At 39.0% G+C, this 116,777-nt stretch overlaps 1 protein-coding gene across 1 annotated transcript; it reads right to left on the reverse strand.

Moving 5' to 3' along the window:
* Positions 1–1,978: 1,978 nt before the first annotated feature.
* On the reverse strand, positions 1,979–100,840 carry NPEPPS (aminopeptidase puromycin sensitive). Its single transcript, XM_012765965.3, has 23 exons — positions 100,509–100,840; positions 89,655–89,739; positions 57,858–57,935; positions 47,221–47,342; positions 43,708–43,815; positions 42,313–42,513; positions 41,760–41,856; positions 41,613–41,646; positions 40,481–40,595; positions 36,636–36,800; positions 35,669–35,773; positions 35,180–35,240; positions 28,896–29,005; positions 24,947–25,010; positions 22,819–22,958; positions 20,613–20,747; positions 18,744–18,963; positions 14,047–14,189; positions 13,533–13,589; positions 7,577–7,684; positions 6,878–7,033; positions 6,564–6,611; positions 1,979–3,445 (listed from the first exon to the last, which is right to left on the reverse strand). The coding sequence occupies exons 1-23, from the start codon at positions 100,767–100,769 to the stop codon at positions 3,293–3,295; spliced, it is 2,766 nt and encodes a 921-aa protein (XP_012621419.1). The 5' UTR covers positions 100,770–100,840; the 3' UTR covers positions 1,979–3,292.
* Positions 100,841–116,777: the final 15,937 nt, after the last annotated feature.

Consider the following 116,777-nt stretch of genomic DNA (forward strand, 5'->3'; position numbering starts at 1 on the left):
GCTGAGGCAGAAGGATTGCTTGAGCCCAGGAGTTTGAGGTTGCTGTGAGCTAGGCTGACACTATGGCACTCTGACCCTGGCAACAGAGTGAGACTGTCTCAAAAAAAAAAAAAATTCACCCACTACTGCCCACCGTTCCAAAAGGCTTTACTGATTCTCATTAATTGAAAATAATGTAAAACTCTATAGGAAGCATTAACATATGTGTTTCTTTCAAACCTGATTTCCACTAAAATTTTACCCCAAGTATTAAGAAAAATAAATATCTTTAAAGCTTTTGCCTGGCCCAGTCTGACTGTAGTCTTCTAATTGTGGAGAGATGACCTGGAAGAACACAGGTTTTGGAGACTGGCAAGCCTGGGTTGATCACTGGTTCTTACAGTTATTTGCTGAATAACTAACTTACTTAGCTTTTCTGAGCCAGCTTTCTTAGGACGGGGCTATTCGAAAGGTAATAATTTAGCACAATATCTGACATGTAAGTGGCTGGATTAGGACCTTTGGAGACCCAAAGCATCGGGGCTATGGTACCCAAATCGTTCATGGTATTAGTAGGAAAAAGAACATAAACTGAGTTTATGTTTAATAGGTTTAAGGTTTAATAAAGGAGTTATTTACATAGACGGGCCAAGTTCAGGGGAAGCAAACAAGGAGTAATCTTGAGCTAGTGAAGGAGTATTCCTTTCCATCCCTAGATGTCAATAGGCAAAGGGCAGGAGCAAGAAGCTAGAGGGGGCTACTTGCTTTGTGTTTGCCTGATAGGAGATGTGGTCTTTGGTAGAGGGACACGGACAACCAGTGTGACCTGGCAATGAGAAAGCCAGGAGAATAAATACTCTGACCATCCCTTCCTTATGCTTTTTGATCTTTAGGTATTACTAATGGGATAAACACAACCTGCAGGTGGAGGGCAAGGGAAGCTTGTAGCCCATGTGGGTCAGCACCTCTTGGGGTCCAGACCGGCACGAAGAATGGTTCTGAAAGGGAAATGGGAGATACCCAGCTCAACTTCTCCCCATCAGTCAAACTATTTTTTTTTCTTTTTAAAAGTCTCGGCCTCTTGTTACAACCGGGGGGGGGGGGGGGGGGGGAGGGATTCCTTAGTTGTCACGTTTGGTGTCACGAACGCCACATTCGTCGTCTGTAGCAAACGGTCTTGCTCTTGCTCTGTAAACCTGTCTTGCTCTTCCCCAATAAACTTTGTTTTGTGCTTGCCTTGCAAAAACAAACGGTCTCACTCTGTCACCCAGACTGGAGTGCAGGTGCATGCTCATAGCTCACTGTAACCTTGAACTGCTGAGCTCAAGTGATCCTCCCACCTCTGCCTGTGAGTAGCTAGAACTAAAAGTGTGTGCCCCCATGCCTGGCTAATTTTTTATTTTTTGTAGAGATGGGGTCTCACTATGTTGCCCAGGCTGGTCTCAAGCTCCTGGCCTCAAGTGATCTTCCCACCTCACCCTCACAAAGTGTTGGGATTACAGACCTGAGCCACTGTGCCTGGCCTACTTAACACTGTTATATGCAAAAATTGCATGTATGCTGAAACTAAAATAACTTCTTTCCAGAATTTGATTGTAAAATTCTGTGAGTTCTCTGATTAAAGTTGCATTTTTCTCAGTCTTTTTGGTGCCCCTGCTTTGCTGGTGCCTTAAGTCTATCAATGTCTATCTTGATAGACTATAAGGTAGCCCTGAGCATGGAACCTGGACAAGGGTGCCTCAAAAAATGGGACTGAGTAAGTCTCAAGTTAACTCCTAAATGCTGACTGTCAGGGTCTCTAAGAGGTTTTGAGAATCTAGAAGGAACTTAGAAGAAATCTCAGGATTTTTCTGTTTAGGATCTAGTCATTAGGAATTCAGGAACTGGATTTTCTTGAACTTGAAACACCCTATGGTAGTAAAACTTAGTATAATCCTACAGAATGACAGGAAAGCTTTTGGTTTCTTATCAAGGAGAATGAAAGAAATCAGGACATCAATTTCACATTGACATTTTTATTAACGCCAACTGTTTTTTAATTATTATTTTCTTAAAACAATAGCACAAAAATGTTTCAAGGAAGCAATCTCACAATCTGATGACCTTCTGAAATACAGTTAAGCCACATCAAATATCAATTTCTGTTAATAACAAAAAAAATTTAAAGAAAAACAAAGGGAAAAAGAAAAAAAAGGTAGGGAAAGAGGAAGGGAATGAGATTTATAGCTAAAACTCACTGGATAGGTGAGGCCTGTTAGTAGGATATACTGTTGAAGCAAAGTGTGGCACACACAGGCTTACAGTCTTTTTAAACCAGTTACCACTGACTTCTTATGCACACAGAATGAACCAGAAGCCAGCGTGATATTGTCATGAAGATGTTCAATAGTTGGCTTGTCAGACAACTAAGACCGTTTTTAGCAGAGTAAATCCTTCAGAAAGGCCTGGCTGAAAATCTTTTTATTTCTGTTTTCTCACCTATATATATTTCAGGGTTCCTAAAAGTCATCTTTAAAAAGAAAGAAAAAATAATGTTTATCAGTTTCTCTTATTTAATGTGGCTCTGAAAGATGTTTCCTTATTATTTATCTCTAAGAAGGACACCGGGGTGAGGGTTGAGGGTTGAACTAAAGGGAGGAAAAAACACAGACTAGGGCAGTTTTTTTAAACCTTTTTTTGGGGGAAGGGGGACCAAGGGGGTCACACAGAAGGGAAGGTAAGAGGCAAGGAGGAAAAAACTACAATCCTTGGTACAGATTGAGTTATGCAGGAAAATATATCTTCCTGATCAGTCCCCATGCCAAAAAAACCCATTTGGAATTATGCACAGACTCTGACTATGTTATACCAGCTATCAGCCTTTGTATTTAACCATTCCCAACAATGGGCAATACCCTTGGCTTATAGGGTGCTTGCAGAACCCTCTTCACAAAAATCCTCTTCACCCAGAAGCCTCTAGTTTCCTTTTGGTAGGTTATAAAAACAGAATATCTGTCATTAACAGGAGAGTGTTAAATACTTTTAACCACTGACAAGGCTTCAGAAAGTTTCACAGTTTTGTTATGCTCTATTTATTACTATCATATTTACATTTTTATTTATTTATTTTTTTTTTTTTGCTGAATTGCTGAGTTTCCTTTTTCAATAAAATTTAATTCTGGAGTGTGAGCAGGAACCAGTTAACTACATTCATTGTCCAACCCCCACTGGTTTGAAAGAAGACTCCAAATTCTTGGCATATTAATCAGCTGTTCGGTAGCTCCACCTTGTCCCTGCAGCGAAGCAGCAGAACGCAGCGGGCCATGCCCAGGGTTCACACTGGGGGTGGTGAGGCCTTTCGCTGAAGGAGGTACTGGTGGATGCTGTCAGCATCTCGCTTTAGCCAAGCAGCATTCAGCAAGATATTTTCACAACACTGCTGGATGGTACGCTCAGCTGACGGAGCTGGGTGACTCTCAAAGAAAGCCTGGTATAAAACAATCCAGAATGTCAGATCATTACTAGGAATAGTAAGAAGAAGTTAATATCACAGATTATGAGAAAGTACCCACTGCACTATATAAAGGATTCATAAGCCTTAGTCATGAGAATTCACCCTAACCCTTAGGCTAAAAGAAAACAAGCAACTCCTTGGACCTGCATATAGTAATTCTCCCCCAAATATATGGTTAAAACCTAATCAAAAGTTAATAGTAGGAGGCCGAGGCGGGCGGATTGCTCAAGGTCAGGAGTTCAAAACCAGCCTGAGCGAGACCCCGTCTCTACTATAAATAGAAAGAAATTAATTGGCCAACTGATATATATATAAAATTAGCCGGGCATGGTGGCGCATGCCTGTAGTCCCAGCTACCCGGGAGGCTGAGGCAGAAGGATCACTCGAGCCCAGGAGTTTGAGGTTGCTGTGAGCTAGGCTGACGCCACGGCACTCACTCTAGCCCGGGCAACAAAGTGAGACTCTGTCTCAAAAAAAAAAAAAAAAGTTAATAGTAAAGAGGCAGAACCTACTGCCTTTAGGCTAATTGTGTAGTGATTTAATTTAGGCTTTACACTCAGACTTGGGACTTGAATGTAGGCTTGGTCACACACTAGCCTGTGACTCTGAGCAGTGGTCCCCAACCTTTATTATTTATTAATTTATTTTATTTTTTAAAAAATTTGCTAATCTCTGTATTGTTCCAATTTTAGTATATGTGCTGCCAAAGCAAGCATGGTCCCCAACCTTTTTGACACCAGGTACCAGTTTTGTGGAAGACAGTTTTTCCACAGATATCAGGGTGGGGAAGGGGCTACCTTGCTCCACCTCAGGTCACCAGGTATTGGATTCTCATGGGGAGCGCTGCAACCTGGATCCCTTACATATACAGTTTTGTGTTCCTATGAGCGTCTGATGCCCCTGCTGATCTGAGGATGAGCAATAGGGAGCTGCTGTGGGTGCTACTAGCCTGATGCCAGTCCACGGCCCAGCCGTTGGGGACCACAGACTTTCAGTTTAACTGCTCTAAGTCTCAGTTTTCTCATCTATGAGAAAATACTTACTCCAGAAGATTAAGGAGACAACACATGTAAACATTTGGCAAAATATCTGGCACAGAGAATTTAAGGACTCAATTAATTTGTAAGGGATGATGAAACTAAGAAGTTTAAATTGCTGCTGTACACTAATAATTTAATACTAATACTTCAGAATCTCATATTTGTCATAGACTAAAACTTTGAGTTCATAATTTATCACAATATTTATTAGAAGTTGAATAAACTATTTTCTAATGAAGTAAATTCATAGACAACCAAAGCAACTCTTTAATACTAACTGGCAAAATGATGGGGCCATTTGTTTGACCCTGTCACCACAGGTGTGAAAGAGAACAATTCATTAGATTAAGTCTAGACCTTTTAGAAATCAATAACCTTATTTACACAAATGAAAGCTTCTGCTCTAAGGTTGGGTTTTTCAGGGCCACAGTTAGATACAAGACTTTCTCCAGTTATCTCAAGAAGTAATAGCAACTTTACATACCAGACACCTGGGAATTATCCTTCACTCTTTTTTCTTCCTTTACCAGGTATGTTCACAACACAGAGAAGCTACTCAGTAAATATTGTTGAATTAAAGATGAACAAAAATCAAGCCTGTGAATGTCTTTCATTACACATCTCCTCTACTACCCTTTTCTACTCTAACCAGCTCTATCATTCTTGCTGGAGAGCTACCTTCCCAATATCTCTTCCCTATTCCAAACTATTCTCTACTTGCAGCCAGATTGAAGTTTTTATAACACAAATCAGATCAACTCACTCCCTTGTTTATAAACCATTTGGGGGTTTTCCCTTTTTTTTGAGACAGAGTCTCATTCTGTTGCCCAGAGTAGAGTGCCATAGCATCAGCCTAGCTCACAGCTAGGTATGGATCTGATAAGATTTCCGGGCATGTAGGGCATGCCTGTAGTCCCAGCTACTCGGGAGGCTGAGGCAGTAGGATTGCCTGGAAATTTTTTTCTATATTTTTAGTTGTCCAGCTAATTTCTTTCTATTTTTTGTAGTAGAGATGGGGTCTCACTCTTCCTCAGGCTGGTCTTGAACTCCTGAGCTCTAACAATCCACCATCCTCAGCCTCCCAGAATGCTAGGATTGCAGGTGTGAGCCACCGTACCCAGCTGGTTTCCCATTCTTAAGAAATTCTTCACATGACCTACAACACTATAGTTCCTACATATCTTACCAACCTCAGTTTGGCCACTACCTTGTTCCGAAAACCCGTTATGTATTTCTCCTTCATAGTACTTATTATCTTTATAATAATTGTTTAAATGAAGGCAAAGTCCAAGAACTTTCACCGTTTTCTCAAGAAAATCTGAAATCTTAAAACTTATTCCTAACAATGGCTCATAGAGTGAAACAAACTATATCATAGCTCTCAGAACTTCCAAGTTCACACTTGATAACTTCCTTGCTTTCAAGAACATGAAAGTGAAAGTGTCATTTAAAAAGTACTTAGCAGTTAAATGCAATGGAAAGCTTAAAGTTAGGATTTACATAATCAATGTAGATTTGTTCCTCAAATGCTGAACATTACCCCGTTCAGATCCATACCCAAACTCATTATCAACCTTTTTAAGGGCTAAGAGGAGTGTCGCTACATAATCATCAAGTCTCATTTTATATACAACAGACCTATGAAGGTTATTAGACAGAGAAAAAGAACTATCAAGAATCTACACTGTTCCAACCCCACCATGTTACTTAATCTAAACAATCTTATCAGTCCATTTTACAGACAAGGAAACAGGCTCATGGGGGTAAACAAACTTACTCAGAGATCACAGCTAATGTGGGGCAGAGCACAGATTGACACCCAGGTAAACTGACTCTAGGCTTCACATTCTTTTAACATATTTCAATGCCCTCAAAGATGATCCCAACTCTCAATTCTTGAGACATTACAAAGATTCGATCTAGGCTCTCTTTCTCCAAGTAAAAACAAGGAGACACTAAAGTACGTTTCCCAACACTCTATGATTATACCTAGGTTAGTGTCTTTACATACTAGATTGAAAAGTGAAAAAGTAATCAAGTACTTTCCTTACCTTAACCTCTCCAGCCATTTTATCAACTGCAAATCCCTCAACTGACAGCTGAAAAACAATGGTTTTAAATAGTAAGCGAAACTAAAAGAGGCTAGAAACAAACTTCCATTTACCCTAAAAACAGATCATTATATTCTCTTCCAACTTCAGTTTGTTATAAAGGGTATAGGATGGGGGACAAAGAAGCCCTTAATGCAAATAACTATGTAAGGAAACTCTTAAAGAGCAGAGACCATAATCTATGGGTACAGTAAATCATTGGTGTCACCCAATAATATCCATTATTAGCAAGCTACTCAAAAATTTTCACATACCTTTATTAGTCTGGATATTAAGAATCCTCCCTGGTATCGATTATAAAGTTCTTCCCAGTTGTCCTTTATGAATTTCCAAGCAGCTTTCCTCCCATGCTTGCTGCCTCCAGCTACTCCACCAATTACAGAGACAGTGTCCTGTGGACGTACCTCTTCCTAAAAAGAAAGGAAAAAAAAAAGAGAGAGAGAGAGAGAAAGAGAACTAAGTCTAATGTATCCAAAACATCTTTTGGATCCTGGAAGTGCAACATACTGTTGAGATACTCAAGTAACGACATTGAAAACATTTAATTCCTTGTTTTAGGAATAATGGGTACCTGAAGCTTCCAGCAAAGAGGACAATGTTTAACCAAACTGAGAATGAGACAGGTACAAATAGGCTGCTCAGCAGATAATTGCTTGGGAGCTTATAGGGTAAACAAGAAGAGACACAAAGTAGGCAAAGGGATACGTCAGTTTCTCAGTTATCTAAGTTCTCATTCTGGAGAGAGAATTTGTTTCCTCTTCCAACTATTCTAATTATCACCGCCAGTGGGAGATAACACAAGTCAGTAATAGAAACTGATGCCACTTTTCCTCGGAGAGGAAGCCTTAGTTAGTCCTGGGTTAAGGTAGATCAAGAGGATACTGAATCAAAGACACTTGCCACAGATCAATGGGTAACAATTCCCTCTAAAAGCAGTTTTCATTGTAACTTACTGAAAGTGCAAACGTGAGGACTTTTTGAATCAGGTCAGGCAAAAGAGTAGCCCCAAGGACTCTTTCAATTCGGTTTTTCTCTTCTTGCATATCTGCTTGTTTATGAAGCTATGGGGAAAAAAACAAAGATATAGTTACCTTTCCCTTGGAAGTTCTACATATGCTCATGAGCTTCTCTCTAATAGGGTGAAATTTCCACTCTATATTCCCACTGGGTAAGACTAGCAGGGTATTAAATCAATACTTTTCAAGATGCTTAGCAAAGGCAATATGCGTAACCTAAACATTTGTACCCCCCATGATATGCTGGGGGGAAAAAGACGCCTGGGAACTAAATTTGTCATTTGCTATTACACTTAAGAAAGTCATCAGACATAAGTGCTCACTAGATGAACAGCTTGTCATCATTTCTGAGCAGTTAAATATCAAGATCTAAAGGTAAATGTGTTGTGGTCAAATTCTTCATTTCACTGGTATCTGGCTAATATTCTCTGTTAGATGAACAAACTAATCATTACTAATCTTATACCATTAAAGATCATCAATTTAGGCTGGGTGTGGTGGCTCATGCCTGTAATCCTAGCACTCTGGGAGGCTGAGGCGGGCGGATTGCTCGAGGTCAGGAGTTCAAAACCAGCCTGAGCAAGAGCGAGACCCCGTCTCTACTATAAAATTAGAAAGAAGGCCAGGCGCGGTGGCTCATGCCTGTAATCCTAGCACTCTGGGAGGCCGAGGTGGGCGGGTTGCTTGAGGTCAGGAGTTCGAAACCAGCCTGACCAAGAGCGAGATCCCGTCTCTACTATAAATAGAAAGAAATTAATTGGCCGACTAATATATATAGAAAAAATTAGCCGAGCATGGTGGCACATGCCTGTAGTCCCAGCTACTCAGGAGGCTGAGGCAGAAGGATCGCTTGAGCCCAGGAGTTTGAGGTTGCTGTGAGCTAGGCTGATGCCACGGCACTCACTCTAGCCTGGGCAACAAAGCGAGACTCTGTCTCCAAAAAACCCACAAAAGATCATCAATTTAATTTATAATAGTGAAAAACTGAAAATAATGTAAATATCCAACAGTTGAATACTATATTGTTTACTTATTTTAAAACGATACATTATTGAAAGATATATATTTTTTAAGATCCAGGGTCTCTCACTCAGTTGCCCAGGCTCGAATGCAGTGGCATGATCATAGGTAACTGTAAACTCAAACTCCTGGGCTCAAGCAACCCTCCTGCCTAGCCTCCTGAGTAGCTGGGACTACAGATGCATATCACCTGTAGATGCATATCACCTGTCTGACTATGTGGCCCAGGCCAGGTCTTGAACCTAACCTAAGCAATCCGCCCACCTAGGTTTGGGATTACAGGTGTTAACCATATTGCCTGGCCTGAAAGGTATATTTTAACAAATATTTCATGGCTTGGCATTAAGTTTCTCAAGAAAAAAGAAGAAGAATATTTCAGCTGGGTGTGGTGGCTCAATGAGAGACAAAGCAGAATGATCCTAAATTTTTAAAATTTAATATGAAAGAGGAGAAATAACCTAAAAATACATCAAAATGGTAATATTAATTTAATGATGGTCTCTTTGATCAATGGGATTAGGCATCTTTACTTTTTTTTTTTAGACAGTCTTACTCTGTTGCCCCAGGTAAGTGCAGTGCTCACTGCAACCTCAAATTCCTGGGCCCAAGCAATCCTCCTGCCTTAACCTCCCAAGTAGCTGGACCTGCAGGTGTGGGCCATGACACCCAGATAATTTTTCTATTTTTAGTAGAAACAGGGTCATGCTCTTGCTCAGGTTGGTCTCGAACTCCTGCCTTCAAGCAATCTTCCTGCCTCGGCCTCCTAGAATGCTGAGATTACAGGTGTGAGCCACTGCACCCAGCTGCATCTTCACATTTTTTAACAGTAAAAGCAGCACATACTGAATGCAAAATATTAGAAAGATAGAGTATCATAAAAAATATATAAAATTACTACTATATGTATATTACCAAACCTGGAATGAGATCATATTATATACGCTATTTTTGTGACCTGCATTTTAAATTACAGGTAAGTTTTTCCTTCTTTGTATTTTTGTAGTCTTTAAATCTTTCATAGTGAATATATAAAATCTTTTTCTCATAATCAGAAACAAAATTTTAAAAATTAGAACTATAAACTTCTAAAGATACCTCTCCAACACAACTTAACTTGCAGATTCTCTTGACTTTTTCTCCCCCTTAAGATTTAGCATTGACCAGTGTCTGAAGACCCAATCATAGCTCTCAGTTTCCTCTTCCTCTCCTTGGGCTCTTTTGAACAACTGAGTGTTAAGATAGGAAGTCAGGAGATATAGGTTATAGTCCCAGTTTTGCCTCTAACTATCTATGTGATTTTGACTAAGTCTTTAATCTCTCCAGGTCTCAGTTTCCCCATCTGTAAAATAAGGTGGGGGTGGACAGATGATTTCTAAGGTCCATTTTACCTTCAATATTTACAGTCTACTTTGGCTTTCAGAGAAGCATTTTTCCCCCAAAGAGAACCTGTTATACTAGTCCACTAGATGGCATTCTAATACCACCTTCCAAATATACAGGCTGTCTGAAAAGTTGCCATAGATAGGAAAAATGGTAAATTATAGCTAAATGTACATCTTTATTTACAAAATATTAATTACAAAATTTTTCCTTTATACTTTACATTTTGTAATGAATATTTTATTAAAATACTTATAAAAAATGATTACAAAGAAAAAATTCTAGGCCGGGCGCTGTGGCTCACGCCTGTAATCCTAGCTCTTGGGAGGCCGAGGCGGGCGGATTGCTCAAGGTCAGGAGTTCAAAACCAGCCTGAGCAAGAGCGAGACCCCGTCTCTACTATAAATAGAAAGAAATCAATTGGCCAACTGATATATATATATAAAATTAGCCGGGCATGGTGGCACATGCCTGTAGTCCCAGCTACCAGGGAGGCTAAGGCAGGAGGATTGCTCGAGCCCAGGAGTTTGAGGTTGCTGTGAGCTAGGCTGACGCCACGGCACTCACTCTAGCCTGGGCAACAAAGCGAGACTCTGTCTCAAAAAAAAAAAAAAAAAAAAAAAAAAGCAAAAATTAAAAAAAATAAAAATAAAAGAAAAAATTCTGTAAACTTTTATCATGAATTTTTTTTTTTTTTTTTGAGACAGAGTCACTGCCCAGGCTAGAGAGCCGTGGCGTCAGCCTAGCTGACAGCAACCTCAAACTCCTGGGCTCAAGCGATCCTTCTGCCTCAGCCTCCCGAGTAGCTAGGACTATAGGCATGCACCACCATGCCCAGCTAATTTTTTCTATATATGTTAGTTGGCCAATTAATTTCTTTCTATTTATAGTAGAGACGGGATCTCGCTCTTGCTCAGGCTGGTTTCGAAGTCCTGACCGCAAGCAATCCACCTGCCTCGGCCTCTCAGAGTGCTAGGGTTACAGGCGTGCCACTACGCCTGGCTTATCATGAATATTTTGTAAATAAAGGTACATTGAGCTATAATTTCCCATTTTCCCTATGGGACACCCTGTGCTATGATTTAAAGTTTTGTTATTTTTTAAATTTGCTTCATTATTACTGAATGACTTTCAGAAACCAATCCTCCTCATCTCTTACCAAATAGTTTCTTTTCTTTTCTCTCTTTTTTTCTGATACAGGGTCTTGCTCTGTTGCCTAGGCTACAGTGCAGTGGCATCATCAAAACTCACTGCAACCCCAAATTCCTGGGCTCAAGTGATCTGCCTGCCTCATGCTTCCAAGTAGTTGGGACTATATAGGCACATGCCACCATGCCTGGCTAATTTTTCTATTTTTTTGTAAAGATGGGGTCTTGCTATGTTACCCAGGCTCCAAATGGTTTCTTTTTTTGGAGACTGAGTCTTGTGCTGTCACCCTGGGTAGAGTGCAGTGGTGTCATTGTAGCTAACAGCAACTTCAGCCTCCTGGGCTCAAGTGATCCTCTTGCCTCAGCCTCCTGAGTAGCTGGGACTACAGGTGTGCACCACCATATCCCGCTTTTTTTTCTCTTTTGTGGAGATGCGGTCTCACTCTTATTCAGACTGGTCTTGAACTCCTGACCCCAACATTTCTTTTTAGACTGGTAATTGCATGGACAGGGACTGGAGACAGCACTTGTTCTATGGTATTATTGTTGATTCAAACTTTCAAACAGATTGCTGCCATTGTAAGGGCATGGAAAGTTTTATCTACATTTTATCTAAGCCAGAGTTTAATTACATTCCAATTACCCTGGGAAACATGGAGAGGCTATATGAAGGCAAGTGAGTTAATTTCCTGTCCATTCATAAGGGAACCTGGCACAGCTCAAACCCTTGAGACACCTGATCATCTAACTATCACTTTTTTTTTTTTGAGATAGGGTTTTGCTCTGTTGCCAGAGCTAGAGTATAGTGGCTTCATCATAGCTCACTGCAGCCTCAAACTCCTGGGCTGAAGTGATCTTCCCACCTCAGCCCCCTGAGTAGTTGGTATTACAGGCAAATGCCACCATGCCCAGCTAATTTTTCTATTTTTTGTAGAGATGTGGTTTCCCTATATTTCTCAGGCTGGTCTTAAACTCCTGGCCTCAAGCGATCCTCCTGCCTCAGCCTCTCAAAGTGCTTGGATTACAGGCATGAGCCATAGCGCCCAGTCTATCTATCCCTTTTCTAAGAACAGAAACAAACCTTTTGCTTAAAATGGGCAAAACCCCAAGTGAGTTTACACAAAAGATAAAATTCTTAAGAACTTGACTTGTTAATCAAAACAAACCCACTTATTTCAGTGTTAAGATTTAAGATGCAGGCCGGGCGCGGTGGCTCACGCTTGTAATCCTAGCACTCTGGGAGGCCGAGGCGGGCAGATTGCTCAAGGTCAGGAGTTCAAAACCAGCCTGAGCGAGACCCCGTCTCTACTATAAAAATAGAAAGAAATCAATTGGCCAACTAATATATATATATAAAAAATTAGCCGGGCATGGTGGCTCGTGCCTGTAGTCCCAGCAACTCGGGAGGCTGAGGCAGTAGGATTGCTTGAGCCCAGGAGTTTGAGGTTGCTGTGAGCTAGGCTGCCGCCACGGCACTCACACTAGCCTAGGCAAGAAAGCGAGACTCTGTCTCAAAAAAAAAAAAAAAAAAAAAAGATTTAAGATGCATAAAGTTGTAAGTAAAAAAAAGCAGTGAAAAATAGGCTGGGGGCAGTTGTAAAGCCCGTAATCCTAGCAATTTGGGAGGCTGAGACAGTAGGATCACTTGAGACCAGTAGTTTGAGACCAGCCTGGGCGATATAGTAAGACCCTGTCTATACAAATTTTTTTTTTATAATTAGCTCGGTGTGGTTCTGTGCACCTGTCATGCTAGCTACTCAGAAGGCTGAAGCAGGAGGATCGTTTGAGCCCAGGAGTTTGAGGTTTTAGTGAGCTATGTGTGCCACTGCACTCCAGCCTGGGTGACAGTCAGTCAAAAGTAATCTTACTTTTCACTACTTTTTTTTTAAGAGACAGTGTTTGGCACTGTCACTCAGGCTGGAGTGCAATAGCTTACTGGAGCCTCGAACTCCTGAGTTCAAGCAATCCTCCTGCCTCAGTCTCTTGAGAAACTGGGACTACAGGCATGAGCCACTGTGCCTAATAATTTTTTCATTTTTTTAGAGACAAGGTCTCACTATGTTGCTCAGGCTGGTCTCAAACTGTTGGCCTCAAGCAATCCTCCCACCTTGGCCTGCTGAGAGGCTCAGATTATAGGCATGAGCCACCATGCCTAGTTTGATACCATATTGATAGTACACATGGACAGACATTATGTATTTCTCCATAGTTTCTTAATACGTGCATGTTTGCAATATGCATACATTTTTGGCCAGGATTTTTTTTTAACCATTTAAAGCTCTACTCTGTGTGTCTATTCAAGTTCAAACTAAGGAAATGAGAGCCTTTTGCAAAAATATACTCACTTTGAGCATAATGTCTAAGGTAGTGCTATCACCATGCTTCAAAACAGTCAGATAGACCTACAAGGGAATATAGGAATAAAAAAAAGTCATTTGATTAAATTTACCCTGTTTTAAATAGTCTAATGTTAAGAAAGAAAACAAGTAAAAAAAAATTGTAAATAGTCATGTGTTCATGTTACATACAAATTTTGGTAAGGAGCTAACAGCCCTGTAAACAACCACAAAGGTAGATGGCATGTTGTAACAGCAAAACACACCAGCTCTCCCAGGGGAATGTACACAGCTAATCACCTTTCAGCACTGCAGTGCTGACTGAGAAACTTTAAAAAAATGTGAAGCTGGCTACAAACCAGCTGGCATATGTTAAAGACCAAATGGCATATATTAAAATGGAGTCAGACATGGTTTGTGGGTCAGTTCTTAGGTCAGTTTTGGTTTAACTATTAAAAGTTTTCCACACTTCACAAAATAATGCAGTCACCTATAAATCAAAGGATTTTTAATGAAAACCTACAGGACTCCTCAGATCAGCAGAGAGAATCTGTTTTCCTTCCACGTGGTCCTTAAACCGACGACGGGCTTCTTCTAATGTTGCCTTATGTCCCGCTTTTCCTAGTTTTCCCAGAACCAAGCCCCTCAGGAGTGCATCTAGATGACCTGATTGAGAAGTAAAAGAGACACAGGACTACTTAAAAACCCTATTTTTACAAATCTGCCACCTGGGTATTTTATAATTGTGTTCTACCAAGTCTATGGTCTTGAACAAACACAACCAATTACCTTAATACTTGAGATAAATTTATCAAATTATGAGTCAAATGCTAAACAGACTAGGCAAGCAAATAAATTTGCTGACTTTGTCTACAGTCAAAAATGCCAATTATCTAATTTACTAAATGTTTACTCAGTCTAGTTAATTACACTAACAACTATGTGTAAAAGAACAGGCTTAGATCATACAGTTTTGACCTAAGGTTCAAAGAAAGACCATATGTGAAATCAGCACGCTCTGTGTACAAAAAATTGAAATTTTAGATTTTAAAAATCAAAATCTGATGGATCTGTTCCTCCAAAGATACCCAAAAGGTCAATAAGCACATAAAAAAGTGTTCAACATCATTAATCATCAGGGAAATGCAGATCAAAACCACAGTGAGGGCCAGGTACGGTGGCTCATGCCTGTAATCTAACACTCTGGAAGGCCGAGGCGGGCGGATTGCTCAAGTTCATGAGTTCGAAACCAACCTGAGCAAGAGTGAGACCCTGTCTCTACTAAAAATAGAAAGAAATTAATTTCCAACTAAAAATATATAGAAAAAATTAGCTGGGCATGGTGGTGCATGTCTGTAGCCCTAGTTACTCAGGAGGCTGAGGCAGAAGGATTGCTTGAGCCCAGGAGTTTGAGGTTGCTGTGAGCTAGGCTAACGCCATGGCACTCTAGCCAGGGCAACAGAGTGAGACTGTCTCAAACAAACAAACAAAAACCCACAATGAGATACCATTTCATATCTGCTATGATGGCTATAATCAAAAAGACAATATCAAGTGTTGACAAGGATGTGGAGAAGCTGGAACCCTCAAGACTGTCTGTAAAAATGTAAAATGGTGCAGCCACTTAGAAAAACAGTCTGGGAGCTCCTCAAAAGGTTCATCAGAGTTATCATATAGCCTACCGATATTCACGTAGGTATATATACCCAAAAGAAATGAAACCATATGTCTACACAAAAACTTGTACACAAATGTGCATAGAATTCATAATAGCCAAACAGTGGAACCAATCCCAATGCCCCTCAACCCACAAGATAAACAAATGTGGTATATATACACAATGAAATATTATTCAGCCATAAAAAGGAATGAAGTATTGATATATGCTATGACATGGATGAACCTTGAAAACATTATATAGCAAGTGAAAGAGGCCAGACATAAAAGGCCACGTATTATATGATTACATTTATATGAAGTGTCCAGAATAGGCAAACCCATCAAATAGAAAGTAGATTTGTGGTTGCCAATAAATGGAGTCATTGCCAGTGGGCTTTTGTTGGGGATAAAGAAATTGTTCTGGAATTAGAAAGTGGTGACGGTTGCACAACCCTGTGTACATACTAAAAAACAGTGAATTATATACATTAAAAGGGTAAATTTCATATTATGTGGATTATATCTCAAAAAAGTTAACATTAATACACAAATCTGATGGACTGCAATAGTACAACGGACAAATAAAATGTAATATATTCATACAATGAAATATTAATGCTACTCAGAAATAGAAAGGAACGAACAACCTGTATGTACTTCACAAACACAATGCTGAGATAAGCTAGTTATAAGAACAGAACACATATTATATTATTCTATTTATATAAATAGAAGAGACAATATTAACTAGGGTAAAAGAAGTCAGAACAGTGTTTGCCTATGTGGGGTGGGTAGGGGATGCTCAAGTGGCAGGGACTGATTGGGAAGAAGCCTGAGGAAACCTGGGTGATGAAAATGTTGTATGCATTTGTCAAAACTCATCAAACATTAACATTTAAATGTTAATTAAGTGTTCCTATATTTAAATCATAAATGAATAAAAAATACTTTTTTCTTGGGTAGAAGATGGGGTTTCAGTACGTTGCCCAAGCTGGTCTTGAATTCCTGGGCTCAAGCTATTCTCTCACCTTGGCCTCCCCACTGAGATCAAAGGCATGAGCCACCATGCCCAGCCAATAAAAAATACTTTTAAGAACACCATAGGAGATCTACAGGTAACACAACTGTACATTGTTGTGATGAATCTTAGAACTAATTTATAATTATAGATCTGGTAAAACTTGGTCTGTGATGCAAGGCAATGTTTTATCATTTTGATATGTTTGATTCTCCCACCTCTACAGCTAGTAAATTACTGCCATTTTCCCTATGCTATAAAGGTGTTTTTGGACTCAAAGGTTTCACATATTATCATGAAAGAAAAGTGCAACATCCACTAAATTACTTGCATTACCTCAGTGGCAAAGACTGACTGTCCATATACTATGTCCATATACCTCCCTCCTGTCTTGTTACTATGACTCTGTGAGTCTATCTAATAAAGCCAATGCCTTAACTTCTACACTAGATCCCAATTCTTCTTGATTATTCAGCCATCACTCCAGTAATAACCCTTCTCTCTCACAACTTGAATTTTTCCATTACTACTGGATTATTTTCATCAGGAGAAAAATGTTATAAAATCTCCTGACTTAAAAAAAAAAAATCCTTCCCTGACCCCCACATCTCCTTCAAGTCTACCGTCCCTTTTCTCTGATCTTCTTTCCAAAAGTGGATAACCTACTATTGTTCCCCACCAATCCACAAAACTTAAGCACAATATCGATTCTCCTTCATTATTTTGCTTGACTTAGAGCAACATTTGACCCAGCTGATCACATTCCCTTTGCCTTAATCTCCTTTTCTTTAAGTTCTGGGACAACCCTTACCCTCCTGGCTCTCCTACCTCATTGGCCAGTCAGTCTCCTTTGGCAATTCTTCCCCTTCGACCCAATCTCTGGATCCTGGACTCCCCCTAACACCCAGTCTTTAGACCTCTTTTCTCCACCTATACTGCCCATAAGTGATCTCATCCAGTTTTATTGCTGTAAATATTATCTATATACTTTCATGACTCTCAAATGTATTTATCTGGCCTGGACCTCTAGGCATGACACTCTCCACTTAGATGTTTTAAAAGGACCTCAAATTTAACATGCCCCAAACCAAACTCCTGATTCTCTTTTGCAAATAAACCTGCGTCTACAGCAGTCTTCCATATCCCTGTACATGGTAACATTGTTTTTCCATTCCACAGGCCACAATTTGATGACTCTTCTCTCTCCACAACACACTCCCCCACCAAATAGTTTCAGTTCTACCTTCAAAACAGACCTTACCCTTGTAAGTGCTAGTTGCAACTAACACCTCAACTGGATTACTGAAATAATCTTCTAAATGGTCTGTTTCCTCTTATCTCCCTTCAGTATATTCTTCCCACAGCCAAGGAGATCAAATCATGTTCCTCAGCCCCAAACTCTCAAATTAGCATTTCATATCACTAAATGTAAAAGGCAAAAACTTCTTACTATAGGCCATAGGTTATATTGGATCTGATCTGCTTCCCAATCCTTCCTCTCCCTCATTTACTCTGTCCCAACCATCCTAGCCTTCTCTTGAGTTACTCCCTGAATATCCCAAGCATGCTCCTGCCTCATGTCTTTTGTCCTTACTGTTCCCTCTGCCTGGCCATTTTTCCTCTATGTATCTTCATAGCTCTCTCCTTCAGGTCTCTGCATGTGCTCAAATATCACCCTATTAGAGATGGTTTCCCCAAACACTTTCTATAAAATAATGGCTTAGTACTCCTTATCTACCTTACCCAACAAAACTTTATTTTTCTTAATGATACTTGCTGCCACCTAGAACATTATATGTTTGTTTGCTGTGTCTCTCACTAGAATGTAAGCCACACAGGACAATGTTTTGTTTACTGCTCTATCACCAGCCCCTAGAATAGTACATGGCATTTATTAGCTGCATAAATATTTGTTGAATCAATGAAGGAAAGACACATAGCATTGCTACTATTCTTATTTCAAAAGACTTTGAGATTAAGAGCACTCAGGAGGAAATACCACCTTTAGTTATTAGTAGATGTTGGAAAATGATTATATTTAAAGCCTTCAAATCGCCATTCCCAACATTTAAATGACAGCCAAAAGAGTACATATATGATTACAGAAATAATCATGGAGGAAACAACACATAGAGAAAGCAAATAATTTCCTTAATGCAGAAAGCTGGCCCATATCTCTTAGCACCTTTACAAGTTGTACATAAGGTAACTGCTATTTATGGGGACAATAAATAAAAATAATCCAAAATTTAATTTAACTTTTCTTGACTATAAATGGGCCTTTAGAACTCTGTAAAAGACTTTTATTTCCACCATTGTACACAAATTATATTTAGCAATTAATACACATAACCACTACTGTTTCTATGTTGGTGATCCATATACCTTCACCAGCAGGCTTAAAAGTCTTAATTCTTGATTTATGGCTAACTGAATTTATAGTAACATCCAGCTGATACAAAGATGGTGCTAATGATACTGTTCGCCACATAAAAAAGTACCAATTTCTGACTGAATCTTTCCCCATTCAGTACATCCATTACCTTCTCCAGGTTTGGGGTCCCAGCCCAGTCTCTCCCCTATAGGTGAAAAGACATCTTTCACAAACTCCTGGATTTCCTCATAGAAGTCTGTGTGGGACAAGAGAGTTGAGAGAATCCCCAGGTTACAGCTCAGGTCGCTCCATACAGTATAATTGGGCTCATTCACAAAAGCCTCCATGACTTTTAGAACCTCTACAGTGCTAATGATTCCAGCTCGAGCCTGGGACAGGAAAAAACATAAATTAACCTAGTCTTCAAACAAAACAAAACAAAAAACACAAGCATGCATATTCATCATTATCTACTGCTAGCAGTATCTTTGGTTTTAAGGAAATGGGACTATATAATCTCAGAAGAAAATTATTGGAATAAAAATCCTACTCTGACAACAGTCCTTATTTATTCCTTTGCTATTTATAAAAGAACAATTTTTTTTTAAATTACACTAAAATCCCACAATTTGAGAGCAACAACAAAAAACTAGTTAACTTCCAATTTCTACTCAGTTTCTGAGTGGGACCTTGACTTTGTTTTTGTTTTAAAATTTTTCATACTTTGAGGAAAGTTGCAAAAATAGTTGGGGCTTTGGTTTTTGACAGAGGTTCTTTCAAAGCTGGACCTGCAAACTGTGTCAACTTAAGCCTCTCCTTTCCTTATTTCTGAAAGAACACAAACTGGAAGGCACTACAAATTCAAAGTCCTTTTAGAACTAATAGAGTTAGGAAAAAGAACTTCTGTTATAGAAGCCAACTGCACAAACAGCCCACTCTCTTGGGACAGGTCTCTCTCTCAGCAATAAGATCTACAAATGTGAAGTTTTGTGCATCATGCTAATCTGTGTTTATACAAAGGAATCCTAAACCAGTGACTGCAGAGGGGAGATAAAATTTCAAGTCGAACTTAAAGGAACACTGGGAGGGATATGACAATTTTATCATAGTCAAAGATATCTAGAAATTACCTAACCTTGTTAGAATCATAAATGCTACTAATTGTTGCTTTAAATCCTTTCTGGAACAAAGCCAAATATAAATGTAATTCTAAAGCTAATGGACTATAATTTGAGTAATAATGAAATGTTAAGAAATTCTAGCTTTCCCAGCAAAGTACAACTACTATTTTAGGAAAGCATAAAATCATACTGAATCAATTATTTAAAAAAAAAAAAAATCAGGCTGGGCGCAGTGGCTCATGCCTATAATCCTAGCAGTCTGGGAGGCCAAGGCAGGAGGATCACTGGAGGCCAGGAGTTCAGGACCAGCCTGAGCAAGAGTGAGACTCTGTCTCTACTAAAAATAGAAAAATTAGCTGGACATGGTGGCATGCACCTATAGTCCCAGCTGCTTGGGAGGTTGAGGCAAGAGGATCGCTTTAGTCCAGGAGTGTGAGGTTGCAGTGAGCTATGATGACACCACTGCAATTTACCCAGGGTGACAGACTAACACTCTATCTCAAAAAAAGGGGGGCGGGGAGAGAAATTTCCTCAAGGTTCATATGTATTTCCATTTTTTTTTTAATTTTAACTTTTGCCACTTCTTCCAGGATCATTATCTATTTCTCCTAAGGAATTTGCCTTACAAATGATGGTTTAACTGAGGAAGTTGCAGAAAATCAGCTTAAAAGTAATGAAATGGGATCTGCTTCTGGTAAATTACATAGGCTCAATATTGTCATATTAATTAATAATTAGTCATTTGCTCTAGCTACAAAAGTGTTTAACCTTCAGAAAGAACCATATTCTTTTTTTTTCCCTTGTACTATTAGCACAGAAAGAACCATATTATTCTAATTATGTTTTAGACACTTCAGAAAAAACAAAATCCTTTAATTAACAAAATCCATCATATTACTTAAATCAGAGATGCTCACCAAAGAGAAGAGATCATTCTGTAATCCAAGTCGATCCACAGGGGGCAGAGAAAGGTCACGAATGCCCGGTAATAGACTTTCCAGCATGGAAGAGCTGTACTGGGTTCGATAAAACCCAACTGTGCCCAAGTTTAACTGAAAAGACAGTCAATAAGTACTATTAAACAGTTCCATTTATTTTTTAAATAAACCTTTTGTTAATTTTGTATGTGTAAATGGAGTTGTGGTTCTAGATAGAACATGGCAGGGGGAGAGAAAATAATATGAATAAATATTTATTTCTAATCTCAGTTTTAGGCTTATAGAAAATGCTAATTATATATAAAAACACTTAGTAGAATTTGAGAAAGACTAAGCCTTTACAATACTGATCTAAGCCCAGTATTAAGCCCAGACCTAAATAGAATAACAATTTTCAGATCCTAAATTTTAAGGAATTACATGGATCTAAAAGGTAATTTCAGCCGGGCGAGGTGGCTCCCGCCTATAATCCTAGCACTCTGGGAGGCTGAGGTGGGTAGATCGCGCAAGGTCAGGAGTTTGAAACCAGCCTGAGCAAGAGCCAGACCCCGTCTCTACTAAAAATAGAAAGAAATTAATTGGACAACTAAAAATATATAGAAACAAAAATATCCGGGCATGGTGATGCATGCCTGTAGTCCCAGCTACTCGGGAAGCTGAGGCAGAAGGATTGCTTGAGCCTAGGAGTTTGAGGTTGCTGTGAGCTAGGCTAATGCCATGGCACTCTGGCCAGGGCAACAGAGCGAGACTCTGCCTCAAAAAATAATAATAATAAAAATAAAAAATAATTTCATATGATTTTTGGAGTAAGGTAATCACTGACTGCAATTATCCTCTACAGGCTATGTACCAACAGCCAAAAAATATTTTTGAAAATATTTATATACAAAATAGTATTATCTCTGTAGAATGTATTCAGTGAAAAAAATAGTATAATGACAAAATAAGATATAAATATTTGTTTAAAAACTTATTATAATGACAGGGTTATTGGGGGGGGAATTCACTCCACAATTTTAATTCAGCTATTATTTTGATTGCCTTTACCTTTTACTATAGGAATAACACTTTTATTTACCTATTTACAATCATAGTGTACATATAACTTTTCTCATTAAAAGAAATTTTTAATATTGCTATGTAATCTTTCAGATAATTTCAAATGGTAATATAATATTCCACTGGGTATATATATTTTAAATATATGTTAAAAATTAAAAGTGAAAACTGGCTTTTTTTTTAAAGCACCAAAGTTTGACACAATGCATAATTCCTATTAGGAACATATAATTATGAGAAGAGTTCGTAGTAGATACTTTTCATTATGAAAGGTATAAAGTATGAAATAATGAAAACTAATACCCATGGGTATTTTTGTGAAATGCTTTTAAAACACCAGCCAAAGGAATTTTACATTTCAGTGACACAAACTGATTATTATATAAGTCTGCTCTCATTTGATTATGGTTGTACAGATATGATGACAACACATCATTAAAGTTAACATGTCATTACAATGACAGGGCAGTTTGAAGTTGTAAGACTACAAATATTTTGGTCAATGTGACTTTATATACAGTCTGCTATTTTTTTCCCCTCTATAGCCTATCCCTTTTTTTTTTTTTTTTTTTTGAGACAGAGTCTCGCTTTGTTGCCCAGGCTAGAGTGAGTGCCGTGGCGTCAGCCTAGCTCACAGCAACCTCAAACTCCTGGGCTCAAGGGATCCTCCTGCCTCAGCCTCCCAAGTAGCTGGGACTACAGGCATGCGCCACCATGCCCGGCTAATTTTTTCTATATATGTTAGTTGGCCAATTAATTTCTTTCTATTTATAGTAGAGACGGGGTCTCGCTCTTGCTCAGGCTGGTTTCGAACTCCTGACCTTGAGCAATCCTCCCGCCTCGGCCTCCCAGAGTGCTAGGATTACAGGCGTGAGCCACCGCGTCCGGCCGCCTATCCCTTTTTAACTGCTTCTCTTCTACTCCCTTACCTAACAGAAGGACAAATGGACAATACTATTTGAAAACTGGCCCTAAATTTCATAAAGAAAAGTTTAGAAATATTTTTTTCTTTGAAACTCCTGGTTTAAACTAAAGCAGAATTTAAAGCCAGCCATAAAATACATGAATTATGTGACAGAAATCAATTTAGGTAAGATAAAAATGGCTATGCCATTTCTGGACTCACCTTCACCCATTGGTCTGGTTTGACGTTTTTCAAAACCACATTCATCTCCGGCTTGTCCATTAGAATTTTCAGTTTGGCCTGGTTGGCATCTTCGCTAGTAGAAATTGTGATAGGAACCATCCACTGAGGATAGTCTTCTCCTAAACAAGAGAACAAACAGAAAACTTGAAAAATAATTTTATATGAAAGAAATGAAAGGTAAAGTGGAGAGAGGACTGGTGTTGTCCTCACTAGGGGCTTGAGTCTGTTAGACCAATAGCACATTCTTAGTGGTATATGAATTCTTCCATGTAACCTGAATAATGTTAGTGCAAAGGAAGAGACAGTTTACTAACAAAACCACAATAGTCTTAAAAAAAAAAAAAAGAACAGTTAACTACTTGTAGAATCACAAATGCAATTACTTTAACTTAATTGCTATTTTCCTTTTACAAAGCAATAGAGACAGCAACGATTTCACTGTTAAAATCTCAGGAAGTAAAAGGTCTCACACAGCATTTAAAAATTCAAAGGTGCAGTACTTAATGGGTATACATACTACTAAAACATCGAAGAGTTAATTTTTATTGTTGTTATAGACAGGATATATCCTGGGAGCTGTTGCATTCCATCACAGAGGAGTCATACCTAAAAGCCAAAGCTTTTGTAAGGCAGAAACACTGTCTTAGATATCTGATAGCAAAATAGACCTTGCATTAAAATGCCAAACAAAAGAGAGTCCTTGCCCAGTTCATTAATGGAACTAGTTTAGTAAGTTACATAGCTTTATGCTGTTGGGCTAAACCACAAATTAAAATTGATCCTTGACACTGAGATATTTCAGGTTTTAATGTTGACACTGGGATACTTCAGGTTTTAATGCTGCCTATATTGGTGACAGAACCTTAGAAAAATGTACAAAATCTGTCAGTACTACAATGTAGATTACAGGTACAAGGCAGAAAATGGCAACTGTGGCACATAAGGATTTATCTAGGTAATAAACCTGTCATCTGACTTGTTAGATATACATATTAAAAGAGTAATGCTAAGGAAGATTAAGGGCAGAGAATATTTCTTTTAATCCAAGTAGATTTGGGTGGGTAGAATATGACAAGGCATTGATGATTCTGATATATACTTCCTCCTGTGGAAAACTACTGTTTTAAAGGAAGTAAGAAGGGCACAGAGAAACACTTTGCTTCCTGATTTTCTCAATCTTTAATTTCCTGAGTAAAGTTATAGAGGTAAAAGGGTCTAATGACATATGGAAATATTTGAAAATGTGGTGGTGAAGAGCATAAACCCATGGAATACAACTATTTTGCTTGAATTCTCACTGTTTAACTTCTTAGGTGACTGTGAGCATTTTAACTAACCCAGCTGTGCCTCAGACCCCTCATCTGTAAAATGGAAATAATGCTACCTGCCTCATAAGGATGCTATGAGTATAAAATAAGAGCCAGTTCTGGTGCTTAGCACAATGACTAGTACATAATAAATCTAAATAATCACTGGGCTTTATTTATTTACTTACATATTATGCACAAGAATTAAAAAAAAAATAATAACCACCCACACAAACACACACTAAGTCCCCTTTTAGGGGCTGAGGCTAGAGACATCATTTTTAAAGTATTCCTATCCTCCTTCCCTCATTATAGGCTCCAATAACACATTAAAACATGGAATTTTAAAAACTAACTACATACTACAAATAGCTCATGAATCTCCTTTTTTTATTTCTTAAATTTCACTTTTTACTGGATTACCATCTCATTATTTTTATTTAATTCTATTAAGACTATCAAAAATGAATAATTAAGACAGGTACAGTGGCTCAAACCTGTGATCCTAGCACTTAGGGAGACTGAGGCCAGGAGTTCAACACTAGCCTGAAAAACATATAGGGACTTTACCTCTACCTAAAATAGAAAAATGAAGTGACACGGTGGTGTGAACCTGTAGTCCCAGTTACTTGGGAGATTCTAAGGCAAGAGGATCACTTGAGCCGAACAGTTCAAGGCTGCAGTCAGCTATGATCAAGCTACTGCACTCCAGCCTGGGCAACAAGGCAAGACCTTGTCTCTCAAAAAAACAAAAAAAAGATAATTCATTCATCAGCTTCCACTTATAGCCATTTGCTTACCGACATATGGTCCACTGGCACAGAACTTCTTTTGGGACAACCTCAATAATCTGTCATCTTCTACCTAAGAAGCAAAACAAGGCTATAATAGTATCAACACTTTCTTTTTTTAACTGCACAATATTATAAGTGTTTTGGTTACCTGAATTACTTTTGTACACTTTGAGTCAAAGTTATAAATGTGTCCATTACCCAGATAGTGTCCATTACTCAGATAGTATCTGTTAGGCATTAATTTACCTATCCCCTTCTCCCCACAACACTTTTTTTAAGGGAGGAAGGTAACATTTCTGTGACAAAGTAGATGGAGGAACCAGTACAACCAAATGTGCAATGGTGATGAAGATGATACTACAGAATGGGAGATAAGTCACTATTTTTCATTTAGGCCTCAACAACACGCTCAATAAAAGGCCAAGTTCCATGTAAAATATACCCACCCAGATGAGACATGTACACAGATGAGAACAGACTATTAAAAGCTTTAAAGTATTAAAGTTTTCAAAGATATACACAACAATAAATAATACTATATCAAGTTTTATTAATCTTTATAGAGAAAGGTTATGTCCTTAAACTTTTCCACTTCTAAGAATTGGCAACATTAGATTCAATACTGACATGCTTGATAAACATGAAAGAAAACAAATTTTAAAACATTTGATAAATGTAAAAGAAGCATACATCTTATTTCAATGGATAAACTTTGCAATGAAACACAAAAAGTAGAAGAAAAACTGCAAATAATTAGAAAGCCAGAAGCAACAATGGCAAGTATATATGTTTAAAAAATACAGGCCAGGCGTGGTAGCTTGTGCCTGTAATCCTAGCACTCTGGGAGGACGAGGAGGGAGGATTGTTTGAGCTCAGGAGTTCAAGATCAGCCTGAGCAAGAGCGAGACCCTGTCTCTACTAAAAAATAGAAAGAAATGAGCTGGACAACTAAAAATATATATATAAAAAATTAGACGATACAGGTGTCTTATATCTTCTAAAATAAAAAAAATGAAAAAAAATAAAAATTAGACGGGCATGGTGGCACATGCCTGTAGTCCTAGCTACTCAGGAGGCTGAGGCAGGAAGATTGCTTCAGCCCAGGTATTTGAGGTTGCTGTGAGCTAGGCTGATGCCCCGGCACTCTAGCCCAGGCAACAGAGTGAGACTCATCTCAAAAAAAAAAAACTTCAACAATATGCAGTCATTTGCCTCCCTTATCATTAGCTGTTATACCCTAGAAGATATCAAATAACACAAGATATAACAGATTTAAGATGACCTAAATCAAATGTAAAATTGGGCCAATGACCTTCATGGATAAACTGACTACAAGACTCAGAACTAAAAAACTAAGGAAAAATTTATTCAAGAAAGCAATGGTCAGTTTTTTGTGTTTTTTTTTGAGACAGAGTCTTGCTTTGTTGCCCAGGGTAGAGTGAGTGCCGTGGCGTCATCCTAGCTCACAGCAACCTCAAACTCCTGGGCTCAAGCAATCCTGCTGCCTCAGCTTCCCGAGTAGCTGGGACTACAGGCATGCGCCACCATGCCCGGCTAATTTTTTCTTTATGTATTTGTTGGCCAATTAATTTCTTTCTATTTATAGTAGAGACGGGGTCTTGCTCTTGTCAGCTGGTTTAGAACTCCTGACCTCGAGCAATCCGCCCGCCTTGGCCTCCCAGAGTGCTAGGATTACAGGCGTGAGCCACCGCGCCCAGCCAATGGTCACTTTTATGTCATAAGCAAACTATTAATGAACTTCAATAGTATATACTACAATAACTACTGATTAGTTATACATCACACAGATTTCCTTGAAAAAGTTGAAAGCTGACTTTTAAACTGATTCAGAATTATAGCAAAAACACTTAAATTTAGGGACCATAATGTGAGAAACAGATCATAATCAAGATAAATTACTGAGCTCTCTTATTCTTAAAAGAATGAAGAGTCGCTGGGCGCGGTGGCTCACACCTGTAATCCTAGCAACTCTGGGAGGCCGAGGCGGGCGGATTGCTCAAGGTCAGGAGTTCAAAACCAGCCTGAGGAAGAGCGAGACCCCGTCTCTACTATAAATAGAAAGAAATTAATTGGCCAACTAATATATATAGAAAAAATTAGCTGGGCATGGTGGCACATGCCTGTAGTCCCAGCTACTCGGGAGGCTGAGGCAGGAGGATCGCCTGGGCCCAGGAGTTTGAGGTTGCTGTGAGCAAGGCTGACGCACGGCACTCACTCTAGCCTGGGCAACAGAGTGAGACTCTGTCTCAAAAAAAAAAGAATGAAGAGTCATACATAGGCTTTTTATTGTAATGTAAAATGGAAGATGAGTTTGGCTGTGCCCATTGACAGAAAACAACAAAACAAAGCAAGCAAGACCTTGACAGCAACTAGATGGAAAAGTTTACTGAGTTTCAGTAACACTGGGAAGGAGTGTGATATTAATGTCCTTTGTTTTAACTAATAAACTATTATGCTCTTAAAAGTGTGCTCTGCTTGAAGAAAAAAATATGGCTTATAAGTTGGCTTTATGTGTAATCATTAAATAGTTCAATAGTTTTGGGGAATGAAATCCCCAGAGATGAAGGAATGATCATCTTTGTGTGTTAATATTCTTATTAAGTCAGATAGAGGCCAGGCATGGTGGCTCATGCCTGTAATCTTAGCACTCTGGGAGGCCAAGGTGGGAAGATCGCTTGAAATCAGGAGTTCAAGACCAGCCTAAGCAAGAGCAAGACCCCATCTCTACTAAAAATAGAAAAATTAGCCAGGTGTGGTGGCGCATGCCTGTAGTCCCAGCTACTCGGGAGGCTGAGGCAGGAGGATCAATTAAGCCCAGGAGTTTGAGGTTGCTGTGAGCTAGGCTGATGCCATGCTACTCTAGCCCTGGTAACACAGTGAGACTCTCTCTCAAAAAAAAAGAAAAAAAATAAAGGCAGGTAAAGAGAAAATGACTTGTCAGCCTACATGGACTGTCAATGTCAAAGTTCATTCAGTCATCGCCTATATAATAGCCTAGTTAAAACTGGAGAAAAGAATGTGGTCACAATGGTAGGTCACAAAACATACAAGTATTCTTTTCTACCAAACATAATGAATTGTGTTCCCTAAACTGCCTTTATAAATTCTTCCAGCCAATCTGAGAGGTCCTCCAATGTGCACATTTATTAGTAAATCCAATCGTGTTTAAAGTTCAGGCGCAGCTCCGGAAGGGTAACTTGCAAGCATCCACATTAAAAATGTTCCACATGGGCCGGGTGCGTTGGCTTATGCCTGCAACCCTGGCAGGCATGGTGGCTCACACCTGTAATTCTACCACTCTGGGAGGGCGAGGTGGGAGGATCACTTGAGCTCATAAGTTTGAGACCAGCTTGAGCAAGAGTAAGACCCATCTCTACCAAAAATAGAAAAAATTAGGCAGGTGTGGTGGCATGTGCCTGTAGCCCCAGCTACTCAGGAGGCTGAGGCAGGAGGATCGCTTGATCCCATGAGTTTGAGGTTGCAGTGAGCTATGATGACACCACTGTATGATAGCCTGGGCAACAGAGCGAGACTCTGCCTCAAGAAAAAAAAAAATATCAAGACTCAGACCGCCATCCAATCAACATTAACGACCAATTTTACACAATGATATTATAAATGCGTGTTGAGTTTTATCAAATACTTTTTCTACATCTAATTAGGTGATTATGTGGTTCTTTCTACTTGATTCTGTTAATATAGTGATTATGAATCAATACATTTTTTTTAAATGTTAAACCAACATCTTGTTTTCTACTTTAAACATGTATAATTCTAATGATTGGGGGGGGGGGGAGTCACTGAGAAAAAAGTAAGAGGGCTGGTTTAAATGTCACTACAACACTTAAAGTACAGAAAAACAAATTTGGTAACACTGTACTGAATTTCATTTAATATAATACTAGACAAATGGAAGGACTTTATATAAGTTTACCTGTTCAGCTTCCACATAAATGAGGGGGAATCCCATTTGTTTGGTCCAGGTATTCATCACTGCTGCTATAGGTTTACCACTAGCATTTTCTAAACTTTCCCAGAGATCCTCTAGAAAATAAACACAAATAATGATAATCTAAAATGTTTACATTTTTATTTTCCTAAACAAACCAGAGATTAGCTCTTGACACCATAAAGCTAACAGATTCTTTAGTTCTTTCAGGTTCAGGAAACAAAGAGTGTGCCAAATTAATGTTCTCTTCACCCCCCCACACCACAACTAAGTAAATTCTATGATAAAAACCTGTCTTTTATTCTAAAATATACTTAATCGTTCCAATTCATAAGAAAAAATACAAATTAAAAGACAGATGAGTTCAAACAAGAAACAGAAATATGTTCAAGATCACTACCAATCATTCACAAACTTAAAACCACTATACCCATTCAATTAACTGAAGTTAAACAGCAATACATTGCAATACATATTAAAATGGTGGCATGCACGGAGTAAAGGCACTTAAAGAAATATCCAAAGAAAATAAAAGCTTTACAAGAGGTGACTTTTACTCTGCATCTTGAAGATAAATTGTTCATTAGATAGACAAGGAGGAAAAGGGCATTCCAAGTAGCCAGAATAATGATCTAGGTACAAATAGGAAAGAATAAGACAGAAAACAGCAATAGCAATATGTTCAATAAGCTGAAGAACAGAGGGTACATGAATATAGGGAGTAACAGCAGATTAGGCTATAAAAAAAAAGGCAGGGACTGAATCGTTTAAGAGCATACAGCTTACAAAGCAATACGGACTTTATCATGGAGGCAATGTAGTATTTTATTCTCAAGGTGTTTTTTGGTTTGTTTTTGTTTTTTATTTTTAGACTGAGTCTCACTGTGTTGCTGGCAGTATAGTGCAGTGGCATCATCAGAGCTCACTGCAACCTCAAACTCCTGGGTCAAGCAATCCTTCTGCCTCAGCCTTTTGAGTAGCTAGGACTACAGATGTGAGCCACCACACCTGGCTAATTTTTCTATTTTTAGTAGGGACGGGGTCTTTTTTTTTTTTTGACTCAGAGTCTCACTTTGTTGCCGGGGGCTAGAGTGCTGTGGCATCAGCCTAGCTCACAGCAACCTGAAACTCCTGGGCTCAAGCGATCCTACTGCCTCAGCTTCCTGAGTAGCTAGGACTACAAGCACGCACCACCATGCCCGGCTAATTTGTTCTATGTGTTTTTAGTTGGCCAATTTCTTTCTATTTTTAGTAGAGACAGGGTCTTGCTCTTGCTCAGGCTGGTTCTGAACTCCTGACCTCAAGGGATCCTCCCACCTCAATCTCCCAGAGTGATAGGATTATAGATGCTAGCCAATGTGCCTGACCCACAAGTATTTTTCATCAGTAGGGTAATACAGTTAGATACAGAAACATGCTGCATAATGATGTTTTTGGTCAGGATCCAGTCCACGCATATAGGATGTTGATCCCATCAGATTATAATGGAGCTGAAAAATTCCTATTGCCTAGTGACATTGTAGCAGTCATAATTTCACATCATAGGTATTACTTTAAACTTTTGTGTTTGTGGTGATGCCAGTATAAATAAACCTACTGCACTGCTAATCATATAAATGTATAGCACATAAAATTATGTACAGAGTACATAATACTTGATAATGATAATAAATGACTGTTACTGGTGTATTTATTAACTATACTTTTTTTCAATTTTACTTTATTATTTTATTTTATTTTTAATTTTTTGAGACAGGATCTCACTCTGTTACCCAGGCTGGAGTGCAATGGTGTCATCATACCTCACTGTAGCCTCCAACTCATGGGCTACAGCGATCCTCTTGCCTCAGCCTCCCAGTAGCTGGGACTACAGGTGCATACCACAACACCTTTTTTTGTAGAGACATGGCCTCGCTATTACCCAGGTTTGTCTCAAACTCCTGGGCTCAAGCAATCTTCCTGTATCGGCTTCCCAAAGTACCAGGATTACAGGGCTTGTCATTATTTGAGTGTACTCCTTCTAGTTATTATTAACAAAAAAAGTTAACTGTAAAAAGCCTCAGGCAAGTCCTTTAGTAGGTATGCCAGAAGGTACTGTTATCATAGGACATGACAGCTCCATGCATGTTATTGCCCCTGAAAACCTCCAGTGGGATAAGATGTGGAGGTAAAAGACAGTGACTGTGATTATCCTCTCCCTATGTAGGCCTACTGGATGTGTGTGCTTATGTTTTAGTTTTTAAGAAAAAAGTTTAAAAAGTAGAAAGCAATTAAAAATTTTTGTAAATAGAAAAAAACTTTTATTAGGGATATAAAGAAAAAAAATAGCTGGGTGTGGCGGCTCATGCCAGTAATTCTAACACTTTGGGAGGCTGAGGTGGAAGGATCACTTGAGGCCAGGAGGTCAAGACCAGTCTGGGCAACATAGTGAGATGGTCTCTACAAAAAAATGGAAAAGAACTAGCCAGCTGTGGTGGCACATGCCTGTAGTCCCAGCTACTGGAGAGGCTGAGGCAGGAGGATCACCTGAACCCAGGAGTTTGAGGTTTCAGTGAGCTATGATGATAATGCCACCACACACTAGCTGGGGTGACAGATCCAGACCCTATCAAATAAAGAAGAGAAAGAAGAGAAAAAGAAAGGAAGAAACAAGAGAGAGAGAAAGAGAGAAAGAGAGAAGAGAGAGAGAAAGAGAGAAAGAGAGAAAGAGAGAAAGAGAGAAAGAGAGAAAGAGAGAAAGAGAGAAAGAGAGAAAGAGAGAAAGAGAGAAAGAGAGAAAGAGAGAAAGAGAGAAAGAAAGAAAGAAAGAAAGAAAGAAAGAAAGAAAGAAAGAAAAGAAAGATTGACTTTTGTACAGTTTTACAATGTGTTTGTGTTATAAGCTAAGTGTTAAGAGTCAAAGTTAAAAAATTTTTTTAAATGTTTAAAGTAAAAGTTAAAGTAAGCTAGGTTAACCTGCTAAAGAGAAAATATTTTTATAAATTTAGTGTAGCCTAAGTGGACAGTGTTTATAAAGCCTACAGTAATGAACAGTGATGTCCTAGGCCTTCGCATGTGCTCACCCCCCTCCCTTACTGACTCACCAAGAACAACTTCTAGTCCTGCAAGCTCTATTCATGGTCTAAGCGCTCTAAACAGATGAAGCATTTTTTGTCTTTTATACTGTATTTTTACTATACCTTTTTTACATTTAGATACACAAACACTTACTTACCATTGTGTTACAACTGTCTACAGCATTCACTACAGTAATATGCCGTACAGGTTTGTAGCCTAGGAGCAATAGGCTGTACCATATGGCTTAGGTGTATAGTAGGTTACACCATTTAGGTTTCTGTACATACATTCTACAATGTTCACACAATGACAAAATTGCCTAAGGAAAACTGTACCTCCGTCATTAAGCAACACATGACTGTATTCGCTTTAGAAAGATAACTCCAGCTTAGTGTAAGAGAAATTGAAGAGAGTGAGGTAAGGCAAGAAGCAGCAAGTTAGTAGACAACTGCTGAGCTCCAGTAGAGAGATGATGAAGGCATGAATTAACGGAAGGGCTTTGAGGCTAGAAAGAACTTCTACAAGAGGATGAAGATCATGAATGGTAACTGAAATATATTTGAACTGTCAATTGTCTTTCGTAAATAACAAAAATGTTTGGTTAAATGGTAGGCCTTGCTATTTGGTGTGGCCCATAAACTAGTAGCACTGAATTCACCCAGGAGCTTACAAATGCAGATCCTCAGGCCCCAGCCCAGCCCCTACTGATAAAACATTTTAAGACATCTCAGGTGGACAGGATATACATGTATAGTGTATGTATGTGTGCACACATACATTATGGTTAAAAAGATTCTTTCCTCACATATTTTATACACACACACGCAGATAAGCACACACACACATGCAAAAGAGTTATAAAAATTTTAAGAATATACTTGGCCAGGTGCGGTGGCTCACGCCTCTAATCCTAACACTCTGGGAGGCCGAGGAGGGAGGATCACTCAAGGTCAGGAGTTGGAAACCAACCTGAGCAAGAGCGAGACCCTGTCTCTACTAAAAATAGAAAGACATTAATTGGCCAACTAAAAATACAAGGAGGCCGGGCGCGGGGGCTCACGCCTGTAATCCTAGCACTCTGGGAGGCCGAGGCGGGAGGATCGCTCAAGGTCAGGAGTTGAAAACCACCCTGAGCAAGAGCGAGACCCCGTCTCTACTATAAATAGAAACAAATTAATTGGCCAACTAATATATATAGAAAAAATTAGCTGGGCATGGTGGCGCATGCCTGCAGTCCCAGCTACTCGGGAGGCTGAGGCAGCAGGATTGCTTGAGCCCAGGAGTTTGAGGTTACTGTGAGCTAGGCTGACACCATGGCACTCACTCTAGCCTGGGCAACAAAGCGAGACTCTGTCTCAAAAAAAAAAAAAATTACAAGGAAAAAATTAGCCGGTCATGGTGGCGCATGCTTGTAGTCCCAGCTACTCGGGAGGCTGAGGCAGTAGGATCGCTTGAGCCCAGGAGTTTGAGGTTGCTGTGAGCTAGGCTGATGCTACCACACTCTAGCCAGGCAACAGAGTGAGACTCTAACTCAAAAAAATAATTTTTTTAAGAGTATACTTTTCCCTAGCCCTGCTTTAAGGAATAGAATGTCTCTCTATTTTACAGACAAAGATGGACATTTACAAGGGAGGGGGGGGTTGTTTTGTTTTGTTTTGAGACAGAGTCTCACTCTGTTGACCAGGCTAGAGTGCCGTGGCATCAGCCTAGCTCACAGCAACCTCAAACTCCTGGGCTCAAGCCTCCCAAGTAGCTGGTACTACAGGCATGCACCACCATGCCCGGCTAATTTTTTCTATATACTTTTAGTTGGCCTATTAATTTCTTCCTATTTTTAGTAGAGATGGGGTCTCCCTCTTGCTCAGGCTGGTTTCAAACGCCTGATCTTGAGTGATCCTCCCTCCTTGGCCTCCCTGAGTGCTAGGATTATAGGCATGAGCCACCATGCTGGCCATGAGGTAGGGTAGTGGGTGTTGATAGTCAAAGTTACATAATGGCCTGAACAAAGAAGCAGATACTATATTCTTAATTCAAAGGCCATAAGTACCTCAGGAATAACCCATGGTCAGGCCTCTCTGAACTTTTTTTTTTTTTTTTTTTGAGACAGAGTCTCACTTTGTTGCCCAGGCTAGAGTGAGTGCCGTGGTGTCAGCCTAGCTCACAGCAACCTCAAACTCCTGGGCTCAAGCAATCCTCCTGCCTCAGCCTCCCGAGTAGCTGGGACTACAGGCATGCGCCACCATGCCCGGCTAATTTTTTCTATATATATTAGTTGGCCAATTAATTTCTTTCTATTTATAGTAGAGACGGGGTCTCGCTCTTGCTCAGGCTGGTTTCAAACTCCTGATCTCGAGCAATCCGCCTGCCTTGGCCTCCCAGAGTGCTAGGATTACACGCGTGAGCCAGGCACCCGGCCTAAACATTTATCATCCTATTAGCCACAAATGATATTACCACAAACCTTGTTTTTTACACTACTTTTGTAACCGAAGAACTCAAAACTCTAACTCTGGCTCTTTTTCATATTCAAGCAACTCTTATACTTTTATTCTTTCTTTTGACTCCAATATACAATAAATTATAGATCATCATATGCTAAAAGTCTTAAGACTCTACTTCACTGAAACTCTGTAGTTCTACAAGTTCACTCACAAAATGGTTAATCTGCAGCTATTTTAATATCCAAGTATCAATTTAGGGCAATAAAACCAACCAATCGCCAAAAAGAACAAGCTCTGGAAGGTAATGAACTCTTCAAACTCTTTAAAGTGGCAAAACATTAAGTCATGGAAAGCAGAATACTGGAGGAAGACCAAAGGCACAATGGGTCCTGATTCATATTGATACGATGACTTACATCTTATTCGGAATGCTTGTTTCAAATTTTGGATTTTTGCAGATTTTGGAATATTTGCATTATACTTAGTAGTTAAGCATCTCTAATCCCAAAATCCAAAATCTGAAATGCCCAGTGAACATTTCCTTTGAGCATCACTTGATATCAGCACTCAAAATGTTTCAGATTTTGGAGCATTTGGAATTTTGGATTTTCAGATTATGGATACTCAACCTGTTCATGGCTTCAAATAAGTCTACTTTACTTCCTATTAATTACATGGAAAGTTAAGCATTTGAAACAAAATTAAATGTCCCACCCTGGATAGAGTGACAACATTTCCTTTCCATTTCTATCTCAAGCTATTAAAGATTACCTGTGGCAGCATTCTTTTGTTGGAACTTGGTTAAATACATGTTCATTCCTTTCTTGAAGTCCTGAAAAAACACAATTTTTTTAAATCCAGGAGAGTCAGATCTCAGAATTTATAGTATATTTGTATATCAGTACTCAAAACCAAATTTACTCAAATACTGAAGTATCAGATATACTGAAAAACACAAATCTCTGATGCCTACTGCCTTTTATTCAAGAATGCATACTCTTTGCCTTCCACTTTTGCTTTTAAGTTTGATGCCAGCCTCCCAACCCCCATCCCCAAATATACTTGCACATCATTCATCTAAGAGACCACAGTAGTCAATTAAAAAGAACTGCAGTTCTCACTTTTTTCTCATTAAAAAGGAATAAAGACAAGCAAAAAATTATCTAGTAATGTAATTTAAATAAAATCAGACATTTTTTCCATGCAAAACTCTATGATTTCACCATAAAAGAATGAAAGATTTCTTAAATTGCTTTTTACCTTATCCCCAATGTAGTCATGTAGCATTCGGATGACAGATGCACCTTTGCTATATGATATAGCATCAAATATTTCATCAACCTCAGATGGATGGCCCACACTGACCTGGCAGACAGTGTGATTCAGGGTTATGACAGGAAGCAGATAGCCTGTAACACTGAATTACATAAAAAGCTTTCTAGGAAAACCCTTCTAACTTATATTTTTCTGCCTTTCACTCACTCATAATGTATAATGACGCTCCTCCAAAGAATATAATAGTTAATCCTAGTAAAGTAGAATATATAACGTGATCCCTGTCATCCCTCAGAGCCTGGGTTCCAGTCTTGACTTTGTTCTGCTAGGAGGCAAGTCACTATATCTCTTTTTATTCTTGGGGGAATTGGGGGAAGCTGAGGAAGGAATGGAGAGATGAAAAACATTTGATTTCCTACACTAGTAGTAATTATTTACAATTATATGTGACTCTATTTATATATGTCAAAGTAGGAAAACTCGAGTCTTTTTGGACCCAAAATTTATACATATAAACTAACTGAAGTAAGATTAGGCTAGGCCAAGAGAATTCAAATATACATAAAAATAGATGACAATAATAAAACACTATGTCCAGAATTTTCCTTGAAACCAACATAGTGCTACCCAACAGGTAAGGTTTCTCCCATACTATTTAGCAAAAACTTATTTAATGAATGCTTATAGGTACACAACACCTGCCTCTACAAAGACCAATTTTTTTTACTGCACATCTTAAAAAGAAATGTTAATTAGAACTTGGTCTTATGACCAAAGTTTTTGGTCTCTTGACCAAAAAAATCAAGACTAGAAATATGAACTATAAAAACAAGTGAAATCACCCGTGCAATTTTCTCCTTTTTTCAGAGTCTTAAGGATATGTATAACAAATTAACTTATTTCATTAAAAATGAGAGCAATCATAGGCCAGTGGTCAGGAAGTATGGCTCACTTCAATAGGATGGCTGTTATCTAAGGCGTCAAGCTCCTGGGCACGGGTATAATCAGCAGAAACAAACTGAGTCCAAATATCATATTCTGGGAAGCAGTGGTCTACACATAGATATTCAATCCAAGATGCAAAACCTTCATTTAACCAAAGATGAGTCCACCATTCCTAAAAACAAAAGATGGAAACACGTAAAGAAAATAAAACAATTATCATTCCACTAATTTTAAAAACTCACATGTCCCTTCTACTATACTCTAAAACTTACAACTTAATGAACTAAAAACCAATTAAAAATATTTAGTAAAGAACTCATATTTCTGAAAAAAGAGAAGCCTAAAAGAGATACCAAGAAAAGCCAACTGGTGATATCAGAATTATCCCTGGGGGATATTTTCAAAATACTGCTAAGTAACTTTTTACTACCAAAGGTAGAAATGGGTTGGGCATGGTGGCTCCTGCCTATAATCCCAGCTCTGTAGGAGGCTGAGGTGGGAGGACTGCTTGAGGCCAGGATTTTGAGATCAACATAGTGAGACCCCCTTTCTACAAAATAATTTAAAAATTAGCCATGCATGGTGGAGCTCATCTAAAGTCTTAGCTACGCAAGAGATTGAAGTGGGAGGGCTGCTTGAGCTGGGGGGTTCAAGGCTGCAGTGAGCTATGATTGTGCCACTGTACTCCAGCTTAGGCAACAGAGACCTTAAAACAACAGTCTCTAAAAAAAAAAAAAAAGCCCATATAGGAACAGGAAAAGAGAGCAGATGAATATTGGCAAAACCAGAGATGAAAGATAAATTTAGTTTGGTAAAGGATTTCTCTTAAAAAACAAAACAAAACAAAACCAGAAAGCTATCAGGGCCAAATAAATAAAACTGGAACCTACTAATATTTCCACAGTGAATGGGAAAAACCATTGACTAATGAGTTGAATTTTCATGATAAATAGAAAAGCAGTACTGCTTATGTAAGGATTATGTGAAATTAACAGAAATATCATGGCAGGAAGTAGTTTAGTAAATGAGTGGTGTTCAAGCATTTCTTTTCTGTTAATAAGAATATATAGTGAGTAGAATGGACAAAGAATATGAGTGACCAAAAACATCAATTTTTTATTTTACTTATTTATTTTTTAATATTAAGTGGTAAGTGGCTATTTGTCTAAGTGCTTTGTGCTAATTAACTAGTAGCCTCCACTAAGATAAGCTGGTACAAAGCTAAAGTTATTCTCCAACCTATCTCTAAGCCCTTGGAATTTCAGTTTATAAAATAATTGACATCCAATAACTAGAATAGTTAGATAAATCCAGTAAAAAGTTGTTTAAAAGTTGCCCGGGCACAGTGGCTCATGCCTATAATCCTACCACTCTGGGAGGCCGAGGCGGGAGGATCCCTCAAAGTTAGGAGTTTGAAACCAGCCTGAGCAAGAGCAAGACCCCTATCTCTATTAAAAACAGAAAAAAATTAATTGGCTAACTAAAAAAATATATATGAAAAAAAATTAGCCAGGCATGGTGGCACATGCCTGTAGTCCCAGCTACTCGGGAGGCTGAGGCAGAAGGATTGCTTGAGTGCTTGAGGCCAAGAGTTTGAGGTTGCTGTGGAGTGCCTGTGGCCAGGAGTTTGAGCTAGGCTGACGCCACGGCACTCTAGCCCAGGCGACAGAGTGAGACTCTGTCTCAAAAAAAAAAAAAAAAGGCAATAAGAATGCGTATAATATTTCCCCCTACTGAAATTTATTGCTAGCAGTTTCAAAATAAAGTCCTCTGAAAGTTAAGCCAAAAAATTATTTGGTAGGAAGTAGAAACTTGCTGCACTAGGAGAAAAGATCATTTATTTATATATTTGAATACAGGTACCAACACATGTAATTTAATTATATTTCAAAATTTTTTTCACCTGCAAAATTTTAAACACCCAAAAGAAAAGGAAAGGATTTATTTTCAAGAACTGACTTTCTTTAGAAACTCAGATGTGTAATAATTGCTAAGTGTCTTACTTTCTTGCTTATTTCTGTGACATATGGACTCAACCAACATCCAAGTCAGGTTCTCCTCTTTGGCAGCCTAAATTGCTGTCACGGAATGTGGCTGGCTCCAAAATCTCTTTCACTGCAGAGGTACTTCTAATTCACTTATTAAATCCTGTGCTCCTAAGTTCTAACACAGTTGGCTTTTATGGATAGTATTTTTTTAGAGTAAGAATGAAAGATCAGGACTAAAGGACAGAAATCATTTATTGCAAACATTACAAGGATTTCAATGGAACAGCTGAAAAAAATTTTTTTTTGAGACAGAGTCTCACTGTGTTGCCCGGGCTAGAGTGCCGTGGCATCAGCCTAGCTCACAGCAACCTCAAACTCCTAGGCTCACGCAATCCTCCTGCCTCAGCCTCCCAAGTAGCTGGGACTACAGGCATGTGCCACCATGCCCGGCTAATTTTTTCTATATATATTAGTTGGCCAATTAGTTTCTTTCTATTTATAGTAGAGACAGGGTCTCACTCTTGCTCAGGTTGGTTTCGAACTCCTGACCTCGAACAATCCGCCCACCTCGGCCTCAGAGTGCTAGGAACAGCTGACTCTGCAGTTATTTTGCAGTTTCTTTACATTTATTTCACCAAATTTCAACTTAATATTTTAGGCAATCAAAAAACTAACCCCTAAAAACATTTCTATCTAATTAAATATCAGTTTATTATTTATCAGGTTATTTTTTAGCTACTAAACTACATAATAAATATGATTTAAGAAACTACAGTTAACCTGGAATTTTACTACATGATTCATTCTTCTTCTTCTTCTTTTTTTTTTTTTGAGACAGAGTCTCGCTTGTTGCCCAGGCTATAGTGAGTGCCGTGGCGTCAGCCTAGCTCACAGCAACCTCAAACTCCTGGGCTCATGCGATCCTACTGCCTCAGCCTCCCGAGTAGCTGGGACTACAGCCATGTGCCACCATGCCCGGCTAATTTTTTTTTTATATATATATATTAGTTGGCCAATTGATTTCTTTCTATTTATAGTAGAGACGGGGTCTCGCTCTTGCTCAGGCTGGTTTCAAACTCCTGACCTCAAGCAATCCGCCCGCCTCGGCCTCCCAGAGTGCTAGGATTACAGGCGTGAGCCACCGCGCCCGGCCAGAAGCAGCAGCCTAGGGCACCTGGGATTCCCAGGCGGTCTCCCATCCAGGCACGACCCTGCTTAGCTTCCGAGATCAGGCGCGTTCAGGGTGGTGTGGCCAGAGACGAGGGAGGGCGCTCTTCTTCTTCTTTTTTAAAGACAGGGTCTTAGTGTGTCCCCCAGGCCAGACTGCAGTCGCACAATCATAGTTTACTGCAACGGGCTCATGTGATCCTCCCACCTCAGCCTCCTGTGTATCTGGGACTACAGACATGCACCACCACACCCTGCTAGTTTTTTTTGTTTGTTTGTCTTGTTTTTTAACTGTAGAGAAGGAGGTGTCGAACTCCTGGCCTCAAAAGACCCTCCCACCTTGGCCTCCCAACAGTACTGAAATTACAAGTGTGAAATTACCATGTCTGGCTTCATTCATCTTTACCTAAGAGGAATCTTTCTCTCACTAAATTAGCATCTTGACTTCCCCCATTTGCAGGCAAATTCTAGAACACTTTAGGAAGTGTTTTCTGTTGAATACAGACTATCCATATGCTCTTGTTCAACACAGATTTTGATGAATGCTTTTCAAAGTGGACCTTTTAAAATAAAATTTTTCTATTACTCAATTATTTTTTGGCACAATGTTGCAGCCAAACCTGAAATACTATGTAGCTAGGATAACGTGCAATACGATGAAGATAAATATATTTGAGCACTTAAAAATATTAAATACCATAGTAACAAGATTTCCAAACCATTGATGGGCGAGTTCATGTCCCACAACCAGAGCAACCCACTGGCGTGATGAAGAACAGGAGTTTTTTGGATCAATAAGCAATGCAGTCTCCCTGTGTTTAAAAAAAAATTCAAACAATAAAAGTACTGCAGTAAAAGCAGGCAGGCACAAGTAGGGAAGATTCAGAGAGTAAATGAGATGGTCAAGTTAGGCTATAGAAATAACAAGAAAACATTTCTTTAGCGTATATAGGACAGAAAAAGTTTCAGGAAGATTAAAGACTACCGCCACAACAATCATACAACAAAAGATTAAAGATGTGAAACAAGTGAATCAGTTTGTCAACAGGACAGCTGCTGAAATTTTGGAAAACCCTTGTATAAGGGGTTAGGGATTATTGTGCTAGAATCAGCAGTCCCCAGCCTTTTTAGCACCAGGGACCAGTTCCATGTAAGACAATTTTTCCACAGACAGGCAGGGGCGGGGGTGGGAAGGCTGGCAGTGGAGCACTATAGTCCAGTCCCTAACAGGCTGCCATAACAGTCTGAGGCCCCAGAGTTGGGGATCAAGGTGCTAGATAGATAGAAGACAGTTCTTCCATTAACAAAGTGAGTGGCCAGGGAAGATGCATTCCACAGACTCAAAAATGACACTGACCAGGCTATCTAAAACTTAGCTCATCTAAGAAGGCAATTAAAAGTAGAAGGCAAAAACTTGTTTATATACTCTGTTTTAAAAAATTACACAACCCACACATTTGTATTGTGGTGACAGACATGGAAAAACTTGGCTAGAAGATATCAAATCAGGGAAGGTTCTTTAGGCTGGATAAGTAACTATGAAACTACTGGGAGGAAGAAAAAGCACCAAAATGAGAAACTCAGCCAAGAATAAATCTAAAAATGATACTAATGCCAGATGCTCACTTTAAAATCTTACACCCTCAGATAGTAGCACCAGGGGTGGGGAAGGATCCATCTGCATTCTTGAAATGTGCACAGAAATGAGAGAAAGTAGAAAAATTTACACCATGTCATAAAGCAGAAGTTCCTCAACTGTGACTAGGAGTGAAACCCTTATGAATTCAGTGATTGAAAAGATAAGGCAGGGTAATGCATCATTAACATACCTGTAAGTAACAAGGCCCCAGTTCTCCATGGCACCTTCATAAAATAAATATAAACATTCATTGATATATACACATACTTCTTCCTCAAAAATCACAAAATTCAAAAAAAGTTATTACAATTCAGCAATAAAATGAAATTTACTTTACCAGCTGCAAAGTCTGCAATAGCAATGAGATCAATTTTAGGTAGAGGATAAGGAACATTGAAGTAGTCCTTATAAAAAGGCAAGGTTTTAGCAGCAACCTATAAAAGTATAAACAAAAGAACCATCTAAGAAATATTTTATTATAATTCATTCTGAAATCCACAAAGGAATCCTCTTGTAAGCCAAAGTATCTCAAATTACTAGAAACCAATCCTGGGGAGCCCTACCTCCAAAGACTTAGCGCCTTAGCGCCAAGCTTTGTATACAATGGCCAAACTTTAATAGATTTATATAACTTGGTATGAAAAATATGACATATTTCCCCACCCATTCCCTAGATAACTAAATTCATATATTCTCTTAATCATCATTTTGTAAAAATGTTAACTGCAACCCCAAGGTTGGTATTTCCAAAATTCTATTAAAAAATGAAAACAAAGTAGCACAACTTTCAGATTAAATTATAAATAAGTGTACTAATAATTGATCAGAAATGTAAATTCCCCAACCTGGAGTTATGGACTGTTGGAACAATCCTCTTCAAGTACATTTACCTCTAACGCAAATTTTCCTTGCTCTGCTTTGCCAACAGGGGTGTAAACACGGACACACACACCATCTTTTGACCTTGTTTCTACAAAGTCATATTCACCCACAACAAATGCGACCAGATATGTAGACATAACAGGTGTGCGGGCAAACTTCACTTCCACTAAATTTTCATCATCAGGGTATGGTTTCCGGTCAATTATATTCTTTAAAAAAAAAAGAAAGAAAGAAAATTTAAATATTCATTTTAATACCTTAGAGTAAACACTAGCCAAAAACTGTAGGCTTACTCCTCTATCCTAATTCATCCAGTGATTTTACACTGTCAAGATCTTTCCTCTTTAGAAGGAAAATGATCTGATAAAGCACTAATACTAAGAAGTTGGGGGCTAAAGTGTTAAAACTACCAAGGACTTGTGAGAGGAAAAAAAAAGAATCAACTTTTCTTGAATACTTATTCTATGCCAGACATTGGAATGTTTTGACGAAAACCTCAATACTTTTCAATTGATGTAAGGATAGGAGAAAATGATTACTAACAAAAACAAAATGTGGAATCTCTCATTTCAAAGAGTATGAATTTCTAGATCTAGAGCATTTTCTGTACCAAGGCTGCCTCTGAGCAAATTTGTAAAGAAATTTCCACTTTATCTTTAGAATCCCTAATTTCCCTTTGGTGTTTTTCCTATTTTTTCCTATTAATAGGTTTTTTCCTATTTCCTATTTGGTGTTTTCCCTATTTTTCCTATTCAGGCTCTCAGTTTCCTCAAGCTATGTCTATACTTTCTTCCAAGCAAGACTTATGCAAGAACAGACCTGATAAATTCATTCATACTAAAATGTAAATGAATATTTCACTTATTAGCCTCTTCTCTAGGAATATTTGAGAAGAGAATGACATTCTACTTATGGAATTCTTTCAACCAATAAGTAGGCAAAAGCCAGTTATTTTCAGGTGCAATAAGCTTTTCCAAGTTCCCCAGAGTCTAACAGGCTCTTAAACAAGGTGGTCCTAGACAATATACTTGGAGTGGTGAATGTTTACTCTATTTATGAATGAGATCAATGACATTACTGAAAAGAGCATATTCCAAGAACACAATTGGCCAAAAACCTAAATGCATTTCATTATGTGGCAGTATCTTTTAACATTTAATAAGAAAGTCAAAACCTTTTTATTTCAGGTAATGGTTAGTAAACTTGTCACTTATTTACATCTCCAAATTAAAAGTAATCTTTTAATGTATTTAACAAGGAATTTCTTCCATGAGGACAAAAACCCTCCAAAAATAACATAATTATATTTATGTTTCTATAATATATGTCATCCCATCTAATCAGCAAACTAAATATGCTAAGTCTATCAAAATTTAAATACACTTATAAACACACATACATACCATGTTTGATAAAGCTACTCTGTCTTTAGGAACAACCAATGAGATATCAAAAGTTGCTTTGATGGCAGGTTCATCCCAGCAAGGAAAAGCCCTCCGGGCATCAGTAGCCTTAAGAAAAGAATGTGAGATATAAATACCACTGACTACAAAGAAAACACAATGTTTACTACTATTGCCATACCAGCAATTATCAGAGAAATAGGTCTGCTATGGATCTTAACAATATATTATAATCATTTACAATTATATTTTTGTCTTTAATAAAACATTTTAACATTTCAAATTTAATACAAATAGCTTCATCAAAAATGTTAATGCAACACAGCATAAAACAGTCAACAATATGCTGTGAGGATTCAGAATTGGGAAAATATGGGTAGGTTACCTCTCTGGTTTTTATTTAAAAAATAAAAATAAAACTATTCTCAACCTTTGATGTGCTTTGTTCTTTATCTGGAATGGCAGCAATGGGAATAAAGACAGATGCTCTATCAATTCAAAACAGGTCATTCGTTTAATGGCATTTCCATACACTACACATAAAACTGTCAACCACTTGACCTACTTAGAGAGATCTCATTCTTTCATTAAAAATTTAAAAAGAGCAAATTTAGCCCCCTTCCCCCACCCTGAGAGGTATTTTCCATTCCAGTGGGGGTTAGGGGGGCTTTAAAAAAAAGAGCAAATTTATTAAAGCAAAATAAAATTTAGTGATTCTGCAGGATATCAGTTATAAAAGAAAGAAACTCTGGCAAACAGAACAAATCATAAAATGGAACCAATAACAAGATTCTGGATCATGAAAAGAAATAACAAAATACAAAGAAGTAGAGGAAGAATACACCTCTGAAAAAGATTTTTTTACAAGGAAAAGACATTAGATGGCTGACTGCATTCTCAAAAAAGTTAAATAAATCATGAATTCTATCAACGAATAAATAAGACATTTGAAAAGAAAGAGTGTAAGAAAAGAAATGGTAGCACAGAAACATTCAAATTAGAAGTAGTAACAGTAGAAAAATGAACTGATACCAGAGGAAATTAAACAAATGACATGAATAAGATTTAAGGGCTGGGCATGGTGGCTCACACCTATAATTCCAGCACCTTGGGAGGCCAAGGAAGGAGGATCGCTTGTGGCCAGGAGTTTGAGACCAGCCTGAGCAACATAGTGAGATCCTGTCCCTATAAAAACTAAAAATTAACCAGTCATGGTGGTGCATGTCTGCAGTCCCAGCTACTAGGGAGATGGAGGCAGGAAGGATGCCCTGAGCCTGGGAGTTCAAGGATGTAGTGAGCTATGATCGAGCCACTGCACTCCAGCCTGGGTACCAGAGCGAGACCCTGTCTGTAAAAAGAGGGGAGAAAAAACTCCACAACATTTAAAAGTTTCTAGAATGTTTAAAGGACAAAGTGATGAAAGCAATGAAAGACACATTTGAGGGATAGAGCTAAAACTATTATTAACTGATGTTTTTGAAGAATAGATCAGAACAGATAAACAACGAACATGTAATAGAGGAAACTTTTGCCACACAGAAGATCTGAATCTGAAAATCAATGGGGTTCACCAAGTACTAGGCAAAATTTATTAAAAGTGAATAACTCGTAAAAAATGTTTTAGTTTTCAGTGTCAAGAAATAATTAAGCAAGCATAAAGAAAACAAAGCTAAAAAAAAAATCTTACCTAGGAAGGGAGAAGAAATATTTCAGTTTGTGACTCCTCCTCTTGACAAAATGAGATGTGCAAGACTTTAGTTGCCCGGCTAATTTTTTTCTATTTTTAGTAGAGGCGGAGTCTCGCTCTTGCTCAGGCTGATCCTCCCGCCTTGGTCTCCTAGAGTGCTAGGATTACAGGCGTGAGCCACCCTGCCCGGCCTTGATATGCAAGACTTTAAACAATATTTATAGACTTTTAAAGTGAAAAATTATAAGCCAATTGAAAGCCAACCTCTTATGGTTGAATGAGCTGGGCTCATTACTTCTTGTTGCAAGGGAAACCTCACATCATAGGGAACCATGGGATGTCTCTATAAGAGTGTAAGAAAGAACCCACTATCCAATTTGGGATTTGGTTGGGTGATTTGAGGAGGGTCTAAGGAAACAGGGATTCACTCTAGATTGACTATGGGTGCTGTCAGAAATTCTGAGGCAATTCTGAGTTGGTATCTGAATAATCTTATCTATAGGGACGCCTGATTAGAGAAAGTCTAAAATTGTAGTAGGTAAGGAAGCAGCAATCATTTTAACTAAGAGATGGAGATGTTTGGTATTTTGTGGTTAGCTCAGTGGTCTTGTTTTTGTCTGTGCTTAGACAACGTTATGAAGTACCCTTGTTTTGTCTCACTTTATCATGGTCTCAGAGTAACCTGGTCTGACGATGGTATTTCATGATACTGTTTATGTCCAATAGGAGAATAACATGGGCTAGCTGTGAGGCTAACAGCCAGGACAGTTTAAGGATGTTAGAAGTTGCTCTTTTTTTTTCTTTTTTCCACCAACAAATTTGTATACCCAATAAAACTGGTCATGTAAAAAGGCAAATGAAAGACTTTCAGATATGCAAAGGCTCAAGAATTACACCACCTACATGCCCCTCCAAAAAAATTGTTTGGAGATATACACCTGCCAATCATTCCAGGATAAAGTGTTCAAAAGGGCTAGAGATAGGTACTGGAATCATTCAACATAGAATTAAGCCTAAGTAGCTGTGGCAAATGTTATTTTAAAACAGAAGGCAACATAAAATTCTTGAAAGACAAGATAAACAGGTAAAACAAACTAGTAGTAAACTAGACTAAAAATTTCAGGTTAGGCCAAATAAACAATACAGGGATATAGGTAGAAACATAAGAATGGATATCATCAATTGTTTTATTATCCATATTGAAATTTATAGAAATAAATTTAATTAGATTTAACACTTAAAAGTACCATTAGCAGATCCAAAAAAAACTTATAGAACTTAAAAATACTTGAGAAATAAAAATCAAGAAAAACACAGATACGGGGGGAGAGGGGGGCAAGGACAATATACGTAACCTTAACATTTGTACCCCCATAATATGCTGAAAAAATAAATATTAAAGTTATATTTACACTATATTATACTCAAAAAAAAAAAAAGGAAAAGCACAGATACTACAGTAAGATAAACAAGAGAAATGTCAAAGCAGCAAACGAATGTTACAAAACAGCTAATAATGCTGTAGGAAATGCCACAGGTAACAAATACTAAGATGATGATTTTAATTAAGAAAGGTAAACAGTATAAAAGCAATTCGGGTAATGAAATTTTATTACACACACACACACACACACACACACACATATATGTATTTGCCCAACCCACACCCTTATTTCCCTAATTCTATAGAAACAGTGGCTGAATATAAAATAAAAATACTAAAACTGTGTATGGCGCCTAGCCTCAAATAATCACCCCAAATAATAAAGTTATGCCAAAATACCAAATTGAAGAATCATAATATTTTAGAAAAGAATAACCCATACCTCAAACTGTGTTACAGCAGCATAGCGTACTTCTCCAGAAGGGGTGGTATATTTACTTCTATAGAAACCTTTCATTTTGTCATTCAGCTCTCCAACAAAATCTATCTTTAAGGTTCCTGTACCTGTGATTGAAGATAAATAAAAACCACTTTTATGGAGATATTAAGGGCAGTTATCAAAAATATGTCCTCAAGACACTATTCAATTAGCTATTTACAATGTTCAAATCATTCCTTCCTTTCTCAAATATTCCTCCTGGCACTGGAGAGAATACAGTATTACTAAAGTAAATTACAGACTAATCCTAAAATAATTCTTAAAGTGATATTTAGACTGCTTAGAAAGTTCTTTAACTTTATTAACTTAATCTCAAATTACCAATACATGAAAATTAGAACAGAAAACAAACATTATTATAATAAATGCCTGACATGCTTATTGTACATGGTGCTTTGAAAATATTTGTAACTATTTATAAACTTATCCCCCATTTTTTCAGATGAGGAAACTGAGACTGAAAAGCTGAATAATTTGCCCAAGGTCATACAATTAGTAAGTATTGAGAATGGGATAAAATGTCAATCCAAAATTCATACTTTCTACCAATCACACCATCTGACTTGGTCATTTTAGAAAACTTCATGCACGGCAGAGAAATGTAGCCAATTACCCTCATTATCAAGACAAGACACTGTATGTTCAATCCGAATGGAACACTGCATATTTTTGTAAGGAACTTATATGGACCAATGATTTGCTCTGTAAAAGGGAATAAAATGAGCTTTTTGGTTGTTTTGTTTGTTTGTTTTGGAGACAGGGTCTCACTCAATGAGGCCAGAGTGCACAGAGTGCAGTGGCATGATCATAGCTCACTGCAACCTCAAACTCCTGAGCTCAAGCAATCCTCCTGCCTCAGCCTCCCGAGTAGCTGGGACTACAGGCACTTGCCACCACGCCTGGCTAATTTTTCTAATTTTTGTTAGAGACAGGGTCTCACTCTTGCTCAGGCTGGTCTTGAACTACTGGCTTCAAGCAATCCTCCCTCCTCGGCCTACCAAAGTGCTAGGATTATAGGGGTGAGCCACTGTGCCCAGCCCATAAAACAAACTCTTAAGGTTACCTCAATCATTTGAAATCTGATAGTAAAGAAATACATTTTATGAGTAAATTATTAAATGCAAGTAAGAGTGCAACCTAACATATATTGTTGTATAAGAGTAAAATCAATTTAGACAAAATGTGAGGTTTTGTGAATATATATACTTTCATTTTATAACAGAAAAAAAGATTATCATTACTGTCTAGTAGTCATCTCCTAAATTCAGATGCATGGCAAAGCAAAACGATAATCCCGTTCTATATTTTACAGACCAAGTCATGGAAAAAAAACAGGGAAATACTGACTTTGTAATTAATCCTTTTAAAGTGTCTACTTAATCACAAGATTTAGATCATGAAAGTCTAACAAATCAAAGATATGGTATGATCATAAAGTAATTGGCCAATCATACCGAACTCTCATATCATAATGTTTTAAACTGTCATTTTGGAATGCTGTAGAGCAATGACATTTGACATTGTTCAAAATGTTCTTGACTCTTTCTGAAATATTAATGGTCTTTTGGATGATCTCAAAGTCACATCTTCATCTTATAAAACTGAATTTGCTTTTTGAAAAGGGCTGAAAGTCATGAGGAGTGCAAGTATATAGAATAAGTGAATAACAAATTACAACTGTTTCTAGACTGATTTTTCTTATATGCCTCACACTGCTTCTGAAAGTAATTTAAGTGAAAGTCTCAGACCTTTAGAGCAAAGTCATCATTAAAGAAAGTGTCACATTGTTAAAGTAATCATGCTGGTGGAAAAACCTAGCTCAACTGAAGCTCAATTGAATAGACATGTAATGGTTATTTTGAAAACCTCAGACATTTGTTAATATTTGAGGAGGACAGTGAATACTTTAATAGTTTGCAAGGAAAGATCTAATATAGTATAAAAACCTACTACCTTTAAAAGAAACTATTTGATGTAATTTTAGGTTACAATTCCATGAATAGAACTGGCCAGTCTGTGTTCATTAAATCAACTGTTAAGATGTTTTTAAATATAATTCATATTTCATGGTATATCTACTTTCAACTTTTCCTATTTGGAACAAAAATGGATTTAATACTCATAACACTAAATAAGAAAGGCTGCTTACACTTTTACTCGGTTTTAAATCTCCAAGGCCATCAAACCATAACAAGATATTGACAGTGACCACTTCCAAAAAGTGGCATACTAAATAACATACAAAGTATTGGAAAGAGTTATTACCTGAAATTCAAACAAAACACAAGTTAAAGTTTTAAAAAATCATTAATAAATTTTAAATAATGTCACATTATACTAATTACAAAGTATTTACTATATTAAGTCAGCAGCCCCACGCTTGGAAAAAAAAAAAAAAAAACCAAAGTATTTACTATCAATATAGTAGAATTTTAGGGCAAGGAGAAAAGGGACTTTTTGATAAATTTCACTTACTATCAAATTTCATACCACATTAATGAACTGACAGCCAGATTGGCTAATTTTATATCTATTCACACACATAATTGACACTGCTTCCTCAAATTAGATACGTTATTTCAATATATAATGTATACAATATTTATCTGTTTGGAGTTGTAAACCTTTCAAAACATATATTAAGCTCATTTATAAATTAAACAACTGAAAAATTGGGAATTCCACAAAAACCTTAAGTGTTTAAACTTTGGGAGAGTATAACAGTTGCTGTTAAACCTGGAATAAATCTTGATATATTTTAATATTAAGAAATTCAGGCCAGGGCCGGGTGCAGTGGCCCACACCTGTAATCCTAGCACTCTGGGAAGCCGAGGCGGGCGGATTGCTCGAGGTCAGGAGTTCAAAACCAGCCTGAGCAAGAGCAAGACCCCGTCTCTACTATAAATAGAAAGAAATTAATTGGCCAACTAATATATAGAGAAAAAATTAGCCAGGCATGGCGGCGCATGCCTGTAGTCCCAGCTACTCAGGAGGCTGAGGCGGAAGGATCGCCTGAGCCCAGGAGTTTGAGGTTGCTGTGAGCTAGGCTGACGCCACGACACTCACTCTAGCCTGGGCAACAAAGTGAGACTCTGTCTCAAAAAAAAAAAAAAGGAAGGAAGGAAGGAAGGAAGGAAGGAAGGAAGGAAGGAAGGAAGGAGGGAGGGAGGGAGGGAGGGAGGGAGGGAGAGAGAGAGAGAGAGAGAGAGAGAGAGAGAGAGAGAGAGAGAGAGAGAGAGAGAAGAAAGAAAGAAAGAAAGAAAGAAAGAAAGAAAGAAAGAAAGAAAGAAAGAAAGAAAGAAAGAAAGAAAGAAAGAAAGAAAAGAAAAGAAAAGAAAAGAAAAGAAAAGAAAAGAAAAGAAAAGAAAAGAAAAGAAAAGAAAAGAAAAGAAAAGAAAAGAAAAGAAAAGAAAAGAAAAGAAAAGAAAAGAAAGAAATTCAGGCCAGGCCCAGTGACTCCTACCCATAAACCCAACACTTTGGGAGCCCAAGGATGGAGGATTACTTGAGGGTAGGAGTTTGAGACCAGCGTGGGCAACACGGTGAGAACCTGTCTCTACAAAAAATAGTTTTAAAAAATTAGCCGGGTGTGGTGGTACACACCTGCAGTCCAAGCTACTCGGGAGGCTGAGGCAGGAGGACTGCTTGACCACAGGAGTTCGAGAAGCTATGACTGTGGCACTCTAGTCCAGTCTGGGTGACAGAGCGAGACCCTGTCTCTTAAAAAAAAAAAAAATTAATGAGCTAATACTAAATACTTATAAAATTAAAGACAGATTAATTTATACAAAAAGGGAGCAAAGGTCTTTGGCCTTTGTGGCACCATTTCTTATTATCTTGTTTTTCACTCTTCAAAATGCTAGGAACTACTAGTGTTTCTCCACATAAATGTCATTCTGCAGGACCCTTAACCAATTGATTATGAGGTTGTCAGATCTTATAATGATTACGGTAACTGAACCACTATTCTACAATGGTGCCAATTTCAGAAAAGTGGATGTTTTATTTACCTATATAATCACTGGCACAACTATTAATTTGAGGAGACTAAACACAAAGGTTACACTAATGTCCTTCTAAGATACATTCAATATTTACTCCATTATCAGATAGATCACTTGTGTAATCTGTTTTGAAAAGGTAAGAACTTCACTCTTAAAGAATAACTGTGTAACTGACTCACAGAACCTTGGGGAAAATGTGAAAGCCAATGATTTTCAAAGAGATATTAACAGATATTCAATTCAGTATAGTCAGACCTTCCAGATAAATTTTCTGTTCTAATATTTCTATCAGTGATTTGTTATATTAGTTAAAAATTATTACATTAGCTAAAATATCTCCAAAACTATGTTGAATTATAGTATAGTAATGCTCATAACCTTCCCTGACTTATTTTTCTTTTTTTTGAGACAGAGTCTCACTTTGTTGCCCAGGCTAGAGTAAGTGCTGTGGTGTCAGCCTGGCTCACAGCAACCTCAAACTCCTGGTCTCAAGAAATCCTTCTGCCTCAGCCTCCCAAGTAGGTGGGACTACAGGCATGCACTACCATGCCCGGCTAAAATTTTTTTCTATATATATATTAGTTGACCAATTAATTTCTTTCTATTTATATTGGAGACAGGGTCTCACTCTTTCTCAGGTTGGTTTCGAACTCCTGAGCTCAAACGATCCGCCTGCCTTGGCCTCCCAGAGAGCTAGGATTGCAGGTGTGAGCCACCACACTCTGCCCGACTTATTATTATTTAAAATGGCTTTACCATTTAGCATATTGGCTCTAAAAAGTCCTTATCAAGAATGTCAGCTCTAATAGAAATCATCTCCAATATACATATTTAAAGGGAAAAAATGATAGGTACCGAATATTGGTATGGCATGATAATTTCTGTGTTCTTAAAAGTATACACATAAATGCTTACAAAAGCATGATACAGTTTCAAAAGGATACACAGGAAACTGGTTGCTTCTGAGGACTGGAGGTAACTGAGGACTGGAGGTAAAAGAGTAAGACAGGACACACTGGCAAACAAAATTTCACTGTATAGCACTTTAATTTCAAATTATGTATATGTATTATGTTTTTTAAATATTTAATTTTAAAAATAAAGATAGTATAATGTGCTGGTTAGAAGTACAGACTCTTAAACTGCTTCAGTTTAAATCCCAGCTCTGTCACTTATTAGCTGTATAACCTTGGACAAGCTATTTGATTAAAAACAATTTTTGTGCCTTACTTTCTTTATAAAGTGGAGATGATAGCATCTATCTCAAAAGGTCACTAAAAGGATTAATTTTTTTTTTTTTTTTTTTTTTTTTTTTGAGACAGAGTCTCACTCTGTTGCCCTGGCATCAGCCTAGCTCACAGCAACCTCAAACTCCTGGGCTCAAGCGATCTTTCTGCCTCAGCCTCCTGAGTAGCTGGGACTGCAGGCATGCGCCACCATGCCTGGCTAATTTTTTCTATGTATTTTTAGTTGTCCAATTAAATTCTTTCTATTTTTAGTAGAGAAGGGGTCTCACTCTTGCTCAGGCTGGTATTGAACTCATGACCTTGAGTGATCCTCCCACCTTGGCCTCCCAGAGTGCTAGGATTACAGGTGTGAGCCACCGCACCTGGCTGGTTTATTTATCTTTTTGGGGGGGGAGGGAGGCGGGGGCACGACACACCCCCCACGTGAGTCCTCTGCACAAGGCCCGACACCCCCCATATAAGCCCTCTATCCAAAGGCCAACACCCCCACGTGAGCCCTCTGCCCATGGGCCGACGCCTCCACGTGAGCCCCTTGGACTATTTAAAAATCAGTTTTTAAATATTTGTGTTCCTTCCTTTATTCATTTATTTCTACTTTTAAAGCTTTTATTTCTCTTCTTTACTTTCTTCAAGTTACTTTTTCTGGTTTTTTTGTTTGTTTGGTTTTTTTTTTGAGACAGAGTTTCACTCTGTTGCCCAGGCTAGAATGCTGTGGCATCAGCCTAGCTCACAGCAACCTCAAACTCCTGGGCTCAAGCAATCCTACTGCCTCCTGAGTAGCTATAGGCATAGGCATGTGCCACCATGCCCGGCTACTTTTTTCTATATATGTAGTTGGCCAATTAATTTATTTCTATTTTTTTGGTAGAGACGGGGTCTTGCTCTTGCTCAGGCTGGTTTCAAGCTCCTGACCTTGAGCAATCCTCCCGTCTCGGCTTCCCAGAGTGCTAGGATTACAGGCATGAGCCACTGCGCCTGGCTAAGTTATTTGTTCTTTTTATCTAACTTTGAGTTTGATGCTTAGCTAATTAATATTCAATGTTTCTTCTTTTTTTATTTTTTTTGAGACAGAGTCTCGCTTGTTGAACAGGCTAGAGTGAGTGCCGTGGCATCAGCCTAGCTCACAGCAACCTCAAACTCCTGGGCTCAAGCGATCCTTCTGCCTCAGCCTCCCTAGTAGCTGTGACTACAGGCATGCGCCACCATGCCCGGCTAATTTTCTATATATATATATTAGTTGGCCAATTAATTTCTTTCTATTTATAGTAGAGACGGGGTCTTGCTCTTGCTCAGGCTGGTTTCGAACTCCTGACCTCGAGCAATCCGCCTGCCTTGGCCTCCCAGAGTGCTAGGATTACAGGCGTGAGCCACCGCGCCCAGCTCAATGTTTCTTCTTAACTAAATATTCTCTCTGAATAATGTTTTATCTGCATCCATCATGTTTTCAGATGTAGTAACTTCATTATTCAGTTCTAAATATTTTCTAATTTCCATGACAAGTCCTAATTATTCAGGGGTATGATTTTTTCCAAATATACAAGAAGGGATTTTTAAATTTCTCCTTTGATGCTAGGACTTCTAATCTTTTCATAGTCTGAACACAGAATGTAGTCTATGATACAGATTTAAAACTTAAAAAATTTTTATTTTATTTCTATCAAAGTACTAGTTCATAGTTTAAAGCTCATATAGTACTATAAGGCTTACATACATAAGTTGCAGGCCTTGCCCAACACTACCCTACGCCCCACACCGTGCCCCTAGAAACAACCAATTTCAAATCCTGATTCTAAATATCTTGATAATGTAGCCATTTCTTAATTTTAGACATTTTCTCCTTATTATAGCTAGTAAAGTTTTAACTAAACCATCCCACATGTCAGTATCTTTTACAAAGAACTGAATTTTCAATGACCCTGTAAATCTGAAAATATCTTCATTTTATTTTCTCATGTAAATTCAACATTTGGATAAGCATAGAATTTTAGGCTGAAAATCAGATTCACTTAGTATTGTGGAGGAATGGCTTCCTAACAGTCTAGTTTCCATTGTTGCTGATGGTAAGTCCAGTGCAATTCGCATTCCTGAACTTTAAAGTTAATATGATAGCCTTCCCTCCTGTCCCTACCCCAGAGAGGAACTCTTTGAGAGTCTCATTTTATCCCAAAAGTTCTAAAATTTGCTTCCAATTTAAAATGTAAAAAGTTTGGAACTTTTTATATTTATTGAGTTAGCCTCTTCCAATGGTGTATTTTTTCAAAGTTTTTGCCACCTCAGTGCAAAGAAATTTTCTTGTTTTATGTCTTTAAAAAATTCTTCTTCCCATTTTTTCTGTCTTCTTGTTCTTTTACTAGATAGATGAATGTTGGTTCTGCTAGATTGGTCCTCAAAACTATTTTTCCGTTTTCCATTTCTTTGGTTTTCCTACTGTTTGAAAGATTCCTCAATTTCATCTTCTAAAACTTCTACTAGGTTTTTTCACATCTATCATATTATAATTTCCAAAACTTTTCTTTTCTTTTTTTTTTTTGAGACAGTCTTGCTTTATTGCCCAGATTAGAGTGAGTGCCGTGGTGTCAGCCTAGCTCACAGCAACCTCAAACTCCTGGGCTCAAGCAATCCTTCTGCCTCAGCCTCCCAAGTAGCTGGGACTACAGGCATGTGCAACCATGCCCGGCTAATTTTATTTATATATATATATATATATATATATATATATATATATATATATATATATATATATATATATATATATTAGTTGGCCAATTAATTTCTTTTTATTTATAGTAGAGACGGGGTCTTGCTCTTGCTCAGGCTGGTTTCAAACTCCTGACCCCAAGTAATCCGCCTGCCTCGGCCTCCCAGAGTGCTAGGATTACAGGTATGAGCCACCGCGTCCGGCTTCCAAAACTTTTCTTACTGTAATTCTTCCTACTTGATGGTATTCTGTCCAGTCCTCGTTCAATGAATGCAATATTTTCTCTTAATTATCTAAGGATATTAGTGTGAGAGTTGCTTTTTGAAACTTTCTTTTGATTTGTCTTTGCTACATGCAATTTCCTTTATTTCTATTACACTTTTTTTTTTTTTTTTAGACAGAGTCTCGCTTTGTTGCCCAGGCTAGAGTGAGTGCCCTGGTGTCAGCCTAGCTCACAGCAACCTTGTCAGCACTGAGATTTGTGATCCTGTTTGTGGGTTCAAATGTACACATACATTTATATGTACATAGAGTATTTCTAGAAGAATTCATCAGACAGTGGAAATTGAAGGGGTCAGAGAAAGGGAACCTCAAGTCTTCCTCTTCACATTATATTCTTTGGTATATTTTAATACATATTCCTGGGAAAACATTTATTTTTATAATAATCACACACAAAAAGGCCTCCAAGAGCACTAAAATAAAGCAAAACCTCTCCAATTTAAATTTTTTCTAAAAATATTTTTATATTAAGGCAATAGATTCTCAGTATAAAAATTTTGAAAATCAGACAAAATATATAAATAAGAATAAAAATCACCAATTATGTCAATATTCGGACATAATAATTTTATTTATACTATTTTAGAGATATGGCTCATCATTCTGATATGTAATTTTACATTCTGCTTTTCAAGTTTACATTGTAATAAATACTTCACAGTGTTAAGAACTCACAAACCTAGGCCAGGCGCAGTAGCTCATGCCTGTAATCAATCCTAGCACTCTGGGAGGCCAAGATGGGCGGATTGTTCAAGGTCAGGAGTTCAAAAGCAGCCTGAGCAAGAGCAAGACCCCGTCTCTACTATAAATAGAAAGAAATTAATTGGCCAACTAATATATAGAAAAAATTAGCTGGGCATGGTGGTGCATGCCTGTAGTCCCAGCTATTTGGGAGGCTGAGGCAGCAGGATTGCTTGAGCCCAGGAGTTTGAAGTTGCTCTGAGCTAGGGTGACGCCACGGCACTCACTCTTCTAGCCTGAGCAACAAAACAAGACTCTGTCTCAAAAAAAAAAAAAGAGAACTCACAAACCTCACTTTTAATTGCTAAATATATTTCACTATATAGATATGTCATAATTAATCATTTCCTTAGTGTTGAACAAATATTAATTCTAATTTTTTATTATTATAAGTTAATATCTCAGACACTTCTGGGTATAAAGCATTTTGTGTATTTATGATTTTTCCTTAGGATATATTCCTATTAGCAAAATTGCTAGATCAAAAGACATGAACATATTAGGCTCTTGATATATACTGCCAGATTACTCTTCAAAAAAATTACATGGGCCAGGTGCTGTGGCTCAAGCCTGTAATCCTTGCACTCTGGGAGGCTAAGGTGGGAGGACTGCTTGAGCTCAGGAGTTCAAGACCAGCCTGAGCAAGAGCAAGACCCCATCTCTACCAAAAATAGAAAAAATTAGCCAGGCGTGGTGGCACATGCATGTAGTCCCAGCTACTCAAGAGGCTGAGGCAGGAGGATTGCCTAAGCCCAGGAGTTCGAGGTTGCAGTGAGCTATGATGATTCTACTGCACTCTAGCTGGGGTGACAGAGTGAGACTCTGTCTCCAAAAAAAAAAAAAAAATTTTACTGCCACCAGTAATAGAAAGACAGCCATATCACTGAGAATTTTTTTTAAAGTTTCGGCTCACATGACAGGCAAAAACTGGTGTATCAGTAGCTGTTGTTTTGATATCTCTCATTTCATGGAGGCTGAATATCTTTCCACATGTTTATAAGTCATTTGCATTTTCTTCTTATGAATTGTCTGTGCCTTTTCATTTGCTTATATATCAAAGTCTAAGTGCTTTACCAACTGATTTGTATATAATTTCTTCCACTATATTAAGCTTGGAAAATCTTTTATTTGCTTTATGATTTTATACTTAATAGTAACATACCAGTAAGTCTTTCCCTTCCATGTCCTCACTAACATAATACCTATCTAATCTCTGGTTGTCCATCAAAATCATCTGTGGAGCATTCACCACAGAGATTTGGATTTAGTTAGTAGAAAACAGAGCTAAGTAAATGTATTTTTAAAAAGCTAAAACTGAAAAACAATGCATCATATTCTAGAGCAGAATGATCCATAGTTTTTGGTCTGGTTTTTTGTTATTGTTGTTTGTTTGCTTAAAGAGAATATAGAGTGACAGAATATGTAAATCTTTCTTTCTATAGCCCAACTTCCTTAGAAGAAACCTCTGGTGACCTAAAACTTGCAATGAATCTCTTTCAAAAGCTCTTTCTTAATACTTAATCTGCCAACAACGAGAGAAAAAATGACATACAATAAATTTCTTTGGAAGAAGATGCCACAGGATTTTACAAAAGTCACATCTCTTACCTGTTTGGAGAGTACTAGGAAAAGATAAGGTGACTTTTTCATCTTCATTCTGATAGTTAAATCCCGTAGCATGTATTTCTGGAATGGGAAAAAAAATATTACTTCACAAATCTAGCTAGACTAATAGGACCAAATCCAGACTGCAGTAATTAACATTTTTAAGAGCAAAATTTCTACTGAAACTAAATATTCTAAATTTAGTAAATTAAGCTCCTACTAACAACAGTATCATGAGTATAATTTCAAATTAACCTATTTTGGGCTACATGACCTAAGTTAAGTATGCTCATTAAAAATAATTACACATTTTTATAAATTCATAAAACTTTGGTGATGTAAGGGAAATAGGGCTATTATAAATGTGATAGGGTTTTCTATCAGACTCCCAGAAATGCTTCGTTCCAATCCTGTGTGACTATGATATTGCTATGTTGCAGTCTTACTCATGAGCATTTGAAAGACTCAGCAAAGATACATAACAATTCAAACTAAGATAAAAATCATACCCACTTCTGGTAAAATTCTTTGTTAAAAATTTTATAGAAATAAGATGAAAACAGGTGTGAGGATTAAATTAGGGTTGAATTTACTCTCAATCAGGAGTGAGAAGAGACTTCTTATTCAACTTATATTTTAGGATGCTTAGCTGACATATTAGAGAAAGAAACAAACAGACCAACTTGTACCCACATCCCTTTCCCATCCCAAATGAAAAGCCATCCAGTCAAAGTGGTGGCTTTAATGGGCACATGAAAAGATGCTCAACATCATTAACCATCAGGAAAATGCAAATCAAAATCACAATGATATCCACTATGATGACTACAATCAAAATGACAGATAATAAGTGTAAAGGAGGATGCATAGAAATTAGAATACTCACACATTCCAGGTAGGAATGTAAATGATGAGGCCACTTTGAAAAATAGTCTGGCAGTTCCTCAAAAGGTTAAATATAGAGTTACCATGTGACCCAGCAATCCCACTCCTAGGTAAATACCCAAGAGACATGAAAACATATGTCCCTATAAAAACTTGTACACAAATGTTCACAGTCGCATTATTTTAACAGCCCCAAAATGGAAACAACTCAAATGCCTATCAATTGATGAATGGATAAAATGGGATATATCCATACAACTGAATTTTATTTGATAATAAATAGAAATGAAGTTTTGATACATGCTACAATGTGGATGAACCTTGAAAACATTATGCTAAGTTAAAGAAGCCAGACACAAAAGGCCACACATTTGTCCAGAATAGGCAAATTTACAGGGACAGAAAGTAGACTAGTGGTTGCTAGGGCTTGGGGATTAAGGGGAAATGGGAAGTGACTGCTAGTGGTACTTACCTGCTATAGTTATGAAAATTGATACTGGTGATGGCTGTATAACTCTGTGAATATACTACAAACCACTGAATTGTATGTTTTAAATGGATGAATTGTATGGTACATGAATTATTTTGTTTAATTTTTTTGAGACAGAGTTTTGCTCTGTCACCTGCACTAGACAGAGTATAGTGGTGTCATCATAGCTCACTGCAACCTAAAACTTCTGGGCTCAAGAGATCCTCCTGCCTTGGCCTCCCAAGTAGATGGGACTACAGGCACGCATCACCATAGCCAGCTGATTTTTTTATTTTTTGTAGAGATGGGGTCTCATTCTTGCTCAGGCTGGTCTTGAACTCCTAGACTCAAGCAATCCTCCCACCTCACCCTCCCAAAGTGCTAGGATTATAGGCATGAGCCACCATGCCTGGCTTGTGAATTGTATCTTAATAAAGCTGTTACGTGAGGGAGACTGGGTGGACGCATGAGCCATAACTGTCAGAGGCTGATATGGGTAACAGTGATTTAGATTAAATATAGGTCAATAAAGATGCCCACAATTCCTCCTTTCTTTTATGGAATCACCCAAAAACAGGATTCCAAATATTTCTAATATCACTATGGTTCAAACATGTTTCTATAAACACAAAATCTTTACAAAACCAGTACGAAACTATAATTTCTGATTTTAAAAGACTTTTTAATCAATCCTCTAATAAAACCTTCCTCATTTTATAGATGAAGAAAGTGAGGTATAAAAGGTTAATGATTTGCCTAAGGTTAACAGCTAGACTGGAACTTAGTTCCCTTCCTACTCTATTGCCAAAATTCTTCCTACAGTCATAAGCTACCTCCTAGATTTGAATAGAGGTCTAAGATTTGGAATACACAGAATACTGATGAAATCTCTCCTAGAACCATAAAGGATTTTGCTGGCAAAAACTTGAGATACGCTCTAACCTGATACCCAAAAGTAGACTCATACTTAGCATATAAGGAAGGCAAGAATCACCTCAATGCTTGAAAACATTCCTTTCAGACTAAGGTATAAAAAACAGTGTTGCAGTAGCTCTGAGGTACTATGATCAAAGACCATCTCTATTAAAATATACTAATGCTAATTGTTTTTATAAATCCATAAAAAAGTTTCAAACTGGTAAGAAGTGTAGAAAAACACACACACAAAATTTTAAAATTGAAACAATCAAGTGCTATATGCTAGATTCCATTTATAGTATATGCTTCAAAAATACATAAACTATATTCCATGTGTACAAAAAAGAACAAAATTTCCTCCAAACCCTCTCTCAGAAAAGAAAGACCATATATTTCAATTCTTGAAAAGTCTCTTGTATTATGGGAACTTACAATTACTTTATATTGAGTAACATACTACTTAGCAAACATACATTAGAGTTTGAAACAACCATGGTAAGCTGTAGTGTTGAATATTCTGCAAATGGCACCATCATTTTTATCCAGTTGCTCAAATCAAAAATATGAAATCATGCTAACTGCCTTGCTCTATGTCTGTCTTTCGAACCACACGTCCAATAAGCAAATTCAATGGCTTAGAACCTTAACCTAGGCAACTTTTTAATGCCTCCACCACTATAGCCTAGACCACTACAATATCCTCTTAACTGGCCTGTTTCCACTATTACTGTCTTATAGTCTATTCTTCACACAGCAGCCAGTCCCAAAATATTCAAAATAAAAAGATAAGTCCGATTGAGGCAGGCAAATACATAGGGTGGACAAAAAATGTACTAACCATAAAAGAAAAACTTTGATATATCAGATTTCATCAATATTTAAACACTTTTGATGATCAAAAGACAGTTAAGAAAATGAACATGCAAACCACAGACTGGGAGAAAAACATACATATATGTATATGACAAAGAAGTTCTATCCCAAATATATGTTAAAATTTCTATAACTCTGGACCGGGCGTGGTGGCTCACGCCTGTAATCCTAGCACTTTGGGAGGCCGAGGCGGGCGGATTGCTCAAGGTCAGGAGTTCGAAACCAGCCTGAGCGAGACCCCGTCTCTACCAAAAATAGAAATAAATTAATTGACCAACTAAAAATATATATACAAAAAAAAATTAGCCAGGCATGGTGGCGCATGCCTGTAGTCCCAGCTACTCGGGAGGCTGAGGCAGTAGGATCGCTGAGCCCCGGAGATTGAGGTTGCTGTGAGCCAGGCTGACGCCACGGCACTCACTCTAGCCTGGGCAACAAAGTGAGACTCTGTCTCAAAAAAAAAAAAATTTCTATAACTCAATAAAAAGATAACCCAATTTAAAAATGGGGAAAAGACCTGAACAGTCAATTCACAAAGGGAAATATATTAATGCCAAAAAGCAAATGAAAGTGTTCAACATCATTAGTCATCAGGGAAATGCAAATTAAAACCACAATGACATATCACTACACACCCACTAAAATGGCTAACTATTAAAAGACTGACAACAAAAGTATTACCCATGATATAGCACAGTAACTAGAACTCATATGTTGCTGGTGGTAGCTCTTTGTTGCTCCTCAAAAGCTGTAAGCTTTCTCCAACCCCAGCTTTTCTGCATCTGTTTGGAAAGTTCTTTCTCCAAATATCTAAACACCTTTTGTCATTCAGGTCTCTGATAAAATCAGTTCTTTAGAGACCTGTGCCATCACCTTAAAAAAAACAATCCTGGCCAGGGTGGTGTCTCACACCTATAATCCCAGCAGTTTAACAGGTCAAAGTGGGAGGATCACTTGAGGCCAGTTTGAGACCAGGTTGGGTAACACAGTGAGACCTCATCTCCAAAAAAGTTTAAAAATTTTAGCCGAGCATGGTGGTGCTTGTAGTCCCAGTTACTCAGGTGATGGCTAAGGTGTGAAGATTTCTTGAGCCCAGCCTGGGCAACAGAGCCAGACCCTGTATGTTTTTATTTATTGAATAAAATATACATATAAAATATACATTCACTAATAACTAATACAGTTCATATTAATACATTCATATTTTAAAACATATATGTAAATTAAGCATTGAAAGTAGATGCTTTACTATATATCATGTATAAACACATCTTAAGGCCAGGCAAGGTGGCGCACCCCTGTAATCCTAGCACTCTGGGAGGCCAAGGAGGGCGGATCGCTCAAGGTCAGGAGCTCAAAACCAGCCTGAGCAAGAAAGAAGGTTCAAAACCAGCCTGAGCAAGAGCCAAGACCCCATCTCTACTAAAAATAGAAAGAAATTAATTGGCCAACTAAAAATATATAGAAAAAATTAGCCGGGCATGGTGGCGAATGCCTGTAGTCCCAGCTACTCGGGAGGCTGAAGCAGAAGGATTGCTTGAGCCCAGGAGTTTGAGGTTGCTATGAGCTAGGCTGATGCCACTCTGGCACTCTAGACCAGGCAACATAGTGAGACTCTGTCTCAAAAAAATAAAAAAATCTTAAATTTGACCAAAAACTTTTTAAAAATATTTTTAAATGGAAAAGTAGAAGATAATCTTATAATCAGGCATATCTGATTATTCAAATCTGTGAGCCACTATTTCTAGACCTATAAAATTGAAATATCATTACCTATTTAATTATTTAATTAGGTAATATCATTACCTATTTATTTAATTACTTTAAGATTATATAATATACTCTTATGTAAAGTGCTTAGCAGTGTCTGGTTATGATCATTAAGAAATATTCTGAGGCCCATAACCCTAGCACTCTGGGAGGCCGAGGCCGGCAGAATGCTCGAGGTAAGGAGTTCAAAACAAGCCTGAGTGAGACCCCGTCTCTACTATAAATAGAAAGAAATTAATTGGCCAGCTAATATATAGAGAAAAAATTAGCTGGGCATGGTGGTGCATGCCTGTAGTCCCAGCTAATCGGGAGGCTGAGGCAGCAGGATTACTTGAGCCCAGGAGTTTGAGGTTGCTGTGAGCTAGGCTGACACCACAGCACTCACTCTAGCCTGGGCAACAAAGCGAGACTCTATCTCAAAAAAGAAATATTCTGTTCTAGAGCATAACATACCTAACAGTTCTTTATTAACTCAACTACAATTAATCCATTATATATGAATAAATAATAGCTCTTGTTGAAATCATTTATGGAATGCTATAATACATTTCAGGAAAAATTTCTTTTAAATATAACTGGCATTTAAAAACCTATGAATATAAACAAATATATTTGGGTATAAGCATGCATGTGTACATGTGTATGTTAGTATTCTATCAAATAAAAGTAAAATTTAAATATAGCCATAGTCTGTATAAAACCATAACAATAAAAATCTTATACTCAAAACAACTATAATAGGTTCACTCTGACTAAAAGTTTACTCATTAAATGTGTACTTTTGAAAAAGAGAAAAAGAAAAAAAAAGTGAAAATTAAAAAATTTTTAATTTAAAAGAAATATAAAAGAAAAAGTTTACTCATAACATATAAATCTACAGCGTTCATAACAAGATGCACCTATAAATTGGATTTTTAAATGTCTAAAATTTTTAAATGTTTAAAAAAGAAATTAAGGGCCGGGCGCTGTGGCTCACGCCTGTAATCCTAGCTCTTGGGAGGCCGAGGCGGGCGGATTGCTCAAGGTCAGGAGTTCAAAACCAGCCTGAGCAAGAGCGAGACCCCGTCTCTACTATAAATAGAAAGAAATTAATTGGCCAACTGATATATATATAAAAAAAAAAAAATTAGCCGGGCATGGTGGCGCATGCCTGTAGTCCCAGCTACTCGGGAGGCTGAGGCAGAAGGATCACTCAAGCCCAGGAGTTTGAGGTTGCTGTGAGCTAGGCTGACGCCACGGCACTCACTCTAGCCTGGACAACAAAGTGAGACTCTGTCTCAAAAAAAAAAAAAAAAAAAAAAAAAAAAAGAAATTAAGATACAATTTTCACTGTAAGTAAAAAAACAAGGTTCAGGACTATGTATACAATATGCTACCATTTATGAGTACATTCTCTCTATATATACATATACACGCATTCATACATGAACATATATACATGCCTGTAAATGTACAGAAACACTGAGAAAGGATATGTAAGAAAATAATGACTTTATGGCCATAAAGGGGATTTGACAGGAAGGGGAGGTAAAGTAGACTTACTTTGCATCATGTGTATATTTTACCTACAAAAAGTTTTTTATTTTTTTCATTGAATGATTGATTGATTGTCTTGAGACAGAGTCTTGCTCTGTCACCTAGGCTGGAGTACAGTGGCATCATCATAGCTCACTGCAGCCTGCAACTCCCGGGCTCAAGCGATCCTTCTGCCTCAGCCTCCCGAATAGCTGGGAGTACAGGCACGTACCACCACGTCTGGCTAATTTTTTCCATTCTTAGTAGAGATGGGGTCTTGCTCAGGCTGATCTTGGACTCCTGACCTTAAGCAATCCTCCCACCTTGGCCTCCCAGAGTGCCAGGATTATAGGTTTAAGGCACTATACCAGTCTAAAAGTTTTTAAATGTTTAAAATCTTTAAAAAGATACTCTTTTGAGATCCTGGTCAAATTTTATAGCCAGCTCCAATCAAACAAATCTAATGAGTTCCTAATCTGGACTTTCTAAGTATGGTTTACTGATAAGGAAGCTCTCTTGCCTAGGTCATTATGATTCAGGCCAACCATACTCATCCTTAGAGAACATTGAAGATGAAGGGGCTCATCTTGTTTATACAATCAGCCAGTCTTTCCAGAGGGTAACAGCCCTCTAAGTTGCTCTAACTAAAAGAAAGGAAGTACTCTTAGTTACTGTATCACTTTGTTTCTGCCAAAATTTCAGACACTCTCTCATGTGAGTTCTTCCAAAATACCAGGTTATTAAAAAATATATGATGTCTGATTTCCTTAAGTACTAAGTTTGACAGTTGATATCTCTGACATTTCACTTTACCACTTCTTGTTTTTATTGTGAAGGTATATCCTCAGTCTTTCAAATGTATGTTTTTGCTTGTGATTATCTTCCACATTTTTTGAGAGCAATTTCTGTGAGACCATGAATAAGTCAACACTTTTGTGTTATTTTCGAATTTGAGTTCTGTCGTGGAACCCATGCAGTGCAGACAGCTCAAAAATATCAACAAAGTGTTTGGGAAGGATGTGGCTAATGAATGCAGTGTGTCGATGATTTTGAGAAGAAGTTCTGTTCTAGTGATTTTAATCTTTAAAATGAGCCACATGGGCAACCTGAGACTGTGATGGATAATGATGTGCTGAAAGCTGTAACGGAAGCAAATCCATTTCAACCTATGAGTGAATTAACAGCAAGGTTTGATGTCACTATTTCAAAAATGTTGGACCATTTGAAAAAAATCAGCAAGCTAAGGAAGCTGGATAGATGGGTACCGTATGGATTAAATAAGCTTCTGCAGAGAAATCATCTTGAGCTTGCCTTTCTTTGCTGTCATGACATAAAGAGGAACCATTTCTACATTGTATTGTTATGTGTGATGAAAAATGGATTCTTTTTGACAATGACAAGCTTTCCACACAATGGCTGTGTGAATGAAGATGAAGTACTGAAACAGAGTCCAAAATGAATATTCATCAAAAAAAAGCTAAAGGCATCTGTTTGGTGGGCTAGTGCTGGTACCATCCACTACAGCTTCATGAAACCTGGTCAGTCTATTATAGTGGATGTCTACTGCAGCCAACTGGACAAAATGATGAGGATGCTTGTGATTAAGCAGCTGAGATTGGTAAAGAGAGACAGACCAATCCTCTTGCAAGACAATGTTCAACAACTTGTCCCACAAACAACACTGTTCAAACTACAAAAGCTGGACTTGGAAACTGTCTGTCATTCTGCATATTCACCAGACCTTGCACCAACTGATGACCAGTTCTTCCAGGCTTTAGACTACTTCGTGCAAGGAAAAATATTCAATTCTCAACAAGCTGTGGAAAATGCCTTTCATGATTTCAATGCCACTCACTCTCTAGGCTTCTTCACTGCTAGCATAAACAAGCTACCATTAAGATGGCAAAGCTGTGTCAATAGTTTAGGTGCATACTTGAATTAACTGTACTGCTTCTTATTTGAAATATAATAAATTACACTTTTGATTTGAAATCATACATTTCCTATTTAATGCTCAACATTTGTGCATACATGTTACATGGTCCAGTATGTTTCCTTTAAATAGTTCTGCGTACTGCCACAAGGAATATCAGGGTCTTTATCAACCAAATGCCTCAGCTTCCATGGCCTCTTCCATGAACCCACCTTACTTACTGTAACTATCACCCTCTCTGCTGGTCTTTCCCACTCTGTCACTTACTGTATGAATTCTGGTTCTCCCCTTCCACTATAGCAGACCTCAAGAGGAATACAATGCCTTTCCTTTGGAAAGCACACATTACCATGAGGGAGCCTACTGTTAGTGTTCAAACCAATTTGTAGTATCAATGAACAGCACAATCAGTAATTATAATGTAGCTGCAGCTTTCCTTATTTAAAAAAAATCTGGATCAGTGTTTCCTCTAAATAAAAATTTTCTAAGGCTCCACTTGATGGCTTGAGCCTATAATCCCAGCTACTTGGGAGGCTGAGGCAAGAGGATGGCCTGAGGCTAGGATTTCAAGACCAGCCTAGGTAACTGAGGAAGGCCCTGTTTCTAAAAACAATTTATTATTATTATTATTTATTTATTTAATTTTTTTTTTTTAGAGACAAGGTCTTACTCTGTTACCCAGGCTGTCATCCAGTGGTACAATCACAGTTCCCTAAAACCTTGAACTCCTGGGCTCAAATGATCATCCCACCTCAGTTTCCCGAATACCTGGAGACTGCAGGTGCATGCCACCATGTCCAGCTAATTTTTTTTTATTTTTTGTAGAGACGGAATCTCACTACATCATCCAGGCTGATCTCAAACTCCTGCCGCAAGTGATCCTCCTGCCTCAGCTTCCCAAAGTGCTGGGATTACAGGCATAAGGCACCATACCCAGCTAGATACTAGTGATATTCATAAAAATCATATCTTTTTTAAAGTACTACTTAAACTCATAGGTGGACCAAAAACCATAATTTTCTTAACAGATATTAAAAGTATCCTTATTATTATCCTCATTTTTATGTGAAATACTGCAAGGTAGTGAGGAAAGGATAATGTTTCTAATAAACAGGATGGGGACAAAAGAATTCCCATTGAGAGGGGAAAAAGGCTAGGCTTTGCCTTACATCATACCTAAGAAGTAGATAACAAAAGTCAAAACAATAAAGCTTTCAGAAAATAATACCAGAAGGTATCTTCACGATGTTGAATTAGAGAAAGATTTCTTTAAAGACAAAAAAATAATAATGAAGAAAAAGAATGATAAATTTGACTCCATGAAAATGAAGTTCTATACATTAAGTGGATCATTATGAGAGTGAACATGCAGAAGATATTTGTAACAAATAAGTGGCAAAGAACTTATATCCAGAGGTAAAAAAAAAAAAAAAGAAAAGAAAAGAAAAAATTGTAACCCTTGCCCAGTATAAAAATGGCTATAAAACATCACCACAGAGGAAACACATACATCATACATATACACATGCACACACACCATATACATATATATACACATTTGTATTTATATATATAAAAGTAACATACTTCATTAAAATCAGGAAATAAAAATTAAAACTTCAATATATATTACTACCCACCAGTTTAGCTAACTGCAAAACATCTGAAAATAGCAAGTGGATCTACTAACTGGAACTCACACTCCTGGAAGTAACGTGACTAGTATGACCTGAATATACATCTGTAACTCAGCAACTGAACACCTAGGTATATGCTTTATGGCAGAGGTCCTCAAACTTTTTGAACAGGGGGCCAGTTTACTGTCCCTCAGACCACTGGAGGGCCAGACTGTAGTTTAAAAAAAACTATGAACAAATTCCTATGTACACTGCACATACATTATTTTGAAGTAAAAAAACAAACGGGCAGAAACACCTGCATGTGGCCCTCAGGCCGTAGTTTAAAGACGCCTGCTTTATGGAAATGTGTGTTTCTGTGCGCACCAGGGTGAACAGTGAACACATAGCAGCGCTGTTGTTTTGTTTTTTTTTTCCAGACAGAGTCTCACTCTGTTGCCTTGGGTTATAGAGTGCCGTGGCGTCAGCTTAGCTCACAGCAACCTCAGACTGCTCAGCTCAAGCAATCCTCTTGCCTCAGCCTCCCAAGTAGCTGGGACTACAGGCACAAACCGCCATGCTTGGCTAATTTTTTCTATATATATTTTTAGTTGTCCGGCTAATGTCTTTATATTTTTAGTAGAGGCAGGGTCTGGCTCTTAATCAGGCTGGTCTTGAACTCCTGACCTTGAGAGATCCTACCGCCTCGGCCTCCCAGAGTGCTGGGATTACAAGCATGAGCCACCACTCCCAGCCTCATTAATAAGAAGGTGGTGGATAATGGTATAACCTCTATGAACTACAATTTGACAATATCAATCAAAGCTATAAATATGCATACCCTCTGTCACAGCATTCCCACTTCCAGGAATTTATCCTATAGATACCTTTTCATATGTACAAAATGTGTGAGATACTTACAAGGTTGTTCATTGCAGCACGAAATTTCATTTAAATGCCAATCAGTATGGGACTGGCTTAATAAATTATCATAAATTTATTCCATGAAGGCCAGGCACGGTGGCTCACGCATGTAATCCTAGTACTCTGGGAGGCCAAGGCAGGCAGATCACTCAAGGTGAGGAGTTCTAAACCAGCCTGAGCAAGAGCAAGACCCCGTCTCTACTATAAATAGAAAGAAATTAATTGGCCAACTAATATATATAGAAAAAATTAGCCGGGCATGGTAGCACATGCCTGTAGTCCCAGCTACTCGGGAGGCTGAGGCAGGAGGATTGCTTGAGCCCAGGAGATTGAGGTTGCTGTGAGCTAGGCTGACGCCATGGCACTCACTCTAGCCTGGGCAACAAAGTGAGACTCTGTCTCAGGAAAAAAAAAAATTTATTCCATGAAATATTATATAACCAAAAACAGAGAAATCCTTTTTTTTTTTTTTTTAATCACAGAAATTTATTTTCTCACAGTTCTGGAAGCCACAAGTCCAAAATCAAGATACTGGCAGGGCCAGGTTCCCTCTGAATCTTCTAGGAAAGGATTTTCCCTTGCCTTTTATAGCTTCCAGTAGCCCCAAACATTCGTTGTTTTGTGAGAAAATAGCTCCAAAATCTCTGCCTCCATCTTCACTTGGCTGTCTTCCTTCAGTGTGTTTTTGTGTCTCCACATGGTATTCTCCTCTCTGCGTCTCTGTCTCTTTTCCTCTTTTTAGAATGACATTAGTCACATTTGGATTAGGGCTCACACCAGTGACCTCATCTTAACTTGGTTATATCTATAAAGACCATATTTCCAAAACAGGTCACATTCACAGGTACTGGGCATTAGAATTCCAACATATCTTTTTAGTGATGTAATTCAACCCCAGGGCCCAAATAAGCCTAGATCCCTAACAGCATTTTTTGGTTATTAAGTTTGGGGAACATAATCTTTCTCTAGACCTAGCTTCAGGGCTTGATCTCTACTACCATGGTCAAGCTCTAATTTTTCTCCCTATCTTTCTTTGTACAATCTTTTTTGTATGGCTGTGTTTTCAATATCTTAATTTACTTGGACAAATGGTATGCCCACCCCCTCGTTGTGTAAGCTTTGCTTACTTTCTTTTTTAAAATGCTCTTTGTTCAAATTCTTTCAGTGTGACTATGTTTATTTTCTCTTGTTTGCAAATACTTTATATTTTTTATTTATTTTTTATTATTTTTTTATTTTAGCATATTATGGGGGTACAAGTGTTAAGGTTACATATATTGCCCATGCCCACCTCCCCCCTCAAGTAAGAGCTTCAAGCGTGTCCATCCCCCAAACATTGCACATCTTACTCATTGTGGTTGTATATGCCCATCCCCCCCTCCCCGCTCCCTCCCGACACTCCTATATGTCCACTTAGGTGTTGATCCATTAATACCAATTTGCTGGTGAGTACATGTGGTGCTGGTTTTTCTATTCTTGAGATACTACACTTAGTAGAATGGGTTCCAGCTCTACCCAGGAAAATACAAGAGGTGCTATATCACCATTGTTTCTTAAGGCTGAGTAGTACTCCATGGTATACATATACCACATTTTATTAATCCACTCATGAACTGATGGGCACTTGGGTTGTTTCCACAGCTTTGCAATTGTGAATTGTGCTGCTATAAACATTGGAGTGCAGGTGTCTTTTTCATAAAGTGACTTTTGATCTTTTGGGTAGATGCTCAGTAGTGGAATTGCTGGATCAAATGGTAGATCTACTTGTATCTCTTTGACGTATCTCCATATTGCTTTCCACAGAGGTTGAACTAGTTTGCAGTCCCACCAGCAGTGTAGGAGTGTTCCTCTCTCTCTACATCCACGCCAGTATTTGTTGTTTGGGGACTTTTTGATAAAGGGCATTCTCACTGGAGTTCAGTGATATCTCATTGTGGTTTTGATTTGCATTTCCCTGATGATTAGAGATGTTGACCATTTTTTCATGTTTGTTAGCCATTATTCTGTCTTCTTTTGAGAAGTTTCTGTTCATGTCCTTCGCCCATTTTTTGATAGAGTTGTTTGATTTTTTTCTTGCTCATTTTCCTGAGTTCTAAATATATTCTAGTTATCAGCCCTTTATCAGATGTATAGCTTGCAAAAATTTTCTCCCATTCTGTGGGTTGTCTGTTTGTTCTCTTGACAGGAGGTATCAATTTACCAGACTTCAAACTATACTACAAGGCTACAGTCATTAAAACAGCATGGTACTGGCACAAGAACAGGGACATCGACCAGTGGAACAGAACAGAGAACCCAGATATAAAACCATCATATAGCCAACTAATCTTCGACAAAGCAGACAAAAACATACACTGGGGAAAAGAATCCTTATTCAATAAATGGTGCTGGGAAAACTGGATAGCCACCTGTAGAAGACTGAAACAAGACCCACACCTTTCACCTCTCACAAAAATCTCACGCTGGGTAACAGACTTGAACCTTAGGTGTGAAACTATTAGAATTCTAGAGAAAAATGTCAGAAATACTCTTCTAGACATTGGCCTAGGCAAAGAATTTATGAAGAAGACCCTAAAGGCAATCACAACAGCAACAAAAACAAACAAATGGGACCTGATCAAATTAAAAAGCTTCTGCACAGCCAAAATCCATTTTTTTTTTTTTTTTGAGACAGAGTCTCACTCTGTTCCTCTGAGTGCCGTGGCATCAGCCTAGCTCATAGCAACCTGGCAGCAAGCGATCCTTCTGCCTCAGCCTCCCGAGTAGCTGGGAATACAGGCATGCTCCATGATGTCCAGCTAATTTTTCTATTTTTTAGTAAAGATGGGGTCTTGCTCTTGTTCAGGCTGGTCTCGAACTCCTGAGCTCGAGTGGTCCTGCCACCTCAGCCTCCCAGAGTGCTTGGATTACAGGCGTGAGCTACCGCGCCCAGCCAAGAAAGCTGGTTTTTTTTTTTTTTTAGACAGAGTCTCGCTTTGTTGCTCAGGCTAAAGTGAGTGCCATGGCGTCAGCCTAGCTCACAGCAACCTCAAACTCCTGGGCTCAAGCGATCCTCCTGCCTCAGCCTCCCAAGCAGCTGGGACTACAGGCATGTGCCACCATGCCCGGCTAATTTTTTCTCTATATATTAGTTGGCCAATTAATTTCTTTCTATTTTTAGTACAGACAGGGTCTCGCTCTTGCTCAGGCTGGTTTTGAACTCCTGACCTCAAACAATCCGCCCGCCTCGGCCTCCCAGAGTGCTAGGATTACAGGCGTGAGCCACCGCGCCCGGCCAGAAAGCTGGTTTTATAACAAGTTGCAAGATAAGCAAAGTATAGAAAATAGTTTCTCATAAGATGCTACATTTATCAGAAAGGAAGTTCACAATTAACTAAAATTGGTATTCCACCAGGAAAATTTAGCAGATGAAATAGGTTTTAAGTTAAGTTTAGGTTTTTCTTCCTTACTACATTTAACTTTTTAATGTTGGCCCTCTACACACAGACACACACACACACACACACTCATTCTCTCTCTCTCTCACTCTCTCCTCCCCCCACATCAAAAAAAGCCTTCCTATATTAATATTTGAGCATGATAACTATCCATGAAAGGTAAATCAGTTGAGTCATGAAACTCTTTTTTTCTCCTTATGTAGAAAATGCAGTTTTTCCTCTGCTCTCACACCACAACAGTCAACAGAGAAGACTTCTATGACCAAATATGTGGAGATTTCTCCCCACCAACAAGTAATGAATTCTGGAGCAGATACCAGCTGGGCACCTTCTAATCCAATTGAATTCTGATGCTATCTGCCTGGAGATAGCATTAGATCTCACAGGTTGAGTACTCAGTCCCACAAGACTGCCCCCACTTCAGACACTAGTTTGCAAGTCTGGGCCTCTAGAACTTCTGATGAATCAGCTTCAAGTTAGGGTTCCCAAGACCCTCTCCTTGGGTTAGATTAATTTTTCTAGAGTGGCTCACAGAACTCAGGGAAACACACTTACTGGTTTACTTATAAAGGATATTAAAAAGAAAACAGATGAGGAGAGGCATAGGGCAAGACATGTGGGAAGGGATGCAGAGCTCCCATCCCTTCTGGGAGCACCACCCTTCAGGATCCTCCACTTGATCAGCTATCTCGAAGCTCTCCATACTCTGTCCTCTTGGGCCTTTTATGGAGACTTTGTTGGCATGAGAGAGGCATGAGTGAAGCACAGACAACTGTGAAGAGACATGACTGGATGAAAAGGGTATGATCTAATGTCAACAGACTAAGTGGGGAAACTCAGCAAGGCCTGTTTAGATTCTTCTTGGCCTCTATGTGCAGTATTCCATCCTCCCAAGTATGGGACAGGATCCTTTCTGAAATGGGGGTCTTATGACCCACAATCAGACAAGGTAGGTCAGAGAGTTTCTTTATGGCCAGCTCTAATACAGAAAGGCAGGGGAAAATCTGAGTACATTTTTAGTTTCTATGGTCTACCCTGGGGAGAAAAAGGAACAGGTAAAAGAGCAGGAGAAGGTCAAAGAGGGAGATTCTATTTTCTGAGGCCTGCTTCAGAGGTCTAAAGTGTCCTAACACTCTAGCAAAAGACTGTCTTTCACCTTTATGGTTCCAAAGCTGCTTCAGGAACCAAGGACAAAAGGCCAAACTACTTTAATAAAAGATATGTTTATTGTTTTAGTCACTTATGAAATAACTAGGGCTATAGGAATTATCAGCCAGGAACTGTGGACAAAAACATATAACATAAACTCAAATCACAACTTGGTAAGATAAAAAGTTAACTGAAGTTTAAATATTTTAAAAAAGAAAAAAAAAAGGAAAAATGAAAAAATATACACATGCATATATACACATGTATGTATATAATAATATCACACCCCTCTATGTTCATACATACTGAAGTTTAATCAGAGAAAAGGAGGTACAGGGAAAATGAGAAGTACAAGATGGTATTCTCAAGAGGCCACATAAAAAACAATTGAAATAAAAAAAAATAAAGTTAGATAAAACTCTTATTGTTTATGGCACTTATATAAGCCTCTAGTGGATTCTGCCCTGGCATTATATTGAGATATAGATATAAAATCTTCTGAAATTCCAATATCAGAGTGCCAATTCAATTGTACTTCAAAATTTCCTTTATAAATTATCTATTTAGAACTCAGAATGTTTTTTTCTCCAAGCCACTGCTATATATAAATAAGGAATCTAATTCACATAATTCTATATAGGCCACATATGCCTGTGTAGCTCAGTGCTAGATCAAATACATTAGAGGATTCTGTTTTGGTTTTTTATTCAGATGGCAACCTAGCCACCATATTGTTTGGTACAATGTGAAAGAAAGTTCACAGTTCAATGAAGGCCTGCAACGCCTGCCTGTCTGCCATTTGGAATATACTTTGCCTCACCATAAAGCCCAAAATAGTGTAGCAATGGGAGAAAAAAAACCCACACCATTCTGGAGGAATTCCAAGAGGGATTAGAGATAAAAATGGAAACAAGAGCTCAGAGATGGCCGGGTGAGGTGGCTCACGCCTATAATCCTAGCACTCTGGGAGGCTGAGGGGGGTGGATCGCTCTAGGTCAGGAGTTCGAAACCAGCCTGAGTGAGACCCCGTCTCTACTATAAATAGAAAGAAATTAATTGGCCAACTAACATATATAGAAAAAACTAGCCGGGCATGGTGGCACATGCCTGTAGTCCCAGCTACTTGGGAGGCTGAGGCAGCAGGATGGCTTGAGCCCAGGAGTTTGAGGTTGCTGTGAGCTAGGCTGACGCCATGGCACTCACTCTAGCCTGGGCAACAAAGCGAGACACTGTCTCAAAAAAAAAAAAAAAAGAGCTCAGAGATACTTCTTACTTTGCAAGCCTCCAAGAGGACTTTCTTCTCAACCTAGGGCAGAAAAACCATTCAGAGACATGCATAATTACAGTTCAAGCAGTACCTGTACTGACAGTCCCATATTTTGAAATGGATGTAATAGTTATATAATGTAGAGATGGTCATACCTTATTAGGCTATCTAAAAAGTCTAAAGATAATCTGTCTTTATTATAAGACAGATTTGAAATTTGGAATTTATTATAAAGATGTCAAATTTTTTCTCAAATTTATATTACTATATTTTATAAAATGCAAATTGTTATGCTTTATGAAGAATATATTTTCATATGAAACTGGTAAACATATGTGAAATATTGTTTTTATAATATCATGGTATAAACAAATTTAGGAACATTAGGATTTTAATGTCTACATGAATATTTTATAAAGTGTCTAACAGGCTTACCATAATGAACCTAAGAAATTATATATTTTTGTATGTTAATTAAAGAAGTTTTATGAATCTTATTAAAAAAAAAGTCTAAAGAGACCGGGAGTGGTGGCTTATGACTGTAATCCTAACACTCTGGGAGGCTGAGGTGGGTAGATCATTCAAGGTCAGGAGTTGAAACCAGCCTGAACAAGAGTAAGACCCCATCTCTACTAAAAATAGAAAGAAATTAATTGGCCAACTAAAAATATATATAGAAAAAAGTAGCCGGGCATGGTGGTGCATGCCTGCAGTCCCAGCTACTCAGAAGGCTGAGGCAGAAGGATTGCTTGAGCCCAGGAGATTCAGGTTGCTGTGAGCTAGGCTGATGCCATCGCACTCTAGCCCAGGGAACAAAGTGAGACTCTTTCTCAAAAATAAATACATAAATAAAATAATATAGAAAACTTGGCAGGGTGTTGTGGCATGTACCTATAGTCCCAGCTACTCGGGAGACTGAGGCAGGAGAAGAACTTGAGCCCAGGAGTTTGAGGTTCCTGTGAGCTTGGCTGACACCACAGCACTCTCCTCAGGGTAGCAGAGTGAGACTCTGTCAGAGAAGAGGAAGAAGAGGAAGAAGAGGAAGAAGAGGAAGAAGAGGAAGAAGAGGAAGAAGAGGAAGAAGAGGAAGAAGAGGAAGAAGAGGAAGAAGAGGAAGAAGAGGAAGAAGAGGAAGAAGAGGAAGAAGAGGAAGAAGAGGAAGAAGAGGAAGAAGAGGAAGAAGAGGAAGAAGAGGAAGAAGAGGAAGAAGAGGAAGAAGAGGAAGAAGAGGAAGAAGAGGAAGAAGAGGAAGAAGAGGAAGAAGAGGAAGAAGAGGAAGAAGAGGAAGAAGAGGAAGAAGAAGAAGAGAAGAGAAGAGAAGAGAAGAGAAGAGAAGAGAAGAGAAGAGAAGAGAAAAAGAAATCCAACCAGGTACAGTACAGTTAAACTCCATAAAATGCAAGGCAAAGACAACAATTAAAAACCATCTGGGTGAGGAGGCTGGCTGGGTAAGAATATTGCTGTTGTTTTTTTTTTTTTTTTTTTGGAGGGGGGGTTATATGTATGTATGTATTTATTTTTGAGAGAGTCTTACTCTGTTGTCCCAGCTAGAGTGCTGTGGTGTGAGCCTAGCTCACAGCAACCTCAAGCCCCTAGGCTCAAGCAATCCTCCGGCCTCAGCCTTCCAAGTAGCTGGGACTACAAGCACATGCCACCATGCCTGGCTAATATTTTTATATATATATATATGTGTGTGTGTGTGTGTGTGTGTGTGTGTGTGTGTGTGTGTATATATATATTTTTTGAAGTTGTCCAGCTAATTCTATTTTTTTAGTAGAGACAGGGTCTCACTCTTGCTCAGGCTGGTCTAGAACTCCTGAGCTCAAATGAGCTGCCTGCCTCGGCCTCCCAGAGTGCTAGGATTACAAGCCTGAACCACCATGCCTGGCCAAGAATATTGTTAAAGAAATAGTGTGACAGCTGACTTCTCAAGGGCAACAAGGAAAGGAAAAAGACAGTGGAATAAAATAGTCCATGTGCCGAAAGAAAATAACTGCCAACCTAGAGTTTTATAGCCAACAAAAAAAAAATTTTTATTTTAATGATCCACTATCATTCCCAATAAATTTTTTTTATATAATAATAATAATCTTTTAAAATGAATGTCATACCACTGGTGGACACATCTGTCAAAACTTACTGAAATGTAAAATAGACACTAGCAATATTTGTTTTATGTAAATTGAACTTCAATAAAGTTAGAATTTAAAGTGAAGGTTAAAAAATAAGGTAAAGATATGCTTGTTCAAAGAAACAAAAACAGATTTTGCCACCAACAGACTGATACTAAACAACATTACAAAGGTATTTGTCCTACAAGCAAAAAAAGAGAGTGATTCTAAAAAGAATGCTGGAATGATGAACAACAAACACAGCAAGTGTTTGGGTAAAACTAAATGAGCATTAATACTATATAACAATAATATTTTATGGAGGTTTTCTTGCTTGTGGATTTTATTTTTATTTTCTTGGAGACAAGGTCTTGCTCTATTGGCCCAGGCTAGAGTGCAGTGGTCTCATCAAAGCTCACTACAACAACCTCAAACTCCACAGCTCAAGCAATCCCCCTGCCTCAGCCTCCCAAGTAGCTGGGACTATGGGCATGAGCCACTATGCCTGGCTAATTTTTCAATTTTTCATAGAGACAGGGTTTCCCTACATTGCCTAGGGTGGTCTCGAACTCCTGGCCTCCCAAAGTGCTGGGATTACAGGTGTGAGCCACCATGCCCAGGTATAAAGAAAGTCTTAAAGTCCAAAAACTGAAATCACAAAGTATGTTTCCTGACCATAATACAAATAAACTAGAAATCAAAAAGAAAAAGAAAAACTAGAACACCTCCACATACTCTAAATATTCCATGGGTCAGAAATCAGAAAATATTTTGAATTGAATGATAAAAATGTTACATGTTTTAAAAATGTGGAAGTAAATCAGGGGTTGTCTGGGGATGGAAGAGGGAAAAGGGGAGGAATGGATTACCAAGGGGCATGAGGAAATTCTTTTTTGGGGGGGTGAAAGATAATATTTATTATTCTAATTGCATTTATGACAAAATGTATGAAATTATACATTTTAATATGTGCAGCTTATAATATGTCAACATTGAATCTACTTTTATGAAGCTATCAACAAAAAGAACAAAGAAGAAATAGCAGCAACAAGCAATAATATCCACAAGCTGTTGCCTGGAGAATTTCTCCAAAAACAAACAAACCAAAAACAGTGGGATGCAGCTAAAAGCAGATTTTTAGGATGACAATTTATAAATTTAAATAAATATACTAGAAAGGAATGAAAATTAAATAAGCTAAACATCCATTTCAAGAAGTTTTAAAAAACTTGCAAAAACAAATGCAAACAAAGTAGAAGGAAATCATAAAGACCTGAAGTTAAAGAAATAGAAAAACATTCAACTGAGGTCTACAAAGCAAAAGTTAGTTCTTAAAAAAACTAATAAAATTGACAACTATCTGGGGATCAAGAAAAAAGTAAAAGAGAAGGCACAAATAAATAAAATGATCCCATATCATCGCCTGGTTACAAAACAATAAAAATAAAATGAGCAGCACCTAAGTACCAGTACCTAAACTTCCTTATAATTCTAATAACTTGAAACTAGCACAGCCTCCCAGATAGAATTCTGTGGCAGTTCCATATGTGGATTACAGGTTTGCCAAGATATTGATTCCCCTGTTCCTTCGGTCAACCAGGTAGGGCCTAGAGCTATGAGAGACCTCTGACATCCTCCTATTGTGAGCCTCTTCTTCCCAGTGTACTAAGAAAACATCATTTTTTAATAATGTCTTGAAAAATAAAAGTGAGGAAGTATTGATTTAGAGAACTAAATGTTCCAGCTTATTATTTAAGAAGAGCACAGACCAGGTACAGTGCCTTATACCTGTAATCCCAGCACTTCGGGAGGCCCAGGTAGGAGGATCAATTGAGACCAGGGATTCAAGACCAGCCTGAACAACACTCCAACAACCTGTCTCTATAAAAAGTAGAAAAACTAGCCAGGCATGGTGGTACACACCTATAGTCCTAGCTACTGGGGAGATTGAGGCTGGAGGATCTCTTGAGCCCTGGAGTTTGAGGTTGCAGTAAGCTACGATGATGTCACAGCACACTAGCCTGAGCAACAGAGCGAGAAACTGTCTCAACCCCCTACCTTCACAAAAACCCAAAAAGAAAAAAGAGAACAATATATAGTACGATATATAACATTCTGGAATCAATTTTCTTCTCTTCTCCATTTAATCCATTACAATTTTTTATGCTCTACATTTTCTTAATATTTAAAACACTAAGGAATCCTTACAGTTAATAAATATCTTGATGATACTTCTGAGAGGGAAGTAAAATACAAGTTAAAGCCAACAACAAAACAATCCCAGGTACAATGTAATTTTGTCACTCATAAAGTCATCAGAATAAAGCATATGAAAAAATTCAGACCTAACAAATAAAATAGTCTCCCCTTATCCAGTCTCACTTTCCATGGATTCAGTTACCCAGAGTCAACCACAGTCCAAAAATATTAAATGGAAAATTCCAGAAATAACTCATAAATTTTAAATCGTTCACCGTTATGAGTAGCATGATGAAATCTTGTGCTCTCCCATTCCATCCCACCCACGATGTGAATCATCCCTTTGTCCAGCCTATCCATGCTGTATGTGCTACTGGCCTATTAGTCATTAGTAGCCAGCTCAGTCATCAGATCAACTGTACATTGTGTCACAGTGCCTAGGTCCAAGTAACATTTATTTTACTTAAAAATGGCCCCAAGGCACAAAAGTAGGGACCACTGACAGTTCAGATGTGCCCAAGAAGAAGGGTAAGTACAGTATAATAAGATATTTTGAGAGAATAACACTGACATATCTTTTTTTTTTTTTTTTGAGACAGGGTCTCACTCTATCGCCTCGACTAGGGTGCAGTGGCTTCATCATAGCTCACTGCAACCCCAAACTCCTAGGCTCAAGTGATCCTCCTGCCTCAGCCACCTAAGTAGCTGGGACTACAGGTGTGTGCCACTAAGGCCAGCTAATTTTTGACTTCTTGTAGAGATGAGGATCTCCCTATGTTGCTATCTTCAGAATAAAGTTCCATTAAAATGTGAAATACAGGCCAGGCACAGTGGCTCATGCCTGTAATCCTAGCACTTCAGAAGGCCAAGGCAGGAAGATTGCTTGAGGCCAGATGTTGGAGACCAGCCTGAGCAAGAGCGAGACTCCGTCTCTACAAAAAACGGAAAAATTAGCTGGGCACGGTGGCACGCGCCTGTAGTTCCAGCTAATCGGGAAGCTGAGGCACGAGGATCACTTGAGCCCAGGAGTTTAAGGGTGCTGTGAGCTAGGCTGACACAACGGCACTCACTCTAGCCTGGGCAACAAAGTGAGACTACATCTCAAAAAAAAAAAAAATTGAGAAGCAAAAACTGATAGAACTGTAAAGAGAATAGATGACTCCAATATTACAGATGGAGACTTTAATGTATATCTATCACAAATGGACAGATAAAATCAGTAAGGATAAAGTTGAACTCAACAGCATCATAAATCAACAGGCTATATTAATAATTAATATCTACAGATTACTTCATCCAACTATACAGCACATTACACTTTCTGCTCAAGCCCACATGGAACATTTACCAAAATAGACCACAATCTGGGCTACAAAACATACCTTAACAAATTTAAAATAACAGAAATCATACAATGTCTACTCTAAGACCACAATGGAATTAAACTAGAAATCAACAGCAGAAACAGCTGGAAAATACCAAAACACTTGGAGACTAAACAACATATCTTGAAAGGACACATAGGCCAAAGAAAAAGCCTCAAGAGAAATTTTTAAATATTTTTCTTTTTTTTTGAGACAGAGTCTCACTGTGTTGCCCAGGCTAGAGTGCCATGGTGTCACATGGTGTCAGCCTAGCTCACAGCAACCTCAAACTCCTGGGCTCAAGCAATCCACCTGCCTCAGCCTCCCAAGTAGCTGGGACTATAGGCATGCGCCACCATGCTCGGCTAATTTTTTCTATATATATTAGTTGGCCAATTAATTTCTTTCTATTTTTAGTAGAGATGGTTTTTCGCTCTTGTTCAGGCTGGTTTCGAACTCCTGACCTTGAATGATCCTCCCACCTCAGCCTCCCAGAGTGCTAGGATTACAGGCATGAGCCACAGCGCCCAGCCTAAAATATTTTCAACGAAAATGAAAATACAACTTATAAAAATTCCTGGGATACACTTTCAGCAATGCTTAGAGAAAAATTAATTGCACTAAATCCATATACAGCTGGCCCTCCATATCTGTGGGTTCCACATACCTGCATTCAATCAACTTTGGATTGAAAATATTTAGGAAAAAAAAATTCCACAATGTTCCCAAAAGCAAAACTTGAATTTGCTTTACTGAGTACTATGTTGAATCCACATGAAGGAGGTTAAGTATAGTCACTCTATCAGGCATCATAAGCAGAAATCTAGAAATGATTTAAAGTATACAGGAGGCCGGGCGCTGTGGCTCACGCCTGTAATCCTAGCTCTTGGGAGGCCGAGGCGGGCGGATTGCTCAAGGTCAGGAGTTCAAAACCAGCCTGAGCAAGAGCGAGACTCCGTCTCTACTATAAATAGAAAGAAATTAATTGGCCAACTGATATATATATAAAAAAAATTAGCTGGGCATGGTGGCGCATGCCTGTAGTCCCAGCTACTCGGGAGGCTGAGGCAGAAGGATCACTCGAGCCCAGGAGTGTGAGGTTGCTGTGAGCTAGGCTGACGCCACGGCACTCACTCTAGCCTGGACAACAAAGTGAGACTCTGTCTCAAAAAAAAAAAAAATAAAAAAAAAAAAAATAAAGTATACAGGGGCAGGCGAGGTGGCTTACACCTGTAATCCTAGGACTCTGGAGGCCGAGGAGGACAGATCGCTCAAGGTTAGGAGTTTGATACCAGCCTGAGCAAAATCGAGACACTGTCTCTACTAAAAATAGAAAGAAAATAATTGGCCAACAAAAAATATAGGAAAAATTAGCCGGGTATGGTGGCGGCGCATGCCTGTAGTCCCAGCTACTTGGGAGGCTGAGGCAGAAGGCTCGCTTAAGCCCAGGAGTATAAGGTTGATGTGAGCTGGGCTGACGCCATGCACTCTAGCTCAGGAAACAGAGTGAGACTTTGTCTCAAAAAAAATAAAAAAATAAAAATAAAGCATACAGGAGCATGTGTGTTGGTTATATGCAAATATTGCACCATTTTATAAAAGGGACTCGAGCATTCACAGATTCTGGTGTCTGTGAGGGTTCCTAAAACCAATCCCTCATGGATAGTGAGCAATGACTATATTAGAAAAGAAAGCTCTAAATCAATTATGTTCCTAAGCTTCCACTTAGAAAACCAAAAAAAGCAGGACAAATTATTAATAAATCCAAAAAAGCACAAGAAAAGAAATAAAAATTAAAGCAGAAGTAAATGAAATTAAAAACAGGAAATCAAGAGAGAAAAACCAACAAACCAAAAACTGGTTCTTTGAAAAGATCCATACAATAAGTAAGCCTCTAGCCAGACTAACTAAGGAAAAAAGAAAGAAAACACAAATTACTAGTATCAGAAATGAAAGCGGGTACATCTTTAATGTCCCATAGACATTAAAAGGATAATAGGCTGTGTGCGGTGGGGAGGCCGAGGCGGGCGGATTGTTTGAGATCAGGAGTTCGAAACCAGCCTGACAAGAGCGAGACCCCCGTCTCTACTATAAATAGAAAGAAAATAGTTGGCCAACTAATACATATAGAAAAAATTAGCCGGGCATGGTGGCACATGCCTGTAGTTCCAGCTACTTGGGAGGCTGAGGCAGCAGGATCACTTGAGCCCAGGAGATTGAGGTTGCTGTGAGCTAGGCTGACGCCACGGCACTCACTCTAGCCTGGGCAACAAAGCAAGACTCTGTCTCAAAAAAAAAATAAAATAAAATAAATAAAAGGATAATAAAAGAATATTATAGGCCGGGCGCTGTGACTCACGCCTGTAATCCTAGCTCTTGGGAGGCCGAGGCGGGCGGATTGCTCAAGGTCAGGAGTTTAAAACCAGCCTGAGCAAGAGCGAGACCCCGTCTCTACTATAAATAGAAAGAAATTAATTGGCCAACTGATATATATATAAAAAATTAGCCGGGCATGGTGGCGCATGCCTGTAGTCCCAGCTACTCGGGAGGCTGAGGCAGAAGGATCACTCGAGCCCAGGAGTTTGAGGTTGCTGTGAGCTAGGCTGACGCCACGGCACTCACTCTAGCCTGGACAACAAAGTGAGACTCTGTCGCAAAAAAAAAAAAAAAAAAAAAAAAATTATAAAGAACTATATCACTGGAGTGGTAACAGTTAAAAAAAATAAAAAGAACTATATGCTCACAAATATGACAGCCTAGATAAAATGGACCAATGCCTTGAAAGACATTCTATATCAAAGAAATGGAATCACACCCACCAAGTATGGTGGCTCATGCCAGTAATCCTAGCAATCTGGGAGACTGATGCAGGAGGATGCTCTAGATCAGACGTTGGAGGTTGCAGTGAGCTATGATGATGCCACTGCACTCCAACCTGGGTGACAGAGCAAGATGCTATCTCAAAAAAAAAGAAAAGAAAAGAAAAAAAATTGAATCAATAATTAAAAACCTTCTGAAACAGAAAGCACCAAGCCTACATGGGTTCACTGATGAATTCTACCACACATTTAAGGAAGAAAGTATATCAATTCTCTATGTCTTTCAAAAGGTAGAAGCAGAGAGAATACTTCCTAACTCATTCTATGAAACCAGCATTATTCTAATACCAAAGATATTACGAAAAAATAAAACTAAAACCAATATCTCTTATAAATGCAAAAATCCTTAACAAAATATTAGCAAATTGAATCTAACAATATATAAAAAGAATTATATACACCACAACCCAGTGGGATTTATCCTAGGTATGCAAGGCTGCTTAAACATCATAAAATATAATCCATCACATCAACAGGAATAAAAATCACATGATCATATAAATGGAAGCAGATAAAGCACGTGACAAAATCCAACATCCATTTATGATAACTCTCAGCAAACTAGAAATATAGAAGAACTTACTCAATTTCATGAAAAACATCTATAAAAATCCTATAGATAACAACATACTTAGTGGTAAGAAACCCAAAATTAAGATCTGGAACAAGGTGCCAGGCGCAGTGGCTCACGCCTGTAATCCTAGCACTCTGGGAGGCCAAGGCGGGTGGATTGCTCGAGGTCAGGAGTTCAAAACCAGCCTGAGCAAGAGCGAGACCCCGGCTCTACTATAAATAGAAAGAAATTAATTGGCCAACTAATATATATAGAAAAAATTAGCCAGGCATGGTGGCGCATGCCTGTAGTCCCAGCTACTCAGGAGGCTGAGGCGGAAGGATCACCTGAGCCCAGGAGTTTGAGGTTGCTGTGAGCTAGGCTGACACCACAGGACTCACTCTAGCCTGGGCAACAAAGTGAGACTCTGTCTCAAAAAAAAAAAAAGAATCTTTAAGAATTTCATAAGGGTATTTCCTGTTTTTAATGAAACAGCTATGTTAAAGTCTTATGTTCAGGTCCAAGTAATGAAGAATATGAATAGTACATCACAGTTCCCTAGAATCCCTTTATAGAGGTTAAAACTCAACAGAACTTAAGATAGCCCACAGAAATGTTTTACTTGGCCAGAAGAGTTTTTTGAAATTTGAATGTATTTATATGAGACATACACCCATGGGTTCTCTGTCCCATCACTCTTATCCTACATCCAGTCCAACTCATATTTTTATTATTTGCTTAACCCCACAGGAACTTTGGTTTGCGGCCCCTATGCTATATTTTTATTTATTTATTTATTTATTTTTGAGACAGAGTCTCACTCTATTGCCTGGGCTAGTGTGCCTTGGCATCAGCCTAGCTCACAGCAACCTCAAATTGGTGGGCTCGAGTGATCCTTCTGCCTTAGTCTCCCAAGTAGCTGGGACTATAGGCATGTGTCACCATGCCTAGCTATATGTTTTCTATATATTTTTAGTTTTGCCAATTAATTTATTTCTATTTTTAGTAGAGATGGGGTCTCGCTCTTGCTCAGGCTGGTTTCCAACTCCTGACCTTGAGCAGCCTCCCTCCTCGGCCTCCCAGAGTACTAGCATTACAGGTGTGAGACACCACGCCCGGCCTATTTTAATTTTTTTTAAGAGACAAGGTCTGGCTCTCTCACCCAGGCTAGAGTAAAGTGGCATAAACTTAGCTCACTGCAACTTCGAACTCCTGGGCTCAAGAGATCCTCCTGCCTCAGCCTCTGGAGTAGCTGGGAGTAAAGGCATGTGCCACTATGCCTGGCTAAATTTTTTTATTTTTTGTAGAGATGGGGTTTGATATGTTACCCAGGCTGTTCTCAAACTCCTGGCCTCAAGGGATCCTCCTGCCTTGACCTTCCCAAATTGCTGGGATTATAGGTGTAAGCTACCTGGGCAGCCCACTCAATTTTTAGATCTGAAGTTTTACTCAGATTCATTTAGAATTTCCTTATGAAATTCTATATTGTACTTCAGTACATGTGTATTAGAAATGGTTATTTTTCCTTATTTTTTAATCTTCATGATGAGGGATACATGTATTTTCAGAGTGATAACATAAGTCTATTGCAAAAGCTGGTGGTTTATTGATGTTATTAGTTATCCACATATAATTGTATGACAAGATATATATATAACTAATAGTTGAATAAAGGCTTATAATCAAGTGTGAAAAACCATTCCCTTTCATCAATAGTGTGGCTCTGAAATTGTTATATTTGACAGTATTTTTAAGCTCTTTTATCCTTTCATTAAACATATGCACACACCCATATACTCTCATTCCCGTATACGATCATCCATTAAAAGTAAATGTGTTGGGCCAGGCGCTGTGGCTCATGCCTGTAATCCTAGCACTCTGGGAGGCCAAGGCGAGAGGATCACTTAAGGTCAGGAGTTCGAAACCAACCTAAGCAAGATCAAGACCCCAGCTCTACTAAAAATACAAAGAAATTAACTGGCCAACTAAAAATATATAGAAAAAATTAGCCGGGCATGGTGGTGCATGCCTGTAGTCCCAGCTACTTGGGAGGCTGAGGCAGAAGGATTGCTTGAGCCCGGGAATTTGAGGTTGCTATGAGCTAGGGTGACGCCAAGGCACTCTAGCCAGGGCAACAGAGTGAGACTGTGTCTCAAAAAAAAAAAAGAAAAAAACAAGTAAATGTGTTAAAATTTATGTGCCTTATATGGACAAAACCAACGTGATGCTGGCAGACCTGAAACTATGTATTAGAATTCTGTATGAAATGTTATACCACTGATGAAAAATGTTTTCTTTCTTTTTTTTTTTTTTTTTGAGACAGAGTCTCGCTTTGTTGCCCAGGCTAGAGTGAGTGCCCTGGAGTCAGCCTAGCTCACAGCAACCTCAAACTCCTGGGCTCAAGTGATCCTGCTGCCTCAGCCTCCCGAGTAGCTGGGACTACAGGCATGCGCCACCATGCCCAGCTAATTTTTTCTATATATATTAGTTGGCCAATTAATTTCTATTTATAGTAGAGACGGGGTCTCGCTCTTGCTCAGGTTTGTTTTGAACTCCTGACCTCAAGCAATCCGCCTGCCTCGGCCTCCCAGTGTGCTAGAAAAATGTTTTCTTACACAGCTACTTCTACAAACATATACCTAATAGAATATACTAAAGGAAAAGTTGGTACAAAACTTTCAAGTGATCATTTTCTATGTGGTTATACCCAAGCCATCTATTAATGATAAATTAAAAGACTCTTTACCTGTCCGGACCTGAGTTCAGGCACTCAAGAGTTTCGTATTTCTCTTGCAGAAGCTGATGACAATACTAATCCCTGCACTGTGTAGGGAGGTGCATTCCTTGCACTGGCTTAAGTGCTAGTGATTTCACCAACCCTTGAAGTGCAGAACAGTAAAAAAACAGTTTTCAGCCGTTTTTCTTACTGGTTTCTCATTTTTAAAATATTACAAAGATCTCAAATAGGTTTTAAAATAAATCATATTTAAAAGACAGTGCCTTAATTTAAAGAGACACATGCCAATAGACCTTTCAGCATTACTGCACATATATCACAGGATGGCCTTTTTTATCAAACAAAAACTTACACAAAGAAGCAATAATTTCATGCCTTCACATAATTTTCTGATTTTTCCTTAAAGCAAGAGAATTTAGTAGCTACAGATACCTAAATTGGTCTTATGGAAGGCAATCATGAGTATAAATAGGGTTAGATGAGATTAACTTGGTTTAAAAATGGTATCTCTCCTATTGATTCTATTCTCCTGCCACCACCATACAACCCTGGAAGAGCTAACAGTCAAATTTGTAACTACTAGTCTCTAAAGAAGTAACACATTGTACCTTCCCATAAGGTAAAAATCATTAAATGCTATTATGTCCAAGGGCAAAATTAAGCTATGTATATGTATGTGGAAGGCCAAATCTATCCCTGATCCTGACCCAAATCTTAAAATACCAAATTAATACAACTTCCTATTCTTTTCTTGTTGAGATAGAGTCTCACTTTGTTGCCCAGGCTAGAGTGAGTGCCGTGGTGTCAGCCTAGCTCACAGCAACCTCAATCTCCTGGACTCAAGCAATCCTCCTGCCTCAGCCTCCTGAATAGCTGGGACTATAGGCATGCGCCACTATGCCCGGCTAATTTTTTGTATATATATTTTTGATTGATCAATTAATTTCTTTCTATTTTTAGTAGATACGGGATCTCGCTCAGGCTGGTTTCAAACTCTTGACCTCGAGCAATGTGCCTGCCTCAGCCTCCCAGAGTACTAGGATTACAGGCGTGAGTCACCACATCCGGCCCCCATTCCCTTATATTTGAAAATTAAATGGGCTTACACATAACTCCAGGTTTTTCCTGTTATGCTCTGAATGCTCCCGAATGCTCTCCAGGAGAAGAGCATTCAGAAATGGACCTTAGCTAATTCTGAAGGAGAACCTTTTATGTATCTTAAAAAATTTAATGTTTTATCTGAATTTCTTTCCAAATCATATTCGTTTCCTGTAACTTTTCATTTCTCTCCTGACTCTCTTAGTGAGAACACTAACTTGGCTCCCTTAAGATACAGATCACTAGGAGCTTAGCACTATTCAGTCACACATTCAAAAAGTTTAAGTCCTCTGAATTTTCTCCTGGCATTTTTAGTAGAGGAAGATACAAAATAAAGCTGATCTGAAACCATGAGGGCTGGAGGGTGCACATTTATTTCAGTAGATCTACCTATCTATATATACTAGACATAATTTTAAAACCCTACATTGAATGTAAATGTTCTTTTTCTACCTACAACAAAGAAAGCTTGCCTTAATAGACCTGGCTAAAGTGCTTCCTTTTTACTCTTCACAATTCAAGAAATTAAATAATCACTCTTTCATTTACCAGACAATTTTTCAAAAGTTGGCACTCGTTCAAGTCCATGTGAAGGATCTGTTCCTCTAAACTTAAAATCACAGCAGTTTGATTTCATTTACAATCAACTGAACATAAGTACTTCTTGGCCCAACTGCTAAGACTGACTTTCTATGGACAAGATAATTTAAGAAAAATTCATGAAATAAATGTTGCAGGGCCTTAAAGGGAAACGTTTATGCTTCTTTTCACTATCATGTAAAGCAAGAGGAGAAATAGAGATATAAAATGTAAATTAAACGACCGAATTTCTAACTTAATTTATATAAAGTGGGAAGACTTTCTAAGAAGTCTTGAGAGTAACCAATAAACTGTTTTGACAAGGAATGTCAAGGTGAAGTCAAAAGTAAAAAGCAGGGGGAAAGAGAGGATAGGTATATTCATACCTAATGGGTGCTGTGTACACTGTCTAGGGGATGGGCACACTTATAGTTGTGACTTGAGTAGGGCAAAGGCAATATATGTAACCTAAACATTTGTACCCACGTAATATTCTGAAATTTAAAAAAAGTAAAAGCAATTCAGGGCTGGGCCTGGTGGATCATGCCTATAATCCTAGCACTCTAGGAGGCTGAGGCAGGAGACTCGCTTGAGGCCAGGAGTTTTGAGACCAGCCTTAACAAGAATGAGACCCCACCTCTACAAAAAATAGAAAAATTAGCCAGCCATGGTGGTACATGCCTATAGTCCCAGCTACTCGGGAGGCTGAAGCAAGAGGAGCCCAGGAGTTAGAGAGGTTGCAGTAAGCTATGATGACACTACTGCACTCTAGCCTGGGGACAGAGCAAGACCTCATCTCAAAAAAAAAAAAAAAGCAATTCAACTCCATTATCAACATACTTGTATGAGTTTATGCCAAACTTGGAATCTTTTTAAAATGCAACTTATGTGGGAATAAGATTTCAAGACAAAATTGATTATACTCTTATTGAAGTTACAAGGTCTAAAAGAGTTCTCATTTTAAAGATGGTAATAGAGTTCCCACACATTCTATACCACCTTTCTTTTTAACATATTCTTCCCCTGTAATTAAGTCCATCATCTAGCTTCTAACCTTCATACCTCATAATGCAAGTATTTTTGTCCCAATTATGAGTAAGACTCGTTATCTCAACTTTAATCTATAGTTCAAGAGAAAAAAATGCTGGAAAAAAAAAAAACCACATAAACTAAGCCCTCTTGATGAACTTTTCAAGTTTAAAGTACTTAACTTTTTAAATAACTCATCAACTTTATTATGCATGTTATTATATTCATTTTACACTTATAAAAATGTGATTTGCCTAGGGGTACAAAACAAGTTACTATTGGAAGTAGAATTTAAATTATGACATTTCCTTTATCTCATCATATAGTTAGATTATACTATTCAAATATGTCCCATAAATAGTTAAAGAAATTACCTATTAAGTAACAAACACTGATGTCTTAATCTGGAAGTGTATACATTACACACACATACACAGAGACACATATCCCATACACACATATAGACAGCAAATTAAAATGGAAAACAACACTCACCTTCATCTCCTTCTGGTGCATATGAAGCTGTAATAATGTCAATATCAGCACAATTCATCACAATCTGATTAGTCGCCTGCCTCACCTAAAGGGAAAAGAAAAACCAGCAGTGTCAGAAACAGCGTAGATTAATATACATAAACTCTGATTTTGGACTAATGTCACAGGCAATTTTTTAAAACCCAGACTGAGTATTTATGCATCAATGGTAGAAATAAACGAATAGGTTTTTTTGTTTGTTTGTTTGTTTTGAGACAGAGTCTGGCTCTGTTGCAGGGGCTAGAGTGCCATGGCATCAGCTTAGCTCACAGAAACCTCAAACTCCTGGGCTCAAGCAATCCTGCTGCCTCAGCCTCCCAAGTAAAGTAGCTAGGACTACAGGCATACGCCACCATGCCTGGCTAATTTTTTCTATATATTTTTAGTTGACCAATTAATTTTTCTATTTTTATTTTTTTTTATTTATTTTTTTGAGACAGAGTTTCGCTTTGTTGCCCAGGCTAGAGTGAGTGCTGTGGTGTCAGCCTAGCTCACAGCAACCTCAAACTCCTGGGCTCCAGCAATCCTACTGCCTCAGCCTCCAGAGTGGCTGGGACTACAGGAATGTGCCACCATGCCCAGCTAATTTTTTCTATATCTATTAATTGGCCAATTAATTTCTTTCTATTTTTATAGTAGAGACGGGGTCTCACTCTTGCTCAAGCTGGTTTCGAACTCCTGACCCGAGCAATCCACCTGCCTCAGCCTCCCAGAGTCCTAGGATTACAGGTGTGAGCCACTGTGCCCAGCCTCTTTCTATTTTTAGTAGAGACAGGTCTCACTCTCGCTAAAGCTGGTTTCGGAACTCCTGACCTTGAACGATCCTCCCGCCTTGGCCTCCCGGAGTGTTAGGATTACAGGTATGAGCCACCACGCCAGGCTAAATCAATTTTTAATACTTTTTTTAGTTGCTTCAGATCCAAAAAAATAAAATACAGATATAATGAAAGCCCCTTCCTTTCTCCGTCATGCCCTAGATAAAATCACTATCCTAAGATTAATGTATATTTTTCCCATGTATGTTTTAGTACTTTTGCTACATATATAAGGATCTACAAAGAATATGTTATAATCTTACACAAATGGTATCAAAATGTGTATGTATAACCTTTTGCAACTTGCTTTTTTCACATATTGTTTTTGAGATAGGTTAATGCTGATGCAGATCTAATTCACTAACTTTAACTGCATAATAGTATTCCATTCCATGAAGAAATCAGTTATTTATCAATTCCCTTCCTGAAGGAAATACGGTTATTTCCTCTTTGTTTAAATAATTTTTTGTTTGTTTATTTAAATAAAATAGTACTACAATAAACATCTTGGTCCATGTTTTCTTCTGTATACATGAGAGGTTTCCAGGAAAAGAAACCTAATAGTGGACTTTCTGGGTTGTAGGACATATATTTCCAACTTTACCAAGAATTGCCAATTATCCTCCAGAGTGGTATCAATTGACACTCTCATGAGCAAAGAATAAATCAATCCCACTTTTAGCATGTTCTAAAAAACTTTAAAAAAATTGTTTTGTTTTTTTTTTTGAGACAGAGTCTTGCTTTGTTGCCCAGGCTAGAGAGTGAGTGTCGTGGTGTCAACCTACCTCACAGCAACCTCAAACTCCTAGGCTCAAGCAATCCTACTGTCTCAGCCTCCAGAGTAGCTGGGAATACAGGCCTGCACCACCATGCCCGGATAATTTTTTTCTATATATATTAGTTGGCCAATTAATTTCTTTCTATTTATGTTAGAGACAGGGTCTCGCTCTTGCTCAGGCTGGTTTCGAACTCCTGACCTCGAGCAATCCGCCTACCTCAGCCTCCCAGAGTGCTAGGATTACAGGTGTGAGCCACCGCACCTGGCCAACTTTAAAAATTTTTGACAATCTGATGGGTGTTAAATGATATTTCATTGTTGATTTAGTTAGAATTTCCCTGATTACCAGTAACACTGGTTAGTAAGCATCTTTTTTTCATATGTATATGAGTTACTTACACACACACACACACACACACACACACACACACACACACACACAGGCCATTAAGTTTTCCTCTGTGAATTGCTTATTTAAAACCTTTGCCCATTTTTCAATTTAATTATAACCTTTTTTATATTTAGTCTGCTTTAAATAAAATCTCAAATTCACTTTCAGACATCTGAATGGTCTAAATCTAAAATAATAAAAATACAGATGCTCTAAATCACAAACAAATGCCTACAGGTGCCAGCCAGACAGGTAGGTGAGTGCAGGAGACCACTTGAAAGCTACGCGCATCCCTCTAAAGGAAGGAGGAGGTAGGCATTTCTTGGAGCAAATCAATTACTGCTATAATGAACAAGCAGGTTTACTGATGACTTTAAAAAAAAAAAGGCACGAATCCAGATTTCATGTAACCTCCAATTTTTAATTGATGCAACTAATTCAAAATTTTCAAAAACACTCTGCAGACCAAACAAAATCTATGTGCAGGTCAGTAGTACTCTTAGACCACTGAACAGACCACAAAACTAGGTAAGAGGCCGGGCGCGGTGGCTCACGCCTGTAATCCTAGCACTCTGGGAGGCTGAGGCGGGTGGATTGCTCAAGGTCAGGAGTTCGAAACCAGCCTGAGCAAGAGCGAGACCCTGTCTCTACTATAAATAGAAAGAAATTAATTGGCCAACTAATATATATACAAAAAATTAGCCGGGCATGGTGGTGCATGCCTGTAGTCCCAGCTACTCGGGAGGCTGAGGCAGCAGGATTGCTTGAGCCCAAGAGTTTAAGGTTGCTGTGAGCTAGGCTGACGCCATGGCACTCACTCTAGCCTGGGCGACAAAGTGAGACTCTGTCTCAAAAAAAAAAAAAAAAAAAAAAAACTAGGTAAGAGTAACAGAGTAATATGGTATCTGTATGAAAAAGCTGTATACGAGAGTAATCATTTTATTCATAACTATCATATATTTAATCATGATTAATTACAAACTAAAATTACCTGACCTAAATTACAGATAATATGTTATTAAGCCTATAACAAGCTGTCAAACTCTCTAACATGTAAAGTGAAATCACTTTGGCTCACTTAAAAAAAAATCCTCATAAATCTTCCTTTTTCAACACAAAAAATGTCATTTAATGAACACCTTTTTTATTGTTTAAGTGGCAATATTCCTTCACACTGTTAAATTCATACCTAAACAGCACTGAAACCTTTATGCCCAATTGGACATTTACAGCACTACATTTGAACAAAAAACAAAACAAAAAAAAGTCTTTGCCTATTCATAAATTGAGCTTAAAAAAAAAAATTCCAAAATACAGAGAAATGAAGCACTTACTGTGATATACTCCAAAGGGTAAAATGAATAAAAATCTCTTAGAGTTTGAAGCCAACAGAATAATAACAGTGGTTTGGTTACTGGTCATAATCCTTATCTAGGCAACCACATTTTCATCCATCAACATCTATAGTGAATTTAATGGTAGCCAAGGAGTTAATCTACTAATGTCAAAATACCTGTACAACATTACATATGCCAAATCACACTTAGCACACTACTATGGTAACTATTCTGAGAGAAAGTATCTGTGTACTTTGGAAAGGCATAGTGCACAACATGCAATTACATTTCAATTCCTCCTGTGTTTAGGAGAAACACACCTGTTTGTACTAATGAATTAAACTGCTTGTTGAATAACTACTAATTTTTTTCCCCAGCATACTGCCATTTCTGGAAGGGTAAAAGAGAAGAACCAGGCCGGGCGCGGTGGCTCACGCCTGTAATCCTAGCTCTCTGGGAGGCCGAGGCGGGCGGATTGCTCGAGGTCAGGAGTTCAAAACCAGCCTGAGCAAGAGCGAGACCCCGTCTCTACTATAAATATAAAGAAATTAATTGGCTAACTAATATATATATATATAAAAAATTAGCCGGGCATGGTGGTGCATGCCTGTAGTCCCAGCTACTTGGGAGGCTGAGGCAGGAGGATTGCTTGAGCCAGGAGTTTGAGGTTGCTGTGAGCTAGGCTGACGCCACGGCACTCACTCTAGCCTGGGCAACAAAATGAGACTCTGTCTCAAAAAAAAAAAAAAAAAAAAGAGAAGAACCAAAGGAACAAAAATACTTATCTCAAAAATAAAACTCCACTCAATTTTTAAAAACTGGTCAGTATATTCTGTCCCATATTAGAGATACATTGATTTTAAAAGCTGGCCAAACAATGGGATAATCTATGGAAAACACTTATTTGATCACTTAGTGCCTGATATAGATGTTATTAAGACACACATACATATCTTCCACTGCTCACAAAAAAAAAAAAAAAAAAAGACACACATACACAGATTCAACTATGTTCTCATATCATCTAACAGCATTCACCTAACAATTTATAAACTGCCTGATCATGATATAAAATGTAAGAACTATGTGCTATATTACATGGTACTTTGGATATCAGTATATATGTACTATCCAAAGAAGGTAATTTAAAATATCCATGAGTTAATCTGTCACGGGATTAGAGATAAAAAAGAAAAAAGAAGGCCAGGCTCACGCCTATAATCCTAGCACTCTGGGAGGCCGAGGCAGGAGGATCACTCAAGGTCAGGAGTTCAGAACCAGCCTAAGAGCGAGACCCCAACTCTACTAAAAACAAAGAAATTATTTGGCCAACTAAAAATATATAGAAAAAAATTAGCCAGGCATGGTGGCACATGCCTATAGTCCCAGTTACCTGGGAGGCTGAGACAGGAGGATGGCTTGAGCCCAGGAGTTTGAGGTTGCTGTGAGCTAGGCTGACATCACAGCACTCTAGCCGCGGAAACAGAGTGAGACTCTGTCACAAAAAAAGAAAAAGAAATTACAGCATTTTAAAATCGATAGTTTCCAAGTTTAAAATAGAAGTGAAATGTTAAAGTCAGCACATAAATGTGTTGAAGCAAATGCGTTGATAACAAGTTCACTTTCAATTTTTCTACTTGATGCTCTCAAAGGATAGAATGTTAGCATATTCTTTGTTTCAAACCCAGGGTTAAATCTTCTTGGACTCCTATACAGACTGCACTTCAACTGAACCAAATACTAAGTAAGGATTGTACTAAAGAAGCAGCTTGACCTTTGGAGGCAATTTTACAATGGAAGTTTCCTATGAGCAGGGAGGCAGCTATCTGAGATAATTTTTTCCTAAATGAGTCTTTACTACAATCACTCAGGAATACATCTTACATTTACTATAGTAAGACTCAGAGTTCTTTCCCTGATTGCCAAAGTCCTGAGATTTTAGTAAAAGAATAGTGTGACAATTCCAAATACCTGTCTGAAGCCTAAATCATTTTACCTAATAAGTGATTTCACCCTCAAAATACTGTAATAATTGTTAAGACAATAAGAAGCAAATACTTAGTAAACTCAAAATAAACCAAGCTTTCTAACAAAAGAGAGCAAGTTGCATAAGTTCAAAAATAAGTACCATTCTAACACTGGTCAGTAAAAAATAAATAAATAAATAAATAAAAATAAGTACCATTAATGTAAAAATCTTTAAATACACAGGACATTTGTATTTATTATTGTGGCTACTTACATATGCAATAAAAGCTTAAAACTATACATGGGAATAACACACACCTACCTGAAGACAGAATTTATCTCTGGGGGGAGGAAGTGGGAAGAGATGGAAAGGGGCTTTAATGGTATCTGTAATATTTTACTTCCCAAAAGCAGCACACCCAGTCTGAAGCAAATGGGACAAAATGTTAACATCTGTTAAATCTGGTAGTGGGTTACTTTTCTGTGTTTCTATTAATAAAATATTTCCTAATTTAAAATGAAAATTTAAAGAGATTACAAATGACCACATACTTATATAGTGTTCAAAATGAAATCTCTAAAATCTAGAGAACTAATCTAAGTTAACAACAAAAGCTATCAGAAGGCTCAGTCCTTTCCCACTGACTCACATACAGATTAGAACAAGATTTACTTTACAATTAAGAACAGGTTCATTTATATGGCAAAGTTCAGAGAAGCTTCATAGATAATTTACTACTCAAGACCACATCTACCCAGGCTGTATTAGACAGTATCAGTTCACTAGAACCAGGAAGTTTAAAAAAAAAATGGGCCTGGATGAAAAGCCAAAATACATGATACAAAGTTCATACAATAAAGCTCAAACCCTTTACTCAGAAGAGAATCCATCAAATTCTCACATAGAAATTTATTTTTATGCTTAAACGAGCTTGTTTATCTGGCTACTTCGACTTCTTCAGATCAAATTCAGTAAACTACAAGAGAGAAGACATTACACAATAGGCAGCAACAAGGCACAATAAGCAGCAAGAAGTAATAACCTGAGAGTAAGGACAACAACCTTAAAGAACAGATATGAAACTAATAAATTTCAGCATATACTCTGGGGTAATTTCTCTGTTTATAAGTACTCTAGCATCAATGACAGATGTTCAGAATGATATCTAGTGTTTAAAAAAAGAAGAGAAACAAACCTAGATTATGAAGAATTATAAAACTTAAAACGATAATATATTTTAGGAATATTTCCATCCAAATCAGTAAATATTTTCTTAAAGTCTAAGTGCCCCAAAGGGTAAGCTTCAGTTATCTGGAAAATTCACTGCAGAATTCATTGCCAGATAAATTAGATAAAGCTTAACATACAAAACAGTTTCTCATACTTCTTTCCTCATAGACACATTTCCAAAAACAGAAGAAAATGTCTGAATAAATTCAATTCCTTAACAAGTATTTCTAATTTAATTTCTTAAGACCATTTAGTGATCAAGCACAATGCTGACAAATTATTAATTTCATCACTTTTTAAAGTAATAAAAGACTGCCAAAATGATTGCATAGAAAACATGCAAAGTTTGGGCAGAAAATTCCGTAACACAAGGTTGACAATAACATCCATGTAGGTGCCAAGTTTTTAGCCTGCCAAACAAATTACTATATCTGTAACTCTCCTTGTAGTGCCAATTTAGTCACTTCCAACATGAATATTTTGTCGGTGGAGGCCAGGGATTGGCTAGCATATCCTGATTTCTGGCCTTCAAGGATGAACTTCATTTCCCCAACACAGGTAAAATATTTCTATAAGACAAAGCCCAATTACTGTACCAATCACTGCATACACATAACCAGAAATTGTAGCCATACTCACATAAACCTATAATCCATTTTAATTTATTATCCACAAAGGGAGAGGGTCAGAATTTAAAACATCTACAAAAGTCCATTGCTGTCAAGTATCCACTGTAAAGGGAGGAGAGAGGGAATGAAATGAAATGAATTTGGGGCCTAGGGAAAAATCTCTCTAGGCCCATAATAACACATTTTCAAAACATGCTGAATTAGGCTGGGCGCCGTGGTTCACCCCTGTAATCCTAGCACTCTAGGAGGCTGAGGTGGGTGGATCACTCAAGGTCAGGAGTTTGAAACGAGCTTGAGCGAGACCCCGTCTCTACTAAAAATAGAAAGAAACTAATTGACCAACTAAAAATATATATAGAAAAAATTAGCCGGGCATGGTGGCACATGTCTGTAGTCCCAGTTACTCGGGAGGCTGAGGCAGTAGGATTGCTTGAGCCCAGGAGATTGAGGTTGCTGTGAACTAAGCTAATGCCACAGCACTCACTCTAGCCTGAGCAACAAAGTGAGACTGTCTCAAAAAAAAAAAAAAAAAAACCTGCTGAATTAGACCACATTCACATGAAAGAAAACTAATCAATGCACACTGACTAATTTCTTCACCTTCCTCAGGAGTCCACACCCCAGGCCAAGTTAAAAATCCACTAAGTTTCTAATATGTAACCTGTACAAATACTCTGGGCTTATCATAAAATTTTGCAACTAAAGCAACAAAGCAACTTGCATACTTTGTGTAATGTGATTCCAACTGTTAGGAAACTGACCCAATACTAGTTCTAAATCAAGGTTTCTAGAGATACAAATTTTTGTCAATATTTTTAAATTTCCATAATAAGATACCACCTAATGCCACAATTAACTTACTGCCCCAATTCATGGATTTCAAAAACATGCTTTTTACTTCTATCCCCATATATTTTTATATTTTAATATATGGAGGCTATTCCCTCCATATATTAAGTGATGGGGGAGGGGGTTCAGTTTCCTTTTTTTGTTTTTCTTTTTTGAGACAGAGTCTCACTCTGTCCCCCAGTGTAGCATGCAGTGGAATCATCATAGCTCACTGCAACTTCAAACTCCTGGGCTCAAGCAATCCTCCTGCCTCAGCCTCTCAACTAGCTAGGACTATAGGTGCATACCACAAGGCCCAGCTAATTTTTCTATTTTTAGTAGAGACAGAGTCTCACTCTTGCTCAGGCTGGTCTCGAACTTCTGAGCTCAAGCAATCCTCCAGCCTCAGCCTCCCAGAGTACTAGGATTACAGGCATGAAACACCTAGCCCAGCCCTAATCAACCTTTAATAAAACAGGTTAGGCCGGGCGTGGTGGCTCATGCCTGTAATCCTAGCACTCTGGGAGGCCGAGGCGGGCGGATTGCTTCAGGTCAGGAGTTCCAATCCAGCCTGAGCAAGAGCGAGACTGTCTCTACTATAAATAGAAAGAAATTAATTGGCCAACTAATATATATAGAAAAAATTAGCCAGACATGGTGGTGCATGCCTGTAGTCCCAGCTACTGGGGAGGCTGAGGCAGAGCAGGATTGCTTGAACCCAGGAGTTTGAGGTTGCTGTGAGCGAGGCTGATGCCACGGCACTCGCTCTAGCCTGGGCAACAAAGCAAGACTCTGTCAATCAATCAATCAGTCAATCAATCAATCAATCAATCAATCAATAAATAAATAAATAAAAGCCAGTTAGAATTCACTAATATGCCGTCCTTAATTTGTGTTGCCATCCAGCCTGAAAAAAATGTTTTGAAAAATTCATGTTATTTAAATAATCAATTTATTTTCTTGTATCAAATTAACAAACAGCTCCCTACTAATATCTAATACATTACCACATTCACCCTCAATGGCACAAAGCAGTCTTCCACATATTTCTCATCTCTTTGGAAAAGTAGAAAAGTGGTAAGGAGAAGCAGGTCACTGCTTGTTCTATCCCAACACTTAAATATACTTCTTAATAAATAATCATTTAAAAATTTGTACCATTTTTAAAAATTTTTTCCCTAAATATGTATGCTTCCCAAAATTATAAATCATTATGCCAACTAATGAAATAAAGAAACAAATTTTTTTTTAGTGTTAGTCTTTTCACATAATGTGAACTCATTCATTGCTAGGTCCTTCTGCCCAAAGGTTTGCCAAGTCACAAGACACACTACTGTTTACAATTCCTCCCATCTGCCTCTTGCCAATATATATCAAACACTCTAGTCACTTGGCTTAAATCTTAGTCTCCCAAATAACCCTCCCAAATCCTAATTTAGACCCAAGATGCACTCACTCTGATTCATATTCTTAATGGAAAAATTTTAAATCACCTCATTTTCACAGGGATAAGTTCTGCCTTTTGATACAGACAGACCCTAGAGCTCTCATGCTTTCACATCAGTGCCCCAAATCTGACAGTATACTTTTCAGTTCTGTACTTTTAACCAAATTTTCAATCCAAGTATCATAACCTCTTGGCTTTCAAAGATAACTGCCAACTTTCAATTCATTCAAGTACCAGTCTACATTTCTTTTATTTCATTGCTACATACACCCTGTTTATTAAGGTTGAGGCCTAAGGTTGATTTTCCCCCTGGCTACAGTAGGAATGGAAATGAAACAAAATATATTTAATACCACTCTTTTTACAGATGATTATTAAACAGCTCCCATTTTTCATTAAAGGCTTCACATTAAGACATCATATAACATGGTATCATAAATGGCTATTGTCCAGGACCTTTGTTGGGCATCTATACCAATGGTCTCCAAGATCAAACAATACTTCAGATAATGCTGAGAGGAGAGAGGGGAGTATGATTCACCAAAAAACTGCAATGAAGAGTAATGGAATATTTTCATCAGTGATTCGTTAAAACTAACAGCTTCTTTGAGAAGACTGTACTGCTAAGCAACCATCACTGTAGCAATAAATCCATCAGCTTTAAAGGCTACAAAGCTAGGAAGATAGGTGGAAAAGCGGAGATGGGGTCCTCGGGCAGCTTCTCTAGAGGTTAGGCGAGAACAAAGTCACTGCTGCACTGTCACTTGAGGGGAAGGGGGAGGGGGCGGATCATCTTGGAAACCCAGCCCCTGGGCTGGAGCAGGCGGGGAGAACTCAGCAAGGCTGCCTGGGATTAACATTCTCGTTTCTCACCCTCTCCCCCCTTCCAGAAGCTCCCCTCCTCGCTCCAGCGCGGAGGCCAGAGTCCCAGATAACCGCCCCTTCCAATCTATCCCCCGTGGGGTGTAGGGAGAACCAGAGAAAAGAACTCAGTCAGGAGGTTGACACTGAACGGGGACTCCCATGACCCCTCCGGCCTTCCCCAACCCCCTCCAGGCTCTCTCAGAACACTACCAAGCTCGGGAGGGCCGGCGGTGGGGGGTAAGCCCCGCAGAGGTGTGCTCGCCCGGGAGGGGCGCACGCGCCAGGACGGCCGTCTCCCGGGCGCTCCCGCAGCGCGGCCCCGGACCCAGCCGAGCAGGGCAGAGCACGTCGGCCCCGGCGCCCCGCGGCCGCCCACAGGGGCGCGCCTGTCCCCTGGGCCGGCCTCCCTGCCCCAGCCCCAGCCCCAAGGCCCACCCGCCCTCCCGGCAAGGCCCCCAGTCCAGCCCGCGGGCGCGGCCTAACTGCTCGCCCAGCAGCTCGCTCCCGGCGCCCAAGGGTCGCCGTACCTGGGCGGCGGCCTCCAGCTTGCCCTCAAAGGTGAAGTCCAGCAAGTCGGGCTTGAGGCAAAGGCTGTAGTTGATGGGGGAGACATCGGCAGGCAGCCGCTCGAAGGGCCTCTTCTCCGGCATCGCGGCGAGGCCCAGGCTGTGGAGGCGGCGGCGGCGGCGAGAGGAGCGGCTGAGGAGGAGAAGGAGGAGGGAAGGAGGCGGAGGGCCGAGGAAGAGCAGGCGGCGAGCAAGGGAGGGGGCGGCGGCTGCCAGCCACATTCACCGAGCGCGGGCGACTGCCTGAGGAGAGCGACCGGGGGAGCCTAGGGGGCGGGGGAGAGACCCAGCCAGAGCGCTAGGGGCCGGGAGGGAGGCGTTGCGGGCGGGCGGGCTGCCTACGGGAAAGGGGGCGGAGGAGAGGGAGGAGGAGGGCCCGCTAGGAGGGAGGGAGGGAAGAAGGCCGCGGCAGCGGCGTGCGCGGCCCCGCCGGCCGGGCGCGCCCCCACTGAGTGCGCGCGCGCGCCGGGGCAGGGGGCGGGGCGGCGAGGGCGCGGCCCGCGGGGCAGGAGGGCGCTGAGTTGCTGGCGCCGTCGTGGGGCGTGGGGTGTGGGGCGCCTCCGGTCGCTGCACCTGTCAGCGCTGCTGGGTGGAGAGGGACGGCCTTAGAGCTGGAAGGAGCCGCGAAAGCGCTGGAAAAGCGAAGGCAGAGACGTTGAGGGGCCCCTGAGCCGTCCCGGGAAGTTGAAGCTTACTCAGTTGGTTAGTTCAGGCAGGCTAGCATGCTAAAATATCATTTCGGAACAAAACCCCAAACTGGATTCTACTTCCACATCAGCGGAAAGCCCTGACTTGAGGCTCTTTGGCCCTAATTCCTATTTCAAGTAGCAACTTCGAGAGATGATTTGAAAATATTTTTGTCATAAAACCTTTAATAATCTAGGTTTCGTCAACCACTAAGATTTGGACCTTTGAAAGAGTAATTTCAAAGATTAGGAAGATTTTTGTTTCCACAATTTAATGTTGAAAATATTTCACCTTTTTCCCTTTTCATCTTTGTTTCTGGCTTTTTTAAAGTAGAAGACCCTTCAACAATTACGTCCTCTTTAAAGGTGAACTATTAGTGTGGCTCCCTCAGTTCTGTAAATATCTGGCAAATTGAGATATGAATATATTTAAACATATATTTAAATGAGGCATATATTTAAATACATTTAAATGAGAGATATATTTAAATGAAGTATATATACATTTAAAGGTGACAAGAGCAAGGAGGTTTATCCATAATCCTCATATTCCTTTGTAGACATTTCACAAGTAGGAACCCCTTCATTTCACTCAATGCAGAATGTTTTACTGTCCAATAGAAATATTCTGTGAACCACGAGGTAGTATTAAATTTTCTAGTAGCCACATCACAAAAAAGTGAGAAGGAAACAGATGAAATTGACACATCTTATTTAACCCAACATATCTAAAACATTGTCATTTCAACATGGAATCATAAAAATATTAATATGAGATATTTTACTTATTTCTTTTTCATACTGACTTTGAAATACAGTGTGTATTTTACATTGACAGACATCTCAATTCTGACTAGCCAAATTTCAGGTGTTCTATAGCCAAATGTGGCTAGTGTCTATTGTATTAGGCAGCACAATTTTGGACACTGGGCCTGCTCTCTTAGCTTCTGAATCCTACATACTCTTTAGAAACTGGTTAGTCAGTTCAGTAACGATTGAGATATACTTTGTGCAGGGCCCAGTACTGAGAATAATAACATAATCAGAATAGCATAATCATTCCAGCATCTGAAAATAAACCACTCTAAAAAAATAAGAACAAAAAATTGAATGATTTTTAAAATGTAAAGAAAAACTACAAGAGCAGACTGAAAAGCTGCAATGCTTTCCAACTAAGATGTGAGATAGGGCCTTTTATTACATGGATGCATTTCTATGTGGTCATAGAAATAATAATAATAATTTTTTTTAGAGATAAATTCTTGCTCTGTTGCCCAGGCTGGAGTGCAATGACATCATCATAGCTCACTGCAACCTCCAACTCCTGGGCTCAACTGATCCTCCCACCTTAGCCTCTTCAGTCCTGAGACTACAGGCACACACCACCACACCTAGCTAATTTTTTAAAAATTTTTTTGTAAAGATGGGGTCTTGCTATATTGTCCAGGCTGATCTCAAAATCCTGGCCTTAAGCAATCCTCCCATCTCAACCTCCCAAAGTGCTGGGATTACATGCATAAGCCACCATACCCAGCAATGATAATTTAAATAACATATAATAAGAATTTAATTAACTATAATTAAATATTTATTGAGTACTTACTAAACACTTTTCATGTTATTAATTCATGTAATCTTCTCAACACATCTATGAGGTGGATACCATTATCGCCATTTAACAGATGACAAAATAGGCACTTAGAAATTCAGTGACTTGCCCAAGGTCATATAGCTAATAATTGGCAGAGCTAGAATTGGAACCCCAGCATGTTTTTCTCTCCTAGAGAATTTTGCAGCAGCTTCTCTATTTTTCTAACTCTCTAGTTTTGTTTTTTTAATTAATTAATTTTCTTTTTGAGACATTGTCTTCTCACTCTGTCACCTTGGCTAGAGCATAATGGTGTCATCATAATTCACTGAAACCTCCAGTACCTGGGGCTCAAGCAATCCTCCTGCCTCAGTCTCCTGAGTAGCTGGGACTACAGACGTATGCCACCACACCTGGCTAATATTTTTCTAATTTTAGTAGAGATAGGGTCTCGCTCTTCCTCAGGCTTGTCTCAAATTTCTGGGCTCAAGCAATCCTCCCACCTCAGCCTTTCAGAGTGCTAGGATTGCAGGCATTGAGCCACTGCACCCAGCTCTAGTTTTATTTTATTCTAATCCCTCTGTATCTCAGCTTCTCAAAATGTTTTCATTATGCAAGAACCCATAAGGCTCCTTCTTGTCTGTTAAAACAAATTTGATTTGTCACCATTTAAGGCTTTGTATGAACTGTCTTTACCATTCCCCTAGGCTTGTTTTTCTTATCCTTAAACATAAATTGTACGGTCTTAACAAGCTAACCTGTTCACTGTTTGGCCCTTACAACTTGTTCATTCTCTCTTCTCTACCGTAGTTCATGCATTATTGCTAGAATGAGTTCCTCATCCTTTTCAGCAAATCTGTGCCCCTCTCTTCCTTCAAAACTCGCCTTTTCCTGGAAAATCCTCACTGTCTAGCCACCCAACTCTAACTCCTTTCTCATTACCTCGCAAGTACTGGCTTTTGCTGATTTATTTGTACTTGTGCTGTTCTGTAATTGTGTTTTTAATTTGTTTTATATGTATTTTATTGCCAGATGTACTGCTAGCAAGAGATCGCCTTCTGACTATGTTATTACTCTCAGTACTTGACCCTGCACAAAATACATCTCAATTGTTACTGAACTGACTAACCAGTTGACCAAGAAAAAATAATTTACCTCCTCTGCCGCCTTTCCTTTATGTACAAGATGTGTGCCCCACGGAGAAACTATGTGAAGCTAAGACTAGAGGCAACCTTCTTTTATAAAATCACAGAAAAGATTAAAAACAAAAACATTGTCCAGGCATAGTGGCACATGCCTGTAGTCCCAGCTACTTGGGAGGCCGAAGCGAGAGGCTTGCTTGAGCCCAGGTGTTAGAGGTTGCATTGAGTTATGATCGAACCACTACACTCTAGCCCAGGCGACAGCATGTGACTATGTCTCTAAAAACAAAACAAAACAAACAACAACAACAAAAAACACCAGGACCACAGACTTCATGACAGCAGTAATTGTGATCCTGGGAAGAATCTTACTTGGCCACAACCCTTGTCCCATGACCCAGGAGATTCCAATGCAGCTAGTCAAGAATGAACCCAGAGCTACTACAACTTGGGGTAGGGGAATGGAAGGTAAAATAGATACAGTTCCCCTAAATATGAATAGATTACAACCTAACATATGCTCTATGCAGGTGTCTGTGGAATAAGTGAAATAAAGAGCATAAGAGCCCTTGGAAATTTATTTCCCTCTCTGGTGCTTCAGAGGGAATGGGAAAGTCAGTAATGTCTCAAGATCATTAACCCTACTTTTAGCAGATCTCTAGGCTTCTCTGTCTACCATGCCCTTGAAAATCTGCAAATAAAAAAAAAACCTATATAAGTCCATATACTTCAATAAAAAGTTAAAAAAGAAAAGAAAGGAAAAAAACAATTAGTCATTCTAGTCAGAGGCACTTTTCTTTTCTCTTTTTTTTTTTTTTTTGAGACAGATTCTCACTCTGTTACCTGGGCTAGAGTGCCATGGCATCAGCCTAGCTCACAGCAATCTCAGACTCTTGGGCTGAAGCAATCCTCCTGCCTCAGCCTCCCGAGTGGCTGGGACTTCAGACACATGCCACCATACCCGGCTAATTTTTTCTATATATTTTTAGTTGTCCAGCTAATCTCTATTTTTTTAGTTGAGACAGGGTCTGGCTCTTGCTCGGGCTGGTCTCAAACTCCTGAGCTCAAAGGATCCACTTGCCTAGGCCTCCCAGAGTTCTAGGATTACAGGCATGAGCCACCACGCCCGGCCCAGAGGCACTTTTCATCTTCAGTTTTCAAGCACTAGCCTGAGAGTCGGAAGACACAGAGAAATAGTTAATATCGTCACTGACTTTATGACTTAAGGCAAATCTTATCATTTCCCTGCCTTAGTTTCCCCATCTGTAAAGCAGATATGTACATAATGCATGCTTATCTCAGAGAAAAGTATTCTTTCATCTGTGGTTTGAGAATTTCTTTAAAAGCCTATCATTTTCTCAGTGATGGTCTTCATAGCAGGAGTGGTAAAGGATATATAAAGAAATGTAAGTGGCCGCGGGGCGCAGTGGCTCACGCCTGTAATCCTAGCACTCTGGGAGGCTGAGGCAGGTGGATTGCTCAAGGTCAGGAGTTCAAAACCAGCCTGACCAAGAGCAAGACCCCGGCTCTACTATAAATGGAAAGTAATTAATTGGCCAACTAATAGATATAGAAAAAATTAGCCGGGCATGGTGGCGCATGCCTGTAGTCCCAGCTACTCAGGAGGCTGAGGCAGAGGATTGCTTGAGCCAGGAGTTTGAGGTTGCTGTGAGCTAGGCTGACGCCACGGCACTTACTCTAGCCTGGGCAACAAAGCGAGACTCTGTCTCAAAAAAATAAAAAAATTATAAAAAAAAAAATGTAAGTCATTGAAAGAGATGTTTTAAAGCAAAGAGAATATAAGGGAGTTGAGTTAGTGAGGCAAAATATTCAAGCATGCAGGAAGGAAAGAAATCCTGGCTGTGTGGAACATTGAAAGGGGAAGACAAAGATATGGAGAGTTTAGGAGACCATTACAGAATCCACATGTTAGCTGAAAACAAAGCATTACAGTTACTAATTAGCCTTGCTGACTTAGAAATTATGGCCTTCAGGCCAGGCGTGGTGGCTCACGCCTATAATCCTAGCACTCTGGGAGGTCCAGGCAGGAGGATCACTTGAGGTCAGGAGTTCGAGACCAGCCTGAGCAAGAGCCAGACTGTCTCTACTAAAAATAAAATAAAAATAAAAACTTAGTCAAGTAAAAATAGAAACACAAAATTAGGCCAGGCACGGTGGCTCACGCCTGTAATCCTAGCACTCTACTCTTCAAAACTGGAAATATCATGTAAAACTAGGAAGGACTGAGGCATTGTCACAGATTGGAAGAGACTAAAGGAGACATGACAACTAGAGAAATGTGGGGGCCGGGCCCGGTGGCTAACGCCTATAATCCTAGCACTCTGGGAGGCCAAGGGGGGTGGATTGCTTGAGGTCAGGAGTTCGAGACCAGCCTAAGCAAGAGCAAGACCCCGGCTCTACTATAAATAGAAAGAAATTAATTGGCCAACGAATATATGTAGAAAAAATTCGCCGGGCATGGTGGCCCATGCCTATAGTTCCAGCTACTCGGGAGGCTGAGGCAGCAGGATTGCCTAAGCCCAGGAGTTTGAGGTTGCTGTGAGCTAGGCTGACACCATGGCATTCACTCTAGCCTGGGCAACAGAGCAAGACTCTGTCTCAAAAAAAAAAAAAGAAAAATTAGCCGGTGCCAAATGTTTACAGACTTCTGTATGAGAAAAGAAAATAAAAATTTAAAAAAAAAGAAAAAAATTAGTCAGGAGTGGTAGCTTGCACCTATATTACCAGCTACTCAGGAGGCTAAGGCAGGAGGATCTGTTGAGCCTAGGAGTTTGAGGTTGCTGTGAACTAGGCTGACACCACGGCACTCGCTCTAGCCCAGGCAACAAAGTGAGACTCTGTCTCAAAAAAAAAGAAAGAGACCGGGCACGGTGGCTCACGCCTGTAATCCTAGCACTCTGGGAGGCTGAGGCGGGCGGATTGCTCGAGGTCGGGAGTTCGAAACCACCCTGAGCAAGAGCAAGACCCGTCTTTACTATAAATAGAAAGAAATTAATTGGCCAACTAACATATACAGAAAAAAATTAGCCGGGCATGGTGGCACATGCCTGTAGTCCCAGCTACTTAGGAGGCTGAGGCAGCAGGATTGCTTGAGCCCAGGAGTGTGAGGTTGCTGTGAGCTAGCCTGGAGCCACGGCACTCACTCTAGCCTGGGCAACAAAGCAAGACTCTGTCTCAAAAAAAAAAAAAAAAAAGAAAGAAAGAAAGAAATTATGCCATTCAATGACAATTTCAAGCATGGAAATTATAACTCTAATTCCACTATTATGAGTCTTACCTGCGGAATATGATGAAGGGGTTCCAGGAGCCAGGAAAACAAAAAATTGGAGAGCAATCCATAGGAAACTGATGATGCCATGAGGTCCCCGCCCTGACTGTTTTCTGCAACTTAAAATGGCTGTTGGGTTGACAGTTGGAAATGTGAGCAGATGGAATGTTGCCTTCCTATCCTGTGTTCTTCATGATTAATTAATAGATTAATTTCATATGCTTTTTTTTTTTTGAGACAGAGCCTCGCTTTGTTGCCCAGGCTAGAGTGAGTGCCATGACGTCAGCCTAGCTCACAGCAACCTCAAACTCCTGGGCTCAAGCAATCCTGCTGCCTCAGCCTCCCAAGTAGCTGGGACTACAGGCATGTGCCACCATGCCCGGCTAAATTTTTCTATATATGTATTAGTTGGCCAATTAATTTCTTTCTATTTATAGTAGAGATGAGCTCTTGCTCAGGCTGGTTTTGAACTCCTGACCTTGAGCAATCCGCCCGCCTTGGCCTTCCAGAGTTCTAGTATTACAGGCGTGAGCCACCAAGCCCGGCCTACTTTCATATGCTTTAAAATGTATACTACATACTGTAACAGCAAAGACAGCAGAGAATAGTGGCTCACTGCATAGATTCCCGAGTTGGAGAGTGCCTGCATTCACATCCCAGCTCCACAATGTAGTAACTGTCTGGTCTTTGACTATTTAATCTCTCTGTGCCTCAATTTTCTATTATTGTTTCTTTTTTTTTTCTTAATTTTAATATTTTTTAAACTTAATAATTTATTTCCTTTTTTTTTTCCCTTCAGGAGCTATTTCAAGTTACCCAATTTTCTAAAACAAGAATAATAACAATACCTACTTCTTAGTATTATAATGACAATTATGCAATTTAATGCATGGAAAGTATTCATAGGCCGGGCGCAGTGGCTCACGCCTGTAATCCTAGAACTCTGGGAGGCCAAGGCAGGCGAATTGCTCCAGGTCAGGAGTTCAAAACCAGCCTGAGCAAGAGTGAGACCCCCAGCTCTCCTATACATAGAAAGAAATTAATTGTCCAACTAATATATATAGAAAAAATTAGCTGGGCATGGTGGCACATGTCTGTAGTCCCAGCTACTCGGGAGGCTGAGGCAGGAGGATTGCTTGAGCCCAGGAGTTTGAGGTTGCTGTGAGCTAGGCTGACACCATGGCAGTCACTCTAGTCTGGGCGACAGAGCAAGACTCTGTCTCAAAAAAAATAAAATAAAAAAGAAAGTAATTATAATCGCATCTGATATCCAGTAAATGCCTAATAAACATTTATTTTTTTGAGACAAAGTCTCACTCTGTTGCCCAGGCTAGAGTGCCGTGGCGTCAGCCTACCTCACAGCAACCTCAAACTCCTGGGCTCAAGCAATCCTCCTGCCTCAGCCTCCCGAGTAGCTGGGATTACAGGCATGTGCCAGCATGCCCGGCTAATTTTTTTCTATATATTTTTAGTTGGCCAATTAATGTCATTCTATTTTTGGTAGAGACGGGGTCTCGCTCTTGCTCAGGCTGGTCTCGAATAGCTAAGCTCAAAAGATTCTCCCGCCTCGGCCTCCCAGAGTGCTAGGATTACAGGCATGAGCCACCACGCCCGGCCTAAACATTTTATTATGTTCTAAAAAATAAGATGTATACTATAGTAATGAATAACTACATATGGTATAATATGTGAGATAGAGATAAATATACATAGATAGACATAAAGATAGATTTATTTGAAGGTGGCAATATGACATTATTTATTTATTTATTTTTGAGACAGAGTCTCACTCTGTTGCCTGGGCTAGAGTGAGTGCAGTGGCATCAGCCTAGCTCACAGCAACCTCAATCTCCTGGGCTCAAACGATACTCCTGCCTCCGCCTCCTGAGTAGCTGGGACTACAGACATGTGCCACCAGACATTATTTATTAATACATCCAACTGTGGCCAAAGAAAGGTCCTACTTAGTCAAAAAGAGTTTTACTTCTCTTAGTATCTTTCCATCAGGAAGTTGAAAAAGTCATACATTTCCACCTGTCTTACTTCCTTTCTAGCCCCTCCTTTTTTTTTTTTTTTTTTTTTTTTTGTACTTCTGCTTCCCTTTTCACAGCACAGCCACAGGTTTGGTTACCAATCCCAAGTGACTGGTAGCTACGTTATTAAACCCAGTCCCTTTGTTGATGATCTTCAAATTGAGATGAGCCTGTTTGGCTGTGTCCTCCTATGAAGGATTAGCCAGCAGGACTCTGCAGAATATGAGTTAGGAAGCCAACTCATAGGACGGGGTGAAGCCAACACCCTGTGCCGCAGGCAAGAATGCATATGTCTATGTCTGATGTGTGGGTCTCTGGAATGCTGCTACAACATTTCTCCTGGAATCCCAAGCCTTTAAAGGTTAAAGTGTTCTGGAGCTGGCATGCTAGAATTGAGTTTACAATGATGTTTGCCTTGACTTCCAGTCCAAAAAATTAGTGTGGGCTCAGGTTGAACTATACCAGTGGAGTAGCCAAGAGGATTAGATGTCTCATCAGCTTAGCAGCAAACATTCAGAGGGCCTCAGTTTCTCCACCCTTGGCTCTATTTCTGTTTGCTTCTTAAATCCCTGACAAGAAGAACTGACATCAGAATTAGTTTTTACTCAATATCTGATCCTATGCCTAGCAAAGAGAATAAGCTCAACCTAGGTTAAAGGGTGGGGCTAAGAGAGGCAACATTAAGGCCTGCCAATCTGGTATAATCACATCTCATGGGTGTGATTTTATGAGAGCAATTTGCCTTAGAGTCTTAGCCACATAAATAACTAAGGATAAGAATCTTTTGTTGCCAGCCTTTCTACAGAGTTTGTATAGGAGTCAAGATTAATAAACATTTAAAAAGTGTACGGGGAGCTAAAAGTTGTCTTGTGACCTGCTTATTCACAGGACTGAACCAAAAGTCACAAGATCCCCAGTAAACAAATAATGCCAGAGCCAGAGACTATAAGGTAAGCATTTGACCCTTTCACTTTCAAATATTATGCATTTTCTAGGAAAATAATCTTGGCATAGAGGCTAGCCTTTAGGATCTGGTGCCTTTTTTTTTTTTTAATAAAATCTATATAGTAACATCTCTATATTGGTGAATTGACTCAAGAAGAAGCCAAAGAGACAAAAAGCAATTCAAACTGCTCATATTCTTTAGCCCTGGGAAGCCTGCACCAGCAGGTTTCTGGATATGGTCTATTTTAGTTCAAAGTGTGATCACACTGTGTAAAATATACATTCACTAAAAATGAGGCATAGCACAAATACCCTGTGGACCTGACATCAGGAATTAGGGCAGGTCAAAAAAAAGACAAAACTTTTTAGGCAAAAAGGCACAATTTAAACCATTTAAGATTGGCCGGGCACGCTGGCTCACTCCAGTAATCCTAGCACTCTGGGAGGCTGAGGCGGGCGGATTGCTTGAGGTCAGGAGTTCAAAACCAGCCTGAGCAAGAGCGAGACCCATCTCTACTATAAATAGAAAGAAATTAATTGGCCAACTAATATATGTAAAAAAAATTAGCTGGGCATGGTGGCGCATGCCTGTAGTTCCAGCTACTCAGGAGGCTGAGGCAGTAGGATTTCTTGAGCCCAGGAGTTTGAGGTTGCTGTGAGCTAGGCTGACGCCATGGCACCGACTCTAGCCTAGGCAACAAAGTGAGACTCTGTCTCAAAAAAAAAAAAGAGAGATTTATGTTCTTCTTGCCCCAAACCTACATTAGCTATGAAGTGGAGGCCACAGTTTTAGCAACTATGCATCAAGAAACCCTGAACTCTTGCTATGCCCTATCCTGATGTGCCTCAGTACCAACAGATGCCAAACTATGTCATCTTTGTTTAGTTCTATGTACTTTTGCTAAAGTGATTCATTACTGTCTTATCTCAAGGTAAGAGGATATCAGTAGATGCAGGGGAGGGTGACAGGATCAAAGGAATGGAGGAGGTGAAGGAGAGAAAAAAGGAGTCATTATTTTTTAGAAAGTGCTATTATTACTGTTGACAAGGTAAATAACTTTCTTTAGTTTATAAGCCCCGTCCCCTTTTATTTTTTCCAGAAATTAGAACACTGAAGTACTAACCAGATTGAATTCAGACTAGAATTTCACAAGTTGCAGTTCTGAAAGCAGCCACATGCTTCTCTTAAACAAAGAAATTAAAGTGGTGAAATCTTTATGGCCTTTGTTTTCCATAACTTTTCTTCCCCTTCAGGGTAAAAGGATAGAGAAGCCCACTATGCTATGTTTCCAACACTAGGATTCATAACTTACATTTTAAGGATAGCAAAAGTAAGTTGGAAATGAGTTCCTACCGTTTTCTTCTTTATAATTGTTATAGGGGGCTTCAGATAGAAGGGGTTCAGAAACTGACATAGGACAGAAATAGATGCAGTAATTTGCCCAAGGTTATCTACAAAGCAATGACTAAAACCATGATGAGAAGAATTTCTACTCCCAGCCCTATTTCCTCTCCAAACCAAATATCCTTGCTGTCTAGGTAACTGTCAGAAAACAAGTATTGAAATATTAGGGGGACCACACATGTCCTAGATTTTTCAGGGCAGTTCTGATAGCAAATATCCTCCATTGTTATCACAAACCATGTAAATGTCCTAGAAATTCCAATATTCTGGCATTTGAGTTTAAAGAAAATAAAAGAAGAATTGTATGCTTGGGAGTCAAGGCAAAAAGGGCATATGATAGCTGGTGTCGAGGCCGGGTAATGGGAAAGAGACAGAAAGATCTGATTGCTGGAATAACCAGGCAGCTCAAATGAGGGTAACAGAATCCTGTGTGGCAGAGCATCAGCTGATGCTGAAAAGAATGCTCTCTCCGTGAGTGCTTCAGTCGGGCTCACAGCAACACTGCTGTCTTCAACCCACCGCTGCTGCACTCGGACTCCAGCTTCCATTAGACAGGCTTCTATCCTGGAGATATGACATAGTCTGACAAGTCCTACAAAGCCAAACAGTGGGGTGGGTGATTCTTTAGTGAAAGATGTGGCAGATAACTTCATTAGAAAAAAAATTCATTCAGCATTTTTGAAGTCTTCAAACTGCTTTATAAAAGCAAGTCTGAGGCCAGGCGAGGTGGCTCACGCCTGTAATCCCAGCACTCTGGGAGGCCAAGGTGGGCGGATTGCTCGAGGTCAGGAGTTTGAAACCAGCCTGAGCAAGAGCGAGACCCCGTCTCTACCATAAATAGAGAAAGAAATTAATTGGCCAACTGATATATATATAGAAAAAATTAGCCGGGCATAGTGGCACATGCCTGTATTCCCAGCTACTTGGGAGGCTGAGGCAGTAGGATTGCTTGAGCCCAGGAGTTTGAGGTTGCTGTGAGCTAGGCTGACGCCACGGCACTCACTCTAGCCTGGGCAACAAAGCGAGACTCTGTCTCAAAAAAAAAGCAAGTTTGTTCATTCCTTACTGGGTACAGCAAAGTCCATATGGTCCTAGGCTCCTAGGCTCTTTAGTCCATATGTAAACAAACCCTAAATTTAAGATCCAAATAAAGCATATTCTTCAATTAACCCATTACCACTCTGGCTAACTGGAAATATATTTAAATGCTTTTCACAGTGTGAAAGATACAGAATGGAAATCCACAGACCAGAAAATTCAATTCTCCTTTTACCATGATAATTGCTAATCTTAAAATTCCATGTAGTTAACCCTAAAGGCATGTTCTCATCAGCCAGGTTGGGGCCCCTTGTTCTGCAGAGTAATGAAGGGGTTAAACCAAGTAACTCTCCCCAGTACTAGGTTTGCAGGATAAAATATAGGATGTCGAGTTAAATTTTTTTTTATTTCAGCACATTATGGGGGTACAGATTTTAAGGTTTCAATAAATGTCATTTCCTCCCTCCCCCCAAAATGTGAATTTTGTATAAAATGAATAGCTTTTTAGTACAAATATGTCTCAAATATTTCACAGGACATAAAATATACTAAAAATATGTAATATTAGGATACTAAATATTAAAACTATTTCTTTTTATCTGAAATTCAAGTTTAATTGGGCATCCTGTATTTTCTCTCTCTCTCTCTCTCTTTTAGGAGCTCTTCATCGTCAGCAAGCATCCTGTATTTTTATTTGCTAAGTCTGGCAATCCTACCAGTACTCCACTTTCAGATCTTAAAGATGGCAGCCAATAGCTTTTAAATTGTCTGATTTTATAAAAGAGAATTTTAAAATAGCTTTGTGTGTTTGCAGAAATCTTTTTCTAGAGAGTTGACTGACATTCTGTAATGTTTAATGTTTTAGGCTATGAAACTTCTAAAAGGATTCTCTGGCTCTCTTCTGATTTTCTTACACCCCAGGGTATTCACCTTATTGGAAAACAGCATAGGTTAATATCAACTGGCTCCTTAAAAATCAGCTGTCTCTTCAAATATTTCAAATACTTTAGATACTATTTCCAAGATTAAATATCCATGCTCAGGACATGGTGGTGATTGTGCCATATTTTATAAGAGAAATTACTTTGAGAGTAACGTTGGCAAGAATATGTCAGGCAGCAGCCAAGGGCTGATACACCACACTGGGAGACCAATGATGGTTTTTTATTTCTTTCTGTTACCACTGTTACTATATTAATATACTTTCAGTATTTCTACTCACCTGAAAATGATGCGGGCAGACATTATAGACCTGATTCTGCCACTCCTGTAAATATCAAAGCTTAAACATTTTAAAATGGGAGGAAAAAAAAAACACTGTGAAGAATGAATATATTCATGGGATTTTTTTTTTTTTTTTTTGAGACAGAGTCTCACTTTGTTGCCCAGGCTAGAGTAAGTGCCATGGCATCAGCCTAGCTCACAGCAACCTCAATCTCCTGGGCTCAAGCAATCCTACTGCCTCAGCCTCCTGAGTAGCTGGGACTACAGGCATGCACCACCATGCCCGGCTAATTTTTTCTATATATATATTAGTTGGCCAATTAATTTCTTTCTATTTATAGTAGCGACGGGGTCTCACTCTTGCTCAGGCTGGTTTGGAACTCCTGACCTGGAACAATCTGCCCGTCTCGGCCTCCCAGAGTGCTAGGATTATAGGCATGAGCCGCCGCTCCCGGCCTGTGTCTTTCTTCTTTTTCTCTCTTTCTTCTCTAGATTTCTCCATATTCTTCACTCTTCTTTTTGCATCTATTCCCTGTGTTCATCTCTGTAGAAGCTACCAGATAGTCATAAAGCCTGGAAGCGTAGATTATAGTTTATTTTTTACAAATGTAATCCCCTTGATTATTTCTTCTGGGGTTTATTCAATGAAAATTAAAGATAAATGATCTGAGACAAGGCATCACAAACTCATTTGCAGGACTTGATAGAAAACTCTGCATTAGCACTGCATGTTACAACAGGTTGGAATGGCATTCCTAATGCATGGTAGGCATTCCTAATGAGGGACGACGTAGCGACTATATCATGTAATATTATTGAACACAGCAAGTATTATATCCATAAGCCTTTTATTATGTATATTCACCTATGTTTCCAGATTTTATGGCCACTTGTAGTTGATCAGTGGATTTTTTTCACCTCGCCTTTTCTCTCTCTTTGTATTATCCGTATTTCTTCATTAGTATGCTCCTCATTAGAACTGGCCCATGTTTTGATGACTTAGCTTTGAAGACAGAACCAAATGTTCAAGTGGTGTTTATTGAGAACCAGAAGTTGTTAGGTTCTATTTTGGCCCGGCTACATTCCTGTCAATGACCAGAATTTCTGTCCCAATTACGAGGGGAAAGTTACTCAAGAGAGGCCTCTTAGCAACACCCAGCATCCATTTAAAAGTGGCCTATCAGCCATGGCCTTGTTACTTTTCTGACACAGTCTGAGAAATTATTTAAAACAATTTATAAAGTCTACAAAATATTATTTCCTAAGGACTTTTTTGGGGTTTTTTGGTTCTTTTTTTTTTCTTTTTGAGACAGAGTCTCGCTTGTTGCCCAGGCTAGAGTGAGTGTCGTGGCGTCAGCCTAGCTCACAGCAATCTCAATCTCCTAGGCTCAAGGGATCGTACTGCCTCAGCCTCCCGAGTAGCTGGGATGACAGGCATGCACCACCATGCCCGGCTAATTTTTTTCTATATATATTAGTTGGCCAATTAATTTCTTTCTATTTATAGTAGAGCCAGGGTCTCGATCTTGCTCAGGCTGGTTTTGAACTCCTGACCTCGAGCAATCCACCCGCCTCGGCCTCCCAGAGTGCTAGGATTACAGGCTTGAGCCACCGCACTGCACCCAGCCCCTTTAAGGACTTTAAATGTTTATTATTCCTTTCTTTCCTTTCTCACAATACTATTGAGAGACAAAAATTTATTATTCCTACGTATAAATGAGAAACTGTACATATAGATAGGTTGTGAATTTCTAAAGCTCTCAGTAGGTGGGACCAGATCTAAAACCAGAAACTGGGTCTCTCTGCTGACTGGATCTCTTTTCCGTCGCTTTTTATCCTGCAAGCTTTCTGGTTAATGTAGAGGATGTGGCTTGCTTATTCATTGCTCTTGGAAAATGAACTTCTCTCTTCCTTCCTCCCTACCTCAAAAACATACCCAAGGGAGAGCACACTTTCACTTGTACTGAAGGCTGTACCTCCCCCCACAAAAAACAAAACAAAACAAAACACAATGATACCCTCACTTCAATAAATGACCAAGAGAGAAAACAATGAATCTACAGCAGGCTGCCACTTGGAATGGCTCAGGTGATAGCCAGCCACTTAGAGGCAGGGAAAACGCTGCGGTCACAAGTGATTTCAGTGATTTTTCCCACCGCTGGCTGTCATCACAATTTCCAGAAAAGCTGCCAAGAAAAAGCAGGAATTAGCATTTCACAAAACCCCTCCCCATCCCCTATACACACACTATTATGGATCTTGGAATTTTTCCTGACTATTCTTTGCCCTCATACCTTGCTTTCCTCTACCATGCCTGATAAACAGGTAAGGTCTACTTACCTGCAGATGAAGAACTCAGTACTTTTGGAGGCACTGCAGGCCCTTCTGCCAGCAATCCTTACTGAATTATTATTGCTTTCCCCAATCTGGATTGTTTCCTCAAAGCCAAAAACTCCAGTCATGTACTCCTTATCCCTGCTTTCCCTTTTTCCTTTCTCCTCTTGCCAGCTTTCACTCCAAACAATACACTCAGGTCTCTAGCTATTCAGGCACTTACCACACTTAGGTAACCGGACACTGAAGTGCTTGTCTTCCTTTGTATAACATGTGACTAGTGTATGTTATATCCCAACCCAGCACAGGGTCTGGCCTATTGTTGGGACTCAATAAATGTTTGTTGAATAGAACTTGCCTAAATTGGCCTCGGCCACCTCATGGGTTTCACAGTGTGCTGAGTTCCAGGGAAAACTAGACTGACTGACTAGGAAAGGAGTCAACTGCTCCTTTCCCGTCTGGAGGACCCACCCAGAAACCAGAAACCTTTGCAGAGAGAGAGGGCTTGACTGATGTCCCCCCTCGGCCTGTGATCCCACCCCATAC

This window comes from Microcebus murinus, chromosome 18 (assembly GCF_040939455.1).
Source record: "Microcebus murinus isolate Inina chromosome 18, M.murinus_Inina_mat1.0, whole genome shotgun sequence".
NCBI lineage: Eukaryota > Metazoa > Chordata > Mammalia > Primates > Cheirogaleidae > Microcebus > Microcebus murinus.

Coding starts and splice junctions, on each gene's coding strand:
- NPEPPS (XM_012765965.3), bottom strand. CDS start 100,769: ATGTGGCTGGCAGCCGCCGCCCCCTCCCTTGCTCGCCGCCTGCTCTTC. Junction 42,514..43,707: donor GAGTAGCTTTATCAAACATG/GTATGTATGTGT, acceptor TTTTTTTTAAAG/AATATAATTGACCGGAAACC. Junction 41,857..42,312: donor AAGGAAAATTTGCGTTAGAG/GTAAATGTACTT, acceptor ATACTTTTATAG/GTTGCTGCTAAAACCTTGCC.